This window comes from Calonectris borealis, chromosome 2 (assembly GCF_964195595.1).
Source record: "Calonectris borealis chromosome 2, bCalBor7.hap1.2, whole genome shotgun sequence".
In the NCBI taxonomy this organism is placed as follows: domain Eukaryota; kingdom Metazoa; phylum Chordata; class Aves; order Procellariiformes; family Procellariidae; genus Calonectris; species Calonectris borealis.
The window spans coordinates 79,304,057-79,448,235 of record NC_134313.1 but is presented as its reverse complement, the minus strand read 5'-3'; the positions used below and the strand labels follow the sequence as shown (position 1 = coordinate 79,448,235).

Sequence of the window (144,179 nt, the reverse complement as noted above, 5' to 3'; positions counted from 1 at the left end):
TCTGGGCTGAGGGACAGTCCCCAGCACCCCCGGGACCATGGCCAGGTTCCCTGTGGGGGGATTGCAGAGGCACACTGTGAGCACTAGTGACAGTATTGACATGACGCTGTCTACATCGTTTACAGGGTCAAGTCCAGGCCGGGGGTGGATACAGAGACAGAAGTTAGGAGAGGGCTAAAAGCATCAAATCCTTCATAAAACGGTGAGGTTGAAATTTGTACGTTTTGCCCCTCCCAAAGGCTCCTAGTTTTTCCTGTACAAATCGGAGCCCTACTACCTAACTCCATAAAGGTTGAAATTCTTTCTGTAAGTTGAGGAAATCACTTTGCAGATGTTTATTTCTCATTGTAACTGGATTTCTCAAATTCCACAGGGCAGTTTGCAGAGAACCCAATCTTAGATTGTTTATCTCGGGTTTCTATCTGCTTCATGGCTGTCACAGTTTAGGTCTCCATTTGTGGTGGGCTATCTGCTTTCAAAAGACCCTAAATATGTGCTTTTAAGTGTACATTTTATTCAAATAAAACAATTCCTCTCACAAGAGCCAATTTACATCTCATTTTTGACAATAAGCTAGACTGTTCTCAATTCAATAACTGGAGTTGTCCCAGGATTTTCCCTTATACTCATCTAAAGGTTTGGTGAATAATTCTAGCACATGAGACACATTTGCAAAAGCGTTAGTCCCTTCTACACATGCGAAATTTACCTCATGGTGATGGGTGTCACCCCCAGACCATAGAGCAGAGTGGACTCCTGTGACAGCCCTGGGAGGACCTGGGTCAGGGGCTCTGTTTCCTTGACTGGCTATTGGCCTGTATATTGGGTGTAGATGCCAAGATTTTGGCAGCGGTGGGGCTGCAGGGGCATATTCTGTGAGATGATCCTCATTCCCCCTTGTGCTGCTCAAGATGGGGATAGAGGAGTTAGGAGCGAAGGACTGAAACTGAGCTTGGGAAAGGGGAGAGGAAAGATGGTTTAATGATATTTCCCCATCCTGCTGAGTGGGGGAAGTGAGTGAGCGGCTGGGTGGGAATTTGGCTGTTGGCTGGGGTCACTCCCCACAAGTTGTCAATAACTTACCTGTCATGTAGCATCTGTGCTCCTTCATGTTGGAGATGGGCCTTTTACAGGCTGATTACTCTCCTGTGGTAAGCCTGGGAATAGTCTGGCAGTGTATTATTTGGGTTTCCCACCTTCACCGTTGTTCCTTTGTGTATGTGAAGACAAAATTTTTACAACATAACCTAGAACTTCCTATCTTGATATTCCCTAAAAGGCAAGTCTTCTATCTCCTGTGCTTCAATTCCTACAAGAACAAACCTCTTAAAGTCAGTTTCCATAAGATATCTCCAGTGTTTTTCTGTGTCTATTCTTAACATTCCCTTCTCTGCAGATAGATCTAGCAGCAAATTTCTCTTCTGTTGATTCACTATCCATTCCTGGACTCCAGTTAACCCAGCAATTGAGACTAAGCATCTCCCCATTCCCTTAGCAGACACGACAGAATGGTAAATCATTTCAAATCTTCCAAGTCGTATTTTTCTAAGGGATAACCAAGATGTTTTCCTTCCAGCCAAACATTCAGCACTGGATATTTAAGTTATGCAGTTAAGTCTGCATATCCGGCAAGATGCAGATAGCTGAAAGTATTGGCCAGTTGCAATCCTCCAATTCCTTTAGGACAGACTATTTTGTTCCACTATTTGTAAGTCTTATTATCTTCCCATCTTCTTTAGACATTTTCATTGCAGACCAAATCTTTCTGATCAGATAATAATATATCTATCTGTTTGGCTTCTTCATGTTTTCAAGATGCATAGCAGCAGCAATCTTATATAGTGATCTGCCTCCTGGACGTGAAGATGAGGGCACAGGCCTGCAACTTTTGGTATGTTAACTGTTTCCTATAGCTTCCAGTGTCTGGGAATTCATAAAGCCAAGGGAGGGCTGAAAAGCAAGAAACCATCATGGAAACATGTCTATGACATTGCAGCAGATAAACTATGCTACGCCAATCCCAGTGACTGGTTCTGCACAGACCAATAATCCTTACTGCTCTAAAGCCCCTCCAACAGCACCATGCAACCCTACAGCAGTGAGAAACTGTTCCCTGTACTTGATCCCAGGCTCTGAGACAGGCATGTATGCATATTTATGATGGTTTATATACATATAGATATTAATTTTTATATATGAATGTGTGCATTATGTAATCTCCCATGGCAATAGAAGTGCTCCAGCTCTACTTAAACATTTTTAATATTAGCAGTTGTTGGCACGAAATATTCTCTTGTCTGCTTATAGGATCCTATCCTATTTTTCTTATTTGTCTGTAATGGTTCTTATCACGTAAAAGTTGGTGGTATATTAGACTAGAAAAGTAAGAAAGTACTAGCTAACCTGTTCCTCTCTTGTTACCACAAAATTTGGATTTCCTCACCCTTCTCATCTACCCTGAGAGGGAGGTAAAACCTCCCTCTTTCCTGCACACCAGATTTTTTCTGTTCCCGTTAAAATATCATGAAACATTGTAGGTTAAGATGTATAAAATACACACATGTATACAGACACATGTTGCTTCACCTCACATTAATAATGTTAATGAACTTATAACTCAAATCTCATCTTAAAGATTAAGAAATACCACTACTAGATTTCAACTGCCAATTAGCAAGTCTCTCATTCTTCTTCTCATGCTTAAGTATAATTACGTCACTTTTAGCAAAATTGAGAGATCCAGCTCTTCAAAGTAGAGAATAGAGGCCAATGGTGTGGTCTGTCAGTATAATAATTTCCCATTAAATCAGTGACGAAAATTAGTGGTAGTCATAAAAAAAAATGAGGTTTGGAGCTCAGAAGTGATACTATAAAAACACCTGAAGGAGCAGTTATCCATGGTTCAGTGAAAGACATTTATATGCTTGTACGAGTGGAGAAAGCATTGTCCTTAGTATAAAACATTACGCGTAAGTATGCATTTTTCAATAAATCTACTATTGTTTGTTTCTAAAACATGTCTGAAAACTGAAAATGGGAAGGAATATTTTTTCCCTGTCTCACTTTTTGTTTCTTCAATAGCACTGTTGAAGATGTGACTTATTTCTAGAATGGTATCATGTAGTTATAACATTACCTTTGGATCCTCATCATCTCTAAGGAATAATTATTGTGATTTTGTCCTTGAGTATAACATCAAAGCTCCTTTCCAGTATGTGACTCAAATGTGAATAAGATATAACTGATGTTGAAAAGTGGAATTTTCTTAACCTCACATTATACTATGAGAAAACCTGGAAACAAGAAAACTTTACTATAATACCTTTCATAATAGACTTCAGTTTCAAGTTAACACTGACATTTCTAATATTACATGCTAGGAAAGGAAATACAAACATATATTAAGGCATACAGGAGAAGAGTACTTTTTGGAACATGGACTTTTCTGGTGCTTTCTTTTCCATTTCTGCCTAGTGAACTGTAAATTGTTTAATAAAATAACATTTTTTTTAGGATAGCAAGGGAGCCAGAAGTATATTAAATTCACACAGAGACTGCTGGGACTCCATCAACTTCTAGTCAGAATAAATGATGAAAAAAGACCTAGTGGTTTGGTAGGAAACTTTATTGTTCTACATTGGTATCCCTTAACAGTTAAATTTTAATCCCAGCATGCAACTGGTAGATGTGACAATACTATCAAGAAATGTACATTTGTAGTGTGAATAGGTACACCCAAAGTAGAATCATTCTTTCTAGCCTGAGTGAGAGTAATACGTAGTGACAGAAATTTCATTCTGGCAGACGAGACCTTACTGCAGTAGTTTAAGAGACCCCTGACTCTGTATCCTGACTTTAGCTTGATTTTTCTTCTCCCTACCAGTTAGCTGAACAGAATATGCTATATTGCAGATGTTTCAGTCTAGTATCAACTTAAACTACTCATGAAGGCGGGTTTGCACTAGGGCATCTGAGCTATAACCTATCATGTCTTCATTACTCTCATTTCCTGCATCAGGTAGGTGAGAATTAGTGTGGATATGCCTACTCGTATTTTCATTTGTTCCATAGGTCTCCCCTGCATATTGACCTCAGGAGAAAAACACTGATAATGGAAGACTGTGGAAACAGAAGGGATCCATAGATTTATCTCCTGTTTTTACGTGCAGCCAATTTCTGAAGCACTGGTGAAATATTTAGAAGTATTTTAAACTTTGTCATTTCAAAAAATCTTCTCCTCAAACTTCTCATTTGAGACAGTTAGCTGTTCACTGGAGGAAAAATGTCCATGGCAACACTCCACAAATTTTATGGTGCAACAAAACTCATGCAGATATGTAAAAGGATTTTGTAGACGTGTATTGTCTTTAATAACTAAAAGGTTCAGTTTTGATTCACTCTATCCCCTAAAATAAGATTTTGATTTTCTATTGCCCTCTGTCAACTACAACCACATGGAGGTGGCAGGTGAGGATGGCAATTCAGAAGGATTCACCTCTCAGGGAGGAAACAGCCTCCTTTGGTGGGAGAGTGCTAGAACAGATAGGGCACTTAGAGAGACCATTTCACTGTGATGGCTTCTGCTTTCACTGGTGATATCAGTGTGAGCAGGTTGTAGCTAGAAGATGGCATGCTCATAAGCACTGTAGGGGGAGGTTTGAAACCAGGTGTAGAGGTTTGTATCTGTTTCCAGACCAACAAATAGAATGCTAATTACTAGAACAATCATTTGGGTAATAATTAAAATAACCTTACTATTTTGTGAACTCACACTGGTTTGCTCACTTGAACTTATCTTGGTGTCTCTAATATCTATTTTAAAATTGTGTACAGGTTGCTATGTAGCTATACCAATATGTTCCTTAGGCTGATAACAACTTAGGGAAAAACATCAAAGGACAATAACGGGACTATGTTAAAGGCTTTCCTCTCAAAATGATTGCTCTATTAACAGATGACTTAAATTCACATTTCTAAACATAAAATAGAAGTAATTCAGTTCACAAATAACTTCACAAACAGCTGAATTCCAAATATAACCAGAGAACTGCTGAATATTTCAGAAATAATGATATATTTCTTTAAGAAAAAGCACTATTGTCACAAACAATTCTTATGACATACAGATCAGCCAAACACAGCTGTACACATGAGCTTGTGTAAACAAAACACTGCTGCTGGGTGTATAGCGGCTAGAAAAATATAACGGTGATGAACTGTCCTTTTCTGAGAGGAATGGAGAAGAAACTCCCAACACATTTCCATAAGAGAACAGATTTCTTACTAACATTGGGACAATTCCTGTCCTATATATTCTGTGACACAAAGCTCCGTCTTATCATTTTAGGGAGGGACCCGTCTCTTAAAAGGTTAATTTTCTCTAGAACTCTCTAAAATATTGCCTAGGCTTGGCACACAATCAGCTCTTCTTGTCATAAGATCTTTAAGTCTCTAGGTGGGGTTAAACAGCTATAACTACATTCTTGGGGCAACCACCACCAAGAGGCAGCAGGTATTCCATGCAGATCTATATGGATAGAAGATACCATAGGCAGCTGCCTTTCAGTTCTCCATATGCTAATTTCCTATTCTTATTCATTTAAATGAATGAAGATACTGCTGAGGAATGGGGAGATGGTAAAAAAATGTTGTAGTAAATAGATTGCTTTAGAGGAAAAAGATGAAATCAGTTTAGTCACTAAATTAACCATAATATCGCAGCAAATAGAGATTCATTTGTGGCAATACTAATGAGGAGGGCAGAAACATCTGAAGGAATTAGCTAGAAAATTTACATCAAAATCCAATGAAAGTCTTTACTGTCAAATACTGGAACTTGGTAACTTTAGGTCTTAAAAATATTGTTCATACAAGGATGTCTTTAGTATAGCCAGTAAAAGAAATATGTTCTGTCACTGACTGGCCCCGATGCTAAGCTTGGTTTTCTTACATGGAAATTAAGGTGTATTAATCCATGATTTCTGCACCTCAAACAAATATGTTGTTTACTGGCTTGTCTTAGACAACTCAGAGTAATCAAGGTAAGAGATCCAAGTGTGAATCTAGAAACAAAGCCTTCAAAGTTTTGAATGAAGGCCCAAATTAGCTCAAGAAGTGAGGCTGTTGCAGCTCCATCTCGCCAGGTCCACCAGCTGCAAGGCTGGGATTAAAATTTAACTGTTAAAGGGTACCCATCCCACTTATTCCTAGTAGAATTGTTGGGATCAAAAATTCTGGGAAGTGTTGCATATTTGCAATGAAATTGTGCAAAGACTTTGGGTTTTACAGTTTCAAGAGACAGTACTAATAGTGGAAAATCACCCATACAGCCACTGCTCTTGATGGATTTTATCAAAGAAAGAGGAAGCTATTAATGGAAAGAAGCACATAAAAACTGCAGACAGATAATTAATACCGGTTGTGGACTTTAAATGCTTGCTTACTTTATCTGTATACCTGAAGCCAAAATCCTGATTTAAAGAACATTTAGATTTCAGTCAAAACGTCTTTGACCTGTCTCTAGTAATTGTAACATTTGAAAACTTCTGCACACACTGAATATTCTGGGTATCTCTCAGAGAGAGAAATAAGCGACCCATGAGTGCCTTCTGTGTTGTAGCTACTACTGCAGTTTAAGGCATCCAAAAACATTTGAGATATTAATATGTTTTTGTACTGAATAGTCCCTGTTTGCTTTGATTTACTACTGATATTTTATAGTAAGAAACATTTCCACTTCATCCAAGATGGACCTTAATCAGCCTTGTTTCTGCCATACTAAAGTCTCAGCTAGGCAAGGAGAAAGTACTGAGTTGTAATTGTTGTGAATAGGAGGTGAAATGTGTCAGTAACATGTCAACATTATGTTAGTTCATTGCAACATAAACCGCTACAGAGAAGACTACCATACATCACATAAACAACCATGCCCTACAAACCTTAATCAAGCAAAAATTACTGCTGAAGATGAATGAGCTGGTTCATGATTAAATGTACTCTACTGACTCACATTCTTTAGTTTTAAAAAGCTTAATTCCCTGTTAAAAATTCATTAACTGACATTCAAGTACACCATAATTTTCTTTCATCCTGGATAAATAAGCTATAGAAGAGGAGCAGATTTAGTGGAAAGGGAAAAAATTTTGTATGCTATTTTAGTCATTCAGATTTCTGCCATTAAAACTTGGTTTCAATTTTTATTTTACTAGCATTTGTCCAGGTCACAAAAAATGAGCAACAATTGCATTCAGCTGTGAAAATAAATATGTGCATTTGTCAACACAGTTTTGCTTTTCATCAGTACAAGACTGCTCTTTTAGAAAGCACACAGACTTCTGCTGCAATAAAATTTCTATCTTCCCAGAGGAAAATATGTGCACGGTTGAAGAGAAATATAGCTTTAGAGCATGATATAATCAAGTAAAAGGGAGATAAGTCAGTGAAGTCTACTAAATGTTAATAACAGCTATTTCCCCCTCACCTCCCCAGTGATAAAGGTGATCCTGCTGATGAAAAAATGTGGAATACATTCCAGGGATTTGCTGAAACAAATGCAAGTTTGGGAGAGAGATGTGGGAGAAGAAAATGAACTGGAAAAACAGAGAGAAATCGGGGGTGGGGGAGGGAGGGAAGGGGAAATTACCTTTAATTTGGTTTTCCACACAAAGAACTTGTGTAAATTCTCAAGAGATGTAAGGTATCATCACTTTGAGTCTTCTGATGGCAGTGTATCAGGTTGAAAAGGCTGTAGAGAGAGAGGTCTCTTCTTCCCTATGTGGTAGTTATGCCCACCCAACAAAATACTGATTGAGAAAATGATTACAGCAGTTACAACTGTAAGACAGCAGAATGTCTTTATATCTGCTGCTTTCCCTCATGAAGAAGTTCACTTTGTATAGAATGAAAAAGTCTTGTTATTAGCTACATGTTTATGCACTGCTCTGATGTTGAAGGAGCTCTGTGACGGTGCATGCGCCTCCAATGATTCTTGCTTGTAGCTCAAACTCTGTGCATTAATGTCCAGACATTTGAGATACACTTTTGAATGCCCTTCCTTTTGAACAGGAAAGTGAAAAATCCTCCTTGTAACCTTCTCCCATGTGCTACTTCCTCACTTGGCTCTGTCTTGAGGTCCCTGTTCTTGAGTGTAGTTCAAGACACTCTTATTACGTTAGTAAGTCTATTCACAGGGTTGATCCCCTTGTTATCAGGTGGATACCGTCTTCTCCTAGTAGACCTTCATCTTCACTGAATGAAGTGCTGTGATCAAAGGAACTAAAGCTTTCTGAAGATATCAGACAGTTCACCCCTGCAATAGTACAGGCTGGGGGACAGCTATCAAGGAACCACATTTCCAGAAAGGTCGTCCTAGTGGACAAGTTGAACCTGAGTTAGCAGTGCACCCTTACAACAAAGGCCAATCACATCCTGGGTTGTATTAGTAAGAATGTAACCAGCAGGTCAGGTAAGTGATCCTTCCCCTTTACTCAGAATTTGTGAGATCACATCTGAAGTGCTGTGTCTAGTTTTGGGATCCCCATTAAAAGAGAGATATGGACATACTGGCTAAGTCCATGTGGTGGTTTAACCTGGCAGGCAGCCAAACACCACACAGCTGCTCGCTCACTCCCCTCCCACCCCGGTATGGGATGGAGGAGAGAATTGGGGGGAGAGGGGGGGCGAAGTAAAATTCGTGCATTGAGATAAAGACAGTTTAATAGAACAGAAAAAGAAGGGGAAATCATAATGATAATGGTAAAATATACAAAATGAGTGATGTACAATGCAATTGCTCACCACCCGCCAACTGCTGCTGCCCAGCCCATCCCCAAAACAGCGATCCCTACTTCCTGGACCATGCCTCCTATTTATATACTGAGCATGATGTCATATGGTATGGAATACCCCGTTGGCCAGTTGGGTTAGCTGTCCTGGCTGTGCCCCCTCCCAGTTTCTTGTGCACCTGGCAGAGCATGAGAAGCTGAGAAGTCCTTGATTAGTGTAAAAACTACTTAGCAACAACTAGAACATCAGTGTGTTATCAACATTCTTCTCATACTAAATCCCAAACACAGCACAAGGAAGAAATTTAACTCTATCCCAGCCAAAACCAGGAGAGCCACAGAGATGGTGAAGCATCTGGAGCATATGACATACCAAGAAAGTTGAGAGAAGTGGGCCTGTTCAGGCTTAAGAAGGAAAAACTAGAGAGAGACCTTATTCAAGTACTCAGCCACAGGACAGAGAGAAGATAGAGTTAGGCTCTACTCAGAAGTGTACAGTGGTAAGACGAGAGTCAACAGACACAAGCCAGATCATGAAAAATTCAGGTTAAATATAAGGATTTTTTTTTTTAAAACCATGAGAGTGGTCAATTACAGGAACAGGTTGCTCAGCGAGGTTGTGGAATCTCCATCTTTGGAGGTTGTCAAGACTTGACTAGACAAGTCTCTGAGCAACCTGATCAAATTAGGCCTGCTTTAAACTGAGCGTTGGATTAATTGACCTTTGGAGGTCCCTTCCAATCTGCATTATTACATGATTCTGGATTCTGCTGTACCAAATGTGTTTTCTCTTACCCAAGCCCTTCCTCTTGATCAGAACGATTGAGAAGGATACCACCTGAGGCCACACTTCCCTCTCCCTCATCCTTGACCTGCTCCCGTCTTCTCTGGCTGTGTGACCGGTGCCCAGATGGATGAGCAGCAAGAGGCCATAGGTTGAAATGACTGGAACTTTTCGAACAGAAGACTAGGAAACAGTAAAAATTGAAGGAAACATAGAGACAGCTTGCTCATACAATGAATATTTGTATTCATGCTTAGCTTTGGCAGACTCCACAGTATTTATGAAGGTATCTGTTCATATGCCAGTTGCTGCCTCTTTGTGAACCACAGCAGGACACACTTGCTGCTTTTACTTACAAAAATATCTTCAGCTCTGGGATAGAACTGTCTTGTGGTTTGAGTCAGGGGTACGACTGAGAAGCAAGATATCAAAGGAGGATATGGAATTCAGGAACACCAGATATCATATACTATTTTCACCAAATGTTTACTAAGGTATGGAGTCAAGGATCTGAATTTATCTGCTTCAACCTTGATAAAGATGGCTCATGGCTATGTAAATTAAACAGCACGCAGCCTAACAGAGCTACACAGATCATAGTGCATTACCTGGCACAGAGCCAAACAGAGCGGCACTGCTGTGTGTACTACCAGAACAGCAGCAATTATGTCTTTTTTACCTAATAACTAAGGCACTCTCACCAGGATTTAGGCCTGTCTCACCCAGCCCCACAGTGACTTTCTAACCACTTGTCTACAGTGCTTTCTGAGATCGCCTTCTTACCGCCTCTGATGACAAATCATTCCCTGTTCCTAAAATCTACATGTCCCAGCTCTTGTTCTTTTTGCAAAATGAATGTTCTTAACCATTACAACTTCCTGTACATTCTTCTACTACTTTTTTGTTAGTTTCCTTTTTCATTTACCAGCTGCTTTAGCAGTACTTTGTAATGTTATTGCTTTTAATCTTCTCCTTTACGGACATTTTAATTCATATTTTGAACGTATGAGAATTTATGTGAATATGAGTGAAAGTTTTCCAATCTCCTCCTTCGACTAATAGCAAAACTGTAACTATACATGATTTACAATTTGGATGCAATTTAGAGAATAGAATCATAGAATGGTTTGGGTTGGAAGAGATCTTTAAAGATTATCTAGTCCAACCCCCCTGCCATGAACAGGAACATCTTTCACTAGATCAGGTTGCTTAAAGCCCCATCCACCTGACCTTGAACACTCCTAATGATGAGGCATTCCCTGGGCAACCTGTTCCAGTGTCTCACCACCCTTATCGTAAATAATTTCTTCCTCACGTCCAATATAAATCTACCCTCTTTCAGTTTAAAACCGTTGCCCCTGTCACTACAGGGCCTGGTAAAAACTCTCTGTCTGTCTCTCTCCATCTCTAGCCACCTTTCTTACAAGCCCCCTTTATATACTGAAAGGCTGTGTACGTATTATTTACTGGTACTTTATTTCAGCAAGCAATGTTTTGTACAGAAGTGAAATAATTTGTAAGTATTTGTAATGAAATTAATTCATAATAAAATGAGTGTGAAATTAAAATGAATTTGAATAAAAATCACAACATTGTCACTGTAGTTCTTCTACTAGTGTGATTGCATTATGAAATCCATGTTAATTGAATGCTCATGAAAGATCATGAAATGATAAACTCTGACACTGAACCTTTGTATTTCTTCCCAGAATGGGTAAATTAGGTTGCCAGGAATCAATGCACATTTTCACTGTTCCACTGCAGACTTAGACAAGCCATTCGAGGCAAGAAAGTGAAGTTAAGTAACATCCCATTTATATATATATTGAGCCTTTTGCCCATGTACTAAACTGTGAAGAGTAGTCACTAAAAAGCAGATACAGAACTGTAGCAATGTTCTCTCATTCTTGATCTTAACTGAGTTTAATACGGCAGCTGGGAAAAAAATCAGAATCTCATTGTCCTGGTTTCGGCTGGGATAATTTTCTTCCTAGTACCTGGCATAGTGCTGTGTTTTGGATTTAGTATGAGAAGGATGTTGATAACACACTGATGTTCTAGTTGTTGCTAAGCAGTGCTTACGCTAGTCAAGGACTTTTCAGCTTCCCATGCTCTGCCAGGTGCACGAGAAGCTGGGAGGGGGCACAGCCAGGACAGCTGACCCAACTGGCCAAGTGGGGTATTCCGTACCTTATGACGTGCTCAGTGTATAAACTAGGAGGTGTGGTCCAGCAAGTAGGGATCGCTGTTTTGGGGATGGGCTGGGCAGTGGTCGGCGGGTGGTGAGCAATTGCATTGTACATCACTCATTTTGTATATTCTACCATTATTATTATTATTGTTGTTAGTGTTGTTGTTGTTGTTGTTATTTCCCCTTCCTTTTCTGTTCTATTAAACTGTCTTTATCTCAGTCCATGAATTTTACTTTTTTTCTTTTTGATTCTCTCCCCCATCCCACTATGGGGGGACGGGGGGCCAGTGAGCAAGTGGCTGTGTGGTGTTTGGCTGCCTGCTGGGTTAAACCACAACACTCCTTTTTCATTTGAACAATCAGATTTTTCAGTCAAAGGCTGTTTTCATCATTCTGCAATGACTGAGATTGTGTCAGTCAGAAAATGCAAGAAAAGGGAATGAAACACTTTGCTTGGCTAAAAAGCTCTTTCTGAATGTCACACTCCAAAATACACCTGGTGTTAGAAATGTTTTTGCCTTGATGATTGCAAAGGTTTTTAATCCTAATCGCAAATGGTCTGACAAAATAAACATGGTCTGGATATATTTTAATGATCTAAATTAAAGTCACAGTTATTCATTAATTTAATAGTCTGTTAAATGGTCACATTTAAAAGAAAGAACAATCCATATTAAAACCTATCATCAAATTGATATTAAAACTAAGAAATCAAAACACAGAATTCAAACTTTTGGTTGGCTCCATTTCTTTGTATTGTCATGCTTTAAAACATTTGTTTTAAAACCCAAAAATAGGATTTAAAAATTTCATTAACCAAGTCCTTAGGATACTAGCTTGGGAGAATCAATGGGATAACATAAGTATGATTATGAATTATCAGATAACACAGCATCAAAACAGCAAAACAGAACATTTCAGTGCAGTATAGTATGCATTCAACAGCAATATCAGTTATGAAGCCTTCAGATTAAGTTTGCCTGTGGTGGAATCAGAAAACAAACAAGTTATTGGACTTCCAGTTGTGTTTAACTTGCCTCCTGAGCACATCACTTAGGGACCACATTTTTTGCTGTGGTTTGAAATTTGGGAATACTTTACTTTTTCCTTCCCCCAAAACCAACAACTAATTTTCCTGTGAATCAGCGTAGCGATCACAATGCTGCATACAGACTCCACTGACCCCTATGAAGGTACCTTGTCAGACACAGAAGGAAGAATACTCATCCCAAATAACAAAGAGAGAGAAGAAAAGTTCATCTTACTACAGCTGCTTCTTTGTAAATCAGCTTCAAGAAATAAGAGGAACTCTGATGTCTTCTAGACATACCCATTATAAACTCTAATGCAAGATCCCTAATAGGAAAAGATGATGAGGGACATATAGGAGAGACCTCATCAGTGCTGGAGCTGGAGAAGCCTGACCAGCAACCGTTACTTGTCATACCCAGTTAATAAAATTTCTCTGTGTATGAGTTAAACAGATTACCCAGTGTTTCATTTCTTAATGTGTGTAGTAGTGGTGTGTTGGTAGACATGTCTATGACACAGCTCCTGTTAGAAGACACTATGGTCCTGGGAAAATGGGAAGCTTTGGGGGTATAAATCACCTGTTTGAAGTAGCTAAAGGGAAAATCCCCTCTCCAAACAAAAGCCAAGTGGCAGTGTGGCTTGCAAGCTGAGATGCTTAAAGCTTACATAAGGCAGCAAGAAAGTACTTTAAAAAAAAAACACAGTGACTGTGGCAGAGGCGGAGGCAGCCTTGGTGGATGTGCAACAGTTTTCCAAACACAAGGATGGTGTTAAGAGCATCTTCATGGTGACAGTTATACTATGCAGGCCACTGCATAACAGCCAGGGCTACTTTAGAACCATTTTTACCAAGGGCACACCACCTTAGAAGTTACAGTGACTGGGAAAAGATGTTTTAAGCCAGTCTTCAAAAAAGCTTTTAAATCTGTATAACATTCACCGCTTTGTTACTATTAATTAAGTAAGGCCTCCATCACAGAGCACTTTAACAGGGTACTCAAAACGAAGATGTGGAGATATTTTATAGCGCACAACACTTTTTGCTACATTGATATATTATCAGGGTTTATAAGGAGCTATAACCATAGCTGCCACAGAACTATCACAACCACAGAGCCTGTGGAAGTGAAATCTTTAAACTTTGTGGGAGTTTAAATTTAAAAATTTAAATGAAATTTAAATTAAAGAATCTGCAACTTTCATCAAAAAGGGAGACCGTGTGAGGGTGTCTGAAAGAAAAAAGAGATTTGAGAAGGGTTATAAGCATTGAATGAAGTTTTCAAAGTAGCTAAAATTGTGACAAGGGATACCCATGCACCACTCAATAGATCACAGTCACAAAGCAATCAAAGGGACATTTTATGCAGAAGAACTTCAAAAAGTGAATCCAAATAAGGGCAGACTCTACAAAATTGAGAAGGTCATCACTGCAAAAGGGAAAGGAAGGAAAAAGCAGCTGCTGGTGATGTGACGTGGCTCACCCCAGATATTTAACAGTTGCACAGAAGCCTCCCAAGACCAGGACATCTACTGATTGAGTTGGAGCAAGGAGAAAAGCAGGATGGCAGACAGTGGTTTATACCTCTCGATACCCAGCAATGCCAGCACCAGAATTTTCCCACAGACCACAGTCTCAGACTTCACCATATAGCTGGTGAGGTCCCTGGAGCTCATGCGAGTAGGAGATGAGGCTAGCAGAAGGACAACACCCGCACAGCTGGAGTAACATCAGTGAAAATGCCACCTTTGAAATATCACTGCTGGGCAGTAGACATGGCACTATACCTCGCAGAAAGGTGGTCTGTTTTGATGGAATGTGTGAACCATCTTATTAACCCTCACAACAAAGCTTCAGCCATCAAGTCCCCAGCCATAGGCCTGGTCTGCAATCCTGTCATAGGGAAAACAAAGTGTAAACCAGATGAAAATCCTTACATTTTTTCTGAAACCGGGATTTTAACACATATTTGAGGGGGTTTTGCCAGGGGGTCCTGCAAAAAAAGGTTCACTTTGTGGCAAGCATCACTAGAGGGTTTCGTTTTCTCTACCTCTACACACGTCTTGCAGAGTACCAGCTTGTTGGGGACTTTTTGGTTGCATTATTGAGCTGTGTTCCAACCAACAGTAATAACAATGAGATCGCTTCTGCCATGGGTGGTAAGCTGCACTGTCTGCCAGCATGCTGCCCGTGCATTGACCCAATCAGGGTTGAAATAAAGACTGACCAGAACAAGCACATCTTATTTTGCTTTAGAAAGTTGATTGTAAAGTAGCACCTGCATCCCTGGAAGTCTCTGATATTTTAATAAACCCTGCCAACAGGGTAGAAATAAATTGTTACAGGGACCCAGCCTTGTAAATTATACAGTCCAGGCTAGCAAGGGTCTCCCCGGTTTTCCAGGCATTCCTGCTATGTATGCCACAGGCTTAGGTGGTATACTCTGTGGCCTATTGTATATTCCATGTATGTAGGAGGTACATTCCATATACTTCAGCTGTAGAAAGGCCAGACAACTTTTGAAAAGGGGTTTGGAAATTGTTAAGTCACATGTTGAAAGCATCACTCAAGACATTGCAAAAGATGCGTTTGGACACATTTCCAAGGCCATGCTGGCATGCTGGAAACACCAGCAAATCAAGGAGGGCTTGTGGCTTATTTACGTTCAATGAAAAAGCTTTAAAAGAAAGAGAAACTTGCCATGCCTCCTGGCACAGGGACGGCTTGTGTCTGCCCTTTAAAAAGACAAGGACAGGAGGCATCAGACAGCAGTCTGGCTGAGAAGAAGAAAAAGAACAAACCAGGCCAAATGGTACAAAAGAAATTGAAAGACCAGAAAAAAAGAGAGTCTGTTCTACCACTGAAGAAGGAGATATATTTTAAAAGGGATGGCTTACATTTAAGGCTGCTCAGAATAACATAGCAAATCCAAGATGGATTTGTTTGAAGTGTCCCCAGTGCAGACCAGCATTGAGAAAAGCATTTTTGTGGGTACCTCCACTTTCCACTATGGCAGTCTGCACCTCCAGACCTTTTTATAGTCTGGAATGGGGAAGATTAGAGAGATCTGAACAACACTCTGCTGTACTTTTGCTGCAAACCTACAAAACCTGGTGGGTCCAACCTCAGTGCCAGTGAAGCTGTGAGCCTTGCCGGCCACTGTTTTCAGTCAGTTATGTTGGGAGACCGACTTACACACCAGAGCAACAATTGCTAACCTTCCTACACACTAATTGTGTCATTCCCAGTTACAGCAGTGAAGCTGGCCACACATTTCCCCATGGGGCTGTTCTGCAAAGACACGGCTGGGCAGCAGAAAGCAGAAAATGGAAAGCAGTCGAGGCAATGCTCAGCTCTGGTAGCCCAGAGTAGGAGGGCTGAGCGCTTGGGACCACTCCACCACAATCTATTCTCTCAAGACAAGCTTTTGTAGAACTGAGTGGATGTAAAATTTAGGCTGATGCGCAGCAAAGAGAGCATTTGTTTGATGAGGGGCCTACAAGCCAGTTATTACCTAGGGCTTGCTGTTTGTGAAAAGAGTGTAGGTGGCACACAGGGTGCATTTGGGGCACACAGGGTGCATTTGGGACACACTGAGTCTTTACACATGGCCAGCACTAAATACCTGATTGACTGGGTGGGCATGAAAGCATTCAACATAACAGGCAAGCAGCCATGTCAACAACTAGGAAAATTTGTTTCTGGGACAGCTGCCTGAGCTTGTTTTATTGTGTTGATAGATAGCGATGCTTTTAGCAGCAATTGTGTTTAGAACCCATTCAACTTTAAACACTGAGATATAAATTTTGTGGCTTTATATGTGGATGGTGAACAAACCCTAGTGAAATCACTGCACAGTGAAACTGTTTAGGAACGTCTGTTGTGTGAGAGAATACCTGCAGCTCATACGGAAGATTGGCAGCCATATGAAAGATCACATATGCTGTCAACCAACAGGGAAGAATTCACCCCTGTTTGCCTTCAACCTGTCTCCACATCAGCTACATGCTGATCACTATTCGTTGATTAAAACAGAAAACATGAGAGCAGAAATACACTTTGCAGGGGCTTTGACCACCACTGTTAATATGATTGTGGACAGCATATTTGGCAATGTGATAGAAATAAACCAGAGGAGATATGTGCCTTTTGACTAAATGTGAAGACAAGACACCAAACAGCTCTCCTTTTTTTTTTCCAGCAAACCCCTATGCCAGAGAAACATTTCTAGGCATGTCCCCGAGTGACTGATGGCATAGCCCTGTGTCCTGGTTTCGGCTGGGATAGGGTTAAATTTCTTCCTAGTGCTGTGTTTTGGATTTAGTATGAGGAGAATGTTGATAACACACTGATGTTTTCAGTTGTTGCTAAGTGCCCTCCTAGTCCAAGCAGAGCTCCCGTGCCTACTGACTGAGCTAGGTACACAAGGTGGGAGGGAACATAATCAGGACAGCCAGCCCAGCTGGCTAATGACGTCCATACCATGTGACGTCATGCTCAGTATATGAACAGTAGGCGTGATCCAGGAAGTACCGATCGCTACTTGGTTATCGGTCAGTGCGGGTGGTGAGCAATTGCATTGTGCATCACTCATTTTTTATATTCTATCATTATTATTATTATTTTCTCTTTTCTGTTCTATTAAACTGTCTTTATCTCAACCCATGAGTTTTTCTCACTCTTACCCTTCCGATTCTCTTCCCGTCCCACAGGGGGGGCAGGGGGAGTGAGTGAGCGGCTGCGTGGTATTTGGCTGCCTGCCAGGTTAAACCACGACACCCTGAGCACACTAACAGATCAACAGCTCCAGAAGGTATAGGTCACTCGCCAGACAGTGGGACATCATGCTCCTAAGCCTGCCCTGATAGCAAGGCAGGATGTTGGTGTGGGTCCTCCCTATTTAGTGCTGAATGCTGGTAGCATTTTCAATATGTAAATGAACAGCTGCACTGGCAGAAAAAAATCAGTTCTTAGTCTAAAAGCCTCCAGAAGCATTTAAACTGACAACCAAGTACCCATATAGTGTCTAAGTAGCAACTTCAAATGCTTCTAAAAAGAAGTGGGCCTCGCTGGCATACATCTGCCTGGCTAAGGACACAACCTGGAGCTTACCTCAGGGGTTCTTAAATAGCACCATGTATTTTGAGTTGAAGGCAAAGGTGCAGCTCTTTTAATGTATTTCAATGTGTGCCTGTTGTCTCTTGTTCATCGATGGGATAACACCAAGAAGAGGCTGGCCCCATCTTCTTTACACCTTCACATCAGGTATTTATACACACTGATAAGCTATGCCTAAGCCTACTCCTTTCCTGGCTGAACAAGCTCTCTCAGCCTCTTCTCATAAGGACAATCACTAAGATCTTCAGCTAAGTTCTCCACAAATTTGATTTAAAAAATATTTGCAGAGCATTCTTGCTTTTTTTTTGCAGATTTGCAGTTCTGATGCAACAGTTGCCAACAACTGTAACTGAACATGACGCTCTTGGGCATAGCAAAAAGCAAGCAGTTGGCATTCTCCAAGGCTTTTTACAAAGTAGTTTTTCCCACAGTTGCTGTGTCTTGTCAGAATAGCAGAAAAGGGATGTTCCTAACAGTGACCATGTGACCAGTGATCCAAAACTATAGGGAAGGCAGTTAAAATTTTTAGTGAATACCCTCTTCTCGTAGAGCATCTCTGCATCTTCTGAAGGGGCCTTGTTTCTATCACACAGTTCTTGTTCCTGACAACGGAGCACTGCGCTATCATGATCTTCTGGGGTGCATCACTGTCTGAATTTATGCCGTAGTCCAAGATGGGGTCCCTCTGCAAATCAAAATTGATGTTTTCTGTTTGTTTCATTGAGAGTGATGCCTTTAACTTTCATACACACTGCAGGCAGCCATAGGATTTGAGTCCCGATGATGCAGACTCACTAATGTGCTCATCTAGCAGCAGCTCACTTATCAGGTGACCTAAACAGTCACCAAGCTGGGGGTGTCTGGTCCCCTGAACAATTCACGAAAATCTCAGAGTCTGTGTTGTGATAAAGCCAGTGGCGTTGGAGGGCACCTAAGAGGTCATAAAGCTCTAGGCATATGTATGCAGGGGCAAAACAAACTATAAAAGTGTTAGCACTGTGTACCACGGTCACACCTCTTTTGACGTGCTTCCATGAAATGGGGGCCTCATCCTTATTGACAAAACCATGGGAGGACACAGCATAAGTCAGAGAAAAGAGGTAGCCATACAACTCATCTGGTTCTCTCCCACTGGCAGCACTAGTGTTTGCTTTCACCAGCCCAAGGTATGCCGTCAGGGTGTCAGAGCTCTCAGAAATAACTTTGGGATGTCCAAGATGGTTATTGTTTTGTTGATGAACTGATGATGATTAGTAAAATCATAGTAATGTGTCTTCTCATCCTGGGCTGCTCCATCACACAGACAAAAGACATATGTCCCGCTGCCCAGAAGCGCACCTCCGGGAATCAGCAGCATTTGCTCCTGGCTGAGAACAGCGCACACTCCCACCTGGCTTTGTCCCAGCAGCCCGCTCCTGCGCCCGCACAGAGTCAACGTTAACGTCTGCTCTCCTCAGGTGGTCCATCCTTTGTTGTCTTGTGTAACACGAGTGGCCAAAGGTGGTCTCTCCCTGCCACGGGGCTTCAGTCATTTCTGTGGTAGCATCTGACACAGCTGTGGGAAAAGCACCCATTAAATTCAAAAGCTGTCAGCACCCTGTTGTTGACTGTGGAGTCATCCAAGAAGTTAGGCTCCCGCTTTATATCTCCTGCTTTGTAATGCATGACAGATTTGAATATTTTCCTTTTTAGCCATGTACATAGGCCACTGCATAGAGTGGAGTATTTATTTTTTCTCTGATAGCCATCTGGATGGAAGAGTGTCACTCTGTTAGGTTTAAGAAACATAAATCAGTAAGTGGACATGAACTATAGACCAGTGCAGTTTACTGAAAGGTTTATCACTATACAGTGACACAGTGATAAGCTTTCCCCTTTTCATCACCCTCTTTCTCCTCAGAGAATATGTGACAGGCCAGCACCATGTTCTCCTTCTTCTGTGATCTGCAAGTGCCCCTCAAAATTTTTTCATCTTGTTAGCCACAGCAACTCAGCTCTTTTTGCAGGTCGAACATCTCCTCCTGATTAGCTCTATGCCATGCCAAGAATTTGTCAGGGACCTGAGAGGATGAATAGTCCCTAATCACCCTGACCAGCCTCACCTGGGGCCTCACTCATGGCCATGGCCCAGGGGCTCCATTTAAGCTCAGTCCTGGGCCTTTAGTCCTTGCCTGAGCCATGTATTAGGTGTGCCTGTCCCTAGCCCTGTTGCTGGGGTGTTGTTTGGCTTTCCTGGCTTGGACCTGTCTTGTTAACCTTGCCTATGCCTGTTGGTCACAACACAGGCTTGTGCCTGCTCAGGTCAACTGTTCTGTGGATCACTACCTTCTTGACGGAAAATAGTCTTCTGGTTAGGTCCACTACAGTTACCATAAACTGCGTACAAATTAAGAAAGAAAAATAAAAAATGTTAAGGTTAATTACCAACCAAAACCAAGCTCCATTTCTTATGGTATATATGTAGGATGGTTGTTGTATGGAGGTGGAGTTGTTTGGAGACAGCAAGCACAATGCACAGGAGAGAGCACCAATATTTTAGCCACTCTGACCTATGGAGCAAGCGCAGTTCATGATCATTGGAACATTGTATTCACAGGGGATTTCCATTAAAATCAAACCGAGATGTAATTTCATGCTGGCCTGCAGCAGTGTGATGGTCAATGCCCTATAAAAAATAAGCTCAGAGGCAAGTGCAGAAACTGTCATAATTTGCATTAAATGAGTTTGGGATAGTAATTTAGGAAATGACTGTGGGAATATAGAAGCCTATTAACTGATAAGATATAAGTCATACTGGGTGAAAAAAGAGCTAACATGGTGCTCAAGGTTTGCATGAGATTAAGTATATTTTTTCTAGAGACTCTTTGGTAACAATGTAGACACGAGTCACTTGAAGTGAGGAAGACCACAGTAACCTCAATGAACAAATTTCTTCTCAAACTTTATTTTGAAATCTCCCTAAGTACTTTAGCCCGTGACATAACATAGCATAACTATATTATTCTAACTATTCTATTCTACTTTCTATTCTAGCCTATTCCCTGCGCTCAGCATGAGTTGAATAAATATGAGACTGTGATTGCCCTTAAAAGCCAGGGCTTTTTCAGCTCCAAACAAACTTTAAGGACACAGAGCAAAAAGGTTACAAGATTCGATTTGATTTTATTTTTCTGAATCCCTTTCAGAGCCGATGCTCACAAGCATGAACACAATGCGCATGTGTAGCCAGGAGCAGGCTGATGCATTCTTCGGTTTTGAGAAAACTTCCCTTGCAGTCTGGCGAAGGAAAGCCACAGAGCTGCAGAAAGTAGCAGCAGGAACACAGGCCAAGCAGTCCCTGTTTCCTCAAGAGTGAGAACTTGAAGAATGAGGATCGGTACCAACCATACACAAAAGGAGGAGAAGAAGAAGAAGAAGAAGAAAAAGAAGAAGAAGAAGAAGAAGAAGAAGAAGAAGAAGAAGAAGAAGAAGAAGGAGGCGTGTGGTACGGTGGGCTATTTTCCAAAGTAGGACACGTATCGATGACAAGCACACTTTTTGCCTTCCCAAACTTGCTCCGCCGCTGTGCTTCTTGGCCAGTGATGCATGAAAAGCGCTCTCGTGCCTGCCCTGCGCTTGGACTGCATGCAGGGAGACCTGAAAAGTGGCAGCTCCGGATGGTGCAGCAAGCCTGGAGCCCTTCCAAGCACAGGCTGTTTTGCACAAGCAAGAACCCCTGGGGAAACGGAGCCAAGGGAAGAGCTCGCTCTCGCTCCAAACTTGCAACGGGCAAGAGAGCCTGGGAGAGCCAGGGCACGAGTGGCACCCTGGAGGTGCAAGAGCAGCGGGCAAGAAGCGAGCCAAAAGGGCCCCGAGGAAGAGCCCTGGCAAGGGACTGTGCTCAATGCTACAGAGGACAAGCAGCAGCCCCCGGGGGCCATCCTGGGGGCCTGGCCCGGGCAGTCTGGAAAGCTTCCTCCCCCCGGATGCGGGGCACGAGGGCCACCTTCGTGGAGCACGAGCAGCAGGTACCTAGGCAAAACAGCCCAAAGGAGCCCTGGCAAGGGGCTGTGCTCAGTGCTGCAGAGGCAGGCAAAAAACCCCCAGGGACACTTGCTAGCCCACCGTGGGGGAAAAAAAGCCTTCCTCCCCCCAGCTGCAGGGCACAAGAGGCCACCTTCGTGGTGCATGAGCAGCAGGCAGTAACCTAGCCAAAAGGGACCAGAGGAGCCCTGACAAGTGGTCATGCTTGATGCTGCAGAGGAAGGCAAAAAACCCCCGGAGACCAGTGCCAATCTGCCCCGGGGGAAAATTCCTTCCTGACCCCAGCACTGGTGATCGGCTATTCCCTGAGCATGGGAGCAAGACCTGCCTCCTCGTCCCACAGGCTGGTCACGCCTCCCAGGAGATGCCCAAGCCCTATTCTCCCTCAACCTGGAGCCACCTCAGGGGCTTCCGAGAGTGGCAGAAGGCTCCCGGCCTGATCCACCTTGGCGGCACGAATCCTTCCCGCGCCGGGCAGGGCTCCAGTGGCTGCTCCAAAGCACTGGGATCCCTGGCAACATCTCTGCATCCCGTTTCTTACGGCTGCTGCCCCTGGCTCCGCAGGGGATGAGGACGGCGAGCTCTGCAGTGCTCCTCAAGAAGGCATTCCCTTGCTCTTGCCACTGCTCTCCAGCTGAAAAGGCCTGATAGCCTCGGGCACCTCCAGGTGTTGGTGGTTCTTCTCATGTCCAGCAGCCTCATCCAGCGTCCTCTGGTCTTCCTCCCTCAGCCCCCTCCAAGCCATTCCACCGGCTCCTCGAGGATTTCCTCTCGCATGTCTTGGGGCTGTCCTGGGCCACCTCTGGCAGCGGGACACAGGAGGATGCTCCTTTTTATCCTGCCCCGGGGCACTGTGACTTGACGGGTGGGAGCACTGTGACATGGGGGTGACAGGGCCCCCCCATGTGCAGCCCCACCCACTGCAGCCCCGCCTGCCGCCCCTCCGCCCAGCATCCTTCAGAGGAAGGCCTCTGGAGTGCTGGCCCAGAGCAATCCCTGTGCCCAGCAGTCCCAGGGGCCTGTCCCAGCCCTTGGTGGCCATGCATTAGGCACAGCTGCTAGGCATGCCTTTAAGTAAGCTGTATGTTCAGACTATGGAAAGAACAGCATTTATACCATATACATTCCTTAGAACGTGGGGATGCCAGCGGTGAAAGAAAGGGGTTTGATTCCCTCTGCATGACATTTGCAGATACGCAGAGTTCATGCAGTATTTCCTCACCATTCCTTACCAATGCACTAAGGGACATTTGCTACTACCCTGCTTATTGTGAGGTCGACCTCTTGGAAAGGAGTCCCGAGTGGTTTTGTGTTCTTGACCATCTTTTTCCTTGCACTTCAGTAGCTCTTTTCCTCCTTTGGCCTTCATCCTTGATAACTTTCTTGAAAGTGATGGCAGCTCTCTCAGTCTTTTTCTTTCTTCTGCCAGTCGTCTTCTTCTATAGGCCCTCCATGCCCCTAATCAGCTGCTTAGTCTTTGTTTGCCTTCATCCCAGAGGGAATTGATCTTTCTTGCACCTGAGGAATGAGAAATGTCCCTAGTAGTACAGGTGAGTTCTCACCAGGGCTTTGCACAATGCTTGCCTTTCCTATGGAAACAGCTTGCCTGACACACAAGAATGCATTTGCCTGTACCCCATTCATGGCTCATAGTCACTCTGTGATCTACTCATGCCGCCAGGAACGTTGGCCTCCTCCAGTGTTTCCAAACCGGAGCAGAAACTCATGGTGTTCCACCTGACGTTGTGTTACCTGCAGTTCTTCGCACTCACTGTTTACCGATGTAGGGGCTATCATCTCTTCTGTCAAGCTTCAAGTAGTATGGAGTATGGGGGCCATAAAAACATACCATGAGATACAACTTCTTCTGGTTCATGGATGCCATGAAATCCAGACTATGATGTGGGCAATTAATATATCTCTTGGAGAAGGCAGGAAGCCGACTCATCTTGAAAGATGGTTTTCTGCAATCTAAATTCAGAAGACCTGACCATGAACTTCACTGTTTCAGACATTTGATGGCATCAAAGCATGAAGGGTGGAGCCTGAGGGATGTGTTAATGAGGCTTTCACCCATCGGTAGCCTGCTGGAGTCCAGATCCACGCGGTCACAACCAGCAGATCCAGCCCTCCACCGTCCGAGAGCTACGGTCGGACTGTGTGGCTGGGCTCTAAGCATGAAGCTGGTGGTGTCCATCTAGCCACTTTCAAAATGGGTGTCTGCCTCTTAAAGAAAATAACCACAGCTGGCATTAACTGAGCTTCCATTTTGGACTTTTCATTGGAGAAAGTGCCAAATCAGCCCAGACACTGAAAAAGCTACAGGAGATGAAACACTGGTGGGTCAGTGTGATGCAGTTTGTGGCACTGCTGTCTGTGGGGATATGCTTTACTCTCCAGGAGTGTGAATAAAGGTTGCTGAGTTTTTAAATGAATTCTGTAGGCATTTAGTGAAAAGGAAGGTTGTTGCTGATAATGCTGATGTGGGTAAGGAGTTTGCTGGCCAGGTGGCCGTCTGACACTAAAAGGCAACTGCCTCTTTTTAAGAGTCCCTACGCGCCTGGAAGATAACTGCAAAGAAGGACTGAAGATCTTGCTTTCAATATACCCACTTGAAACCACCTGAGAATGTCGGTGTGATGAAATTACTGACGACATCATTCAGATACAAAGGAACTTAATTGTTTGTTTTTTTAATCAATAAATGAAACTATGAAAAACAATCTTCTAGCACACACTTGGCAATTAGTTTGCAAAACTGGTGCAATGAGTGCCGAAAGCTGCCAGGCTATGTCTATTCGGTTAAAGCATCTCAACATTTTGATGCAAGCTCAGTGTGATGAGACAGGCCCTTGCATGTGTCCAGATGTGAATCTTATGCATCAATGGCAGAGGGAGGCTGGAGATTAATTCCCTTGCCAAGAGGGCCCCCTGTCCAGACAGCTTTTAGGAAAAAAGACAGTCTTTAAGCAGCAAGGATTTCAAATTACATGGAATTTAGCAGCTAAACCCTATGTTTTGAGTTACACTTGAAAACGAACCGGTAGCTAGTGCATTTTACAACCATGCTTTCCTCTTTGCAAAGGGTCCTACAAGGCAAATGCATGTGGAAATAGCACGTCCTGCAATAATTCACTATAGCTGTACTAATTGCATTCCCGTACTGTAGGGGATCACAGTACGGGAATGCAATCCTGTAACTTGGGCCCCACCATTTAAAAAGGATGTTAAGGTACTTGAATGTGTCCAGAGGAGTGTAACAAAGCTGGGGAAGGGGCTGGAAGGCATGTCCTCTGAGGAGCGGTTGAGGACTCTGTGTTTGTCTAGTTTAGAGAGAAGGAGGCTGAGGGGCGAGACCTCGCTGCTCTCTACAGCTTCCTGAGGAGGAGAAGTGGAGAGGGCGTGCTGATCTCTGTCTGCTTGACAGTCTTAAACATGTTTGTACAATGAATGACAAACCTCACAAGAATTTCTTGACCCAAACACCTTCCTGACACCCTAATGCTCATTGTGTAAAAGGAGGAAATGAGCCTTGGGATATTAGAGATTGTCATCTGACAATGACAAGAGCCCACCGCCATTTTTCCTCTCACACAAGATGATGACATATATTAAGACGTAGCAGATCCTCAAACAGTGGAATATCACTTAGTGTGCCTTTCCAATTGATGCACCACCCCCACTGGTCATGTAAAACTTTTGTACCACTCAGAGAGTTCTGGGTCTGTCAGGTCTGTCACTGCTCTGAGACTACCGTCGAAACTGATATTACTGTCCCTGTTAGTTAGATTACATAGCATTGCTTCTTGCCGATAGTCTTAGAACTGAGGATAGACTGTGTACAGCATCCTCAACTGCTTTTACAATAGTGGTACTCAAACAAAAAGTGGATCAAAAAAACCCTCTCCCTTTGAATATGCAGACTACTGACCCATTTTAAAAATGTCCCCACATTCTTATTGCTGATTTATTGGGGGGCAATACAAAAAAATCATGCATGCTGACGACTTCAGGACAGAGCTGATCATAGACTCCATGCTAAAGAATTAACGTAAGTGTCGTGGTTTAACCCTAGCCAGCAACTAAACACCACGCAGCCACTCGCTCACCGCCCCCCTCTGGTGGGATGGGGGAGAGAATTGGGAGGGCACAAGTAGGAAAACTCGCGGATTGAGATAAAAACAGTTTAATAATGGAAATAAAACAAAGTAGAACAGTAATAATAACAATGATAACAACAACAATAATACAATATACGCAGCAGGCGATGCACAATGCAACCGCTCACCACCCACCGACCGACGCTCCGCGTGTCCCAAACTGCAAAAGCCCCCCTTTACCGGACCACTAATTATATACTGAGCATGACTGCACCTGGCAGAGCATGGGAGGCCGAAAAGTCCCAGTGCAAGCACCACCCAGCAACAACCAAAACATCAATGGGCCGTCAATGTTCCTCTCATACCAAACCCAAAACACAGCACCCCCCAACTACTGGGAAGAAAGTTAACTCTGTCCCAGCCGGAACCAGGACAGTAAGCAGTCAAGGCTTTGATGTATTCCCCTTGCAATCACTTCATAAACAGTGAAACAATACCTGACCAAAGTTACCTAATCTGTATTCTTCTGAATGTTCCCTAGCCCTAAATTTCTGAACTGCTCATTCCCACTGTTGCACATGTTCCTTACTGACCACAAGCTGCACTTGCTCTTCCCTGCTGCATTTGGTGTGAGCAATAAAGCTGGAGTATATCTGATGGGTCCTCTTGGGGATCAGCCTCATTCTGACTCAGCTGAAGCATGGGCTACAGCTCTCCTGGGGGAAAAATGCCCTGCAAGTAACCACCATAGTGTGACAGGATCAGAGAGGAAAAATCAAATTCAAAAGAAAAATGTGATGGGATGAGAGGATCCGTTAACCACTACCCTCTGGGACCAAACTTCCAACCTGTTGTTTACCCCTCAAGTCATGTATCTATCCAGACAGTATCATACTGACTTGAATACTGTGGGAGACTGTTGAGAGCTTTTCTGAAGTCGAGATAGATGACATTCACCACTCTTTTGTTACTTGGGAGAAGAGACCAACACCCACCTCGCTACAACCTCCTTTCAGGTAGTTGCAGAGGGCAATAAGTACGCCCCTCAGCCTCCTTTTCTCCAGACTAAACAACCCCAGTTCCCTCAGCCGCTCCTCATAAGACTTGTGCTCCAGACCTTTCACCAGTTTCATTGCCCTTCTCTGGACACGCTCCAGCACCTCAATGTCCTTCTTATAGTGAGGGGCCCAAAACTGAACACAGTATTCGAGGTGTGGCCTCACCAGTGCCGAGTACAGGGCCACGATCACCTCCCTACTCCCGCTGGCCACACTATTTCTGATACAGGCCAGGATGCCATTGGCCTTCTTGGCCACACTGCCGGCTCATGTTCAGCCGGCTGTCAACCAGCACCCCCAGGTCCTTTTCCTCCGGGCAGCTTTACAGCCACTCTTGCCCAAGCCTGTAGCGTTGCATGGGGTTGTTGTGATGGAAATGCAGGACCCGGCACTGGGCCTTGTTGAACCTCATATGATTGGCCTTGGCCCATCAACCCAGCCTGTCCACATCCCTCTGTAGACCCTTCCTACCCTCAGGCAGATCCCTCTGTAGACCCTTCCTACCTTCAACACTCCCACCCAACTTGGTGTCGTCTGCAAACTTACTGAGGGAGCACTCAAACCCCTTGTCCAGATCATTGATAAAGATATTAAACAGAACTGGCCGCAATACTGAGCCCTGGGGAACACTGCTCGTGACCGGCCGCCAGCTGGATTTAACTCCATTCACCACAACTCTTTGGGCCTGGCCATCGAGCCAGTTTTTTACCCAGCAGAGACTATGCCCGTCCAAGCCATGAGCAGCCAGTTTCTTCAGGAGAATGCTGTCAGAAACGGTGTCAAAGACTTTATTAAAGTCTAGGTAGACCACATCCACAGCCTTTCCCTTATCCACTAAGCGGGTCACCTTGTCATAGAAGGAGATCAGGTTGGTCAAGCAGGACCTGCCTTTCATAAACCCATGCTGACTGGGCCTGATCGCCTGGTTGTCCTGTACGTGCCATGTGATGGCACTCAAGATGATCTGCTCCATAATCTTCCCCGGCACCAAGGTCAGGCTGACCGGCCTGTAGTTCCCCAAATCCTCCTTCCAGACCTTCTTGTAGATGGGCGTCACATTTGCTAACCGCCAGTCAACTGGGACCTCCCCAGTTAGCCAGGACTGCTGATAAATGATGGGAAGTGGCTTGGTGAGCACTTCCGCCAGCTCGCTCAGTACCCTTGGGTATATCCCATATGGCCCCATAGACTTGTGTCTATGCATAGTGGTGTAGCAGGTTGCTAACCATTTCCCCTTGGATTATGGGGGCTTTGTTCTGCTCCCCATCCCTGTCTTCCAGCTCAGGGGGTTGGATACCCAAAGAACAACTGGTCTTACTATTAAAGACTGAGGCAAAGAAGGCATTAAGTGCCTCAGCCTTGTCCTCATCCTTTGTCACTATGTTTCCCCCTGCATCCAACAAAGGATGGAGATTCTCCTTAGCGCTCCTTTTGTTGCTAATGTATTTATAGAGACATCTTTAATTGTCTTTTACAGCAGCACCAGATTAAGTTCTAGTTGGGCTTTGGTCCTTCTAATTTTCTCCCTGCATAACCTCACATCCTTGTAGTCCTCCTGAGTTGCCTGGCCCTTCTTCCAAAGGTCATAAACTCTCCTTTTTTTCCTGAGTTCCAGCCAAAGTTCTCTGTTCAGCCAGACCAGTCATCTTCCCCACCGGCTTGTCTTTCAGCACATGGGGAAGGCCTGCTCCTGCGCCTTTAAGACTTGAAGAATGTCCAGCCTTCCTGGACTCCTTTGTTCTCCAGGACTGCCTCCCAAGGAACTCTGTCAACCAGGCTCCTAAACAGGCCAAAGTCTGCCCTCCGGAAGTTCAAGGTAACAGTTCTGCTGACCCCTCTCCCTACTTCTCCAAGAATCGAAAACTATCATTTTGTGATTGCTATGCCCAAGACGGCCTCCAACCATCACATCACCCACAAGTCCTTCTCTGTTCACAAACAACAGGTCCAGCAGGGCGCCTTCCCTAGTTGGGGAGTGGCTCACTCACCATCTGTGTCAGGAAGTTGTCTTCTACACACTCCAGGAACCTCCAAGACTGTTTCCTCTCAGCTGTATTTTATTTCCAGCAGATGTCTGGTAAGTTGAAGTCCCCCATGAGAACAAGGGCTAGTGATCATGAGACTTCTCCCAGCTGCTTATAGAATATTTCATCTGCCTCTTCGTCTGGGTTGGGTGGTCTATAACAGACTCCCACCATGATATCTGCCTTGTTGGCCTTCCCTCTTACTCATAAACACTCAACCCTTTCGTCACCATCATCAAGCTCTAGACAGTCAAAACACTCCCTAACATACAGGGCTACCCCACCGCCTCTCCTTCCTTGCCTGTCCCTTCTGAAGAGTTTATAGCCATCCATTGCAGCACTCCAGTTTTGCAAGTCATCTCACCATGTTTCCATGATAGCAACTATACCATAGTTTTCCCACTGCACCGTGGCTTCCAGCTCCTCCTGTTTGTTGCCCATGCTGCGTGCATTGGTGTAGATACACTTCAATTGGGCTATTGATCCTGCCGTGTCAGTCTGGTTAGGAAGACAAGCGCCTGAGCATCTTTACAGCTGTTGCATTATCATTTCTCAGGAGGCAGCACTCTGGTCTGTAAAGTAGCTGGTTCCTATTCAGCCATAATCGCCGGCAGCTGCTGCTTTGTTTGCTATGGTTGCCATGGGAGACTGTCATTTGAGGAGATGGTAGCTCTCCACCACCCCCAAAGGCATGTGCCGTGTTTCTGCGTAGGTTGCCCAATATCACCAAGCATCTGATGTTAGAAAGGGTCCATGTTTCATCCCAAAAGCAGGTATAGAAACCCTGCTAGTGCTCACTGGAGTGCTATTCTGGCCTGTAATCCACTGATGGCTATGACAGCAACAGCAGCAGATCTCTCCAGCATCATCTTTGTCATCTCCAGCATGACTTTTGTCATCTGGGATACTGTATCTGGAAGGTGTTTCTAAGGAGGGTGACTGCTTAAACTGCAGACCTGGGATGCCTAAGCAGCATATACCAAAGACAGATCCACTTCATTCTGCTATCAAATCATCTGAAGCTCCATGTAGTGCCATATCATGGCATCAGCGGTGGCCCAGGCCTGCTAGCGTGCTAAGTTTTTAGTTTGTCCCAGCACCGGGTGGAAAGTCACTGATAGTCTGTCCTCCAATCTTCATACTGCCCCTGAGCACTGCGATCCAGTCCCCCATTAACTTGCTTACCTTAAACTGGTTCTCTACTATCTGGGAGGAGTCAGGGGCAGTGAGACTCTAGAGGAATGGTAGCTGTCTTTGGCAGCAAAGGCGCTACTGGGGGTGGTCTGCTGGAACGGGGTAACAGACTCCAGTTCCCTGCAGAAAGCCTTTAAGGGGGACACTTTACATCCAAAAGCTCTGCACTCACTGGTGTTCATCCCAAGCTTACACTACTGTCTTGTGCCGCTGTAGGGACTGGACTCCTGGGATAAGGATTCCTCCTCCACAAGGCCAGTCTCACCAGCGGCAACCACAGACTAACGCAGTTGATGGAACTCCATGTCTCCAGGAGGGGAGTAGGGTTGTCCATGTACCCCTTCCCTCTCTCCGTTCCCCAGACAAAATGGCATGAATATCCATTCACTCCAGCTTACGAGTGAATACCCAAATGTATCATTTGCAGACTTGGAAATTTCACTGTGCACTGCCATTTCCAAGTCAGTGATCAAGATGTTGGATAAACCTCGGTCTAGTACTGATCAGCCACTGCTGATAATTCTCTGTCTTGGAAAATGACCATCAACCCTACTCTTTGTTTCCTATTCCTTAACCAGCTTTCAAACTTTAAGAGGAGCTTTCCTCCAAACCTGCAGCAACTTCATTTCCATCTGTATGGGTATCTCATACTCCATTTATGTCCTCTACAGAGACATAAACAAATGATTCTGAAAGCAAACCAGCAGGATAGTGTTAGGTTTTAGGTAACATTCAGAGAGACAGTGAGGATGGAGTGCTGTATCCCTTCTTTATCCACTGGAGCCAGAGCAGTCGCTCCCACTGACAGAGCACCCTGTTTTAGGTGTTCGCCTTGCCAAAAGGCCAACTAACTGGCATGCTGCAGGGTATTCTGGGGTGGCTGGCCATGCACTGCTGCTTCTGGCTCTGTTCCTGCTCTGCAGGGCAAAGAAGGGGGTGAGAAGGTCTTTGTAACCTCATGAACACACTACACATAAGGGGAGGTATCCAGTTCTGTTCCAAACTGCATTTAAATGTAGTGGGTTGCCTCCACTGAGGGACAGAGAACACAGTTCCACTTAACATATGAACTGCTAATTAAATAATCACTTAATGAGGTACGGGGGGAATGACTGCTCTTTCCATCTGTAACCACATTAGGATTGGCACAGTGGAACACCTTTTAGAGAAAATGCTCAAAACACTGCATCCCAGAGCATCACGTGCGGTCATCCTCTTGACATCGTGCCATGAGCTTGCGAGACAGGAACTTGTCCTGGAAAACGGGATGACTTTATGAGGGTCCATCTCTGAAATAAAGAATGATTTGTATTTCGGTTAGGCCAAAGCAGTGCCAGTGAGCAGGGAGAGCGGGGCTGCTCAGTGAGAGGGGACAAGCCAGGAGCTAAAGGTGACTGCAGCCCTGGTGGTGTCCTCACCGACGGGACACAGTCCCACAGGGTCAGGGCACAGTCCCACAGGATCTGCACATGGCGGGCAGGGCAGGGTGCTGGTAACAGTCTCCATCAACAGCCCCGGACAAAGCAAAGCAATCAGTCGGGTTTGGGGGTCCACTTAGGACTGACAGGAGACAGGGCCAGAGGCAGGAGTGGAAATAATGTTACCTACTGGTAACAAGGTCTCTCCCAAGGAGGAACTGGAGACCATTATGCCCACAACATAGCTCACGCAAGGACTAAAGACCCAAGCTTAAGCTTAAATGAGGGCCACTGGCAGAAGGGGAGAGTGGAGTCCCCAGGTGAGGCTGGTGAGGACCATTACTGATGCTCTTGGGGCCTTGAACATCCAAGAAGTCAGATCTTCTTGTAGCAAGGAAAGCTCCATCTCCTCTTCAGTTTTAGGTAACATTTTCAGACAAAACTATTCTACACAAATTTTTGGTTATGTTTAGGTCTCTCAAACATGCATGTTTTGGTGAGTGAGCTATTTAAAATCATCTTCAAAACTACTCAGTTCTGCCCTAAATACAGACAGAACCTTTTGATGATGCTAGAGTTACCACAAAATTACCTTATTTTAATTCAATGAATTTTGACCACAACTCTTTAGAAGCTGAAATCTGTCAGTGAGTGGTTCTACTTCCTTTGTACTTCAAGCTTGTCTCTTTTTAGAAGAAGTTGTATGTACTTGTTTGTGAAATCTTTTCAATGAGGCTCCAAATTGGAGGTTGGAGGTCATTTTTTGCAGCTCAGTCCCAACTGCTTGAAAATTGTAGCATTAATTTTCCATTCTCTAGAGCTGCAAAGATGACAACTAGATCGTGAAAAAACAACTGTTGCGTCTGCCTTAATTTTCCAGGCATACATATCACCCACAAGGAAGCTTGGGGCTAAGTGCAGTAAGGCTAAGTTATTTGTCTTACTTCAGGGACATATAAACAAACCCACTGTGATTTATTACTACTGACAAACTAAAAGAAATAGATAGGGAATATCCATTCATGAAGTACTAACAAGTGCAGGAGCAATGTACCAATGTGTGAATAATAAAAATGATATATCAAGATAGACTGCATGATCTAAAGGTGATTTGTTATTCAGTACAGTTTTAAAAATTCAAATATTTTCCTTCATTTTTTTACAGATACTTTTTCAGAGCAAAATATACTAAAGTCAGCAAAAAAATTAGTCTTTGTCTTGATTATTATCATTTACATTTTGATTGGATTCTGTTCTGTTGAGCAATCCCATTCTCAAAAGCCAAAAAAGGTTTATTTTTTCAAAACAGTTTGCTAGCAAGATGGCATTGAACAAGTTCTCTCCTAGTTCTTCACTGTCAATATACTGTGAGTACTTCCTTCAGTTATTTCACATCTGTTCACATTTTTCATCTCTATTATCCTCTTCTCTTTCTGTAGATGTATGCTTTGAAAAATCCACAAGCCCTGGATGATGCATTCAATCTAGGCTTCTATGAGTTTTTATCATTAATTTAAATTGAAAAATATTTTTTATGGGCTATTTGTTTCTTCATCTCTACTACCTGCCTATATCCAAAATCATCACAATGTGCAATTGTTTTTGGAATACACTCTAACTCTTTGCCAAGTAAATTTGGTGGCTTTTATCCTTTTAAACATCTATTTTTCCTTTTCTAGCACACTCTAGCCGACATGTTCATTAAATAAAGTCTCCTCCTAATCTTTTCCATAAGAAGGTGGTGACAGAGAAGCAAAGGCACCCAAGAATCTGTAGCTATGAACTTAATTCTTGCCCCAAAACGCTGCTTCCAGTCAACCCAGCCACGCGCAGATCCTTTAGATGGCATCAGGGGCCACAAGACGTAAGGCTACATGTAATGTTATGTAGACTTTGACTACAGAAACTGGATGTGTTTTGCCATGCTGGTGCAAAGAGCCATCTGGGCTTGGACATATCACTGATTTGTTGTCTTTGACCCCTTTTATTTCTCCTTCCACCTATATTACCTATATTTCTTCTGCCCTCTAATACCAGACTCCACCCTCCCAAATTCTCTGAGCCTGTCCGTGATGCTTAAGTCTTAGACTGGCTGCACTCTTGTTACAAATTACAAGAGAGAAGATTTCCAGGCGATATAAGTCAGACATCCAGACTAGGAACAAGGAATTGAGAATAAAGCTTGAAAACCAAGACGCTCATGCAAAATCCAGACACCAAGTTACAAAATGCATAATGAATTTTTCATTTATTTTAAACCTTCCTGTACCTGAAGTGATGATTTTTTGCCATGTGAAGCTCTGAATGCTATTAAGGAGACCAGGGACTTGAGACTCAAAGTCCTAAATCTCTGTTGTGGTTTAGCCCAGCAGGCAGCTAAACACCACACAGCTGTTCACTCACTCCCCACCAGTGGGATGGGGGAGAGAACTGAAAAAAAAGGTGAAACTCATGGGTTGAGATGAAGACAATTTAATAGGTCAGAAAAGAAAGGAAAAACAATAATAATGATAAAAGAATATAGAAAACAAGTAATGCACAAGGCAGTTACTCACCACCCACTAACCGATGCCCAGCCAGTTCCTGAGCAGCAGACCCCTGGCCGCTAGTTTATATGCTGAGCATGACGTCCTATGGTATGGGATATCCCTTTGGTCAGTTGGGGTCAGCTGTCCCAGCTGTGTCCCCTCCCAACATCTTGTGCATCCCCAGCCTCCTTGCTGGTGGGGTGGGGTGAGAAGCAGAAAAGGCCTTGGCTCTCTGTAAGCACCGCTCAGCAGTAACGAAAACATCCCTGTGTTATCAACATTATTCTCATCCTAAATCCAAAACACAGCACTGTACCAGCTACTAGAAAGAAAATTAACTCTATCCCAGCCGAAACCAGGACAATCTCCAAATTCACAATTGGTTGGCTGAATTTTCTGGACCATAGTGATTCCTTTAGTCTGCCCAGTTAAAGGAGAAGACAGTTTTCCCTTCTTTCTGGGTGGGGTAAATATCACGCCCACTCGCCTCCTCCCCAGTCATGGGTTACAGTACTAGTGAATCCACTTCTAATGACTATTGCAAACCAGAGCAGATACAATCCTGATCCAAATACAGGTGCTGCACAGCACCTATGCAACTGTACCACATACCATGGGAGCCTACACCATCCAAAGACTAGCAAGAGTTTAAATCCTATCGCAACAGGGACTAAGTATAGTCTCAGTCTAGACCCTGTGTTCATCAAAACAGGAGCAGGGCTCAAGACAATTTCACAACTCTTTTTAGCTTGCAGGTGGGAGCAATGAGAGCATGTGTGCATTTGTGAACATCTTGTACTCAAATAATTGAATCTTTGTATTGCTATAAATTATCGTTCATTGCATTACAGAGCATTTTAGTTGCACCAGTGTGCAACTGTTGTCACTTTAAACTCATTGTATTTTAATGAGATGTTCAGAAAGGGGTACCAGCTGTACTGTGGTGACAGATATCCAGTCAAACTACTGCTTGTAGGTGTACCTGTCAGAGAGAAATTTCGGGCTGTTAGATTGGTTACCCTCAAATTAGTAAAAAATTATGTTCAGTCTGCTCTAACAGAACGACAACCTTGTCTTCGTACAGTCAGCATGGCTCAGTTTCCAGTCTAGCAAACCAAGCTGAAGACCACATGAGCACTCAGTGCTCACCCCAACCTACCCCTCCAGAAGGCAGTGTAGGACCCACGGCGGGGTGGACTGGGCAGCTGTCGGCACAGCACAAAACAGCAAACACCGTGCTGGTTGGGGATGTTACTAGAACAAAATATCCTGTTCCTTCATAACTCCCTGCTTGTAAAATGTTGTCTCCACTAACATCCAGCTGTAGCTGGAGTCTCAAACAGTGAGGAGCTCACTGCAGACACTGTTATTGGTGAGGGAGAGGAGCAGCTCAGGGCTTCCTGAGGACTCCGGATCAACAGGCATCTGATGAGTGAGAGGGGGCTTCTGGTCAGCAAGGGGAGTGGGTTGGGGGTGGGTCAAGCCTTACTTAAATTTAAGTTAAGCTACAGTTCAGGGCTTTTTTTGTTAAAATATGAATTTCGACTTTGAGTGCAAAACCTGCTACTAACCCTTTTGGGCAGCGAGCAGATAAGAGACCTGTCAAGAGCACAGGGCCTTCTGGACTCTCATTCTCCCATCTAGGTCTAGAGGACCTTGACAAAGTTACCCAGGGTTTTCTGTTTTGGGACAAGAGTTTATTCAGTGGCTCCTATGTATCCCAGATTTCCCTTTGGAGGCAAAAGCAGTGGAGTGACAGCCACAATGTAGAAAGCCAAGGTGGCTTAGCAGCAGTGCTACGGTAGCAGGCCAAGGTGGAACTGGTCAGAGTCAAGTTCAGGCAGTTACCTACTGATAGGACTATTCAGGATGCTGTTGTACAGACCTCTAGACTAGCTGAAGGACTTTGGTAGGGCTTCTTTATTTACTATCAAATGGGCAATGGAGAGATGCACGTGCACTATATTTTGGATCCACAGTGAGCAGAGAGGAAGTTCTGAGTGTGTAATGAGGCAAGGCAAGGAGGCCACAATGACTGCCTTAATATTGTCCATTTACTCACTATTGGCTTCCTCAGATGCATTATCTTCTTCCGGTGAAGATGCATTGCCCTCTCAGTGAAGTTCCCTTGGTTTTGCCAAGGGTGTTAGTCATGAGGGAACCTAGATGATGGCATTCAGTTCTCCTGGTTTGCAGCTTTTCTCATTATTTATTTTTAAGGAGGATACCTCCTCAATAATTGAACTCAACCTTTCTTGTTACTTGTGCCAGCTGGAAGGACCACTAGAATTTTACCACTTGTTAGCTCATTATAGTTCATTGCCAGATTTTCTTCTTTTTCCCCCCAGTAAGGAGGAAGATGTGATCACCGGAGTTGTTTCCTGAGGGCATAGTCTTTTATAGGAAATGACTGTAATGTTAAGAATTTGTCATGTTTGATTCTGGCAACATGTGACTTTCCTGTATGCAATAAATCTGGAATTCAGCAGTAGGAAACTTAATCAAACATGCAAAAATGCCTCATACTAATAAGTTCTGGGTGGTTAGAAGAGAATTCCTTCAGGATGCATAATTAGAAATCCCTGGATAAACTGCTAAATCCCAAAGTTTTATATGCTGCCAGCTCTGTAGATTTTCAGTTTGTACAAAGATTTATGTCAGAATGTATACAGGAACAAGAAATTACAGCATAAAATTAGACAAATCTCTTGTTAACTTGGTAATAAATTGTTACATAAATGTAAGCTTAACTCTGGTTAATATTAGTCTCCAACTTGTCATGACAAATGAAATTTTCGGGTCACCTATAGTCATGAAAATTAGTTGTGGGTACATGGATGCCTGGCACGTACGCTGGAGAGTGACTGAAGTAAATTAATGGTTCCTTTTCATGTTTTTCCTAGTCACTTTTCCTCACTGAAGAGTGAAAACAAAAGGTTGTTGTGGTCCTTAATAAGAAGTGGAACATTTTGTTTTAAAATTGAATAATACAGTTTCTCATTTCCCTGCTATTTTAAATGTTTATTACTGCACAGTTTTTCATCTCCATCTGAATTAAAAAGTACTGTCTCTCAGCTGACCATTAAAGTCTTACTTTGCTGCCAGCTTATTATATATAATCTCTTCCATCTATGTCATCTTCATAACTAATAGCATACATTTAGAATCCCTCAGGAAATTTAGGCAGAGCGTGTCAGAGTAGACACTGTTAAACATTGTCCTCAAAATGAACCATAGCTTTTTCATCAGATGTAAGGAATAATTTGTCTCTTGTGGATAAATAATAAAGAAAGATAGGCTAAGTCAATTTCTGAGCATTTTCTGTTTGTGAGCTGAACAGTTGGACCACTTCAACCTAATAAAGTGATAGTTTAATAAAGTCATACCAGCTGTAATAAATGATTCGAGAGAAACACTAAACAGCAAATGGAACAGTAATGGAAACATATTCTAAATTTGAACTCCTCCATTTTGATTTCTCCTGAACTGTGATAAACGAGCAACAAGTTCATTTCTATTTTACATTCACATAAAACTTCGAGTTTAGTCTGGGGGCTGGTTCCAATTCACTACAGGTATTTTTACCAGCTTTGCAGTCTTTTGACAGACAATCCATAGAGAAATAGTTGTAACGATGTTGTAATTTCCTTTCTCATCTTCCTAAATATAACTGCAGATTCTCCATATGTATTGAATTTTAGGAGGGAAAAAAAAAGGTGATTGCTATTTCGATTCCTGTTGGATAACCTTCATGACGGCAAATATGATTTGTGTCTATTTTAGTGTCTATTGCGTGTCTTCAGTCTTGATAGTTACTAAAGCTACCCGCTATCTGGGCTTCCTAAGGTCAGCAATTTAAGAGTCTTCATTTTATAACCATCATTTGTCAAGCTGATCATTCCTAAATAGGCAAACATTTGGTAATAGCTTATCCCAGAAATAAATTGCCAGAACTACTGACGCATGCACAAACCATCGTTAGAACCTCTCTGCTGTATGTGTCGCCTGCCTCCGGGATCCTCTTTGCCTTTTCGTCTGCTGCTACCTGGAGGTCCCGTTTGATACCAGGGCTGTGTCATGCAGGACACTGCACACGCACGGGAAGACAGTGCCTCTGCCTCAAGGTCCACCCCACAGTCTGCTCTGCCCGGGCAGTGCAGGGGATGGTAGGGACTGACTTTCCAACACCCCTTCAGCAGGCCTGTCTCCACCTGTACCTCCTCTCCCCTGCCACGTGGAGCTCGCACCCTTGGCACCATCCTGTGGAAGCAAGCTTGGAGATAGCAACACCGTTACTCAAAGGAAGTAGATATGGGTCCTTGTGGCCGTCTGTCTGAAGCTCTCCCAAGCCTCAGAGGAAAGAGAGATTTGTAATGTCAAATCACCATCAGCCTTGTACAAGGTGCTGGCTGTATGCACTAAAGTAACAGAGTGCACAGCATTATTTCAGATGGACGTCTGCATATATGGAGGTGACAGTGGTGAATCAGAAATCTGGTGCTTTTCTCCCTACCCCTTCTGCTCCCCACTTCCCACCCAATTCCAGAAAATTCCCAGTTGTTCTCCAGTAACCACCCAGTCTGTGAACAGCTCACTGGAGGGCCAACAGTAACCTTAGGCAGAGGACCGAGAAAGTTGCTGAACTTACCTTGGGGTGAGATGAACACTGCTCGCTTCCTCATATATATATTATATAGAAACAGGCTGGAAAACCACAGCAGAGTACTGCCACACCACCCACTCTCTCCTGCAGTCCGGTTGCTACAGGTAATCACTGCGGCACTGCTCTCCTCCCCCAAGCCGGAGAGCACTCGCACCAGCATTTTATAGGCCAGCCTGCCCAGAGTTCTCCTCCAAGAAGGCTGGACACGGTCTGTAAAAGAGCAATACAAAATAGGAAATAAGTAGTTATGCCTAAGTGTGCCAGGAGTAGCTGTCATCCTAGGGCAATGGTTTCTGACTCGAGGTTACAGAAGTTACAGCCTGACAAAAGGGCAGCAGACTGGTTTAGAAATCTGCTGCAAACTGTAAAGTAGTCACAGATTGTTGTGCAGGCTACGGTTGCAGTAGTTAAGACTGAGATAGATCTCTCATGATTTAGAGACAAAATAATGCGTGTTCAAGCACCTCCTTTTTGCAGTACTGCAGACCCTCCAATTAGGAGCTGAAATAACAAGAAACTGTTAGAAAAACTGCAGTATCAGCTAGAGGAGTGAGCAGAGCAAGAAGAAGGTGTGGCTAGAAGAGCAAGCAATGAAGGAAAACAGCAGCAAAAATGGAGAGCAGAAGCTGCTCACAGCACAAGCTCTACAGCAGATCTTCAAGACTTGACCATAAATCTGTAAATATAATTGTTGCAAAAACCACCACCTTCTTTTTGTTTCTTTTGAACTGGTTTCCTGCCACCTGTAGTAGTTTAGGCCTCTAGGTTTTGTGTTGTAGAACAGTGAACAGATTTGTAGACCCCTATTATATCCCCCTGTCCTTGTTAGGCTATAAAGTTACATGGTATTTATGCAATGGAACAATGGCAATTTCTTTTTCCTAAAAATCCACATTTGGTCTGCTATTTGGACCATTGCTGGGTGCTGAGCCAATATCTTCATGGAATCATTTAGCATAACCCCACCATCTTGCCCCAGTTGTACAGATCAGCTCTGAGACCACCATTTTACAGTTGAGGCTACCCATATCTTCCCCCGAAGAGCATCAACTTTACGCTTCCCTCTGTTGAATTTCATCTGGGTAAGTTTATTACAAGACTGAGTGACTTGGAAACGTCCTTCAACTCTTCATAGTCTGCTCTAAACCTTATTGCTATGAATATCTTTGTATTATCAGCAATTTTCTTAACCCATTGCTCATCTCCTTTTCTGGTCCTTGTAGATACATTGGTGATCTCTCTTTAGCCAGACTAACCATTTACTCTCTATTACTTACCTTTTAACCAATTATATATTGATGCATGGGCCTTCTGTCCTACGTCATAGCTAGTTAGTTTCCTTGAAAGGTTTGGTGAGGGACTTCATCAAAAGATACGGATCTGTTCTACTTATTTGTCTGTACTCTGGAAGCTCTGATGGACCAGGTACCCCAGGACATAAATCAGCCTGCTGACGAGGCTGGCCCACTAGCAGGCCTCGTAATGAAAAGACTACTCAAACACAAGCAACAAACACAGCATTTAAGAAGCACCACCAGCAGCAACAGCTGATGCAACAAACACAGCAATGAACTGCAGGCTGTTGCAAAGTGAGGTAGACAAATGCTGAGGATAACACGTATTGCATGCTAGTGTGGTATGTGAGTAAGTATGTGCAAAATCTGCAGGGCACATACTGAGGCAAGGGTCTCACTAAGCGCTACGCTATATGAACAAGGCCAGTCATTCATAATGGGGAGCACTGAGGATAGATCCAAATCATTTTGACATAGGCAAGCCTCTGGCAAAGGGTCACTATGGTGTGATACAATGACTATAATTATACATATACGTGTGTGTATGAATGTATGCATACGTATATATAAAATGATAACAATATGTAGATAAATCCAATATGCATTTTAAATGTTTCTTTTAATATTCAAGTATTAAATAATATTAAATCATTACTTATTAATTGACTCAGTTATTTATTAATAAGTAATGACTATTAAGTGATTAAACATTTACATATTTCTTTTTAAATTATTCATTTTTAAAAATAACTTTAAAATTTCTCTGTCAGGAACTTCCTTATCCTTTCATATCTAACTTTCACCCCTTACAGGAACTTTCAAGAATCTCAATATCATATGAATCTTACAGGTGCCAATGCAGGAAGAAAATCTACAACCAGACAGCTGCTTCTCAGATATGACTGAATCTAGAAAACCCAAGAGGTTAATTTCTGTTGCTACCCTTCTAAATCCAAGTGCCTCAAAGGTCCTGGATTTTGGAATTCAGGGCAGCCACAGGTACCACTGTGATGGATGTGATGAAAGAACCAGAAAAGAGAAATTTGGTTGTGGGGTATTACCCAGCTCCTCACATATTTTATAATAAAATCAGATCTGTTGAACGAAAAGCAATGCCTTGAAATAAACTGGTTTAACAGTGCAGTTCAAGTCACCTGATTTTTTCTAAATAAGAATTTGGAGGCAAATTTTCCTCCAGCTAGTATTTTGCAAACTACATTTCAGATCTACTTTCCTAGAGTATAGCAATACACTCTACATAATGGCATAAGACTAACAGACGCTGTACAGAAACTTAGCAAGCAAGATTTAAAATATGCGAAGAGGGAAATATCATAGTCATAAACATTGAACCAAGAATCTCTTCAGATGCAGAAATGTAAAATAATGAAAATTTCAGAAATTTGGTCTTTGTTCTCAACATATTATTGCAAGAGATCTTTTGCTAGCAAAATACTTTATGTAAGACTTTTCATTTCTCTTTCTCTCTCTTTTATGAAATGCGGAAGGAGGTTTTGGAAGAACTTTGGTGTCGTTACCAACACTGTGAAGAAGCAGTAGGTAAAGCTTTGCTTTCAACATGATCAGTGCACATCACAGGACATTAAGTCAGGCAGAGCTGTCCTGGTTTTATAAGCAGAGAGCCAGTGTCATGTTAGCTTTTCTTTCTATAGACAGTGCTAGGACACTTTGCTCAGGTACGCCTACATTGCTGGTGTGATATAGTACTAAAAAAACAAGAATAAAATCATAAAATCTGTCAGCAGAGGTATTCCCAGTAGATGGAAATTGCTCTTGTGAACCATCATCTCAGTAGTGGATCCAGGTTTGATGACCTATGCTCAAGAAACATGAATCTTAAAAGGCATGTGGAGAAGGCTTACCTGAGAGATGAAAGGAGTGGGGGGCCTATTTTAAGAGAAACTGTGAGAAAGTATTTGCTGTTTGGTTCCAAGCAATCTAAAAAGGCAAAATTATTCTAGCATGTATACCTATACACATAGTAGCAGATATTTGAGTTAACATCAGGGAAGAAAATGAACTATTATGCATGAGAACAAATGACCCTTAATGATGCATGAATAAATATCCATTTGAAATGAGAAGAGGATATCTAGACCATTGATGCAATCATGTTCTGAAATGGGATTTTGAGAGGAAGAGTAGGATCAAAAACCTCCAACAGTTTAAAAATGGGTCTTAGTAAGTTCATGCTTGCAATACATTTGGACACCCAGAAGCTATTTGCAAGTTCCATTGGACAGTGGCAATCACAGTTCAGGTAGGACCATAAGCATATTGCATGGCTGTTTCCCTATCTGTAAATTACTGTGAAGTTGAAAATGAAATCATTTAAACCCATGAGAATGGCCTTTGTGAAGCAGGAGATGAAAGAGCCGTACTAAAGAAAACTGTCAGAAAACAGTTCTATTTGTACTTAAAAAACTATTTAACTACCTTTATATTCAAAGTTTTATTCTATTTATAGGCATCTGCATCTAAATTCATATTAAAACTGCCTCTTAAACTACTGCTAGCCAGCCTTATCCTTGCTCTTAACTGACAGACTTTTATTCAGGTCCACAATTAGGTGCAGCAGGCAGTTTCAGACCTTCCCAGCAGAGTATCCTGAAGGTTAGGTCTTTAATGAAAATTAATTGACTGACGTGATATTGAAACATTCAAAGCCTATTGAAGAATACCCGTGGGAATAGTTCTTCCCGTAGACAAAATGAAGAGTAAATATGCAGTGGCTAAATCTGAAAGGCAATGAAAATGCAAACACTAGATAGCTCACCTGCACTCATCTTAACCTGGTGTATAACAAGGGCAAAAAGAAACAAAAAAGAGGTAACACAGGCAATTTGAACACTATGACACTAAGCACTATGAACCCATGGTCTCAAAGGCAGTAAGGCAAGAAGCTTTCCTCAATATATATAGGTGAGATATTCTTCAGTCTATAGTGAAGAATAGGCTGAACTAAAAGCACTTCAGGGTGTTTATACAGCCTAAGTACAGAAAGTACTGCTACAGCCCAAGAACTGTACCATTTGCTTCTTAAAAAGCTCATGCTGTATATGGCGTTTCCTGGAGCCTGACATCACGGCCGTTAAACGGAACAGGCTAGTTCATTGTGATAGAAATAGTGCAGCGTCCAATATGTGATAATGTTAGAAGCCAACAAGTTACTATACTTCGGAACTCCTGTTTCTTATTCATAATTCACATGGGAGGAAGACCAGATCTCAAGACAATTAACCAAATCCCAACCTACTAACTGATACAAATCTCGAAAATCTAGAATCAAGTTATTAATAGTTTGACCATGTAGCCCTGTAACACAGTTTTGCCATGGTTAGTGACAGGCCATAAGCTTTGTACTAAGTTTAAAAAGCACCAGACCTGAAGCTTCTCAGACCTGTTCTGTCTCAACTTTTCTTGACTTGCCTGCAAGTTTGCTTTACTTTGTTGTTCTAAATTAGTTTACTTGGTTACCACCTGTCTATGGCTAATTTGTTTTATTTGCATTTATCTTTGTATTGTACAACTATAGCTTTATATACATAGCAGTCGTAGTAAATTATTCTATGTAGAACAAGATATTTATGCCTCTAACATAATGATAAAGTATAGAGAAATATATGCCTGGTAAGATAGCAAAACAATAATATATTTATTAACAGTAATACATAAGAGACACCGGATATAGTAAATTTCAATGTAACACAGAGCTGGAGACAAATGAAGAAAGAGCAACAGTGTAAAAGTGTGTTAGGAAACAAACAGAAATGACCCCAAGTGGATCCTAGAAGGATGAAGACAAAATTATCAACATGATCATATTCCTCCTGGCAAAGGACACCAGGTGCTGACAACTCACCATAACACCCACCACCAGCAGCAGAATGAAACCACAGACAGTAGGATCCAGAGGAGCAGGGAAAGGGTGAGCATAACATCAGGAAATGGAATAATTAATGATCTGGATGATGGGGCAGCATGTTCCCTCAGCAAGTTTGCAGATGACCCAAAGCTGGGAGAAGTGGCTGATAGGCCAGAGGGTCGTGCTGCCATCCAGAGGGATATTGACAGGCTGGAGAAACGGGCTGACAGGAACCTCTCATGAAGTTCAACAAGAGGAAATGTGGGATCCATCTAATCCTCCCTCAAGCCGTTCTCTGTCATTGGCTGCATTGAAGAGAAAACCACCTGGGTCTCCACGAACTTGACCATGAACACCAGAGACATGCAGTCACTCTTGACGCACTCGAGGTCTCCCCAGCAGTATCACTGATGCCCACATGGAAAAGCAGCAGAGGGGAAAAGAGCATGAGGGCTGTCCTTGGCAGTCTTTCTACAACGTCCTGGATCCAAGCCCCCAGCAAGCAGCAAACCTCCCTGGAGAGCAAGTCAGGTCACAAATGGGGGCTTCTGGTTCCTGCAGGAGGGAGTCTCCCACTGTTACCACGGGGCTCTTCCTCTCAGTGCTGCCACATGGTTCTGGCTTGGCCCGCTCTGACACCTGGTGTCCAGCCCCTCGCCTGCTACCGGGGCACTGAACCTATTCTGCAGGTGCAGATCTGCAGCTGGAGAAAGAACTGTCCTCCTGCTGCCTGAAGTCACAAGCCTCCTGCCTTCACGATCGTGGGAGCCTCCATTCGCTACCCTGACGATCACGGGGTCTGGCTGTTCCTGCGTGCAGCCCAGAGTCCAGACTCTTGTTCCTGCAGTGACTGGGTCCTGTCTGGATCCAGCCCATCTGCTTCTCATCATCCCTAATGCTGTGCTATGTGCCACCCTCCTCCCACAGCTCCTTAACTTGGTGGCACACCTCCTCTACCAGCACACACCTCCTGTAGGTATGGAGACCATCTCCCTCCGCCCCAGCCTTAGCCAGCAGCACCAGGCACAGACCTGGCGAGTGGCAGCCTCCTCTGGAGCTGCGCCTGAGCAGAGACCTCGGATGTTCCCGGGGTAGTTGCTCCGGCCCGCGCTGAGAAGGGCAGTGCTCTGTGGCATCAAGTTGCTGTCGCATACACCGTCTCATTCCAGGATTAGTGAAAACCACACCCTTGCAAGGAAAATACATATCTACTATGATTTAAATTCTGGGGCAGAGGTATGAGTAATAAAAATTTATCACACATGGTAAACTAATAACTAATAGGCAAATTGGGAAAAAAACCCCAAAACCTCCTTGCTGATATTACCTGAAATAATTACCATAGCCTTTTTTTCTCTCCTTTCTTATTAGCCTTTAAAGCCAACTCTGAACGGTACTGATAATATTTAATTAGCTTCTTGTTTATCAGTTATTGTTCCTTTTAGAAAGAAAGTGTATTTTTCAACCATTCAATACCTTCTTAAATATTCTGGCTATTTAAATATATTATGAGCAGTTAAAGCTGATCTTTCAGTATATTCTCTCAGCTAAGTCAGACTTAAAACATGGATTTTCCACTTGTAATAAGAAAAACCTTTTGTCTAGCCTAAACCTCAAAAATACAATGGGCTGGTTCCCTCCCCAACCTCTTTTCCCTGAAACTCTTTTGATGCCCACATAGTGTCCAAACTAATAATCTTCCTTGTTTGGCTGTTCTTCTCTCAGTCTTATCTAACGTTGCAGCACAGGTTTTTATCAATAGTAGAGTGCCAGTTGTTTTCTGAACCTGTTTTAAGCTCTTGACTTCATATCATGGCTCAAGGGAGAAGAATTCCACCAGTTAATGATGCAAAAGAAATATTTCAATCATATCACAGATGTAACAAGCTGTCTTCAGAAAGAGTCCTGACTTTTAAAAATAAAGGGCCGTCAGCGGTTTTGCATCCAGAATAATCATATCAGGATATAAAAAAGTCACAGTGGTGCATAGAAAGGGGATACAGCAGTCACCAGACCTCAGAATGCTTAAGACAGGTGTAGCAGATTCATATACAAAAAATATAATCTCAAGGAGAAAGCCAAAGTCTGCCTCCTAGGCTTCTTCCACATTTAAATGAAGCAAATTGGCAAGAAATATAGGGAATATTCCTGATTACCTAAGCTGATTCCTTCCTTTCATGATTTGGGAAACATTTTCAAGAATAGCTGTAGAAGAAAAAAGGCTCTGTAAGATGTCAGTCTACAAGACAGTAAACACTCCTACTAAGAGAATGAATTATAAGAGAGTTAAACTTTAAACCAATAGCTATTTTATAAATAGTAGGATCAAGAAACTAAAGACAAATTATATCAATAAATATTATAACTGTTAAATAGGTGAGAACAGAGATGCTTAAGTCCCTTGAAAGCCCTTGCAAGAGAAACTGAAATACCAAAGCGTAAACAGCTTTCTTCAGTTCATCTTGCACAGTGGTTCTGTTTTAACAGGAGGGTTTTCCTCACTTCCCTTGATCTGCCATGGGTGTAGGATGTGGTGTAGGAAAGGCAATTCCCTGTGTATTTCATGCAGCTATCTCATGAGGTCAACAAAATTGGACAGAAAAATAGGATCATAGAATAGCTCAGATTGAAAGGACTTCAGCCTCAGAAGGTCATCTAATACAACCTCCTGCTCAAAGCAGGATCAGCAAAACATTACTCAAGGTTTTACCCATGCTGGTCTTGGAGACTACACAACCTCTCTGGGAACGCTGATCCACCGTTTGACTGTCGTCATGGTTAAAAAGTTTCTCCTTACAACCAGTCAGAACCTCTCATGTTTCAATTTAAACCTGTTGGCTCTTAGCGTCCCACCAGGCACCACTGTGAAGAGCCTGGCTCCACCTTCTTGATAACCTCCTTGTGAGTCCTGGCAGCCCATTAAGGTCCCCCTGAACCCTTCTCTCCTCCATGCTGAGCCAGCCCCATCCCTCAGCCGCTCCTTGCAGAGCACGTGCTGCACAATCCCTGAGGTAACTCGCTTTCTACAGCTTGCCCGAAAATCCGCAGCTAGGTGAAGGGGAAGCACAAGTACGTGAGCATCCTGACATCAAACTGCAGTCATAACTCAGAGGGTCTTCTGTCCATACGGCCATGGTCAGCAGAAAAACTACAGCTCCAGGTTAGTTACAGGCTTCTGCCCAGTGGCGATATAACAGGAGACACGTGAGGCATTGGGGTCGAGGGTAGGAGACAGAAACAATAAAACCAGAACAGACTGAAATTCATTACTTCTGCTGCTCATAAACCAGCCTGCTTCTACTGGGTTTTGTTTTCTTCAGATACAAAATTCAATCAAACTCATTATGTAAGATTTGTATTTGCCATAGCCCTTTGAGCATTTTGCTTCTGCATAGATATTATGATTATATCTATTCATTGTTCTCCTTTTTATAGTTAAAAATGGAACATGAAGCAGAGATCAGCTTGAACAATTTTATTCTGCATTGTTCAACTCAATCCAAATCATCAATATGTGACTTTTTCAGAGTGATAACTGTTTTCCAGTTTTTGAGAATAAAAGTAACTTTTGCAAACTGAAAAGAATTTATGAAGAATGAAAATAGCTTCAATTGTTTCCACTGAATGGATATACAGTAGTTATTCCTAGTAAATTACAATCCTGTGCGTGGACATTTTATTTCCTGGGACTCCCTGAGGTGAGCTATATTTTTTTAAGACTATCCTCTCAAATAGTGAACAACTTAATTAGCAGCAGGATTTACATTCTAAGAATACACAGAATGTACCTGCAGCAACAAAGAAGACAAATTTAATCAAAATGTTCTCTGCTGCCAAATCTTGATATCTGTCACACATGAAAAACTGTAGTTCAGTGGGATGCAAGCCTGATGAACAGGTCAAGACCATATTTTTAGGTAAGTTTCCTAAGAAAATGAAGCTCATGCAATTCCATTTTCTAGCTGTCCCATCTACATGTCTTCTATTAGAAGATTTGATTCTGTTGGTTAACTTCAATCAGGCTTGAAAGGGATGAGTATCAGGAAGATGACTGAGTTACTCTAAGTCACATGAATGTTAGCAGCTTGGTATAGGACACCGAATCACAGCAGAGCAATAGAGGAGGGAAAGCAGCAGAATTCAGCTTCTACACACTCCATTTATCAACCACTGAAGATGCCGACATTTGAATCTTAATAGCATCCTCTCAGATTTTTATAAGCACGTATTAATTATTTCAGTATTTTACACTTCTCAAGACATTTTACGAACATTAAATCCTGCATTATATTAAAACTCTTGAGATCACTTTCTTAGCTGCTGTAAATCAGTTAATTCCACAGCAGTATTCTGACATGCACCAACAGAGGAAGCATCCCCACAGGAAATAAAGTAATACTGGATTGCAGCTAAGGAGAAAAGAATTACCCTGATGCATTATACAGGGTATAATACAGGCCTGATCTATTTTTTCTTTCCGTATGGGGGTATACTAAATGTTTTGATAATGAAGTAATAAAAGTCATTTAGATTTCATCTCCCAAACTCCATGTATAAATGGAGTAATTATGGAGTAAAAATGGAGTAATTCCCTGCATGCGAAATCATTGGATTTTCAGGAAGGAAAATGTTTTAGTGTTAGACGTTGTTAAGTACAGGGATTAAGAGTATTCCTGCATACCTCTAGTAAACACTGTGTAGAAAATAAAATCTGTTTGTAAATCAAATGCATAGAGAGGACATATTTAGTTTTAAAAACCTCTTTGAAAGCATGACCAAGAGATTCCCACACACGTTACAGCAGCTCTCGGGCTGCCCTAACCTGTACCCAACGAGAACTGCCAACAGTCCAAACCAGAGAGCAGACCCAATAGGCAACACTCAGAAATTCAATTAAAATAATCAGTGGAACATTGAAATAATATGGTACAGATTACATACAAAAGAGGCTTCTACACATTAGAGAAAGCTTGATTTCATATGTATAAGTACATTAGCCTCACTAATATTTACCACAGACTCCACTGGCCTGGATCCCGCGTGTGGGTGGGAGCAAAGCCGTGCTAGAAGCAGCACCGGCCACACAACAGCGCGGCGGCAGCCACCGGCTGAAATAAATCAGAGAAGCGGCGGCTGGCAGAAAAGACAACAGTAACTGGAGGCTCTGGTACCACCCAGTATTACGTGGTGGGCGGGTAAGTGGTGCAGTGGGGCACAATGGACAAAGAAAGTATGAAGGCCCCGTAAATGGCTGCAAATTTTCTCTCTCGTTTTATTCTTCCTCTTTTCCCTCACCCGCCACAGGTCCCACTGATCTCTCCCTCCGCTCCCCCTCTCCGGTACCTCTGTGCAGTTAGCTTACTCTTCATTTTCTCCTCACTCTAAAGCCCTTTACCTCTCTCCACTCTCCCGTACAGTTGGAGAAGCCAGTATCACCAGCCCCTTTTAACGTAATTTTCTTTAATTTCATCTTATTATGCCTTTTCCCAGATCCTTTTCATTGCAGAAACTCCTTTTCTCTTCTGTCCCTTTCCTCTCCACACAAACCACTCTCAGCTTATCAGAGACAGCTTACCTCACCCTGAAGACAGCCAAAGCTCTGGAAACGGCTGCCTGCCTCTGAAGGGGGATGAAAAAAGATGTAGCAGGAGAGAGATGCCTCCATCTGGACGACACAGCTCCCCTTTCCAAACCAACCCCTTTGCAGCTCTGGTTGTTGCATCCAGAGGTGTTATCTTGCATTTAATAGCCCCGAACAGGTTTCTTTTCTTGGCATTTATCCAACTGCTTTTCAAACTCAAATAAGATTTCACAAAAAAAATCTTTCAGGAAGAAATTCTGCAGCTAAGCCAGGAGCTACAAAAATCGTTCCCTTTGCTCCCCTTCAACTTGCAGCTACGTGATTTGTTTGATGCTGTTCAACTGTTATTAGAAAAGACTGGCAACTATTCCCTTACCTGATATTTTAGACCTTTGTCATATCCATCTTCACTTATCTTTTGTCAAAGGTGAAAAGACCTAATCTGTATATTCTGTGTAGTCTTATATGGAAACTATACAGTTTACATAGAAACTAAACAAGACATTACTCTCGGCCTCTCCAAATCTGGCCATACTTTGAATAAATGGCTCAGACTCTGAAATTTATCTGAATTGAAGCATGCTATGTAGAAGCAACTTATGTGGAAGAAAAGACATATGGGCTAGGCTGCATTGTTGAAAGCTTTTTTTAAAAGCATGTTGAATTCAAAGTAAGAAATATAATACCAAACCAGAAATCTAAAATATTTGATGAACCTCCAGCAGACAAAGGTTTGGCAAAACACAGAAGGTTTGATACACAGTAGTGACAAACCATGTTTTTTTCTGAAGGACTACCCATTATACAGCCTAGGAAGTAGCTGGAGAGAGAAACAGGCTCTAGGAAATATCTCCTTTTGGAAGAAAATTCAAGATCCTTCCGCTGCAGTAGAGCAAATGCTTACTTCTGACAGTGAAAGCCAAGAAGCTCTGTAAGACCACACATTTCTCACAGTGTCAATATAAACACAAGACAATGAAAATCTTAGATGCTCTTACTGAATGTTAGTCTAAATGGAGGCAGTACCTCAGCAAAAAGGTACAAGATGAGAAACAGATGTTAGTACCCTTATCTCCAGTAACTTGCAGGAAGAAGTGGGGTGGAAGATAGGAAAGAAAAGCCTGGGGGGGCCGGAACCCAAACATAAAATCAACACCCAAATCCAGAGTGAAATAACTCTAATTCTGGAGCAAGAAACTATAACCTTGTGAACAAAGGTTCTGTTCAGAAGTTCTTTAATTAAATGTAAGAGCCTATTTAAATACAAGGTCTACTGATTCAGCCTGTTTCACTTGCAATTCCAATTCCTCTTTAAAAGCACAAAATTAACTCTTAAACTGATGGTAACACAGACTCCCTGCATACAGCCTGGGCTGCACAGAAGAATTGAATGAAGTTCTGGTTTGCACATGTCTTTGCTCTCTTAGAAGTCCTATTCCCATTTATTCTTCCCCATGCATATTTAGAGAACACAAACTCATTTGCCATGGTGATTGCTGATATGTTATTGACTAAAGATTTCACTCGCTCAACTTCTTAACCTTTAGAAAATAGTATTAATGGTAAATTGACCACTGAACTAAAGCTGGATAACACAAGGAACATTAGTACCTGCTTGCACAAAGCAAAGAATCCCCAATCTCGATCACAGTTGGAGTTATTTTCAAGAGTGTCTTTTACATCCATGCTGATTATACTCTATTTTCAGCTGATATCTTAAACTTGAAGGGAGGAAAAAAAAAAAGAAAACGGCCATTTCAGGCTAGCTAGAGAAGAGCACTTAGGAATAAAAAAAATCTCTTCTGTGTGCTAAAAAAATTAGGAGCTTGTGCACCTGATCTGGATGTGCGTAGTTAAGGGACTGAGAGATCCCTAAGAAGGAAACAACAATTTAACATCTGGAAGTTATGAAACGTTATGCCAGTGGTATAGCAGCACAGTGCAAATCAAATGTAGGTTTTCCCGGGTACAATTTTGACAGAAAAACAACTACCTTTGTCAGTGATGCATTACTTAGTACACATAAAGTGTTCTGAGTGTTATCCGTATGAAACAAAATGAAATTACGTTTAAAGCTACCCTGTGCCTCAGGAAAGGTTTTTCCATCAAGGTAGCACCACCTCCAAACCAGAAGCGGGTGAGCTGTTTATTTTGCGATGGGATTAAGAGCAGTGCAAGAGCGCACCCTCTCTGCAGTCAGGGCAAATTGAATTTAGCAAATTTCATTTACCTTATTAACAGCAGAAAATCTTGTAATACCCTGTAAGGAGATAAGTAAAAAAAAAAAAAAATCCTGTACTTGAGTCGATTTAAAGTCTTATTGCTAGATGAGCAACATTCAGTTCCAAGACTCCATGGGGACTTAAAATAAAATAAAATTAAAAAAACCCTCTGCAAAATGCACAGGAAAAAAGCTCTTTTTTTCCCCTCCAGATTCAATGCTTACCTAGAAAGAAATAAGGACAAGCTAATTGTGAAGTAACTACTGACAGCAATCTGCTTAAGCAATGCTGAAAAAATTAATTCATGTTCACCACAATCCTTTTCAGAAAACATCTTTAGAAAGATCCTGCTGAGCTCTTTCTACCTCATGTGCATCAAAAGGGTCTCTGAAATTTAAATGCATAATGAATAGTGCGTTTTGCCTTGGTAATTTAAATAGCATTCATGCCTAGAGGATTACAGTCTTCACAATCTCAGCTGCCTCCCCGCCCCTTCTCCCCCACAGTCCTCTCTCCGCTCAGGAGTTCATGAGAGTCGAAAAGCACAGGTTTTTAGTTCCTACAAAAAATAAAGGGCTATAGGGAAAAAGAGAAGATAGCTGTGAGATGAATGAACAGGTGGATCATTTCAAGAAGTGTTTATTAGCCTTTTCTTTCTTTAAGGTTTGGTTGACATGACTGTTTATACCCTTGGATACTCCAGGCAGCATCCTACATCTTAGGGTCTGTCCGGGCATTTCTGAGTCTTCCAAGCAAACAACGATCTTCGCACTGCTCTGCAAAATGCCACTGTACACTTGGATGACTCAACAGTTCCATAACGTTTGATGAAGGTGCACATGGACATCCCATCTAGTTGTTCTGAACACATCGGAGGTGGAGACATTTCTGAGAAAAGCTCCACGTGTGGTTTATGCCATGGTGGAACGTGCTCTGATCGCTAAGGTGATTAATTACTGCATGATCATGTAGCAGACTCTTAACATGATCTAATGTGCCTCATCAGCCTGAATGACAACTGCATAGTCAGGGTTGGTCCCAACATCCTGTCTGCTGTAGGTATGGTATTGGGACTAAGGCTTAGTGCCCTGAGCATCTCCTAGATGTCAAGAAACCTTCAAAAATTCCTCTGGCCTGGAAGCCTCTGATCTGAGAAAATAAACCAATAAATTCATTTCTTAATCCAAAATGTACTTTAGAGAAAGCTGCATTAGACACTTGAAAGGACTGAAAATAGGAAACTAGCAAGGATAAGTTGCTAGCAAGGATAATGGTCAGACATGTCATTAAGTCCTGAACCTGACTCTCTCCAGAAAATGGGTAACAACCACCAAAAATTCTGTTGTATAAAGCTATAAGACCATGCTATAATCTAAGGGCACGTTCATAACAGATTTTTTTTAAGCATCAAATTTAGAGCTGCAGGGAGTGTACAGAGGAAAAAAACCCAACTATGTCCTGCATAAATCTGAGAATATTGGTATTAAGAATATTGTAGAGCAAGTAACAGGTAAAATCAGCTTAATGGAGATATTTCTCCCCTTTGGGACGGTCTAGACTACCCATATCAAGTTAAAGCAAATACACTAAAGTAGTGGAGAAGAAAATTCTGTCAGGTCACTAAGACCTGATTGTACAAGTAGATGGGAGAGGGACTTCGGGAGGGGACAGAGAAATTTATTCCGTTTAGACACAACAATCCTGTGGTAGATCTCTCCTTCCCTGTGGGAGAACCCTTCTCATTGATGAAGAACTAGCCTTTTTTCAAGCCGTCGCAGACAGCCGGGAGCCATGAAATGAGAATTTAAATAGCTTTCATGCCTACAGGATTACATTCCTCACAATCTCAGATGCCTCCCCACCCCTCCTCTCCCGGACTTTTGAGTTTGGACCTATCTGTATCAGTAGGTCAATGAAGAGGAATGGGAAGCAAGAGCCATCAGGGACTGAGCTAGGTCTTGGATGCCAGGTTAGGCCAAAGGGTGACATTCCCATCCCATTTTATCCACTGAAGTGCTCAGGGTTATTGCAGGGGTCTGAGGTGTTGCATGCCTTTTTCTTCCAGATACCGAAAAAGCATCTGACAGGAAACCCAGAGTAAAACCACATGCATTTCTCCACCAAAATTGAGAAAGGAGGGCTGGCTACCTCAGTCATACCACATTCCTAGACCGATTACATCCAGTCAGATCTTCTACTTGTCATCCATAGATCTGAAGTGACAGTCAGCTAGTATGTTCAGCATCCCCAGGAGGCAAGTCACTCCTACATCAAAGCCAAAGATCAAAAGTTTGTCAATACAAGAACGGTGCAAATGGATGCAAAAAGCTGGGTGATGGTATCTGTCATCCCTAGTACTTCCCATCATTTTGACATGACATCATAAAAGCTGAAGTAGATCCTCAGGTGTCATTTTAAAGAATCCTCAAGATTCTTTAAACCTGTGTCTGTAGCTCCTCCCATGACTGAATAAAGAAAAGAAGAGGATTACACTTTTCTTTTTTTCCTTCCCCCCCCCCCCCCCTTCCCGGAAATGAGGAAAACCACAGGTAATTTAACCAGTAAAACTCTGGACTTATAATAAATACATAAATCGCTAAGTCTACTGGAAATATTTCATCTGATATGTCTTAGGTTCACGTATCATCTTTATGAGGCAGGTTGGTGAATTCAGTCATGCTGTCTACAAATATGCCCAGGTCTCTCTCCTCTTTATCATTTCTAACCCATAAGCTTTCACACCATTTGGAAGTAGCTATAAATTCTTAATTTCCAGCCTTGTGCTTTGTATTTCATCCCATCTCTAATACTCAGTACTACAAAACTCTAACACTGTATGGGCCACGCTTCCCACATTTGTCACATCAGCAAATTCAGCCGGTGCGTGGCAGTTCTTGTGTCACAATCATTGGCAAACACAGCCAAAATAATCTGTTTCCAAAGTTAATCTTCAACTGCACCACCTTGGCCCAAAAATTTGCACTCAGCGCCATCTATTGATTCCACTCGGGTCAAGTAGAAGGTAACACCCTGGTTCATTCACCGTATGGCACTGAACCATATCATATGCTTTACTGAGCAACAAATTTTTTTTTTTTTTTTAACAGGAGCAACTCTAGGTTAGGCATTACATTTGATAAATTAGTGTTAAAATTTGCCTCAGTTTCTAATTAGCCCTATTCTGCTTTCCCACAGAAATAAAGATGAAATACTGGTACGAGTTGTCCAGATAATGACTTTTGCCATTTGTTAGTGATACTAGTATCTTAAAGATCCTGGAGTTCTTCTCCGTACTAGCACTAAGAGGGGTTTTGATGGTGGTTTTAAGTCCTTATTACAAGCTCTGTAGCTTGGCATGTCACAATTCCCATTCTGCTGGGATGGTTACTTTCTATTTCCAGTTAAGATCATTAAGCTCTTAGATTTTGCTTCTTTTTTCTTTGTGGAGGTTTCCTTTTCTATATACCCACTCCTAACGAACATTCTTCTCTCTCTGATTTCTACGATGCAAAGTAACGGACAGCTCTGATCTAGACAGATATGATCTAGAGTTATTTAGGTAAAACCTGGGCTTCCGAATCTTATCTCTAAAAAAGCCTTTTCATGATGCTTTCAGCTCCATCAGTGCTGTTTTACTACCTTTCAGGCAGTATCAGTGTAAGTAATTTACCTACTCCTGTACTGCAGAATAAATGCAAACAAGCAGATTGTAATTATCAAAAGTTTCCATGATGAATCTATGCAACTCTCATCAGGAAGAAAAGGACTTAGCATTTTGGAGTATTTTGCTGATGTCCTACACAAACCACTACTCCCGCACATTTTCATTGTGTTACCATTGCAAATGCAAGTTGACTGAAATTAGAAGAGACAAAATATGTTTATCAATAATAATAATAATAATACAGAGAAGATACAAAGAAAAATGCATTTTAGTCAGGAAGATTTATCAATTTACTTCTTGATCAGTAATCTATGTTTGGGGACTATGCATTTCCAGGGATTATTAACTTCAGAAATCAGTATATTCTTACCTGTTTCAACCTGTTGTTCCTAGAATTTGCAGATACATTTTATCAAGCACAGGACAAAGCAAAAAAAAAAAAAAAAAAAAAATCAATTCCTGCCTGACTTCTCTTGCTGTTAAAACACTTCATAAACCCAACAGAGAAAGTAAAATCAAAAAATAGTTACTCTTTTTTTGTGATATCATAGAAAAATTTAGATTAGGAGGAGCCCTGCAGAGGTCATGTGGCCCAACCTCCTGGCCCAGCAAGACTGACTTTGAAGTTAGATCGGGTTACCTGGGGCCTTGCCCAGGCAGGTTTTTAAAATTTTAAAGGATGGAAATTTCACCACCACTCTAGAACATTTGTATTCAGTGCTTAACCACTCATGATTTCTAACACTCACACATGTAACTTGCATAACCTTACCTTACATTCCTTGACCACTCCTTTTCCACAGAGGAGTGGGAGGACACAGCAAGTTGTTTTGTTCAACTGTTATACCAGGAACTAGTCAGCAAACTGTTGCACAGACCTGCTCTTGAGCAGAAGTGGCAGCGTTTCCTCTTAATCTGCACGGCAAACAGACCGACCGGGCTGACTGCTCCCCCCGAGGTCCTTGTAAGGACAGCAGAACAAATCTTGCACTTGCAGCTGAGAACTGCAACTCTGCTCTGTTCATCTGCAGAAGACTGCACGCACGTCTATGAACGACTAATAGATTAATTTATTCTCTGTTCCTCAGTCTCCTAAGAAATTTCCCTGAAAGAACAGAGATGATTTGATGATCTCGCCCATGATTATACAGTAAGTCGTACTCAAGTTGTCTGTTATCACCTGGACAGGCAACTCTTGACAAGGGTGAGATTTCACCTACTTGTCTTGACCCCTCAAATTAGCCAGATGCATCCAACAGTAATCCTGAAGGGGTGAATGTAGCCCATCAGAAGATTCAGCTTTTCCTCTCTGGAAAGGAGGAGCAAGAAGCAAGAAATCTTCTTGCAAAGATTTTCTCCCCCAAGGGGATCAGTGCCAAAGTTTTCAGTGGTAGAAAGTGGTAATTTTAGCACAGAGGTTATGGACTTCCAGTTAAACACCGCTTTCACCCTCTCACACAGAAAATCCTGTAATAGGAGCTCCTAAATCATGCTTGTTTTAGGTTTAAAAATGAGTCAGTGAAGCATTTATCTGGAACCCATTTTTTAGTAAGACAGTAAATCAACCTACTGTTCAACTCTCGTAAGTTACTGAACCAGGAAACAGCTCGCTGCACAGCAAAGAATTCACAGCAGAAAAAAAGGTCACATCGGTGGGTAAGGGGAAAGTAGCTGGGGTCGGACGAGATGCCCTTTGCACCCACAATCTTAGCATGAGGGGCAGTGGCACAAAGGTCATTAGCAATAACACAGCAGAAAATTTTCCTGATCTCAAGCATAGATATTGTATATCAACAGTATGAGCATGCATATGGGCTATTCCCTGAAGGCAAAAAATCCCTCCATTCATAATTTCTTTTTATGTTCATGCAACAATCCCTCAATAAAAAAGGCCTATTAAAAAAGCAAATGGTTGGAGAATCCCTAATTGATTTGAAACTGAAAGGCTGCTGTGCCATAGGCAACATTCTGTGCCAAAACTTTTGCAGTAGCGTAACACTGAGAAGAAATGTGACCAGAGCTTTAGGCAGCAATTTTGCATGTTTCAGGTATAAAGATGTTCTACAAGAGGCATCCCTATCATCCTTTCACTGAAGCACAACTGTAGCCTGTGACCGTTACTTTAACCAATTGTAACAGAAATATATAGCTCATCTTCTAGCAAGAATCCTTGGTTAAAAAGTTAAGAACATTTTGCCCAATACATCTCTTGCAGATACAAGCTGTTTCCTTAAGTGATCTCCCACTGCCAAGAACAAATGTAGGACTTTTGTCATCCAAAATAGGCAGGCACCTCCAGGACTGAAACTTATGCAATGTGTTGGAAGGAAGTGGGGGAAAAAAAAAACCAACAAACCAAATTTAATACAAGTTAATATCGTGGTTGAAAAGAAAGCCTAAAGCCATCTGAAAAAGATTTTGGGAAAGGTCAGCTACAACAGTCTTCTGGCTGTGAACCTGAGTTTCAGTAAATGGTCAGTATTGTCATTCTGACACCATTTTCTGTTACAGGTGAATTAAAGTAAGCAACAACCTGTACTGGGTCTGAATACTGGGGTTTATTTACAAACCAACTAGATTAGAGCTTGTATCCTAGCTGATTATTTCACACACTCATCCGCTCACTCCCCCAAAGCATTACATTTGCGAGGGTCTCAACCCCCTTCCCAGCAGGGAGGCTTGCTGCTGGTGCCACGGCCCTTCGTGCTACGCAGCTACCCACAGTCACCAGCCCGAGGCAGTACCAGCCAAGGTCCCAGAGCATCCCCTGGTTGTTTTTCTCCACGCATCTTCCTAATCTCCAGGATCTTTCTTTTCAGGCTTCCCTTCTTTCTAAGGTCACTTCCAAAATCTTTCTTTTTGGCACCACATCTACTTTCCAGAACACTCCAAGCCCCAATCAAGATAGTCTATGTGCAGAAGTACCAGACATGATCGCCACCTAATCGACGGCTCTGTCATGTCTCTTAATTGGAGAATTCAGGACATAACTTAACTTTGGTTTAGTCCAGGTGTTATTAAATTTATAACCAGACTATATCAGCAGCAGCCAGCAAGTAGGCGGCTTGCTGTCCTTGAGAGCTGAGAAGTTGACACATTTACCGCCCCCCCCTCCCCCACATACACCGAGTTGCCTGTTAGCATTCACAGTTTAAGATTTTCTTTTTGCCCACAAATGACAAGGAGGTCACATTGCTTGAAGGTATAAAGGTATACTATATTTCAAACTGTTCTTTGACCGACTATTGCTATGCCCATTCTCAAGATGCTGTCCCACAGCTGTTCCCGTGGAAAGAAACACCGCGGAACCAGCAACACGGTACCAGCAGTCACATTTCTGTCTTCTCACCCTGCCTCAGTGCACGGGGGGATGCAGCTACAGGAAAAATCCGGTGCAACACCAGCATTGACATCTCTTGGAAATGGCAACAGATAGCAACTGAGCTCTTTCTATGATGTACTCTGTGGGCCCTGTTCATCCATTCAATTTGCAGTCTCTTCCTTCCACATCAAAGTCCATGGCTAATTTTGCCTGTAACAGTGTACAAAACTTTCAGTAGGGCTGGGAACAGATCAGGTGGATATCTGAGATCATTATCAGAGAACAAGGGTTCAAAGGAACAAAGTGAGACTCCTAATGCATTAAAAGGAGACTACTAACAAGGATAAATAGTTGGGCAGAATCTGTGGGAAGAATAAAGCAAAGTGGAGAAGAATAAAGAAAAAGTGGAGCCTAGGAAAACTGAAGTTCCAAGACCAATGCTGCCACACTACATCTTTGTGCCTGCAGAGATTATACATCCCTCTGTCCGCTGTGTCCCACTGGCTAACTGACCTTGACAGAAGAAAAATTGTTATTATCCCAGCTGTTACTGAGTGTTTATTATTTTCCCTTCCCTTTCCACCACTTCTCTATTTTTCTCCAGTGGATACTCATTAAGACTCTCTGATTCCAAATCCCTAGCCCTGCATTACTGCCTATTAAAAATACTTCAGTTCCCTTTCTTGGAGTTCACGGATTTACACAAGTTCCTTCCAAAGACTCAATTTCTGAAATTCTGAATCTGAGTCAGTTACTGACATTTCAGAGTCCTCTCAGACAGTTAATAGAAATCAACAAAAAAGACAAGTTATGTCTTTGAGGAGGCTGAAAAATGGACAAAGATTTTGAAAGGAATTTAGAAGCTACAGGGAGGGACTAAAAAATTATATGGAAAGTTAAGGTATCCCAAGGGATCAGTTAGTCAATCTCCTCTTTTAAGAATATTGTTGGGAACTACCTCCAGCTCCTTTGCTTTCTGATTATCAAGGGATCAAATCCACGACTATGAAATCAACAGACATGTTCATTACTCCCTTTATAAAGGCATCACAAATGTTTGCGGAGGGTGTCCATCCACCTTCCAAACTCATTCTGAAGGCATGAACAATTTAAAGCAGATGTTCAAAGCGTACGTCAAACAATGGGATAAGGTCAAGTATTACTTCATCCATTGAATTTCCCATAAAGATGTACAGAAGAGTGACTGGTCTCCAAAGTTTATTAAAAATCAAAGAATAGAAAACTTTACATAAAAATATGTCAATTTTAGCTTCCACATAGTTGTCCACACAAAAAATTTAAACATGATTTTTTTTAAACCTGTAGCACATAACCACAGTGATAGCCAGGCCAATTTATTTGGTTCACCATGACTGAAGTGTTACATGATACCACTTTTCAAATGAGTTTTGCTTTAAAATGGACGCTAGTATAAGACACCAACTAAAGCCTTTGAAGGCTCTTTAATGTAGTTATGCTCAATATTGCTAGTGTGTGAAGACTAAGCAGTACAGGCTCATGTAACAGCCCTTAGATATTATTTATGAATCAGCTCACACTTTTTAAAACTTTTTTTTTTTAAATTGTGATGAGTCTGGAGCATTAAGACAAACTTTTTGCAAACAGATATGCACTACTCTACTCTGGAATGTTGCCCTCTCTCCCCTCAAGGACCTGTTTGTGTTTGACAGATTCAGTAATAACATCAACTACTTCTGATTCAAAGGCATACAGCATATTAAAAAGCTTCATGCTTGACACCTCATTTTAATATTCAGATATCAGTTTTAAAACCTTCTGTATCTGTACACAGTATAGATGTCCTGTTAACAGAATTCTTCAGCTTTCTCTGCTAGTGGACTTGTATAACTGATCTGTAGTTTTCTGTATAGCTTAAGAACTCTCACTAAAAAAAATGGGAAGTCAGAGGGCATGAGATGTGACCTACTCCCAGGACAACTGTGGTGCTTTAAAAACTCAGGGTTAGGCAGGATGTACATTTTTCAAAAAGTTAAAGACAGTGTTTGTCATGGCAATACACACTTGCATAGTATACCTGTATGCATCTGTAAATTAAGTGCCAGCCACTCATTCTGTGTACAACACTGGGCTGTGCTCTCCTGCAATACATTAAAAGATACTTCTCGTAATGCTTAGAGCAGCTGAAGTACTTTTTATATATTTGCTCTTAACAGAACTAATGCATACTGCTATACAGATTCCTTAATGGAATCAACATATTTCCTTTCTCCACATTCCTTAAGCCGGGTACCTCTGTTTAATAATGTTGTTTGAACCCAAACATTAACAGGTTACGTTACTAAAATGCATCAAAGCGTGTAGTTCACAGCTTTTTAATTTCACATCAGGACTCGAACCAACCTTTTTCCCCTCCCTCTCAAAAGTTTTACTTCTGGTACTACAAATGCTGGATTTGTTGTCTAGTTAAAGGAATAAAATTAAAACTCATTGGTCAGAGCAAGACAACTGATAGAGGCCAGACAATGAGCTAAAAAACACAGGGTCAAAATGCTTTGGAGCTTAATACCTTCTTAAAACCATAAGCCAAATCGCACTTTCATTGTGAATCAAGAAGCCTCAAATATTACCAAATGTCATGTTTGTAACACTGCTCAGACAACCTGCCAAAACTATGAACCCAACTTAGATAATGCAACCTGGGAAAGGATCTGTAAATTAAAAAACCTCTTCCCCTTAAATATAACTTATGTGACAATATGAAATTAAATTAAAAATTCCAAGTTATTGCACAAATTATACTTCCAATATTTACAGAGCAAAAAATTCTGAACTTTGAAACAAAAACAGGAGAGCAGCAAATTTACTTTTATGAATTCCCAACTTGATTTGCTGCAAAGAAAAAAAAAAGAATTCCAAGGGGCTGAAGTTTCCTTCACTTCTAAAATAAAAGAAAACAGAACCCACAAAGGAACAGATGTAGCCACAGCAAAAAAAGCCACAGCATTTGTAAATGTCCTTGCAGTTCTATTGTCAGAGCTGCTTCGGCACTGTATGAACCATTGTGGGAAGGCAGAAAACAAACTTCCACATTTAATAAGGCTTCACAGATAAGCACAACTACTTCTTGAAGATGGACTGAACCACCACACAAAGAAACATGCAAAGAAGTCAGCTGCAGATATTTGGCAACACCAATAAAACGATGTGCTGGACGCTGGTCTCCATCCCTCAAGTCGAGTGGCACTCACTCAGTTTGTCTGAACAGGGAAGGTCATTTTGGCATCTGCCATTATCTGCTCAGACTAATAGGCAAACTGTCTCTGTGTTTTTTTCTTCTCCATATATTACGATTGTACTGGTGGTGTCCTCGGTTACCAACTGGTTGCCTCATGCCTCCACTGCTGACAGGGCTGTAGCTGTTGCCTTGGTTATGAGTTCCTTTCATGGAAAACTTCATTCCACTGTGCTGCTAAAAAACACAAGATAAGCACTCAGTTTAGGCATACAAACAACTGAAACAAAGCACATATTACCAGCAGTATTTCCTCAACATTCAAGTCATTCCCACAGAACACTGCTTGAAGCAACTGGTCTTTTCATGCTTGTCTAATTTTAGCTGTGCAAGTCCGATGGCACTGACAGCTTAAGAAGTGTTTTCTGAAGTAAATGCGCTGCAAATGAAATCGTGTAGATTTCAAAGCGTCCTTAAAACCCTTGGATCTCAGTATGACACACACTCACTATGCATCACCCTTATAAAAACAGAGACCTTCCACATTAAATACTAATTGTGACAGTCGTGTCCATTTCAGAGGATCTTGGCAAGAGCACGACCAAGTGAGATACTCAATAAGACTTTCAAAAACATCATGGATAAAGGTAAGGCCTTTATGATATGTATGTATCATAAGAGCTGATACATACAAAGCACAAATCTGCTCTGCCCATAATCTCACCCAGCTACAGGTAAACTAGCTGTGGCTTGTAAGGAGGTTGTAAATTCTACTGGCCTGATCATAGCGCTATACGGCTCCTAGACCATACTTCACAGCCAGACCAAGGCAAAACAATTAAATGATCAGGAACATAGCATGACACTTTCTTTGGGGGAATTCTCCAATAACATGGAACAGAAACTGCCAGAAAGGTTTAGTGGCAGCCTGAGTAACTCTGCCACACCATAAGGTACTAACAGGCATCCCTATCACCTAGTGGCATACAGTAAGTTTGGTTTAGCATGTGTGTACTTAAAATAGGTACAAGAGTTTCAAAAGATGAAATTGAAACAGACTTCCCAACCACTGCTAACTTCAATGCAAGCAGCTTTTTCTGATGTCTGACAGCAATAACTTTAAGACAGACAACTGAATGCCTTTAACAAAAGCTAATACATCATTTTGTACCGTAAGTGGTTAAAACAGGAACAGCACAAAGCTAACATTTGAGGCAACTGCTTAGAATATGAAATACCTGCAGCTACTTTAGTAACCTCTACTTCCAAACAAGTTTGGAGTAGAAAGAAATATGAGAACACCAAGCCATCATTACAATTGTGAGCACAAAACCAAAACAGTTATTGAAGGCATAATTCCATAAGCAACATTTTACTGTCAAATTATAATTAGAAGAGACACTGAGCATACAGAAAAACAAACTGGTGAAGACTAGTATTGAGGAATAATTAAAGTTAACTGCAGGGTGGTAAAAAACCCTTAAACCATTTTTTAATTTGTAAAGTGTATCCTACAGCAACTTGATCAACCTTCAACATGCGACTTCTAGACTCCCAAGACAGACGTGCTAAGTGCTATCCTCAGACTACCAATGGTAAAATATTCAACAGAAAAAGGGAATGCAAGCTGAGAATTCCTCATTCTTAAGAGACACACCTGCCCAAGCCTTATTTATGGACATATGTTGCTAAAACATCTACTAGAAGCTATTTATGAAAGTCAACATGAAACTAGAAAAAATTTAGAATATGTTTTATATTTTTGGTAAGTGGTCCTTTAAGCAAACACACCATCTTGTCACAGTCTTGTGCAACAAAGTTTTCTAGTTCAGTAAGTGTACATCTGACTCTCAATTATATCAGCAGACAATTAAGCACCTACATTAAATGAGGTCAAAATACTGAAAATGATCTTTCAACAGTCAAAACACTAAAACCAGCCAGTCATTACAGTTACCCTCAACTATATGCTGAAAAAAAGACAGAAGAAAACTTTAGTTTTGCTACTGTACAACCAGAACAAAACTTTGACCAAGGAGCATAGAAAGTGTCAGCAAGCCTATCCTCTTCAGCAGGAAATGTGAAAAATCTGGCAACTTCATCCTCAATATGAGGATTCAGCAAAAAAATTATTGGGGGTAGGAAGGCAGGTCACCACAAGATCAGACAAGCACCACAGCAAGTATGACAATTAAGCCTATCTACCTGTACCCTAAAAGAAGTCATATCCCTGGTTTGTTCACAAGGTAATCAAACTTCCAAAGAATGATTAATAAGCTAGCCAGAAAGTGATCTCTAGCTTGTCATGAAGTATCTTGCATTGCTTTTTAGGCCACCAAGATAAAGACTGTCAAACTATCAGAGCAGAATCTGAATCCATCTGTCTTATGACTCATCAGCTGAGAGCAGGTGCTTAAGGAAGTTGACTCAGGAACCTCTTAAGTCAGAGATGATGCCTTTATATTTACTAGTTCTCAACTAGGTATTGTTCACTAGTTTTTTCAGATTTTTGAAACCATAAGCTTTTAGCATCCTGTGCTATGGCATTTCACAGCTTAAATGAGCATTATGTTTAATTTGAACCTACTATCTGATGATTTTTCAGTTCTTGGAGTAATTACTTTCTTGTCGTTCTGCTCTCTGACTTTTCCACATACTGCTGATGACCACACAGACCTAGATCATATACCTCCTCATCTTCTTCCTCAGATTAAAGAATCATTCATTGTTCACACAGAAGCAATTCCACACATTTGACCGCTCTTACCATCCTTCCCTATTCTTCTTCCATTTGTATTATTACTTTTTTCTGATGCAAGAGGCAAAATTGTACTCACTCTTCATGATGGGGGATGTACATGGATTTTTACATGATGTTTTCATTTCTGCTTTTTATTCCTAATAATGTCTGAGATTTAGTTTGACACTGAATTCTCAGTAGGAAATCAAGAAAGCATTATCAAAGCAATTTTCTGCAAAAACGTTAAGATCTCATCTTTGCAAGAAACTGTCAGCCCAGGGCCTACCACTCTCTACAAACTTTAAAGTACTTCTCTCCCTCCTGATGCATTGCCTTGAAAGGTCCTTCTGCACTCGGCCCTTAAGGAGCTTAACAACATGAGCAAACTTCGCCACACTTCGTCCATTGCCTTTCAGATGTTGGGCAGCATGAGGCCCAGCACAAACTCCTGCAGGGCTTTCCTGGTGAACTCCATTTACCACAGAAATTGAATCATTGTTTCTCACCTTTTAACTAATTAATTGCTTACAGGAGGACACACATCTTTCACTTAGTTTCTTTCAGAATCTTTGGTAAAAGATATTTACTTCACGTCCTTTGCAAATCCCAAGAGGCTGTATCAAACAGCTTTCTCTTGTCCACACACTTCTAGATATTCACATGCTCAGAACTCCCATATCACTGAGAAATGGCATCTCTGTAAGCAATGATGGCTGGAGAGAGATCAGATAATCAAAAAAGAAAGCCCTTCACCTGTGATACCACAGGGCTCCCATCACAGGGCTATGGATTCAACAACTGAATGATAGAACTGGGTTTTCTTTGGGAGTTTTTTGCCTTTTTTTTTTTTTTTTTTGACAAGTCTGTTGAATTTGTTCCTCAGCAAATAAAAGCTGCTAGGTCTGGAGGGAAAACTAAAAAATTACGTTTAACAGAAGCCAGGGAGCAGGGGTGGAGAGGAATTCTGTATCACATACCAGCTTAAAAAAGTTTCCAGATATTTTAACAGAAATTTAAGAACAGGATGTTCCTGGCCTTTACCCCAAACAACAGAAATCTGGTAGAAATTGAAATACCAAGTAATTATTTGCTAAGGAAACCAAACTTTTATTCTTAAATACTGGCAAATTTACTATACAAAACTCCTGACATTCAAAGACACTCATTATTCAAAAAGAAAATTTCTGGCAAAAAATAAATCACCTACACTTTGAAATAACACAAGTAGCATAACAGAGCTGAAGTCTAAACATAAACAGGGTTTCTGAATTGTTTTGGTGTTTGGCATTTTTTGCCTGTTAGCATCTCTAATGTAAGCAGAAAAAAGCAGAGAAGTGTTAGCAATGAAAATGAAGTACCAGTACTCTTAACTTTAAAAGAAAAGAGATTATACATATAGGACTCAAAAATTGGTAAGTACCTACAAAGCTGAAGAAAAAGTTTACAAAAGGCATAAGACAGTTTAGAAAGAACATGTATTTACTATTTTGTTGTTAAGACTACAGGATTAATGGCCATGCTTGAATCTAGTCTGCAGTTGATCGAAATTGTAATCAAACTTGTACACTTCAAAATCATTCCATGTGAAATATTAGAGAGTACCATTCAGAAGAACTTTAAGGCACTATTAACATTTTAAGTATCCCCTTAAATAACTTAATATACATCCTCAAAATATTTCAAAGTTCTTTTCAATTTCTCATCATATTTCCAAATTCTCTATTTTCGGCTTGTAGCAAAAAAAAAAACCCCACACAAAGAACCCTTTTTTAAAGGATTTATGTTCACTTTCCCACTTTCTGAGCATAACAACATCTGGAAATATACTAAAAAATGCATCTTGCATGTAAGTAAAATTTACCTTCTTGTTCTTTATGAAATAAATTCACTGTTTTGCAGAGAAACAATGGGCAATGACCTAACCAACATTTTAGACATTACTGCATGAGCAATAAATCAAGTATTAGGCAATGGTTCAACCAAGCCTCATTAAATTAGCTAACAGGATTCTACAAGATATTTGCACCAGCTATCTGGGCGTACTCTTAACCTGGTAAGATCTATAAGCGGTTTAGATTTCTAAGCTGAAGTATAGCAAAACCAAAATAAGTTCTTACTCAAGTTGTTTAGAACTGGTGATCTGGGAAAATAAGGGCCATAGCACTGCAAACATCAAAGACACTTCCCCTCCTTTTGGGCCCTTTGTTTAGACCTCCTGGCTACTTTCAGCTACAACTGACAAGATCTTGAGTCCTGGAGAGATTTTATAAAATGAGCCCAAACCCATTTCAGCTCTCATTAAAAGGGGAAAACAGCATTTATGCAATCAGCTGTGAGAGCAGCAAAGAAAAAAAAAATCAACATGGAGACTAGAAAGAGCTCAAAAGCAAGAAAAGTTTTAGACGTTTCTTATCTTCTAACACTAGAGAACTGAAAGACTCAAAGCCACAAGGCAGCAGGTTATATTGGTCCTTCATATCTTATTTTACTTTGTGCGGTAGCTCTGCCAGTAGCCTGTAACAAAGAGAAGCTTTTGGTTCTCTTCACCTTTATCAACAGGTTCAGCAACTATTAGTATGACCAGTTCAAAGACGAACTAGTATTTGAGAGATCAGAGGGCCTAGTCCCCAGAATAAGTGACTGACAGTAAAGACTACCATCATAATCTGAGCATATTTTGAACTACCTTATGGTAAAGAAAGTAGAATCTGACAGACGAAATAAATACCCTTTTTGATCTTGTCACCCATCAGGTTTCAAAAATGAGGGGCGAGAGTCAAAACAACACTACCAGAAGACAGAATTCATACTGCAACTTTGCTACTGTTGTGACATGGGCCATGAAGTGTTATCTGCATACTTGTCATTAAAGAAAAAAGAGATAATAGCTTCTCTAGCATAAAGCTGACAATTTTAGACCTTAAAAATCTTATCTCACTGATATTTCTCACCTTTTTATTTGGAACAAAAAAGTAATATTACAGTGAGCAGACCCAAAACACTTCCCAAATGATGAGCTGATATCAATACAGTACATGTGAAAGTCAGTAGAGGAAATGCATATGTGAGTATTTAAATCAATCTCAGTTTGGGAGCAGCAATCTAATTACAGTGACATTGGAAGATAAAGGTGTACTACGCAAACAAAAATCAGTTATTACTTCTACATTTCCATAAGTCTATCTTTTATTTACAGGGGGTTTATTTATATTCCTAGAAACTACTCTTTAGACTTTGTGTCTTTCCTGCAACTCAAAAAGCACTCGGGAAGCAACCACCAAGGTGGTCAGAAACTTTCTCAAAGTCATATAAACATCTAGGCTGGATGTTTATATGGAGACCTCTGGAGACCTGAATGTCTATATGGAAGCTGGATGTTTATATGGAGACCTCTGGAGATCATTTAATCCAACCTTCTGTTATAAGCAGAGTCAGATTAGGTTATCCAAGGTCTAGTCAAGCTGAGTCAGTTTCCATACATAGAAGAATATCACCACATAAAGACTGTCCATATAAATATATGACAATCTAGATGAAAAATATCTTGAGTACTGTTTTCAGCTGAACAGCCTCTGAAACTCAGATGCAGTTTTTTCTTCTCTCCATTCTTTAGGAAAGGAAAAAAACCATCATCTTTTCCTAATTTTGCATGTATTAAATCAAAAACCAAACAAGGTTCTGTCATACACAGAAGATGGGAGTCTGACATTTAGAATCGAAACTGTTTCCAAAGTAGACAGTAGTATCCTCCTTCCTTTGCCCAAGAAAATGTATGGACACCAAGGAAGTATTCCACCCTAAATGAAAGAGCTCTAAATGAAAGATAAGAAAAATGCCATTTGGTTGACTGAAGAAACATTCAGTACCTAAACAGCTTAATAATGCCATTGAAGAAACAAATCAGGTCACTTCTAAATTGAAGTTAACGTACTAAAAACTCTGAAGCATCAGACTATACTAAGGGAATTTAGCATATAGTCATACATCTGACTACTTGATGACACCTGCATTCTCAGAAACATTTGGTAAAGTAGACTAGAGTTCAGCCTTGACATGAATTAAAATGTATCTTTCCAAATGTAACTTTCATTGAAGTGAACTACACTTAACTGCTTGTACTTATCTAAAAGAAATACATTTTTGACTCAAGCCCTGACCGGTTTCCAGCGCTGCTAACTTTTGAGGAATCATTCCAGAGATACTATTAGTATCAGCATTACTAGTGAGACAAAGCAACACCACTAACAATTGTTCTGGATAAGAGCAAACTCTGAAGCACAGTATTTTAGCCAGTGAAGTGCCTGTAAAGCAATATAAACAAGCAGTTTGAAAGTTTAAGTGTCTGGCCTTATATGGCCAAACAAAAGAATCTGAAAAACAAAGTACTTCTACAAGTTCTTCTAAGAGTTATTTAGACTGTGATATTTCAGCACTGACATTACAGTTTCATTTCCTAGTTGTCTCCTGTGCTTCACAACTGAGCCAGTGAATGCTGCTATGAAATTTTTAGAGAACATATTCATAATCAGACACCACTCATCTAAAGGGTCTTCAGTGGAGGTTTTCTTAGACACACTGGAAGCCAGCGCAGCAAAAGGACTGGTGCTTACTGGCTTTAAGACACTTTTGAATCAAAAGACCACTCTTTGGGAACAAAAACACAACTTAAAAAGTAACAGAAAAGAGTTCTTCTGACCTAAGCAACATGAAGTTTCTTCTGTCTTCATCGGTGACTAAGTGACCAGCAGTCCAAGAACAAACTGAACTTATTTCATCCCAAAATAACAACAAGGAAAGTAGTCCTTTCTTCTCCATGGGAAGTCACCAAGCAATTTCCACCCCCCTCCATTCATCTAGATGTGCATGCCAGTATCTGTTTTTCTGCTTATTCCAGTGGGCAGCACTACTTCATAAATTGTTCTGCTCTCCCAAGAGAAATTTCAAACTGCTTGTCAGCAAAGTAGAAGAATGATTACCTTGGAAAAATGATGATGATCCCGAAAAGCATACAGACCTCTATCAGGAGCTTAATTAGTCCCTGAACTACCTGCAAATTCTCCAATTAATTATGCAGTATGTAAATAGAATCGGTAATCACACCAAAGTTGTTTCAAAAAAGAAAGCATTAGGAAGCTGTAATGACAAAGAATTTGCCTAGAAGGCTGCAAGTTGTTCAAAATACAGTTAGTGCTCTTGACATTGGCACCTCCTGCTTTTGAGGGTAGTACTGGACACCTAGGTACAGCTTCCAAGCTGAACTGAGGCGGAGAAAATTGCCCGGGAAAAGGCTGAAGACACCATGCAGACAAATGAATCCCTTTCAAAGACTATGAATACGAAAGAACACTTGCTGTTAAGAAAAAGGCTTGCACATGTTCAAGTCTATCAGGATAGGAGTCCTCTGAGCTAGTAAAATGTGCCCATTAAAAGTTATAAACTAGCATGGTCTTAAGTTACATCAACTGCAAAAGGAAAGCCATCAACCTAATCCAGCTCAGTCATGCTCCAGAAAGTTGCAAATGAAAAGAAGACATTCATGATATTCTGGGTGGAATGATTTCATTTCCCACTTCTGACTTGGTCATAATCCTTATCAAAAAAGAACATTTCTACTTTGCAATAGATAAGCTTTTGGTAAATTCAATGCAGAAAAACAATCATCCCATTTCTAAAATGTAGATAGCAAGAAATTCCTGTGATTTAACATGAATCTCAAAGGCACATCTTTGTCCAGAAAAAGCCACAGAAAAATTTCCCGATTTTAAACATAAGTATTGTACAAACTACTAAAATAACAGTTACTTGGAAAGGACAGCCAAGTAACAGAAAGCCAGGAAAAGTGCTACAAAGCAGTTGTTTTCCAAGATCCAAAATTCCAACAGAGATCCAAAATTCATGCAACACACTGCCTCTTCACAACTGAGGCAAAAACTCTGAATGCCAACTTGTTTTATACCAACAACTGCATGCCTCAAAATGGGATATTTTTTTGTGTGTAATTTTGATGAAGTTAAGCTCCAGGGTACCTCTTCAGAAAAGCAGAGTTGTTAAGGGAAAGAATAAACTTGACTAAGTTTGTATTTTACATTAAGTTTAACTTAAAATAGCTCTCCAGTTTTATTTTAAACAAACTTCAAAAGTTTCAGACTGTAATTAGCATGTGAATACTCAATTGCAGACACTAAAATAGCAATATATTGTTCTATTAGCTTCTTGCTAATAGAAAATATTTCCTGTGCAGATAAGCCATTTTTGCCTAGGTAAGATTCAGCAGTAGGGGAGAACAGGTAAGGCGAGGAAGAGGGAGGGAGGAATCTGTGTAATCACTTAGAAGATTAAAACAAAAGGCATACCTCGGTAGATGACTGAGGATTGCAGAGGTAGCTGAGAAGAGCATGTGATAACAGCTTTCAAAGATGCTGTCCCTTCTATGTTAACCTGCCTGCAAGGAAATAGTGGAACACCTGCGGTATGCAATGGGAAAGTAGCCTGGTCTAAATGAAAAAGAGGGTGAAAAACATTCCCGTGAAGAGCCCAAAACAAGCACTTGTATAGGAACTATGAAGAATCTGGGCATCAAGCTATAACATGCCCTAACTCCATGCTGATATTATTGAACATTGAAAATGCTCCAGATGAAATTTCTTCATTATTCATCTAAAAGTTTCAACTTTTAAAGCACTATCTGATTTTTTTTTATTCTGTAGTAAGTGGCAGTTACCATCTCCAGATATATAAATCAAACTCACAAGCTGAATGAAAAGTATTCCCTTACATGCCAGGCTCAAAGTATTTTGATCAGCAGCACAAAGTCCAGCTGGAGGTCAGCAGCTAGTGGTATATCCCAAGAGCTGACACTGGGACCAATACTAGTTAACATCTTCGTTAATGACCTGGATGATGGGAGAGAGTGACCCTCAGCACAGTTGCAGATGATACAAAATTGGAAGGAGTGGCTAATACATAAGATGGTTGGGCTGCCACAAAGAGGGACCTCATCAGGGTGGAGAAATGGGCTAACAGGAATCTCACGAAGTTTGAAAAAGGAAAATGCTAAACTCTGCCCTTGGGAAGGAATAAGCCCACACACCAGCACACACTGGGCACTGACCAGCTGGAAAGCAGCTTGGCATGAAAACCAGGGATTTCCAGTGGACAAGTTGAACATGAGCCAGCAATGTGCCCTTGCATCAAGGAAGGCCAACAGCACCCTGGACTACATTAGGAAGAGTATCTCTAGCAGGTCGAGGGAGGTGATCATTTCCCCTCTACTCAGCACTGGTGAGGCCACACATGGAGTGTTGGGCCCAGGTCTGGGCTCCCCAGTAATAAAAAGTCATGGACATACGGGAGTGAGTCCAATGAAGGTCCGTGAAGATGAATAAAGGACTGAAACATTTGTCATACAAGGAAATGATGACAGAGCTAGGACTGTAATCTCAAGGAGAGAGAGCTCGGGAAGGATCTTATTGATGGGTCTAACTAATGAGAGGGTGTAAAGAAGATGGTGCCAGACTCTTCTCACTGGTGTCCTGTAAAAGGACAAGAAGCAATGGGCATAAGCTGAAATACAGAAAACACCATTTAAATTTAAGAAAAAAAAACTTCTTCACTGGAACAAGTTGGAGAGTCTCGATCCTTGGAGATACTCAAAACCCTGACTGGACAAGGCCTTGAGCAACCTGCTGTAGCTGACCCTGTTTTGGGCAGGAGGGTTGGACTAGGTGACTTCCAGAGGCCCCTTTCAAACTCAACTATTCTACAATTCTGCAAAATACTTGAACAATCTCAAAGCAGAAACTGAAGCAAATACATCTTGTGTCATGCCCAAAGTGTCACGGAAGCGCTGAATCAAATAAAAAAGACGAGGTCGTTAAGTTGAAAATATCCTGGCCCTAAATTCCCAGGAACTGTGATAGAAGGTCTGAGAGAAGAAGGAAAACTTTGTAAGAACCTGACCAAAACTAGGTTTCAAATAAACCAGCTCATTATTTTGTTATCATAGGCAACCTACAACCCACAACTTGCATTAAAGCTCATATAAGGCAGCTGTTTTGACTACTAGTTTTAATAATCAAGATTGAGGGAATATTTTCCTACAGATAGAGGCACTGAGGCTGTAAGAAAAACCGAGGATTTTTCTTCCCCTTGTACTATAATGGATACACTAGCTAAAATACTTCAGGCTAGTTGAGTAACATACAGTTTCCCTGCACGTTCACCTCCCAGCACATTTAAGCACACATTTAATACTTTGGTAAAAATTCTTGTACACATGCCCATAATTAATTTTCTGTTCTCTATCTTTAAAATTTATTACAAAAAGTTACAAGTGTAGTCAGATCTGTTCTAATAATTCAAAATCAAGACAACTAAACAAGCTTAGACAGGTCAGTACTATTTCTTCAGATTCAAAAACTAGCTTACAGATACACCACCTACATAAAGTTTCTATTTTAAGAACAGGAAGTTAAATAGCCTAAAGATCTGCAAATATCCCACTGGTTAGGCACCAGGAGTCTCAAATACAGCTTAAGGAGTCAGACATCTGACACTCTCCCTTCAACTTATTCCTAGGTGTTAGTGTGCTGTGGAAGGGCTCATATTCAGAGATGCATCTCAAACACCGAACCCTTTCCCACCCATTCTTCTCCCCACACTTCTGACATGGCAGATAACTACTTTCATGATCACGTGAAGTTTAGCACATGCTATATGAAGGTTATCTTCAGAGGTTTTTAGACTGACAGCACAGCGCAAATGATCTACACTTCCGATTAGATCGCTTTCTCATGAACAAGTCGCTCCATTTAGTTGGCTCATACCTGATTACTGGCGGCCATTATCAAGGTTCTCGTAGGCGCAGATTGGGGTTTACCACTTGGCATAGGCAATGCGGGTGGTAAACTGGCCATAAGCTGAGTCGGTGCTTGCAGACTGAACTGGTAAACATTAGGAGCTGTGCAAGGTGGTGTATCAGAATCCTTTTGGCAGAGAAAAAGGGGAAAAGAAAAGCAACTTTACAGAAAGTACAGTATATACAGGCTATGCATGTGAAAATGCACCCAAATATCAACTCATGTGAATACTGTAAAATGTAATGATTTTTTTCAATGGTAATAAATAAAATACAAGCCAGCACTAGGTTTATTTTACATATCTAGCAAAAGTTTAATTGAACCTGCATCAAGGAGAAAACATCAACAGGTCTATGGCAATCACAAGTCAGTTCCAGTCAGCGCAATCTAAAGCCAAAGTTATATCTCTACCAAATTCGAATTAAAAGATGGGAACTAAGGTTGGGAAAAAAACGGAACAAGAACAGCGACACTGTTAGTGATACAAGGGCTAGAATTTTAGGTGTCATGACAGAATCAGTCCTCTGAACAGTGTTCTGGATTGTACTTATCTGTACGGCAAAGTTACTCACTGTAATTGTTATAGTCTTCTCCCACTCTACCCAGCAACAGCAAAGTTAGGGCTCCACCTACCAAGAAACAAGGAGACGGTCTGCCAGTCAAGACTAGTATATGCGCACCAGTCACCCTCTTCACTGCTAGTTAGGAGTTCTGTTCCCCGCACTTTCCATCGGAAATCCAAGTGATAATTCTTCAGGGGAAGCAAGATGGATGTAGGATTACAGAAACAGATACTGCAATGGAACTGGTATTACTGATTACTATTCCTCCTCCTTCCAGCCTGACCAACAGCAATTACAGATGCATCATAAGCAGTCATACTGGTGATGTTAAAACACTGTGTACCTGGAGCACTTAACAGACAACAAGCAAGGAGGCAAGCACAGATGCAGCGGTTTATAGGAATTACTGAAGTCTGAAAACACCCAACTGACAACTTCAATTCCTAAGTGGCCAATTATTTTTTAAGTTGAGAAAGCTGAAAAGCAAGCTACAGTCTTTTGAAACAACTTTGAACACAGATCTTGTAAAACTTTTTTTTCAGCCATAACACAATGGCAACAGATAAGTAGCTTTCTCTACATTTTACTGCTGCTTTTTACCTCGCCCTTAACTCCAAAGTATTCTGAAGTTGAAAATAATGGAAAAAACTATTCTTTATCCCAAACCACTAGTGTTTTTTCCATTCCCAGCCATTTGGCTCAAAGTATAGCAAGAGATGGGGCTTGGCCAATTAGTAGTTTAGGAGTTACCATATTAAAAGATATTATTGGCTCAGCTCATCAAGGATCTTTAACAGTAATTGCTGAAATATTCTATTGCTCTTTCTCTAAGGATTAATTGCCTGGAAGCAAAAACTCTTCACTTAAACCAAACAAATTTTAAATAGACCTCCAGCACTACTTGCCCTCACATGGCCTTGCTTTCCAAATTAGATTCTTCGGTTAGAGAATAGGCTGTCTAGGAAAATATTTTCAAGAACAGAAAGAAGAAAATATTTTAAAGCTTTTTTGGGGAAAGGAGAAGGTCATTTAGGAGAGACTGACTGTGTGAATACTGAGCAGCCTAAGCAATGAACTACTGGAAAGCAAAACTTGCATCCCCGCTGAAGCGAATACCCACAGTAGAAACAGTCCTCAATAAAACTGTCAGCTATTAGAACAATCACTCCTTTATTGGTCCATATAAAGTTGTGCTTACTAAAAAATGAGTTCTAGAAAGAAAGGAGCTGCCCTCCTACTAGGTCAACTAGTAGTAAAAGTTATAGTATGCCTTTGTGAAGCAGTTTCAGATATTTGCATCATGAATTCACTAGACAGATCATACCGTTAACAAGAATCTGTGTAGAAACTTAAGTCTTATTTATGAGATCAGATGTTTACCATTTAATAAATATGTTCACAATGGGCAACTACATACCATAGCACTGATCAAAAAATTAAGTTTAGTTGTATGCACATGCAAAGCCACCTGCCTAGATGAGATGGCATTTTTCTTCTTTGCCCAATCCTACAATATCAGCCACGGGACCAGGCTACCATCTCTACAAAGATGAGGCTGGTAAGTTCTTAACTAAGTAGGTGGTAGAGTGAGGTACAGGGGCAAGAACGTGGATTTCTAACCTGAAGTTTCTTTAGACACTATTGGTCATGGAATTATTAAAAAGCTTATAAAAAGAGGGAAAAAAAGAGGGGGTAGTCATGTTTGAACAGAAGACTTCTGAGCATGCACACAAGTAACCATGAGCAGACAGATGGGAGGGAAAAGGGCTTCTTACTGTCTATCCAAACCAATGCGTCATCTTCTGCGATGCAACCTTCACAAACCCGACCAAAGAATAGTTTTAGTCTCTCCAGTCAAAGAATCTCCCCTTTCTCTTCTGCTCAGATACAATTAGACCACCTGAAGATTCACATACCTAACTCAGATGGGACGCTTCCCATTTATAAGATTTCTAAGGATTTCTGTGCAACAAAAAGTTAACTCCAGCATGGAAGCAGCAGCAGATGGAAGAGAAAAGGAAGTCATATGGTTTTAGATAAGTTTCATCACAAGGAAGCTTGTGTTGCTTTATTTTAATTTTGTAATAGGCATGTTTTTCTGCCTCAATGTTATTTACCAATACACATCTCATACAAGTAGATTGTATCTCTCTTCTGAGGTGATCCTGGATTGCTAACAGGATTACTGTGTGGAGTTGATATGTGACTCATCAGCATCAAAATGCTTTTGTGAGGAAGAGCATTAGCTTTCTTGCTCAAACTGAAAGATTAACCTCAGTGATCAGAAAACGGAGCCTAATATGAACAAAACTGATTTTCCACAAGCACTGCCTATACTGAGGGATTAAGTCTTACTTGGTCTTCTGGACAGGATTCTTAAGTGAAATGTGCAAACTTGAAGCATTACAGAAGCTCAGAAGACCTACAAGTACGTAAATGCATACAGGTAATACTCTGACACTTTAGATCCATGTCTGGAAGACAAAAGCTCTGACCCTTACTAGAGTAAGGGCTACAGAGGTCACATTGTAAGAAGATGAATGTAAAATAAAGGGGTAAGATCCCTCAACTGATCTTAGCAAATAATCTAGGGATAAAGCTACAATGGCTGCACTAAGAGCCAAGATAAGTTCCTGATCTCTTGAATACTACTACTGTGAATGCCAGTCATACAGAGTCCCTCATCCTGCAAGGAAAACACCTTCTAAAGAGATGCTTTTGAAAACAAAGAGAGACTGCCAGATACAGGTTTATCCTACTGGGAAGTTTCCATTTTAAAACATACTCTTTAAACCAGTTTCAACTTCCTGAGTAAGAACTTAGTACCTGGAAGGAAGATTTCTACTCTTCATAGCCTTGATTACTGAGGACTCTTTAATTTACCTTAATTTGGAAAGAAGATAAAGTATGGAAGAAATCTAGAAACTCAAGTATTACTGACGAACTCTCACTTAACTGCAAGTTTTGCTTGAGAAATGGGATCCCCTAGCCTTCTGTCTAGACAGAAACAGTGAAACACTGCAGTCATATGAAAGATGAAGAGCTGAAGCAATCTTACAATCCAAACTTCTCTTCCTGACATCAGAAGAGAACAAAAAATCCTTTACTGTTCTGCAAAACGCATCTCCCATTATAAAAAGTCCCAGGACCTCGTCAGCAAGAGACTATTTACTCGCCAGAAACCCATTACTAACTACATCTGGCTGTAAGAGCTTATTTCAATTCCATTAATAACTCAAGGCTTAAGATACAAGGTAAACTGTACTGGTACATTCATCCATTAAGACAATAGTTCAGTTTCCACAAATTTCATGTGCACTCAGTTATACTCATCAGCTTCCTTTCCATGATTCTAAATGCATGAAAAAGCATTGCCTTCTGCTTTGTTTCATAATGTAGTCAGTTGAGAAGTTTCAATTGACTGACAATAGCTACCATTTTAGAGCTTTCAACTTCCAAGACAATATTTTTTTAAAAAGCTGGAGTGACCTAAGAAGATTAATTCATGATTCCAGTCTGTTTAAGTTTTGGCTCAGTGGCAAAAGAGTTTAACTATCCTAGAAGTCAGTATTCAGAAATCAAAACTTAAACAATAGAATGCAAGTTTCTTGCTAACATGACAGATTTGGGTTCTTGCACCGCACTCCCCACCCCCTAAGAATGAACTACAGAGGTCTTGGCAAAAAGGTTCTTATTGTTTCCATTCTCCAAACTTCTCCCACTAATTAAGCAATTTTTCTCCTCTTTCCCACAACATTCAGGAGCTGGAAGCTGTGAGACAACAATGACCACTTCAGTAAAATTTGTGTTCCATCTTTGAAAGCAAAGAACTGAAAATAGTGAGAAAATTGGTGTTTATAGTTAACACTTTACACTACACAGATTTTTTCATATGCTCCTCTCCTTTCTTACAATTAAAGTGATCTAACAGATAACTGCTGCCAGTCTTAATCCTTTTGCTTCTTCTCCCATTCTGGCCTTCTCCATTATACCTGCATTAGCATTTGACATTATTATGAGCCAATTCACGGAGGTGAACCACAGAAACAGTAATCCCCTTTTTCGCCTTCTGAATCAACTCACCACAGGATTAGGTGAACACCAGTACAGAAAAGCAGGAGCAGCTAGTGATCAGAAACACCCCTAGCAAGAACATCCAACTACTGGACTGGCTTAGTAAAAGTGTAAAACCACACTCCTTGGAACATAAAGCAACTCCAGAAAACTTCAGACATTTCATAGTTTGGGGCCACGTGCACGAGTAGAACTTCAATGCATGCTTTCACTTGAATGGTTTTAGCCCCAGCGTACTTAACTCTGCTTGATACATCAACACGCTTCCAAGGGGATTTAATGGATTACACCCCCTCATCTCACTTCTTCCACATCAGCTTGTGCCACTTCCCTTTTTGGTAGGTGGAGCCACAACTTTAACTATGGTCTAAATAAAGTAGAATTGAGATGAGCAAAATTTCTACTTCTATGGGAGATCACACGGTAGAGAATTTGCATCAATACAGTTGCACTATTTCCATTTGCCAGCCTGTAACAGTAACAATACAAAACAGTCAAGTAAGATGCAATTAGTTGATTTTTCTGCCTTTAGGTCAATCGCATTACAAGAGGAAAGGATCTTGGTCATTGTGCTTACAGGAGGGGAAAAAGTGAAAGAAGAGATATAGGGTAAACAAATAAACTGAAAAATATGCATCCTCCAAAAGCATTAGCATTTGTTTTACAGAAGGACAACTAAAAATGTAATCTAATTAGTAACTACCTAGGTTAAATACAAGCACAGTACCCCTTTAACCTCACTTCATTACATCCTGCCAGGCCTGACTCTGGGCTTATTCCTTGTTTTATCAATACTCACAGTATTTCAGATAAGCCATCTTAAACAAGAAAAGGTCCCAGAAGTGTGTCATTTCAAATTTCCTTTGTTACCCTTAATACTTTCATTTCACAGACTTTCAACTGGTCTGTATTGTTAAGAGTACAGTAATATTTCAAGTTAGTGTTTTTCAAGTTAAGCACTAAATTATAGGACTCAATGCAAGCTGAACATATACCATCCTAAAATGGCTTAGGTACCTCTTTTTTCAGGGGAGGGAATGTTAAGATATGGCAAGAATACGACTAGCCTTTGGCATCAGAGAGTAGTCTGAGCTTGACTTTTACAAAATCGTGTGCTTCTCTCCTTTCTTCACTGACATCATAGCAGTAAAATCCAATTTTACTTGCTGATTTACACATTCCCTCTGTACCCTTTGCTGCTTAGAATAACTTGTTATTAAATAAAATTACTTTATAATTTTGTGTTCAAAATTGTGCCTCCTGCAGCTTTGCAGAAATTTACTCTTACTTCATGGGAATACAGATAAAAGACTGCTCAAGCAACTGAGACAGAAGAACTGAAGGACAGCATGAGACGATATAAAACAGCACATGGTCAGAGATATGGGTTAAAAAACCAAAAACAAATGTGGGACTATATGGTGAAAGAGGATAAATAGGCAAAAGCAGCACTGGAAAAATTTGTTCCCCTCTGGTACACAGAAACTGTCAGTAATCTGCACAGCAGGAACAGGAGAAAAGAGTTGAGTTTTAAAGGATTTGGGGCTTAAACTCTTAAATGCCCCAAATCAAATGTCAATCAAATGCTTTTCCCTAGTAACATCAGGTTGTCTGTGTCTGTGTCTGCTTTATTTGGAGATAAGCTGGCTGCAAGTCAGCACTTATATCTCTCTTTAAAGACTAAAGATTAAGAGGCCTACTTTTTAGAGCACTTGCCTTTATTTGTTCAGGAAGGGGAAAAGAGTAAGATAGAATCTGCATTCTCCTACGAAAAGATGATCAACTATCCATACACATATTTGAATTGTTACTTTGGTTAGGATGAGGATATTCAGGCATGTAAAAAGAAGGGAGAAAATCTGCATAGCTCTTGCTCTCAGACCAAGAATTTTGTTAGGCCACCCCCTTCTGCCCCCTTCTCCCTACACACACAATTTCAGCTGGAACTGTACAAATTAATCATAGTCATTAAGACAGATTTAACAAGACTACAAGAAGAAGTTACAGTAACTATTCTGAAGTATCTGTCCCTCTACTGCAGATAAGCACATGCCTTACACTTGCAAATTTAATCACTTAAAAAAACCAACATTTATCAGGACAAGATATGTCATACTCTATCACCTCTATCTGTGAACAGGGAAGTACAACAGTTCCTGCTAATAAGCTGAAATTCACAGTCTTTGACTAATAGGAAGGAAGGGGAGATGATGATAACTTCATTAAGCATGTTGAGTGTAAGTCCTAAGCCACAATTACTCCAGAGCAAGTAACAGTTCCAAAGTCAGCATCGATCTTGTACGCATTCAGTAGAATGATAGGAATAACGAGTATTAATCTCATCAGTCATATTTATATACTACTCTCACAATGTAAGCATCTGATCAAAGTACTGAATACATAATACTTGAACACAGTGAAAAGACCCATTCCACAAAACACTACTTAAGGTACTGCTGAGTGTATCCTCTAGCTGATGGGGGCACAACGGGGGGCAGATCAAGCACATTCTGACGACATTCAGGTTGTTATAAAGCCTGTAGCAATGGCTACAGCTAAAATTTCAAGAACAGTCTGAAAGAACATATTGTAAATGCTAAAAAGGCAAGGATTGTGTTATCCCTCAAACTAGACTACACAGGTACCTTGTTCACTGAAACTTCAACTACCTTGACATGACTCCATGGTCTTGAGAAGCCAGAACTCTTCACAAAATAATCTTGTCGTAGAAGCCCAAAGAGCGTTATCACCAGAAACACTGAGATAAGGCGTATAAAATTTCTTAGATCCAAACTTCTAACAGACAACTGAGATTCTGTGCTGGACTGGATATGAGATTATATATCCATTAGGTAACAGAAAAGAGCTTTAAAACTTTTTATGAGCCATTACATCTGTAACTGATATGCAGGTATCACTGTCACATAAAATGCTGTGCTTTATTTGGCATAACAGCATCAAAACTGCAGAGCATACTTAGCACCAGGAATTATACCAGACCAAAATGACAGTGCAAAAACATACCTAGGATTATTTTTTACTTGGCAGAGACTGTTGATCAGGAAGCAGATATTCTCCAGCACTACTCTAGGACTTCCTGAGCTAACAAAAAGCAGCTTTCCACAATGCTTAAGTAACAAGAAATCCTGGTCACCAGTTACAGCGCGCAGGTCCAGAACAAAAAGCACCCAGGAAAAAAAGGCATTTTCAAGAGGAATTTGGTCACTGCTTAGGTTCTCAGACTGACGTCTGCAACTAGTCAGAACAAGCAGAGAGCTGGGGGCAAACATAGCTCATTTCATCTGCTTTCAGATTCTCGTAACAATCACTTAACTCAGTATGAAGGTTAAAGTGAGATTTCCAAATGCCAGAGGCTTATTTTCTATTGTGGAACAGTTTGACTCTTGCTCCCATAGATAAAAACTCACACACCTTGCACTGTCCTTGATGGCAAAGATCTTTATGAAGCATCTTCCATTATTCACTTTGGCATCTGTTGGTTAACGTGGGAATGCATAGTATTTTGCAACTTACCTGTTTGCATGAGTAAGTGAAGAATACATACTGCCTTTTTGTCAGGGCAGCATATGGTATTTTAAATACCTGCAGAGCAGAATAATTCATTGAAAAAAGACTTACTACATAGATCAGTTTGATAATTAACAGAATCCAGAAAAATGTATGCGGAGCCAAGTATGTTCTGATGATCAGATTCCTTGTATCCATAGGTTTTTTTCCATGTGTTCCTCAGTTTGCTCCTGATCACTAATATTTATGTTCTTCACAGAGCTGAGGTAACACGGCGGGAACTTTAGTACTGAGTATTTTGCAAGGAAGTACGTTAGAAGTGCCAGTGAGAGAGTCAGAGCTCTGTATGGACACGTACAGTAAGACAAACCCATAAACTGAACAGCTATCTCACTAATAGTAATAGTGATACCAGAAGACAGATTTCTCTTCTACACAGTCTTTGATCCAAAATTTACTGGTCCTTACAAAAGCTTTCTTTTGTGACTAAGATTTCACAGTTTGCTAGGATACTTAGGAAAGACAGCACAAGTAGAATTTCATCAGCCAGATAGTGCAAGCATAAGGCATTTTGTAAATAGCTTTGCTGTCTTGGAAAATCCATAAAAGGATACTTCTTGTAAAAATTATGATTTAGTCTCACTAGATCCAGTTCTTAATTTTGGGCTGTGTAGACAGTAGCCCAGAAGTGTGTTCCCCTGCAAGCTAGTCCTGGATGTGCAGAGATGAAAGCAATCATCCTCCTGAATTTGAGGCGGTGTACTGAGGAAAAGCATATGCATCTAAAATACACAGGGAAAGAGAAGGCTGCCCATGAAGGCAGTTCTCTTGTTCCTCAGTGGTACACAAGTTCTCATCTTCAAAAGGTTACCATCAGTATGGTTCCCAAAGGAAGAAAAGCAGTAGCAGGAATGGAAAGAACTCAGGGTAGTAACCTGAAGCTCTGATATCCCTACACTTCCATTTGTCTGAGTATGTACAAAAGTTGAGAGATTGACTTCTAAATGTTTATGCCAATCCGGTCTCCAGGAAAACCTGCTCCTTTTTATTGTTCTATTCTGACACCTGTTCTCCTGCTGCTGGAACAAATCTATAACCATTGCTATCTCTGAAGTGCCCATGAGTCCAAGACACCAGAAGCCTTGTCTATTCAGTTGCTAGCCATATTTATGGAATATAAGGCAAAATCTGTAATGCTGCCAGAACTTCAAGGAAGCAAATCTTTAAAAACCATACAGCATACTGTATTACAACCAAACTAAGTACTGTTACAACCAACTATTAAACTATAGGGTTTAATAAAAATTCTAGGATCCCTATGAGAAATACTGCACTGCTTTGATAATGCTTGCATACTTAATATATACTGCCAATATTGCTTCCAGGATATATTGACGAATATATGCAAGGCCTCCAGACTTATGGTCGATGTACAGTGATGACTTCAGAATATAGCTACCTCTGGACTAGAGTGGATGGCTGGAATATTGAACCTCAGCAGAAGGTGAAGTTCAGAGAGGGGCAATATGATCAAGTAAAGTCACAAGTTGCCAAGCCTATTTCCTCTTCCTCAACATACTTAAGTTGACTTATATTATATTGCTAGGCAGATCTCAGAAAGGTCAAGATGCAGTTGATCACTATTACCAGTGAAACTTTAGTAGTAAATTGAAAAGCAAATACACTATCAAGTCCCTCTAATTTGACAGCTAGGATCTTGATATCTAGCTAGCTAGCTGATAGATAGATATCTATCTAGTTGATACACAGCAAAAGATACTCCGCAGTCATGCAAAACACATCTCCAGAAACAGTGTCTTAACGCAGACCTTGTGCTTAAGGTTAACAGTGACATCACAGGGATGAATATTTTGCTATTAAAATAAAACGTTAATTATGGGGAAGAGATCAGCAAACTGTCAATCTGGGATCTCCCTGCCTCCTGCATTTTCTTTATTATCTGTACCTTGCTTTCAGCCTTCAGTATCAAAGAAGTTCAGAAGATTTAACTTTAAATGAATACAGAATCATTCCTGAAGAACAATCCTTCCACAAGATCAGAGCTAACACTACATATAACTCTACAGTGATGAGATGCACCATATTCATATTCCCTTGCTCTGAAGCTGGTACCAAAGTTCACTGCATCATACCTATTTGCAGCGCACCAGAAGTTTTGGCACAAATACTAGTCAAGACATGCTAGATGTTCTTTTGCTGGAACCTGGGCATAGTATTACACCAGATGATGCCATGGATAGCCTTTTTGACTCCGGCAGAACAGGCTTCTCTTCCTGAATCAAGTGCAGCTCAGGACTGCTCAACCAGAACTTGCTCATCCTCACGTATCGAAGCATGAGTAGGATGAACGCATCAGTTATTTGTCAGAAACCTGCCATTCCATTCCAAGTTAAGAAAACGTGCTGGCAGTCCACTAAGGACATAATACCAGTAAATTACCAGGGCTTAAATTAGGGTCTGTCACAAGCACATGGGCATAAGGCTTTTTATTTTGTTAAAAAGGGTAGCATTTCCATTTACTTTGTGGATGCCCAAACTGATTGCAGGTCTTTCTTGTTGAGACCTTCCTTTTCACTCTTCATTAATTTCTCTGCCATCAGGCAATGAAGTTTCATCTTCAACATCAGGCAAAAAGGGACTAAGGGGAGGTCATAACCACTCACCACCCATTACCTTGGGAGTGCACAATATTAAGCAAATATTTGCATTTTCTCATAAAACTTATTACAGCAAAATCTTTTTCACCGACATACTCAGACCAGGAGCATGGCTAGTAGTATCACTGGCAAGCATCATGCTGTTCTTTTTCCAGTAGCCAGATAGTGCAACTAAAGCATTTACCATATTTACTGGAGGTGGAGTGAAAAGACAATTCAACACAAAATTCAGTAGTGTAAAGGAATTACAGAAATTAACCAGAACATATGAAGAAGGCGTTTGTCCCTCAAAAGTTACTAAATTTTTATTGAATACAATTCCCAACTTTTAATTCCATATTTGACTAGTTTTTGAAAGCAGTCAAGAAACAGGTACTTGGATCTCTTTTGGCATCATCCAGTTATACACTATTGTAGTTAACTGGATATTACACCTTGTTCCAGTCAATACCTCTACCTAGCGCAAAATGCTTCGGTAGGTTTATGAGTATCTCATGCCATGCAATGCGATTTTGTGCTTTATAATCTGCACTGCCCAATTCCACGTTGATTTAACTCCACACCAAAACAAGAACACCTTATGGAATCTTAAGAGTCTGGGAACATACCTGAAGAGAATACAGTCTCCTCTTCCAGGAAGTTACAATAAAGCCCAGCAACTACTATCAAATTGCACTTTCAAACAAAGAAGCTGACTGCAAGACTTTACATATGAAGGCCCCATTACCATTAAAACATGAACTGACTGCTTGGCTGAAAATAGTAAGGAATATTATTCACCTTCACAGCACGATATGATGTTCATGTTCAATTTGGGGTATGGGGAAAAAGGACCAGAATTTGACAATGGGAGATTCTGCTTGATGGGAAGATTTATGAAGATATATTTCTACTCTTCTACTTAATTAGCTACCGTTAACTTGGGTTTTTATATTTTATTACATCTAAGTACTACCACAAAGAGTACTGAAGATTTAGGATGGAATTAAGAGCCATTTAATTTAATGAAAAAATATTTGATTTCAGTAATTTTTCTGACCAGAGGAAGCTATTAATTTGCTGTAGCAGCTTAGGGATAGTATCACATTAACTGCTGTTGTACCAGTTGAGGCTTTGAAGAGTATGATAAACTCTGTTTCTTATTAGTTTAACCCATTAAAAGAAAAAGCTTACAATGTCACTGCCGGAGAGTGATGATACAGAAGAGGCAGATGAGCCAGAGGATAACTGTTGTGTACTAGCCAATGACAAAGCCAAGCGTTGGTTGTAAGATGGTTCAGAGTCTCTGTTCTGTTGCTGTTCTCCATTGCACGGAGCTATCTGGTCTCTTATTTTCAACCTATTATCTGTTAACAGAAAACATAAGGATCATTTAAGAGCACAGAATACAAACACATGGGCCTTAAAGTCTAAGAAGAGCTGCAGTTTAACAAGCTAACTGAAAAACAGGCTCGGAAAAAACTAGTCTTGGGTTAGAAAGTTACAAATTCCTTTTATTTTTTCCTACATATCTGAAAAGTGATTAATTTCAAGGCATGAGTATTTTGAATTACATCAAATTCCAGAAAAAGTTTTAAGTTGGTTTCAAAGATTCCTGCTATACCTACCAAGTTCAGGTGATAAATTAATTTTGCTCCCCCACTTCTTTTTAATCCAGGCCCTGTAGTCAATCACTTCTTGGGTCACTTTGATGATTCTACCTAATGTGCTAAAAAAATTTTTCAATTAAGTATTAAACAAAGACAGTTGGTTACATATTTGCAAGCATTTCAACAAGCAATCAAATTATGCTAAAAGTCAGTCTAAGATATCCCTAACCGAAGAATCCTTTTGAACTTTCATTTCCTTAGCGCACCATTTAATCCACTGAAGCATCACAATTTTTGAATTAGTATATTACTTATCTTCTACCATACTAACATGCAAGCACTGACACATAGGTAAGATTTTTACTCTGTATTTCTAAATGGAGTGCACCTTAATTATCAAGAATGTACATGCAGATACCAGTGTACTTGACAAAAGTAATTTACAGGTTCTTGCACTTCTCCACACAGAAAATATTTTTTCCACAGAATCTGGATTACAACAGTTATGGGATGCACTAAAGACATTAATACCCCAGCCCCCCAGCTGACCTTCACGCTGAAGACAGAAACCTTCGCTAGTCCTTGCTTACAGATTTACAAGACAACTTAAAAGGTGTAAGATCCCCACAATTATAAAGGAAGTACCATGGATCGTGAGGTAGTGGAAACAAGAAACAGACTGGCTCCAAAATCAGAATAAGTTAGAATTTAAGAAAATTCGTAACAGCAAGTGGTTCAGAGAAAAAGCCTACCTGGTCCTTCTGAACAGTGACCAGTTATCAACAAGTATAAAGTAGTATTTTTCCAACATACCTTCCCAACATTCAGCTATTTGAATTGCACTTCTTGAGCAGGAGCTGTGTCCTTGTTTGAGAGCTAAACTTTCAAGCTTTCCTTTCATCAGGGACTAGTGGCTGAAACACTAACTATAAACTCCATGCTCAAGATACATGAAGGACTGACTATTATACAAAAATGGGCTGTGAAAAGTTACCATCTTGGAGAAGGAAAAGTTATTTTAGTTTTGAAAATCTTCAATGGTTACAATAAAGCTTATTTTGTATTTCACATCATAAAGGTACATCGTACCTGTACTGGAATTTTCTTTTTGTTTAAGTGTATAATGGGAAGGGAAGACATACATAGCCTAAATGTATTCAGACTACCTTTATTAGGTCACTTCATGGTAACACTTTAAAAAGGAACAGTAATTCTCCTACTGGCTTAGGGATTACTATTTCATGCAAGACCAGATACCACATGTTCCATGTTTATCTTCCAACTTTAAAGACATGTCAATGTGTTACTACTGAAAAAGGCAGTCCAGCGTTTTAAGCAAACATTGAACCAAATAATATCATCTAAGTTACAAGTCCAAGAGTTGCAGAAGGGCCTCATGGACAGAATGAATGTCATCCACCATTCTATTTATTAATGTAGATACAATGATGCATGTTGGAAAATAAAATCTTGAATTTTACATGTAGAATTAAAGGCGTGATTGTCACCACCCAGCATCTAAAAATCTGGGTTATAATAGGTAATTCTTTGAAAACCACAGTTCAATTGCTAAGTAGAGCACACTAAGAAAGGAACAAATAAAACAGAGGATAGTATTTTGTCAATGTACACTCCCATGACGTAACAGCATTTTAAATACTTGATGCAGCTCTGGTTTCTCAATCTCAAAAAGGAAGTTAAGCCAGAGGAGACAGAATGTAGACAGGAATGACCAATACTGCAGAGAAGCAGCTGTGGCCCTAAAGCTGCAGTTCCCAAGACAGCAATGCCAATATGGGACTCAAACATACACATACTGGGTCTCCTCAGCACTGGGACAGAGAAGGAAATCTTGCAGCTAAAAAGTTTCATTTGAGAATGCCTTCAGAAAGATTTGAGCTTTTACTCCAGAATAACCTATAAATTTCACAACTGCTACCAGCTGTGGTCTTAGAACCAGAAAATGAACATGGACTGAATAACACAAGCTCTTATGGAGAAGGAGCTTGTCAAGAATGAAGCTTCTTGGAGTACTTTCCCAGAAGCAAATCAATAGTCATGCCTTCATGTACCAGAATGAAAATGAATCATTAAAGGATGGTATTTTTATCAGCCTGGGTGACTGATACTTGCTTATTTTTTAAAATAAACAGTTAAAAGTTGTGCTTATATCCGTTTTCAACACTGAAAATGCTTAGGAACAAAAAACCTGTATGAGGAAATTACATGCTTTTGGGTTTCTTTTTTTGGACAAGGCCAGAATTTCTACAGATATATGAGACGCTCCCACAATTCTTCAAAGATGCTTGTTTGGAAAACGTGGAAAACTCACAGTTAACTGGTTAATAAAATTAGACAGCTCTCCTATGAAAAATGCCCCTTTAAGGTTTTTCCCTTAATATTATCATATAGTAAAACCAGGAATAAGCTATTTACATACCTAGTTTATTTTATGATAAGAGCTTAGAAGCTCCTCTTTTTATACACTGCAAGCCCTCAGTTCACAGGGACACTTTCTAGCTGTCATTACAGCAGAACTACAGTGCAAATAAGTCTTAAGATCACTCTTAAAAGGCTCAAATTGCTGACATAAGATTCACTAAAATCAAATATCTCCAGCCAAGCTCCACATGAACAAGTGAGTACCAGAGCAGGAAAAAACATCAAGACTGTGAAGGACCATCAAAATAACTGTTCAATAGGCCTTAATTGAACTTATGAAATATCCCCCTGGTATTAAAAGGGCAATATAATCTAAAAGCAGGCTAAGGAGCACCTGAGAAGAATCTGCTTGAGCAGATTTTGGATTCTAAATCTAAAACTGTAACCCAGACAAATATTCTGTGTAGGAAAAGCTGATATTGCTGATACCTCTTAAGAGACAGCATGCATTCTAGTAACAGCCACCCACCATTCAAGATGTGAAGCAAAGGAAGGACTGTTTCAGACAGCACATTTCTGCTTTCTGTGTCAGCAGATCTAGCAGGCAAATTTAACATTCCCTTTGACAGCCCCCAGAGCTCCCAGGACTACCTTGGTCAACCAGGGGCAACCCAAACCTAACATACAGACCTGTCAGCAGTTAGATCAGTTGAACTGTACACTGGGAAGAGACCAAACAGCTTTCAAGCACAGAGATGGAAAGATCGCTTTATATATGGCCCAGACTTTTGTTGTTTTGAAGATTATCACTTGTAAATGACAACTCCAGACATGCAATAACAAAACCCTGCCAAGGCTTCCTCAAACTCTGAACTCTGGCCTGTAGACATGACAGTCCCTTTCCCTCATCACCTGCATGGTATGCACCTACTACCACATGTCTGGCACCAATAAGGAGGAACCTGTTACCAATCTGCAACTCTAGGAACTGAAGAAAGGTTTCAAAAGTCTTAGTTATACTGGAAGGGCACATCACAGCAGAACCAGACTTCCATTCCTCATTTCATATGACCTTGTCTGCCTCCCAAATGTGGCTACGCTGCTGATTAAAGACGCAGTCTGAGCACACATTCGTATCTGAACCATGCAACAGGCCAACATGTAAGCCAAAAAGCTGACCCACAGACATACATATTAACCTAAGGATGCATCTTTGTCACATCCAGATCATTATAACTTATGGCTGTCAAATGGTACAATACCACTCTCTCCATCTGCCCCCAAACGTGAACGCCTGCTGCTTCTCTTGCTTCTGATCTGCCCATCACGCAGCCACAAGCTGGATCAACTTCTTGACATGACAGAAGTGTTGATGCGTTTGTTTTCAGTCAAACCAGAGGGTTCATCTGACTCACCTTCTGACTGCAGGATCGCTAGATCTGATCTAAGGCAAGAGTCAGGAATATACAGACTGAAAAGGAAGAAAAAGGGCAGCTGACAGGAGACAGCCCACAGATAGTTAGGCTAGACAAGGTAGAGTGTGAAATTGCACCTTAATATAGAGACCATGGACAGGGTAGTAACGGATAGTCCACTATTTCAAAGAACACGAATCAATGAGCAAGAGCTTGTTGCCAAACATCTGCTAAGGTTTCCGGTGGTCCATCAAGAAACAGAATAAAACTGGGAAAATGGTCACTAACTTGAAACTTCATGTCGAAACAAAAGCAACGAAGCTGGTGAAGGGTCTAGAGAACAAGTCTTATGAGGAACAACTGAGGGAACTGGGGTTGTTTAGCCTGAAGAAAAGGAGGCTAAGCAATAGGACAAGCGATAGGACAAGAAGAAATGGCCTCAAGTTGCACCAGGGGAGGTTTAGACTGGATATTAGGAAAAATTTCTTCACTGAAAGGGTTGTCAAGCATTGGAACAGGCTGCCCCGGGAAGTGGTGGAGTCACCATCCCTGAAGGTATTTAAAAGACATGTAGATGTAGTGCTTAGGGACATGGTTTAGTGGTGGACTTGGCAGTGTTAAGTTAACGGTTGGATTCGGATGACCTTAAAGGTCTTTTCCAACCTAAATGGTTCTATGATTCTATGAAAATATCACTCCTTACAGACTTCTTTAGTTAGCTCGCTTAAGATGACACACTCTTCTCTAGAGACAGGCTATGGCCAAAGGCCATACTAAAGCTATTCAAAGCACATACTGACAACTGACCCTTAAGAGGGAGCTATCCTGTCCATAACCATATTTTACAGCTAGACTCATGTCCCCATGGCCCCAAATATTAAGAAATCAATCGTGATTTTCAGTCAGCTTGGCTGAAGTCACAACACCAAACCTGACCTTGCATACAAGTTGTACAGATCCAAAATGGATCATTTTCCTACTAGGAAAACCCCTCCTTCCAAGCTGATGGGAATCTGCTTGCTCTAACAAAATCTACTGAACTGTCTATCAACCTCTCCTGAGCCATTCTTGAAAGAGGATGGGTGAGAGAGACTGGGGACAAAACAGTGTTAAGGTAACTTCTGTAGCTGTAAGAATTACCTTCAGGACTCAGCTGATGACAGAAGATAGCTTTCAACTCCCACTACACTCCAGATGTTGTATTTGGAAGCTTGAATGAAGATGCTGATAAGAGTGATTTGAATCCACCCCGTATTATTCTGTGGGACTTGCTACTACAGAACATGGACAAGAAAAAGGCCTATGCTGGACGACTATATTCTGATTCTTTTTTGGTTTTTCCCCACACACACTGGGAATATCGGAAGCAGCAGCTGGCTAGAAAGCCTTAAATTAACTTAGGCTTGTGCTCCTTTAAGTTGGACTGAAAAAGAGCAGTAATGATGATCACCCAGAAAGATCTGAAATCTACTGAGATTGTCATCTGCAAGAGAGGAGTCTGTACGCAGATATTTTCCCTGGGAAGAGCCGATATGAATTCAAACCCACCAGGTAGTTCAAGAACAAACCATTCCACTTAGGGGAAAGCTAGCTCCAATTATGATAAAACTGAATAAATTCAAGTCAGCCTGGGGAGTTCAGCCTCCTGCAAGTTCCTACCCTTTCAAGTGCTCTTCATTTAGTATCTGTTGATCCTTCTAGTAGAATGTCATACAGCTAGTCACTGCTCTTAAAGGGAGCCCATTGTTTACAGTTTGATCTACCACTGACAAGCCTAGAAAGGGGAAAAAATTGATCAGGACAAAGGGCTCCTGGATGGCTAAGGCTTTAGGTTGGGCCACCGGAAAAGTCTTTATAGAGAGCCTGGACCACTCTGCCTAACAGGTATCAGAAGGATCTGAAATACACCTGGATTGCCCAAGCACATCAGTTTTAACTAAGAACTGAGACTGGACATGGACTGCTGTTGAGGTTCTGCAACAAACTTGTCACCAAACAGCTCATCATACAGGTTCTTTGGCATTGACAAGACTGGTGCTGGGGGAACTACTTGCATACAGGACTTTGTTGAATGCTGTTCCTGTTGCGACATCACTCCCTTTGACAGAATGGCAAGCCACTGGCATGACGAGTTCTGAGACTCAGACATCACTGGCACAGACAGTCCAGAACTAGCAGAAAGACAGGGCAGATGTATGACACCTGAACAATGCTGCTGGGACTTCTCCCGAGGTTTGAAGTTGTGACAAAATTCAAACATTTTCACAAATACAGTAAGAAGTGTACATGTGAAGTGCACACGTGAATATTGATTACATCTGAGGCTTCCATTAAATGCATTTACAAACATACTTTTTGATGTCTGTAATAAATACAGGTACCTCATAAGAGAATGACTATATCCTTTGGAGAACCACAGAGAAGTTAATTAAGGCCAGGACCCAAGACACAAGCAAAACCTCAGGAATCCAAAGTTGTTCTATCTATACTTACATAAGAATGAAGTTTCATTCAGCAACAAGAATTGTCAGCCCATACACATTTAACAGATACACCTTTAATCTATCTTAAAACAGCAGTCTCAAATGTCAGTGTCTAACACTATGTATCACTCTTCCTAGATCTCCATCACAGGCACAAGTGCAGTCTCAACCTTTGTGAATTTAATACCATAGAAAACCTAGAGATTCACAGGCACTATTAAAATACTATTAGTTTTAAATCCACAAGAAAGACTGCATCCACTTTGTGGTAAACTTACTATAGAAAAACTATTTCCAATGACATTAATGCTGGAAGCTAACAGCTTGGCTAGAGTTTGGAATTGTATCTAGATGGTTTATGTGACCTGTTACAGCCATCTCTCCCTCCAATTAGCTGGGGAGCTCAAAGCCATTGGGATTCTAGGGAAGTCTCAGGGAAGAGATGTCCTCTGGTCTAGCCCTAATTTGTACGGAGGGTTAGAATAACAGATGCTAGAGCAGATACATGAATGAAAATACAACGTGGCTGACATGCCTTCATTTTCTTTCTCCTCCCCCTTTCAAAAAACAGAAAACTTGCAAAGGTGAAAGCTGAGAAAGAAACACTGTACGGCTAGTACTATGAAAGATGTTAAGAATTGCATTAAAAATGGCACGTCTAGAAGTATGCTACTTTTAATGGCAGTTCTGACATTACGGCCAAACTGAACTGATTCTTTTAACAGCTTAATTACATATCAAGCCTTTTAAAACAGCTTATGGGAGCATGTATTAAAGAAATAGGGAAATTTCTAGCCTTGTTGTCTAGTTTTGTGTCTAAACAAGCAATTTGATCACACACATTTTTTTCTGCCGTAGTACAGACATACATCATACCAAACATGAAACCAGCAGACCTTCCTTTGAAATACTTTAAACAGAATGTTTGAGGAAAGACCAATTTCTTCTGGCTCCCTTCCACACTAAGAGAACCTCACATTGGACTCATCCTGGGTTTTGTCATGCTGTTTTCATTTCAGTGCTGCACATTGAGGCATTACACTCTCATACCACTGGTAGCCTAAATTTCTGGGCAGATTTCAACATAGCTGCAGTTAAACAATAAATAACAATATTCTTTTTATTGATTTAGACCCAAACATTCCTAATTAATTACACAGACAAATGGATATTCAAAAAGTGGACTAATTACCTCTCAGAATCTCTATTTGGATATGATCTTGCAAGTGGTGATACTGCATGGCTAAGAACAATGTAGGCATAATCAAAAACTTGTTTCACTTGCATGGCACCGTAAGAACTTCTGCCAACGTCGTTTCCTGAAATAATGTGACAGTCATCAGATCATCTTTTTTTAATATCAGTAACCAGAAAATTATTCATACTTAAAGCTCAGAAGCCTTAACAATACAGCTTAACTCTGTTTAAACTGGTTAGCCCACCCTACTCATATCAGGAACAACTAAGTGTGCCTATCTCAATAAAAGAAGCTAAGCTTAGGAATGACACTTAACATTATGCATTCAATTTACCACTTTTAAAATACCAATGTACCAGCGTCTGAAAGAAACCGAGAATAGAGTTCAGCTTAAAGCTCTTATAGCTGTCTTAAGAGGGAACCTACCAAGCTTAAATCATGTCTCACTTACCAGTAGAGTTTCTGCAGGCCAAATTCAGGTTAAAATTCCACTTGTGCAACCACATTATCTTCACAGGGCCAGGTATACTTACATAAACCCCTACTTAACCTTATCAAAACTACAGATTAATAAACCAGCTCATACAGATTACTTATCTCCACAGGATAAACCAGTTTGTCAAAATCTATCACAGAGGATTCCAGAAGTTTGTACAGCATTGTTTTCTGACCAGGTTAGTGGCACTTCTTGACTGCCCCTCTTTAAGCATGAGACATTTATAGCAGAACTCCTTCCAAATCCAGTGCCATGTGTGAGGAACTGCAGAAGTTAAGAACGTGCTAAAGCTTCTGTATCAGCGACAATGTACAAGCATTGGTCTCCCATTTGACACCTAGAAAAATCTGGCTATTACTAGCAAGAAGAAACATCTGGGGGGTTTTTTTGTAGATATATTTGGCACCAGACACCAAAGGTTCACTGTCACCACTCAATTTAAGAAACACAAAGAAAACTTCCTTCAAATTGCATGTCTAAAATACAGATCTTGAGTGGGTAGAAAGCTGCTTACAGTAGAAGATTCCCTCCTTCAGAATGATGCTTGAAATGCTGTGAGAACTCTGGAAAGGTATGAACTACTGAACATGTTTATTTTAAGCTTGAAAATCAGATCAGGGCCCACGAACAAGCTTTAATGAAAAATCCGCTTTGAAAATTAATGGGTAAAGGACAGAATCTATCCTTTGGAGGACTGAATCCAATGAGGCTGAATTTGACTTTAGAGGAACCCTTCACTCTAAGTATTTTGGCCAGCAAGCCATCATAGACAAATATGCTGAGGTCTGCCATCCAGGGGAAAAAAAACAGCCTTGGCTTTACTACTTGACAACACATTTTAGTCCTTCAAGATTCTCCAACCATAATGCCACTTTAACAGAAAAGCATAATCAATGAAAACAGACTGGGAACATAAGAGCATTTTGGGAACACAAAATTTCTTCAGTAATTTATATGGTCAAATAAAAACTGATCAAGAAATACTTCCTGTTTACTGAAGTAACGAAGTATCTTGTTCTGAATACACCGCTGCAGTACCCAGCAGCTACTAGGCTCAAAATCACAGAAGCCTCTCTAAATGGCATATTTGCAATGGGACTCTATCCTGAAGTAGAAGCAGAGACCAATATGGGCCTAGGACAGTGAATCTGGGAAGAAACACATTGTAGTTAAGTTCAGAGCTGCACTACAAATTAGCAGAGGACTTCACAAAGGACTTAGTCCAAAGGCAGCTGAATAGAGACCAAACTATCTCAGTGGTCAGGAAATCAGAACTCAAAAATGTTAATTCTACTAGAAAAACAATGATTAATTCAGTACAGGTTTTCCAGGGGCAGGACACATTGTTGTGTCCTGCAACAATGCCACCTTCCACATAACGACATGCTAAACATATATAAAAAAGAGAATTAAATTGAGAAGCAATACAGAAATGGAATATATACAAGTGGCTAAACAGACATAACTGCACCTACCACTAAATTCAAGTCCATCTACGGTTGGACTCGATCTTAAGGGTCTTTTCCAACCTAAATGATTCTATAAATTCACATAATAGGAATTAAGAATACACACTTAAACAAATTGCATTAGTTTAGTCTAATCTGGTGCTAAGGCAACTACATTTGACATGCATCCCGCATGGAATTACACCAAAATGAAGACACTGCTGCTACAAACTGTTGGTTATTCCTTTCGTCAATTGTTGCCACCTCCACTATAGTGCCAGCAAAAGAAATCATAAGCCTTCCCTAATCCACTTATGGCAAACTCAGGCAGTTTAGTTTAAACCACCAACGAAGTGTATGAGTTGTGTATGAGTCTTGATTGAAGCAGATTTGAGAACAGAGGCAGGATAGCTCATGCCATAGCATGCCTAGGTTCCTGGATTGCCTCATTCTGCACCTGTAATTAGTTCATAAAAATGTCTGAATAAATATGTTTTATTTGATTATATAGTCTGCAGAGCTTCTGACCTGCACTGTAGCTGAAAAGCAGGTATAGAAGCCAAAGCTAGTATGCGAGCTACTGTCAACTGTACCAGTCAAGTGTGTATGGCCCTACTCAATCCAGAAAGCAATATACTAAAGCAGCCAGAAGATCACATATTTGCATTTGTTGTCCTGAATAGATTTTCTTCCGAGAGATCATTCTCATTAGCAGATCACGTCTTACATAGCTGAGCATCCTTCGTCACAATCTACAGATTGATCAGTTAAAACACGTAACCCAAATGCTCTCACTCTTTAAAAAAAACAAAATCATACAGACTTCAATCCTCAGATGTACATTAGTAGATAACAATGCTGTGTGATTTCATGTATAATTCAATTCTCATTCTTTCTTACAAAGCCTTCATCCCTAAAGGAGCATGTCTAAGATTTCCACCACTCGCTATCAGTATTACCGCTCTGTCAGGTACCTTTCCATTACCTGAAGCAGTTTTAAGAACGTGGCCTGGAAAGGTGAAGGTAAGACCATGAGTTAGGACTGAAGCAGATCCATTTATGTTAAGCTATTATCTAGTAAGCACCTTTTTGCAACATTTAGCCTTAAAGGGGTTCTTTCAGATGCTAACTTCAATGTATTTGCGTATTTTTATAAATGCATGTATTTTATATACACACACATATTTGCAGGTTCTAATGACAAGTAGCAGATATTGAAAAGCTGCCATGAATAACTTTGGGCAGCCACTAAAGCTAGAACAGGTAATCCCGATAGTTGTTGCCAATCTCAAATCTAATTACTTCCTGTATTTGTGACCCATCAAGATGCAGAAGCAAGCAACATGAAGCATAATTAGTCCTGCAAGTTAAAGAGTCTCTTTTCAAAGAACATGCATTGAATTTAAGGTTTAGAACTTTTGTCAGTGCCCATAGCAATTCAGAATGAAGAACAACCTTTCTCATGAAGGGAGCAGCACAGGTGGAACTCCAAGTCTTAAACTGCGATTTAGCTTCTCTTGCCACTACCAATCTGAACCAAGATCAAAATCATTCCTGTTCTGAGCATCAGAAATGTCTGAACGACCTTGATAATCACCTGATTCACAAAGGCATAAAATAATAAGCTTCCCTAACAACCTGCTGAATAAATGCAAGTTTGTTTTACAACCACAGATTAAAGATTTGTCACCTGCAACCAGAGTCACGTCTTCCAAGACAGGATACTGCTAGAGCAACTCCGCACAAACCTCTTCTAGGATGATATCATCTACCCTGCTCCAACATGTTCCTGTGAACCGACTTCCGAGTGCCTGGTTTTGCAGTTATCCTAAATGAATGCTTTCACTCTTTACACAAAGAGAGGACAACTGCTTTGAGAAACTGAAATGGTGGCAGCTACCAGATCTTTATAGAAACTCCCTTCTTTGGATGATGCTAAGGGAAAGATTTTTATCTCATTACCCTGTCCTAGGACACTAACTCAAGATGAAGAATCTTAGGCTATGTACGAAGGCCAAGCATAAACCAACACTTCAAAATGCATCACCGGCTACATTAGTCTGACATCTCAAATCCAGATTTCAACACACTTCCCACTGCAAGTATAGACTCCTGACATCTTTGTTGGAATCTTTGTTCTCAAATCACAGAAATTATAATCCTCTAGCACCCAATAATCAGTCTTTGAGAATCTCAGAGGAAACCCTACAGCACCCAGGAGAATCTGAGCAAAACCCACTACAACCAAAACAGCAACACAACAGGCTGATGCCTGTTCCTTCCAAATCTAGTAACTAACAGAAGGTACTGACCAGGTAGAACTGAAGTATCATATCCTTCTGATGACATAATTTATCTGTTAGCCAGACATCACCATTTCACACTGAAGAAAAAACAGTTCCTCCAACTTAAAAGAACTAACCCCACTGAACTTAATCCTGTCCCCTACAAGACTGTCTAAAGCTATTCTTATGAGTTATGCCTTTCAGCATTCTATTGCTGAACTAGTGCGTACACTCATAGGAGCGACTTTTACACTACTTGGATAATCTTGCGAAATTGAAAGGCTTTTTTTCCATCCCCATATTTTTTGTCTTATTTCTGGATTAAGAAGTCATCTTTCGAAGTCTTCTTCCAAGGCTTAACTAGAACTATACAGAAAGCTGTGATCAGGCTAAAAAAGGATTGCAAAAAAAGATTAAAAACTTGTGCATACAGTGCAAAAACAGGTTCAAGGGAAAAACTCTACAGCAGCTTATGCTTACTGAAGTCAAGAAACATCTGTGTCCACTCTTTACCAAAATACTTGTTCCCATCTCCTCCACAGTACTGGCACTGACCCTCATGGAGTTAGACATTGAGTGGATCTGAGCACAAACTAATCAAGCAGAGATGATGACTTTTCAACTGGTCAAGGACCTGAATCGTTGGAAAAGTTTTTTTTGTACTGGGACACACGCAGTAACAGAACTAAACTAATTAACAGAATTCTAGACATTTTCTACATACACCTGACAGGTACTTTTAGATACTGTAAGAATATGTGATTAAGTCTAGATCTAAGGAGGCTGTATTCATGATTCAAAGAGCCATCCTATAGGTTCTATATAATTTTCCTCCTAGTTCCATCAGGCAACTTCTGAAGCTCTGTGGTAGCTGCCAGAAAATATCCCTATGGGACATAGTGGTCAGATAACTTGAAGTTATTGTCAGCTTTCATTTCCCTCGCCAAAACACTTTCTCTCCTGTAAGAATTACATTAACCATATAACCTCAGCTAAAATTTAATTCTTATCAACTCTTTGATAGCATCTAACTAGATATTTCTTCTATAGTTCTTTGCTTATGCAAGATTTATCCTAGGAGGAACAGTTTAGAGCCCCTACTGGACTTGCAATTTTTTTTTTTTCCTTCTCTGACGAGTCATCGAAGAGAAGAAAAAATTCCACAGCACTATTAGCAGCGATTAAAACGTTGTGCAGCATACATAATTTCTTCTCTTTCAGTCCTTGGCAGATAGGAAGGACAGAACTGGAGGACAGTAAAGGTTTTTGACTCTAAAGAAATGTGGCTCATGCTGCTACCCAAATGGGTCTTCAGGCAAGTAAGTACACAGCTACTGAAGGAAATCTCAGTAACGCAATGAAAGTTCTGCAAAACCACACCTATGCCTGGCCAAGTGCAAGAGTCATGATGGATACAAACTCAGAGCTACAAACATATCAGAGATGTAGTTAGACAAATGAGTATCTTAAATTGCAACCTGTTCTAGAGAACTATGAACATTCAGCATAATGAGTGTTTACAAAGGTGCCAGACTTCAGCTCCTGATCCATGGTATTTGCTTTAAAAGTGCTGCACATAAGCAGTCTACCCACAAGACGTGACAGTGTGGAGTTTGAGTGACAATTACATTCTAGAAATACTAATGCTGAAGTCCAAATTAACTGAAAATTGACTTTGTTGAAAAACTGTTTTGAAATTTCAGCTACTTGTGACAGTCTAAATAGAATCCAAACTGAGTACTATAAAGCTGGAAATTTTTTTCAGGAGCTCAGCCAAAATTAATCTTGATTACTTTGAAGGTTACGGAATCAAAACCAAATCTTGAAGAAAAAAAAATATTTTAATTTAGTTACTTTCAAAAGTACACGCAACTATAACTGGCATTCTCTAAAGGCTGCTGTGCAGCACAGAAGCCAGTTATGCAAACCACTCTTCACACTAACACCATAATACAGCTGCTCCCTTGCTACGCATACATGGATATACACCCATGTTTCTGTGCAGTCTCTACTGCACCGCCCTGCAGAACGGTACCTCATCTGGAGAGTTTCTTTCCCGTATGGTATAATTTATCTGAAGTACGGCACCACAGACTGTGGCCAGAAAAGCTACATCTTCCATTCTTATTCTCTGATAATGAACAACAGAGATCTCTTCCTACTAACAAACCCCCTTCCAGGATTTCCTGGACCTCTTCCTTTTGCTACCCCTTAGCACTGTTAGAGAATCTTATTATACACTCAACACAGTTCTGAATCTCCAATGCATTATGTATCTGCACTGTTTGCATGCAATCCAATTTATTCAGGCTATGAATCTTGGGAGACTTCAGGTCCTTATCCCTTAGCCCACTCCGTAACTGTGCCTCGACACCAGCGCAGCTTCTTAACTCATTTGACAGACTTTAGGGACTCTGACGTAAGCTGTGAGAGCACAAGTTGAGCCATAGCTCCGGAATATTGGAAGAAGTGCACAATCTTACCAGGCAGGAGAGGATCTTCAATACATAGCATGGATGGTCTGTATCCATTAGTCATGACTTTCATGATTTCTTCTTTGGCAATATAGGCACCTCCATTTTTTATTCTAATACCAGTTTTCAAGTAGTTAAAATTCCTTCCATAGAGTTCAAAAAATTCTATCAGAAGCATTCCAAGGTTTTCATCAGCTCTTCTGGCATCAATTCTTGGATGCAGCTGTGACACAGAACAGTAATTGTTAAAAATTAATGCTTTTCATACCATAACACAGTACAACAAAAAGCTCTCATGTAAACAGCTGAGTATAATCTCTTTACACAAGTCTGAATTGAGTTATTAATTCTTCATGTACTTAAACTACTTTCACATAACCAAGAGGGGGCAGCACTTCAGCAGTATCCAGAAGCCAAAGAATTCTTTCTTCCCTCCTCTTCCAGCTTTTTGAGGATTAGTAAATTCTTTTCCTAATCCAAAAGTAATAAAGAAGTACTGCATACTACATTACGGCTTAGTTAGTAACAGAGCAATACCTGATTTTTCACAGAAAATCCATCCGTCGTAATGTTTTCAGAAGCAGGGGGGGAATCTATTTACCCCAATTGAAATACAGGTCTTTTCTCAATCTCCTCATATTATATATGGTATGTAAATTCTATAGTAACATTTCAATTAATCATTAACAGCAGCAGAATATATAGGTTTTTCCATTATCACAGCTGCTGAGAGATGCTAACATTGTACCTCATCACACTCGTACAAAGCTTACTGTCACAAAAATGTACTGGAAGAAGTTATAACTCATTAGTTATTTCACCAGTTACCTACAATATCTGCCAGTTTTAAGTATGTCAAAACCTAACCAACATATAATTAAAAAACAACTTGACTGTTTGATTTCATAATTTTAATAAACACTGAAATCAACTACTCTGCACATTCAGTATCAGTAGTCTAGGAAGCAACAGACTTAAACTGCATCCTGGCAGATTTACAAAACACCAGTAAGATGATTCAGGTACTGGAATAGGCTGCCCATGAAGGTAGCATAATCCACATCACAGGCCCTGGTATAGAAAGCAACGCACAGCCTCTCTGCCGTTCACAAGGTCCCCGCGGCTGTTCCAGTTCACACAGTGAACAGAAGTTCTTAGAAGTTTGAGAGGTAGTCCATAGGAGCTGCCAACGATCAAACACCTAGAGCTGTAACAGTAAAGCTGTGCATTGCTAGGGGAGTCTAAAGAAACAGCACCATAACAGGGCATAAGTACAGAAATCAAAATATTTTAAACAACACAGAAAAAAATAAGGAACAGACTTACCTGCAGGAAACTAATTGCCATTAAAATTAGGCTGTAAGAGCTAATTCCACCAGTAAAAACTTCATTCAAGTCCCTCTGAAGGAGGAACTGTTTTAATACTAAAATCAAGTAAGGCAGCAAAGAATATTTCTGCAAAGCAAAATAAGTCTTATCAATGACAATGTCGACATTCCAAAACAAAGAAAGAACTACACAATCTCAACACAAGAAGATTCATCTTCTAATACAAAAATGTTATTCAGTAGCGTGCTATAAAGTGTTTCCTCAGGAAGAACTTGAAACATGCTTTTTTTTTGTTCTAGAAACAGATGAATAGACTTCAACTCTTATTTGATCAAACAGCTTACATATCAAATTTATCCCTTCCCCCACCCAACAGGAAAATTTTTATATTCTTCTTTGAATGCCAGTGTCGCTCATTATAGTCAAAGCTTTCCATCTAAACAGTACTTTTACTGCAGAGCATAAAAGTAAACTTGATTTTAAGTATGTAGCTACAAAGAATTGTTTTTAGGCATTGTTTAGCAAGATAGTATTCATAATCAAGCATCACTTAAATTCAAGGTAAGCAAAACTTGAACAGACTTGCTTTAGAAGCAAAGTTTAGTACCTATCTGCAGATCTAGATGTGATTGTAGAAGTCCTTTCAGTGTACAGGTTTATCCACACAAACACCTAGCACTCGAAGGCAACACTGAATAGATACCAGTAGAAAATAAATTAAAATATCCATGTTTAATTAGTATTAATGAAAACAGTCTTCAGCAATAAATTTTCAAAAGTCTTAAGCCATACCAAAAAAAGGCTTGCTAAGCATCTAGTACATCCTTGGTGAGTAATATAACATTCATTATATGGCTGATACCTTCATGTATTCCTTGATAAATCGAGCTGCCTTCACACCAGTTTCTACATTAAAACTGATGTCAACTTTCACTTCTGTCTCCTGGTCAGTAAGTTTTATTATTGGTACCTGAAAAGATTAAAACAAGGTTTTATGAATCCCCAGAAATGCAACACCAGTGCTGTTGTGCAGCTTACTCACTTAAGACAGACACATGGATACTATCAGTCCAAATGAATGCAACTATCAAGACAAGAAAACATGTTTTTGAGAAAAGATAACAATCCTAACTTGACTAACAAGCAAACGCTTTTTAATGAGGTGATTAAAAACACCTGTATGTGTGATATATAATCACATTAACTTATGATCACTCATGTACTCTCTATAGCTATTAGATATCTGCCTTCATAGCTGCAATATCAGTGTCTTGTAAGGCAACCAAATTTACTTAATTTAATGACTCACTGCTGTTAATAGCAGACATTCTACTCTCATAATCTGTGGGAACTGCATTCATCTGACCCAGCACTGCACCATTCACTTACTAAACTGACAGACAACTAGCCTATCAGAAAAAAAAAAAAGCACCGTCTGTTGTTTATCAAGCTGAACTGGTTCACTGCAGAGTCAAACGAAAGCCAGAATGGATAAAAGCAAAGCAGGAGTAGCAATACTTCCTCTTCTGGCAGCAATAAAGTATTACAGAACTACTGAATAGGTAGTTCAGTGTCACACCACCACCTTGAAGGCAGTATCCTACAAAATCACCTTATAATCATAACCTAAACTTCATCTGATAACATTTATTTTAAATTGAACTTCTTGTATTTTTAATCTGAAATGGAAAACAAAAAAGAGCACAATTATAGCATCACTTTATACCAACAGCAGAGGGAATAAAATAAGAAAGGCTAGTAAAATTGATAAGCCTAGCCTAGTGCCATTTTTCATCACTAACTGGTATCACTGATTCTGAAAATCCCACTCATTCTCCGGTAAACCAAAGACGACCAGAGCTAATGTTATATACTGCTACTCCAACAGAAGCCATAGGAATCTTGTGGACCTAAAAGAGTCACCCTATTTCAGAGACCACAAAATGTAACAGCTTGCTAGAAGAAGTTTAGAATACTCTGCTTAGTCTCCTGGAAAAAACACCACTTACTCAGCAACATAAAATTCTCATACTTTAAGATTTTAGCATATTCAAGTGATCCGTTAGGCTTACAAGACAGATGCAAGAGATACTATACATCAGTTTCACAAATGAAATAGAGCTCTTAAGTAGCATATTTTGGAAGGGAAAAACAAATGTTAGGTTTGGAACACTTCACTGCCATCAGAAACAAGACAACCTGAAAAATCACGTGTTTCAAGATAGACAGCTCTAGTTACTGGCCCCTGGCTAAACAAAGTCCTCTCAAAGGTCAGTGGAAAAACATTATACAAATAGTTAACTTATTTTACCAGATATTTTGCAAATACTGACTTCCAGATCTTTATTGACAACATAAGCATAAATTATGGCCTTCCGGCAAATACAGTACACAGAATTACTGTTGTCCATGTAAAAAACTGTGTGCTACTGCTAAGCAGAGACAGATTCTACTAAAATCTTGCACAGAGCAAAACACTGTGCTTAAGACAATATCATTTGCTTCATGAATTAAGAACGCTATTTATCACCATCATCTTAAGGGGTCTGAAAGCTTTCAGTTCAGTATTCCAAAGACTATTACTTACCGTAGCTTTATCAAGTACTTTAATGGAATATGGCTCAGCCACATTATGTTTTCTTAGTGCTTGCTCCAACAACTGTAAAGGGGGCCGTTCCCATTTCCCAAAAACAACTAGATCAATATCACTAGACAAAAAGAACACAGCATGAGATCCATTAAATCTAAAGCACAATACTCCACCAAAAAAAGGGTAAAATTGGCATTCTACATATTACAAGTCCTCCAGGGTGACCATTTTGCAACTTTTAATCTAGGTTCCCAATAAGCTTCCTTTGGCAATGTTAAGTAAGAGATGGTCTAGTGTGCTTTAGGACCCAAAGTAGTATTCTAGCTTCTTGCTTCCAGTTCTCTGATGAGTTCTTTGAGCTCCTCTCCCTTTTACCTTTCTTGCTCTCTCCCCTCTGACTTCCACAGCCCAATCTCATCCCTCATCTACCCATGTTGACAGGCATGTTAATAGCCCAAACAATTTTTATCACTGATTGTTATTCATAGAAATTAATTTTCCAGTGCTTTCATACTGAAAATTTAATTGATGTAAAGACAACACAGTCTTTAAGACACCGCTACACAGGTTTTCCACATCTATCTATTGAATGATTAAGTGATATAAAACACTGAATTAAATAAGATATTTTGCTCTCCAAAAAAATGGGAAGACACCGCTGTGATGACTCCTCTGACTTTGCACAGTAACTCTGTGGTAAGTGACACACTCTCAGTAATCCACCTATTTAATAAAACACAATCTTTACACAGGAAATACTAAGCATTCAATTTCACTGTATCTTGAAAACAAAGAGCCAAAGACTAACCCCAGACACAAAGAAGAAAAGGTAATTCATCAAAGGGTCAGTAAGTACCTAGAGCAGTATAATGATATATCAAATACTTATCTCAAATCTATAAGTTCAAAAGCTCTTCCCTTTGTCACGTGGGACATGAGGCAAAAATTTTACTGGAAGTTTGATAGGTTTACACATTCCAGTCTAAATTCCCCTTTAAAATTTACCATTACTCTAAAAGACGACAAGCTTTTATATAAAAAGTAAATTATTACTTACCTAGTAGGAAGATAAAGCCCTGTACTAAAGCTGCCAAATATCTGGACCTGAAAAAAACCCACACCAGTGAAATACCTTGTAATTATGAATACTCATTTCATTTTACTTTCACACGACCTAAGATTCTTCCGGAGCTGCTAAGGATATAGCCCACTAAAAAAGTTATTGAACTTACTTTATTACATACTCTGTCAAGCCTGTACAAATACACTTTCTCTTATAGATGCTACTTTAGAGGAAATTGTTTTGTTGGGGTTTTTTTTAACATGAAATGACTACCTGCTAACAGCAGAGCACAAACTTTTGAAACAAGTCCTTTTCACTATTTATTTCCAGTTCGACAGAAGTATAAGCTGTTATAAATTTCCTTCCTTCTTGCTCCCTTCTTTCCTCATAGCACAGCTTTACTGAAATTGGAAGAGTTTAAGGGAAATATTTTTTCCAAATTTTTAGGTTTAAAAAACCAGCAACTCCATCTAAACATATAGTTCAGATAAACATGAATGCTCCAGATTTTATTGTAAGGATGACTATGAAATTCTGGTATGTGTTTGTGTGTGGAAAAGCAGGCATGCTGAAGAGACATTCACAGTCCACATCAAATACTTTTAGTATGCTTCCAATCTAGAGAATTGAGTTGTTCTTCCCCGTCTGCTACAGCAGAGCACAATTTGCAAGTTCACTTCTTTGAAGTGACCTATGAAAAGACTGGGCAACACTGGGCCATTTCAGTGTTTATATCTGTTCCCACAAGCTAGAAAAACGTTATTACTAAGGAAAATCACAGGTGAGGATGAAGTAGGTGAGCTTTACAGTATCTTTAGCTCAGTACTGTGGCCACAGCCCTCACTCTTCATCATGGGAGGCTATGAAATAACAGTGGTCTGAAATGTTTTCCTGCTTGTTAATGACACTACTATCTGGTAATCAGAAAGGTGATGCTAGAGATACAGTTTACATTACATTCCTTTTGGATGTTTTTTGTTTGGATGAAACTTACTCTTTGGGTAATAAAGGGTTTGAAAATACAACAACTTTGGTTGCAAGATATCTCAGGAAGTCAAGTGTCCAATTTTTCCACTAAAGCACGGCTAAAGTAATTCCCTGAAGGTCAAATCTGTGATGAGTACAAAAAAAAATCTGGGGTTTTTAACTGTTCTTTTGTGAAATAGTTATATTTACTCCTTGCAGAAATGGATACACAGGTAGTCAGTCTCACTTGAATATTCAAAATTAAGTCGTGCAGAGAAAATCAATTTAATAAGCTTTTACTTTAAGAAATGCACTTCTTAAAGTGGACAGTTCTTCACATCCCCAGTTCTCAAAATGAAAAAATTATCAGTAGACTTCATTAACCTGAAATCTAGGTTTTAAATTTCCTCCAGTTTTTAAAATAAACTGCCAAGTAGTGCAAGAGCTGTGATATTAAGGCAATTGCCTTAAGTTTGAAGTCTTATCTGTTAATTTCTAAAACACAGAAAGATAATAGCAAGGTTAAGTGAACCAAGCTCTACAATTTACTAGAGAAGCAAATCAGCACTTAAATTACACTCACATCAGCTGTAGGCCAAAGATCTTTGATGACTGTTTCTATTCTTTTCACCACTTCTCTTCTCATAGCTGCTTCTTCAGGACGAGGGGACATGAAGTCATAGAAGTCAATTATTTCTTCATGGAGTCTAAAGGAGAAAGTAGCATCAGTTATAATGATGATTTAACTATTACAATACATTTCAACAAAAACAGGCCATAGGCTTTATTTAATTTAATAATTTAAAACCAAAAACAGCAGTACTTTCAAGAAAGGTGAATGTCACAACAATTAGGCTTTCATACGGGAAATTGGAGGGTTCGGGATCTGGGATTTGGGACAGATATATTCATACTTGATTTTCATGGCAGCACCTCATGGTAATCTCAATACCTACACATCAGCCCTCATCACATTACCTAAATGCTACAGATGTCAAAAGACACAGGATGCAACCACTAATAGACATTTACTAACCTTCTTACTGGCTCAACAGTGAAGGTCAAATTCGATTCCTGATTCCCAAAGATTATTTTCTTTAAAAAACAAAGCAAGTCGTAAAAACTACACAATGATCCAAATATGAAGCAGCACAAGAACAATTAAAATCTTCAAGTAGGTTTATTCTTCCAGGGGTTCTTACTTCTGTGTATGTGGAAGTTTACACAGACTTGGAAACATCCCATTGGCATTAATGAGTTTTTGTACAGGGCAATAAAAGGGACACTTGAGTATTCCTTTATGTGAAAATGTCCACTTTGACAAACAGGGATTCCTTTGACCACTCGAGCCCTTTATTAGCAATTCATTCATATAAGAAGTGACCTTCCAACTGAACTACTCAAAGTGAGAAGCGTTAAATATATTCTCAAGTGTAAAGTACATTAATACCACTGTTACATGAGGAGTTCTAACACTGGATCTTTATACACCTGTTAAGTCCTTTTGTTTCCCATCTCCTGATATTATAGAACACTCGCTGCCAAATTTGAAAGAAGATCAATTTGAGTTTTCAGGTGAATGTCATGTTTGCTTTCAATGGAAAAGCATCAAGCTATACCAAACAAAAACAAAAAATGCAAGTAACTATTGCTGTGATATTTTACAAAAACATCTTTTTAATGTTGACATATTTCTAAGATTTCTCTCTAATTCAAGAAACATACTAATTCAACACCGTAGTGAAATCCAAATACTGTCCTGAAAAAAAAAAAAACAACCAGGTTCAATCCTTAGTTAACATACTTAGCCTTCCAAAAGGACAATTTTATACATCTCTAGTAGAACTCTTAACTCTTCCACTGAGACTTTTGCAACTCATTTTACTAGAGAATTCCCACTCTAACAGATAGACTCCAATAGACCATATGCCCAATTTTTAAGTGTCAGGATTCTTTTCCATACACAAAGAGATTTTAGCAGCAAAGCACAAAGATACTTCTGAAAAGCATACATGTTTAGAATTAGTTTGCCCTTTCTCTTATCTTAAGCTGGGTCTGGATCCACAATTGAACATTTAACTACACAGCAGACTTATCAACTTAACGTTTCAATTTGTTGATGAACCTACTTGATTTCAAAACTTCAGAACAAGACAGAAAATACAAACTAAGATGCTCTTATTTCGTTTCTACAAAGTATGCTTTTTTTCCCCCTTTCCAAGATGACCAACGAAGAACATACTTGAATACACCTAAGAGCAGTGGGGCCAAACTAAAGACTTCCCATTGTCCTGCTTATAAAAATCAGCAGTAAGCAGATACAGGGTGAAAGAAAGAAAAGTCAAAGCAGTTATCCAACTCCCTTGCAGCAATCCTTCCAAGCCTCCAGTAATTTCATTTGGTATACTTTTGGGGCGGATTCCAACCATAAAGTGTGTTAGCTCAAACGACTTTTCTTCCACTGATTTTTCCAGGTCTTTTTAGTCCATTCATGCTTTTGTCATTCATGGCATTTTATGAGAATTTAAGTATGCATCAGAATAAAGAAGTGCTTTATTTTAAACTGCTGCCTATTAATGATTTTATCTGATGCTCTTTTTCTTGAGGGAAAAAAGTTATTACTGTCAGTTCATCTCCAAACATAACACTTCTCAGGCTCTCAATTCATATCCACTTGTCTCTATCCACCAGCTCTTTTTCAAGCTAGCAATCCTCATCTGTTTTTCTCTCCTTACACAGGAGCAGGTCCAAAGTTTGATTACTGCTAACCTTCTTCAGCTTGTTTTCAGTTGCACCATGTTTTCTGACAGGTGGCCAGAAATGCACACAGAGTCAATACATAATTACGCCACTCAGATCAGGACACACACCCGTTTTAATTTTATTGTCCATGTCTTTGCAAAGATTGCTGCTAACTGCTATTTGAGGATATCTGAGCATACAGCTGCTCTTTAAAAGAAACCATTATGAAGGAGCTTCAAGGTGTTTTCTGAACAATAACCACCAACATAAAGCCCACCCATAGGGTATATTCTGTCTGAATTATTTTTCTTTAGATTCATGAGTCCATATTTACTAGAATTTAATTTTATCAGCAATTTTAGAACCTAATGAACTCCCACTGCAACTGTCTGCAGTCAGCTCTAGCTTTCCATTATCCTTTCTATCCTTTTCTCATTCATTTCTTCCCTCCAGGTATTTATGAATATATCGAGCAACAATCTTGAGTAACTCCACTGGTAACCTTCCCTTACTGTAAAGTAAATAATTTATTCTTTCCTTTGGTTACTTCTAAGCAGTTAACCCATAAGCCCAGCAAACCTGTGACTGCTCAGTTTTTACAAAGTCTTCAAAAAAAGAATCTCAGAAACATTCTTCTGAAAAAATCCAACAGTTCTGTGTTATCAGACTGACTACATGAATAAGGATTAACAATGAATCCTTCAAGGAAATGAGACCTGGAAGACACAACTACCTTTACCAAAGCATGCACTAGCCCCTTTCTTTATGTTTGCTCATGCAAATAAGTTCTGTTTTGTTATGGTATCAACCCTATCCAACCACTCCAGGAGATCCAGACATTCCCAAAAAAAATGCGTTTACACTAGCCATCCAATATTAGGGAAGGAGAATAAAGGGGGTTTCAGTTCCCCGGCGCACTGCAGCCTCTACCATTCACAGCACAGTCTTTCAAAAGCAGCCCCTAGTGTGTCAGCAAGGTCAGAAAAAACAGCAAGCACACAAGCACTCTCTCACTTCAATGCCCCACTGAGCTTCTGTTCAGATGATTAACACTGTCGCAATTCTTAATCACATCATGAAAGACTCAAAAGAATACCACTCATCGCTAGTCTACATTTCCTTCCCTGATCTAGTTTTTAAGAAGTCAGCTTCATATTTTCTACCTTGCACTGGCAAGGTAGCACTTCATTTAATGCTTCAGTTTGCATGGGTCAACAGCACAAGAGCTAGATCATCAAAACTCATTTAAAGTTCAAACCATACGCCGTGGTTTCATGGTTACGTTCCTCTGGAATTCTTCAGCATATACCACCAGACATGGTTGTACAACAGTTATCATTCTGCTGATGGATTTAAACACTCCTTAACGAAATTTAAAATGACAGTTGCCTGGAGTCAAAGAAAGTTCTGGTGAGAAGCCTCTGAAGCCCTTCTCTGACAAAACGCAATGCAATTAGTTCACCTAGTTACTTAGTTTTTACTACATGATCTGACTTCTCCTGAGTGCCCTTATATGTCTCTCTATGAGCCCTAGTGACTCTGGCAAGTTTCTTGCTTTCGATGTGCAAAGTTTTCAGGTTTTAATGCGCTTAGCAAACCAGTTCTCAAACCCTCTGTCTTAACAGACTTCTATTTTGTTTGCTCCTTCCAGTTTTCCTTAATTCAACAGCTTCTACTTCTCACAGAACATCACCTTCCTGGTCTACGTCCTTCTGGATAAGAATCAATACTATCTCCACAGTCAGCATATGACAACACAACCATCTTAATACAGCATTTTCAAGCATTTTACCCTTTTGGCTTCCTCCTGAAGAAGCTTCTCAAAACTGAGATGCTTTTTTAAAATTTAATGTTACTGTAGTTTACATTTTTCTAAACATCTTCGCTCAGACAAGGTTATTTGAACACAGTCACAAAAGCAGCTCTGATATACATAAAACAAGATGCTGTATGCTGCTTGGGACTAATCTCAGAGTAACTTCTCTACTAGCTGAAGGAATAATTTGGTGTCTGAAAAACCAGATCACAATGGGATATTCACCCAGCCAATACAGGGATAGTTTTCACTTAACTATTTTGCCCATGTAGCCCCTATAATCTTCATAAGCACTTATTACTTCTTAAGTCAGGAGTGTGACAGTATCTTAATCATTAGGAACAGAATTTCGATTTGCAGCACATCATGTATATGCAGATATAAGTAACATCTTAACTCTTTTTTTAAAAAAATAGAACTTCCTTCAACACATAGCACGAGTCAATTTTCTCAATCTCCTTCTGGCATCGTAAAGAATTTGGGGTCCAACAGCATCCCAGCACCTAGCTATCTTCTATCACATTTTAAGATGCCTATTATACTACTTTCCTAGCAAAGACAGGCATTTTAATTGACTTTTTCACAAGGCAGTTTCACTATATTTATAAAAACACTGGGAACGAAATTTCTTCATGAGATATAACTGTACTTTTAATGCACGGTGGAAAAGATTAGAACACAGGGATGCAGAAGAGAGGCTACTTGTACTTGCGACACTATTCAGCCTGCTAATTTTAACAGCCAGAAGGAATCTACCATTCACTAATGCTATTACTGCTAAGCACAGTAAACTTCTGCTGCTTACAGGCTGAACTATGCAACAGAAATGACAGCTTTTGTTTATCAAAAATTTATCCCTTTTACTGTTTTAGGAAAGGCAGACACACTTCTAGTCTTCAGGTTAAAATAATACTCTGGAGACGTACTCAGACTTTTGTAATCCTTTTCTTTAAAGGCAGGTTTCTAAGAAAGGAGATCATTTACTTTACTCATCATTTACTGTATCTACAACTATTATTATATATAACATTGACTTGTTACTTCAAGGGCTAACTTCAATGCAGTGAAATGAAATTCTCAAACAGCATCAACAAACTGGAAGGTGAATGAAAAGCTACAGAGACTTTGTTCCCCCAAGCAAGCATCCTGTTTCTTTTCAACATCATGTCTACGCTACTAAGCACATTAATTTATTCTAAGGAAACAGATAGAAACATGACTGCATCATTTATGTGCAACAATTGATTCTTTCTAAAAACCATACTCATTCTAGTAAGTAAAGAATATTCTTCTACCTGAAAAGTCTAACACATAAGCCGAGAATCCTTATAAAAGGAAAGAATAGGTGCTACAGTTAAAGCACATGGGTGTAACACTAGGACTGAGTAGGAAAGCGAGGTAAAGAAATGGCGAGGCATAGGCAGCATTGCAACAGAAGCTTTGTTGAAATAAAGGTTACAAATAACAGGATATGTTCTTTCAATGAAGTGTGAACTCTGAAACATGCCTGAGGACTTTGCTGCCTCAAGATTAAATGGTGAAAGGCCCAGCAGCCACTGTGCATATTTGAGAAATCTGTTGAACTATACCTTCACCTACAACTACTGCAAAGCACAATCGCATTATCATGGAAATGCAGGTGAAATCTTACACTATAACAATCAAATGCATTCAATAGTTGAAATCAGTGAACAGCCTAAAACTCGGGAACACAGTTTAGTGAAATAAAGGAGAACATATAATGATTGAAAGCAATAGTATATTCTGAGATACAGACTTTTTCCAATATGATCTAAGATTAAGACATCTGCAAAAGTAGTAAAAATAGAACGATCACCAAGAAGAAGAGATGAACTTACAATTCTTCTCTTCCCACCTCACTCACAAGACCCATCAGGTGCCTTTTATACCAGTCCTCCTCACTACCAGTAACACCCAGGTAATAGTACTCTATGCCCTATGCAATGTTCTAGGCTTACAGATGACAGAAACTATGAAAACATAGTGCTACGTTCACAGACTGTACTGCCACACCAAATCAGTCTCATATTACTATGTAATTCAGACAGCAATTATCTTTGTCACTGTAATTGTATGGAAGGCAGTAAACTCAAAGACTGGCAGAATAAAAAAAAAAAATCTTAGCTATACAGAGCTTATGAATCAGAGCTGGGAAATGTTTTACAGGTAGGTACCCTAAATACTAAACTCCAATAAGAATCAAGCTTACTTTGCAGGTTTGCTACTAAGAAGAGAATGGAAGAAAAAAGTACTTTTGTTCTCATCCACAGAACAAAGATTAGTTCATAAAATATATTGTACCTTTTCCACAAGAGATTGTCTTGTTCTTATTTCCTCTCTAAGCTTTCCCTTTGCCCCACACACTGGCAAGTCAGAGCCAGTCCTAATTTTAGATTGAGTTGCTTGCCAATTAAATTTTACCTTTTAGGTGCACTTTGACAGTTCACACACTCAAGAAACTAAGCTTGTTGGAATGATTTAAACTGCAAATTTCCAGACTTAAGTAACAGAATTTGTTTGCATTTTGGAAGAGAAAAAGAATCAAACACTAATCTATTTTTGCAAAGTATGTCAATCCAATAAAACTCAACCAATTAATGCTGGACATGCTTTGAAAAAGCTGCATTATAAAAATCTAGAAAAGAAACTGACATATATCTCCAAGTTAATACATGGTAAAATAGATCTGCTACATAAGCTTCTGAACAGCTGTACATTACTCCTGACTTAGGCTGCTGCACTTCACCACAACACCAAGAAAACATCACAATTATTTTGTTGCATCAGTGAAGGAGCATAACATATGTTAAACCTTGGAACTGAATCAGCAAGCTCGCTATGCCAATAAATAGAACCGCTAAACACTGAAATTCCTGTCTTAATACTATTCTTTTCCAAATGCCCAAAAATAGCAAGCGATTAACATCCCAGACAAGTCAGAAAGATTGCAACAGCAAAAACACATTAGTGATGAGAGACTAATTATGCCCATGTAGATCAGGTATGCGTTACACCAGGTTAGCCACTGAAACATTTAAGAAGAGAAGCAATTCTTGACATAATCTCAAGCAGCAGAGTCTAATTCAAAATGCATCCATCAAAGCACTACTAGCAGCAAACCCTGCACGTTCAAAGCCAGTATCTCTGCAAGGCAACAAAAGCTAGAAAAGCCTTTTCTGGATTTAAGTACTGCTGCAATTCACCATATGAAAGAGGAAGCTTCTTAATTTAAGAATCTCAACCAAAAGAATAAGGTGTTTCAGAGACTATTAAAGATACCACACTGGTTGTTTAGCAAAAGCGTGCATTGCTAATCAGATTTTAGGGAAAAAAAGAGCTTCTACTCCCTTGTCACAGGATTCCGTCAGAAGATGTCTTCAGAAACCCTGAAGTCATGCACAAAGCAGGAAAAGAGGATTGGAAGATTAAGGATATAAAAAAGGATTATTAGGAACAACTTAACGAGATGCAAACCTATGCTTGAAGAAGGATAAACTAACTCAGGAGCCTAAAAACCTGCTTCTGTTAAGTGAATTAAGTGATCAGAACAGAGAAAGTTAAGTGATCACAATGCATGACAAGTAGAGAAGCTAGTTTTTTTTTTTTTTTTTATCCCTCAGAGGTTTCCCTGATTCCTAACTATACAGGGAGAACTTGTCCCAAACCAACCTTTTAGTAGAAAATATTTCACAGCAAAATCTACTCCTGATAATTTGGTATTCACCAAAAGCAGCACTGACTTGACACTGCATTTGTATCAGAAGAACATTAAGCAGCAATCTTTCTTTTTTTAATTTAAAAGCATTAGTTTTGACATTCATAATAGTCAAACTAGTCAAAAGTAGAACCAGTGCAACTCATGAATAGTAATGACTATATCAAGATGTCAACATAGCTTTTGTAAATGCAAGTAGTGTCTCAGAGAAAACTATTAGGAATTATTTGCAAGAATCAGTGAACCACAAAGGAAATCCTGTTATCTACGTGGATTTCCAAATGGCATTTGATAATGGTCCCACGTGTCCTTATGAAGACTTACAAAGAAACTAAGCTGACATGGGATGAGAGGGAAGACCTTCATGTAGATAAAGAACTGTTTTAAACAGAAAACAAGCAGTTGGAACTCTTAGTTTCCATATTAAAAGAAGGTCACTAGTGAAGCCCCAAAGTGCCCTATGCTAGTCAACATCCTCATAAGTGATCTGGCAAGGGGACAAATAGTAAAGCAGAAAAGTCTGAGGCTGCAAGGTTATCTAGAATAAGCCAGCTCAAGAACTGCAGATGGACATTAAAATACAGCCTGCACAATAAAGTAGCAGGCAGAATTTGAGCTAGAATAAACATAAGCACAATAGAGGCATATGAGAAAATTCTATCTTTACGAAGATGCAATGTGGGGCTCTACACTGGCTCTAAACACTGAGAATCAAGATCTTAAAATAAGAATTCTGTTAAAAGGACTGTTCAATCTCAGCAGCCAAAAAGAACAGGCAAGTCCCATGTTAGTAATCAGGAAACAAAGTACAAGATAGAACAAGATAGCCCAAGATATAGGAATACTGTGACATATCACACACAGGTCTGGTTTGTCCGAGTCCCAAAGATACAACAGAACTGTAAAGGTGATAGACATCTAGAGGCAGGAAACAGCTTCAGGAGTGATTAAATAGACTAGAAAACAGATAACTGTCAGGTGATTCAACTCTTCCCTTCCCTCTTTCAAGTCAGCTGCAAAAAACACTCATGGACTGCCTCATTAACACATATAGACCTGTAGCTGGCAGCCACTACAACCCTACTTACAGCCTCAGGACAAAAAAACTGGATCTTTACATAATGTATAGTTTAACTGAGGAACACCTTGCCACAGGACACTGCTGATCCCAGCAGCTCATACCAACTCAAGATGAGATGAGACAAATTCATACATAAAATCCACAATAAGCTTAGCAATGCACTGCCCATAGCCCAGGTAGTCCAAGAACCATAGATCATTTAAATCTGAGAGATTATTCCAGGAAATACCACCACAAGCTCATGTTGATATATTCTTCTCCCAGCATTTGGCATTGGCCTCCAATGGTCTCACCCGGTACAGCTGTTTATGTTCTTAGTGCCAATTATCTCTACTGCCAAAGCCTAACAACTGTGAAAAACATCATGAAGCTGATGCCATGATTAAACTGCTCCCAACATGTCCCATTCTCCTTTACACACAGATGTGAGCACCTGTCATGCAAAGCCTTCTCATATTTTACTACTGTAGCTCAGCCTTTCTGACCTCTAGTACTATGCTCTCTCTCAAGTCTACTGCTGCCAAAATATTCCTTTCATTCCATTACCGAAAGCATCAGTCCCTAACTCTACGATAGGCATCCACTTTGCAGGGAAACTTTGAGCTTCACCTACTCTAGTTAACTTAGTCAACCACAAAAAAGAGATGTTCTGTTCTTTTGACAATTCATCCAGCAGCTACCCTTGAACTCTGCTGCGTACCAACCTTTAGGCATGAAAACAATCTGTTCAACCACGTCTCGATGCTCTCTCAAGTCTCTCTCCAGAAACTTAGTATGACTAACAGGCAACTACTCTCACCCTCCTCCTTGCATACTACAGTATATACTGCCTCGTTCTGCCCTGATCCTAAAGCCAGATGAAAAAAGAATTGAGTGTACATTGCCAGCACTGCCTCTTAGATTAAGACCTTCACTACAGGTATCCAGCTAACATTGCAGATAACAGACACTAATGATTTAACAGTAGCATGGATGAAGCATAGCCCACTGTGTTGATTCTTAATTAGAAGGTATAGAGCAAGACAGCACTGTTAAGTACAGGGAGGAGTTAGAATACCACCCTTGGGAATCCCTTAAAGCCCTTACAAGTGCTGCACCCCAGTGCAAACAATAAAGGCTTCACAGCGTTTCCAAAGTCTGCATTTTTTCAGCTCAGCCAAAGTACAAGAAAAAAAAATCTGCAAAAGGGGCTGACAATGTGGCATCCCTACACATTAATTCGCATTGTCCAGCTCTGACAGCAGCATAATAAGAAGCTAGGGTTGACATGAAACTAGAGCCATGGACGGTCCTGAATGCAATGCATTTTTAATAGTACATTGCACAAAACCCAGTAATTAAATTTATCTTAGTCACCAAAGTTCAGCAATATATCATAAAAGCAAAAAACCCAGTAAGACTGGAATTGGAAACACCAGCATACAGGTGAAGAAATAAACAAAACCTAATATAGACTTAGTATATAGTTACACCACCACATCTGAGTAGCTACAGAAATGAATTTCTGGGTACCACTTTTGGTACACAGTATCCTTCAGCTGCAAGCTGGTGAACACTGAAGCAAGCCTTCTGGGGAAGCACTGTCATAAGCTTACCTTACTTATGAAAACTCTCCCCAGGTATCTGCTATGGTCACCAGACAATGCTGGCCTGAATCCTCCTTCAGCCTAATCAAATGTGGAGGTGTTTGTGCTCTTGTGCTCTGCAACAGAACTTTTGTGTCATTATCAAGAGATGGTTACAGACAACAGGTATGAAGGGGGAAAAATGAATGCAATAAGTCATCAGATGCTATGCAACGCTAATTAGTCCAGGCAGAGCACCATTCCAATGTATCGTAACACTTCTGGTGGCCACACTGATCCTCAACAAGCCAGTTCTGTTGTTTCTGCATAGCACTGTAATGTACCAAGCAGATATGCCAGGTATTTCAGCACTAATTTCATTCAACATCTACAATTAATCTGAACACTTCGCTGAAAGTATTAAGCAGAACAGGCTCATATTGTTAAAAATGCCTTAATTCTTTACTTACTTTGTTAAATTCATATTAAGAAGCAGAATAATTAAATCAGATATTATTTCATATTATTCATAAGCTATTAGCTACACCTTAAGAGAAAGTGCTCTATTAGCTGTGTACCCAAGCAATGCAAACCTAGCAATAGAGTCCTTAGTAAAAAGTTTAGAATAACTTGATTCCATATTCTGAAATAAAATTCCAGTACTTTTAAAGTCTCTGAATGCTTAAATTAGTCAGATATATTTAAAATACTGACTTTACAGAAACAGAAGGTATTACTTTGATGTACAAAGAAGGCAGACCCTAAGATGCAGCTGTATTTTAAAACCACTAGAGAGGATGCTTTACAGTAGCAAGAAACCACATGTAGTTCCGAACATCAGTCACAACAGTTTGAGCTAACCTCATAATATTAAAGAACACTTATCTGCATCGCATCTGAAACCAATCATCTGTACTCCTAACATAAACCCAGGCATTTAAGAATTTACACTGTTGCTGTATTAATCACTCTGTTGAAGCATTGGAATAAATACAGCTTCATTCTCCTCACTCCTTACCTTCCAAAAATCTGGAAAAGGATGACACAGGTCAATCTAGGGCTATCTAGTCTAATCAAGCATGGCTATTCACACTTGGGTTTTATGAGAGGGAGAACTTCCTTTACAACACAAAGATTGGCATGCTGCTGCCAGAAGGTGGTAAAAGCAATAGGTATGAGTCCACTGGAAAAAAGGAATGCTGTACAGCAAAACACAGCCTTTATAACATAAAGCATTCCTAAACATCACCACAGCTACCATTGCAAAGCCACTGAATATGATCCATTTGAAAAAAACGGTGACGACTTGCACTGCTACAGACCATCTTCAGCTCTGAAGGAGAAAGCGGAGAGAACACAGTACTGTTTCAAAGTATGCAGGCATTTCAACAAAAGTACTCCTGCAGCCTGGGAGAGGGCAAACAGAGGTTATCCTCCTTAGCCTGTTACCAAAAGACAACACTGTGAGCTACTGCATATCACTTGGAAATTTCAGTGTGTTGTAGAAAGATGTTCTGCAGAGAACAATATTCACAGCAGGGTAAGCTCTAACATTCATTCATAATGTGAGCATAAGAGCATCTACGATCAAGTCCTTCTTCCTATAATCTATGTCCAAAGCAGACTGCAACTGAAGATTGTAAGGATCACATTTTTTGACAGTTGCATACACCAGTTTGACACCACTGAAGATGCTCTGTCAATAGACCATCACAGTTATGGAAGTGATGCTTCAGGACTGGGCTGACAGTTCCAAGTAACACTGGGCAACAAGTCAGGAACATAAAGGATCCAGGAGAAACTTCTGTAGGGATCTGTTCCCACGCCAGTCTTTTCAGTGCATTTTTATTTGAACAGCCAAATAATACAGCAGCCTGGCTTCAGGAAAATTAAGTTAAACGCACCAGTAGTCAGGAATTACTGCAGAAGATAGACACCTAAAGCCACTCCATCAGTGACAACATTTTTGTTATTTCAATCACGTAAGTACTTCATAGAAAAATTTCTAACACCAAACAGAAAATTTTTTTAGAATATATGCTTGTCCAAGATTCACCTTGGGTAACAGAACTCAAACTTTAAGGCAGAAACTGCTTCTCATATTTAAGTCTATGGTTTCAACTTCCATGCTCTCGTTCAGCACTAGTTCCCCGCTACTCTAAGGAAAGCTGGAACTATGGGATAACACATGCTATAGTTACTGGTGTCCCACTCCTAGCATCAGGTCTCACTGTAGTAATATAGATCCTTGACAGAAGGATCAGGAAACACAGCTTCCACTTTCAAAGATAGTTAGCCAAGAACTCGTCATTAACACATCAGCAAAAGAACAACATGTATTATGGAACTGAATAGTGCAACTGGAGCTTGGCTAAACAATTTTCTTGTGTATGGATTCTCTATGAACTTATACTTGAAAAGTGGCATAACCTTTATTAAAGGAAAGCCAATAGAAAGCAAAAGGGCAGAAGATGAAAGATAAGGATATGTGATTGGCATAGGTGGTGCTGCCTAACAGCAGGAGGACAGAACCTGCAGTGCCTGGATTTGATTCCCAGGTTTGCCATGGGTGACCTCGGGCAACTCCCTCATCCATCTACTTGGAGATCTACCTCAGTGACACTGACTTATCTTACACAGATAAATTAAAATGTTAACTCAGTGTTCTACTGCATCTCTACGGAAATAAAGCAAAGAAATTCAGACTATTTTTAAGATACTATTGGAATTCTAGACATACATCTTAGAAGTACAGGATCCAAAGCTCCTAGCATATGACACCTCTTAAACATCAAGATCTTAACTTCCTGTAAGCAATTTTCATTTTCACTGTCAGTTTGGAATTAAAAAGCAGTAGTCATAAGTCTTGTCCTCCTCAGGAGAGGCTATGGTTTGCAAAAACAGAACTTTAAAAACATCTTTTAACACTTCTGGATAACTTTAATGTACTCAACGCTTGACAGTACCACCCAAAAAAGAAAAGGAAGACACTGTCCTTAAGTTAAATCTCTCACTTAAATTTCTCCAGCTCTGAAAAAGTGTACCCTGTTGTCTTTATCTATTTCCCTCTACAAATATGCAGTGTCGTTACTCCATGGGCATCCAAGGGTCTTGGATTTTAGGAGTTCCAAGAAACTATTTTTGAAATGACATCAGAAATCTGCTATGGTCAATCAATGCAGCTAGCACTTTTTCCATGAATAAAATAACCTTAACATTAGAAAGCAACATTTCCCCTTGACTGAGTGAAATTTGACAGCTGAAATACAGGAATCTCATGGAGCACCCCAGAGGTGCTTTGTTCATGTTTAGTCCCTTCTACATGCCGATCGGACCAAACTGAATACTCAGCCTTACTAACTACCCATTTATATGAGAAAGTTATGGCCACAGAAGAGGATAACCTTCATAAAAGAGTTCAAGATTTCAGTTCAGGTATTGGCTGGCTCAATCTATTCTAGAGCTAGAACATTTCCCTCAAAAATGTTCTAAGACCACATTGACTTTCATGCTTAATTCAACTAGAATTGGGCACTTCCATTTCAACTGATGTTCCTAACACGCCCCGAAGTAACCAGTCTGCTACAGCCTAAGCAGAGGCATTTAAAAATTAGTGCAAGGGTTTTCTTTGAACTCCTCTGAACTGAAGCCTTCCACTTCCCCCTTACAATCTGAATTGACCCTAGGAGCTTTGACAGGCATCCCCCATCCATCTTTGCTTTTATTATTGCAAGTGCCATTTGATAGTGGCCTGACGACTTCGCCTCTCAACCTACTACAAGGCAAGGCCTAACCCCCTGTATCTATGGGTTCCCAGGCCCTGCCTGCATCCTGCTTCGGCCAGGAGCCACCCAACCGGCACAGGCCAAGGTGATCTACGACAGAACACGCTTTTGTGCCCTGCCATCCCCTATCATCAACCTGGCTGCCGCAGCCGGCTCCAGAGGACTTTGTGTGACCCCAACCCACCCGCCCCCGTGCCGCAGGACAGGCTGCCGAGGTCCCCCTTTCCTCTCGGGCTGCAGCAGCCCCAGGGGCCCCGGCTGCTCACCCCTGCACGCCCGGGCTGTATTTCCTGGTCTTCCAGGGTGTGCCGGGGCTCTGCAGTGCTGGCTGAGGCGGCTGCCGCTGCTGGTGGGGGGAGTTGCTGATGGCGACGCCTCGGCTGCCGGAGAGCAGGTAATTCATCCCATAGGTGCTGGCTTTATTCTCTCGTTTCCGACGGCCCGGGTGGTACTGGTGCTGCTGGGGAGACGCCGGCGGCGGCGGGTGGGGGCTGCGCGCCAGGTGCGGGGGCTGGTGGTGCCCGTTCACACCGTTCACTTTGTTCTCGTGGAAGTTAAAAAACTCCCCGGGTCCGGCCCCGCTGCCCAGCAGCCCGGGAGGAGCCACCGCCGCCGCCCGGGGGCCGCAGGAGGAAGAGGAGGAGCCGCCGCCTCCGCCGCCGCTGCACGATCCCGAGGAGGAGAAGCCGGGGCTCTCGGTGCCGGACTCCACCGACGAGCAGGAGGACGAGGAAGACACGGAAGGCGACTTCTGCAGCCGCCGCCCTCCCTCGCTGCCGCCGTTCACCGCCGCGGGGCCGGCGGTGGCAGCGGGAACCAGTCCGGTCAGCAGGGCCGGAGGGGAAGGCGAAGGCGAAGGCGGCGAGGAAGAGGAGCAGCAGGCGCCGCCGCCGGGCGCCCCGAGCCGCACGCAGCTGTGGCCGCGGGGCGGGGAAGCGGCGGAGTCCAGCGCCGGGGAGTTGAGGCAGAGGTAGTGCGGGAAGCTGGCGCCGCCCCGGCCCCCCACGCCCTGCGAGGTCTCCCAGATCTGCATCCACAGCGCATTCGCGGGGCCTTTCTGCTCGGGCTGGATCCAGGCCACGCGGGGATCCATCCACGCCCGCCCGCCTCCGACCCTCACGGCCCGGCCAGAGCGCCGCGCCGCCGCCCGCTCACCGCCCGCCGCGCACTCCCTCGCCTCAGCGCGCCGGGCCCGGCAGCGGCGCTAGACACGGGCCGGGAGCAGCGGCATGTGTCGCGGGGAGGAGGGAGGGAGGGACGGAGGGACGGAGGGAGGGCGGGCGGCCGGAGGCGGGGGCCAGAGCCGGGCGAGGCGAGCGCGGCTCGGGAGGAGCGGAGGCGGCGCAAACTGTACCCGGCCCGGCGCTGCCCGGAGCGCTCCCCTCGCCGTTCCAATGTGGCGTCCCCCTCGCCAGGGCCAGAACCGGCACTGCGCATGCCCCGCAGATTTTAAACCTTCACTGGAGACGGCCGCCCTGGCAACCGCACATGCGCGCTGGCCGCCCCGGGGGGCGGGGCCAGGCCCGCCGAGACTGGTGGGAAGGGGGAGGGAGAAGGGCGTCGGGAAGGCTCTCCCTCTTCGGCGCGCGCCCCCTCGTACGCATGCGCGCCCGGGGGACGTCGGCAGGGTTCGGAAGGCGGGAGGAGGGGGTTCGGCGTCTCCCGCGCCTGCGCGGAGCAGCCCGCCTTCACCCCCCGCCCCCGCCGGGCGGGGAGAAGGGGGGGTGGGCTGCGCTGCCGCCGGGGCCTGCGAGCTTGGTCCCTGCTGGCGGGAGCCTGTGCGCGGCCGTGAGGGGCTGGAGCAGCCGCGGTGGGGTGAGGGGCAGCAGCCAGCCGCGGCCCAGCGGCGGTTTTCCACAAGCACCGCGTTGTCTCCCCTGTGCCGGGGCTTGTCCCTTTGGAGAGGTGTAGCCCTCTTCCCGCAGCAGTGAAAGGGTGGGTTTTGAGGGGTAACTGAGATGAGGTGCAGGCGGACCCGCTTCCAGAGGGGCTGAACGGCCGGGAGCGTGGGGGCTGAGCAGGGGCCGCGCTGACCCCCAAGGAGGAAAGGGGAGGCCCGGGAGCGGGCTGACAGAAGCACACAGTTCCTAAGGCAGGGGAGGCTCTCCTGCTTGTCTTCCTAGCACCGAGAAAGCACCGTGAAGTACTACATTTCCACTGGATACTTAGGATTTTATTAGGCTTGAATCTCAGGGGGTCAGTGTCTGTTCCAGGGGGTGTCTCTCTAGCGGGTGGGTTTCATGTGCAGCGATCACTGGGTAAAATGCATATGGCTCTTGGAGTGGGATCAAATGCAGATACACTGTGTTTCTTCTGTGGTCTAAAGATGGGCGTTACGGCCAGCCTTCCAGAATGATGTTCATAACTGTTCTCTTTCTAATCCACTGATTTGGCTTTTTCCTTGAGCAGCTTCAGCATGCGTATGGATCAAGTGTCCTCTCCCCAGTGTAGCCCCAGTGTCTCCAGTGGTCCAGGAATCACCAGTCAGTTGGATACAGCCCTTACCTGACTGCAGAACAGCAGAGAGAAGGGTTGTACATGCATAATGACAAATACCATCAGGGAAACCCAGTTACAACAGCCCTCCAATGCAGTTATGTGGTACATCTTAGGTGACCTAACAACTTACTGCCACAGAAGAGGAGGAAAGGAGAGGTCCCACTCTCTGTAATCCTGCTACTCCCTTTCCCTGCTCCCTTGCACAAGCCCTGATATTGATCAGCGAGCCAATTTAACTTGTTAATTCAGCAGAAAACTGCACCAGGAAGAAAAGTAATAGTTTTCGGCAGCTCATTTTGAATTAGCTTACTTTGTGATCAGAGCTGGGATTAAGGAGGGTGTGGAGAGAGGATGAGAGAACAGGACTGTCATTTGTTAGCAGAGGATGGCTGTATTTAATGCAGCTGTATTCTCTAACCATACCCTTAGACTTCAGAGCAAGAGAAACTGATTTGAGGGTGACAGCCTAATGTTTATTGTTGGAAGTCATTTAGAAAGAGCAAGTCATTAATTTGTTTTTGTTAAGAAACAGATCTGTTTTCAGGAATAACAGCCAAACAACACATAAAAGTACACAATAAACTAACCAAAACCAAACCACATGAAAGAGCTGTTAAGCTTGTCTCATATAAAAGCATGTTCAACAGAATTTCCATCTGATGAAACCAAAGCACTCTTCTAACGTGCGTGGTCAACTAGGCATACAGATCTTCAGCACAGATTTCAGCCGCCTGAGTTACTGATAGCAGTCCTTGGTTTTACAGTTCATCTTCCCAAAGGATTTTGGATGTTTTTGTTTTGTTTTGTTTTTAATTGAACTTGAATGGAGATAAATAAACAGGTCCCTCAACTCTGTTCTTTTTACATAAATGCCATAAGAAATAAACCACAGAATTATACTGTCTCTTTCTTCTTTTAGCCCTGAATACTTTGCATTCTTGCCTCTATGATGGCCCAGATTCAGCAAGGAGAGGCGAGGATCGGCAGTATTTCCGCAAGCCTGGCCAATGTGGTATGCTGGTGGTTAGGATGGTTACTTTGTAGATCCACTCTGAAGTACTGAGAAGGCTGAGGAGGCGGTAGAGCCCAGATCTCAACCTTTTTAGTTTGGTGTTCTGACGTACTTTTCACACAACAGGTGAAGATCACATCTTCAAGCTGCTGAGTTTAAAATCTTAATAAAGGAGTACTGATCAGTGTTTTGGGAGGAAAAAAAAAATCGAAAAAAAAAAAGACACAAGGACCGATCTCATGGAGGCAATTCCAAGCTCTGCAGTTTCATGACTTGTTTTCTTTATTCCCTTCCCTGCCCTGCTGCCATCTTTTAAAAGTCAGAGCATTCAAGAGGGCCTGATTTCCCACTTTGCTAAAATTATCTCCAACTTCATTTTGAGGTCTAGCTGGTAGAGACTGCTGCCTTGGAAGAGGCAATAACTCAAAAGCAGCTTTTGATTGAGGAGAGACACAGTGTTCCCAAGATTCTCACCAATCCCAACACTGTCGTGGAAGGGGCAAGGCTGTTTCCTGAAGTAGCTACAGTCTTCTCAGAAGGGGTTGCCTCTCACTGACTTAAAATCTGTTCCTGTAGACAGAATTTCTGAAGCTACAATGGTGCTTAGTCGCTTCTTTCTATGGGGTCAAGGCAGCAAATACCATGTGAGTGTAATAGGGGGCATGGGATGGAAGTTTTGGGCACAACCTATGCGGGGGTCCATATTTTAAGAACACGGAGAAGAAGAAAGTCTCCTCTGAGAAATCTATAAGCAATGGTTTGTTAATACGCCAGTTCACTCCTGTATCCCATGATGGTTCATCGAAGCTTGCGGCAAGTCCCTGAAATATCTATGCAGAAAACGAGCCGTTACATGTTTCCTTCATAAGTGTGTATAATATGAAGAAATAACACCCAATGGCCTGTTGTGGCACAAGGACAAGAAAAATTATCGTCTTATCTCGTCGGCTTTTACTCTCCTCTCTTTCTAGCATTTCCATTAAGAAATCTAAATAAAGCATGTTTCTAATCTTGTCTCCTTAAAGTGAGAATTTCCCTCTAAAGGTAGTAAGTGAGAATTTCCTTTGTGAGGATTGATTTTTTTAAAAGACTGGTTGATTTTGGTTCAGTTGTCCTTTACTGAATGAAACTACTCACGGAAGGTAAGACTCTCAGAAAGTTTGAAAGTCAAATACAGTTTTGACCATCAGAAAAATTTGCTTTCTTTTCAAAAGAGCTTCCTTCCTACTGGTGAACTTGTGAGGACGCAGATAATGAAAAGATCCTAACCTCAGGAGACACAATGCCTTGTTTGCTGTGCGGAAGTTCAAATGCTTGATTCAGATTATTAATGTCATATTAAAATACCTCATACTAGCATTGCCTGTCTTATGCCAGTAACTCAATGTCCTTGAATCCACTCTTTTTTTGTGACTTCAGTTTCTTTAAGGTGGTATTTAACTTTGAAGTTATAGAACTAATGACTAAAAATGTAGTCTCGTTACTTCTGAGGTCATTTAATTGATCTGTTATAAAGTGTTTTAATATGGCTGCTTGTCACAGAGAACACAACCACAGCTCTCTCTTGGATGAAGCTTGTATTTCAGTTTCAGCTTCAGCCAAATACATCTTTGATTTGGCAACAGTGACAGTGCTGGAGTCTTTGGTAACCTTGTAGCTGTTGACTTTGACATCCTGATGACTGCAATTCCAATTCTGTGAATAGTTTGTATGTTTTGGTAAATAATGGCAATTAAGTTGAATACCTAAGTGGGATATATACAGGGCAGTGTTGCCCAATGCTTGCTATTAATCTATTTTTTTAATGAACCCTCTGAACTCATTAACACAGATAAAGGCAGATAGCATCTCATACGTTTAATATGGCTCAGTTTACACCCTTGGAAATGATGAGATGCAAATACAGCATACCCGTGTGATGCAACCCTAGTTCTGTTCTCTGAAGCTGGGAATTGCCACAGGTGGGATTCCACCAGGGTGACACAGCAGCCGAGAGGCAACCAGCAGGTTCTCCGACAGTTCACACTCTCCAGGACATCTCCAGGATTTTGTCCCATATGACCTTCATTCTGGTCACCGACAATCTCGCTCTAAGCCTCTGATGTATCACCTCCTTCATGCTTACTGGCTCTGATCTCCTTCTTCATACCCTTTGCAGCCCATAGGATGGATGGAGAAGGCGCAGAGAGTAGGGTTCAGCAGTATATCTGACCAGACTTGTATATGCTGAAGGTGGGAAGAGGAAAGAACTGAAAAAACCACGGTCTCGAGCTGGATGGGGATGTGAGAGAAAGGCTGTCCAGCCAAGGAGGCGCATCTGTAACAACTGACCTTCAGAGTGTGCTAGTCCCCAGGAGACAGTGTGGGGGAGGAGGTAAAGGGGAGACAGGTTCCTTAGCTGCACTCTTGTCACTTTTTTTCAGTAAATACATTCCTGGACAGGAGAGTGGAGATACAGTTTTCATCTCTCAAATGGAGCTGATCACAATAGGGAGGTGAGTAGAAATCCAGAACAGGAGTTTGTGGTTCTTACGAGGCATGATTTGGGGCATTCTTGTAATCTGTCCTCTGGAAACACAGGCTTTTACCTTCTTCAGAATAGCTTCTGTCTCCCACTAAAGAAGGCCTGGCACGAGTAACCCTGAACAGGCTAAAATCATGTTATCTTTTCCTCCTTAAATCTGCCACTTTGCTCAGTCCTTCCTCTCTTTGTGGCTCTACGACCTCTTCTGATGAACACTGAGCGTCAGCCAGATTTAGGGTGTTGAGGCATATTCAGAGCCAATTACAGTGCAGAGGCTGAAACAGCTGTCAACCACCAGCCGTCTCCTCTTCCCGCTCCGTCTTCCCCCACTCTTACAAGGGTTGCCAGCCTGGTGTCAGAGAAGCTGAGGAGATGATAAATCAACAGCTGAACAGCTGCAGCTTCCAGCCAGGCATGTTCATACACATGAAAATCCTTTTCTAGCTGCCTACATAAAATAGCTGGCTGGTAAATGGAGAAAGCGTGGGAGGCGGTTCACAAGCCATCCGATTACGCTTGCAGTTAGGGTGGCAGCTCGCGGCGGGGAGAGGTTGCATGGACAGCCAGGTGTGATTCTTGCCTCACACTGCTGGATGTGTGTCAGCGCTTCTGGCGGGAACTCTGTCTTGGAGGCCTTTCATTACTGTGTACGTTGTATAGATGTGCAGTACTACAACAGGAGGAAGGTAAACGTGTCACCTTGATATACCCACGTTCTATTTCCATTGATATATTTGGGGCTCTGATAGGGATTACTTTCAAATGCTGCTTTATTATGAATATTTATCTTGGCTTATTATACAGCAATACATAGCACTTTTTACAGTTTTCCGTGACATAAAACAAATAATTATTTAATTGTTCTGTATCAAGGATAGTCTATGCAAATTTTTAAATTGTTCTTGTGTTCTTGTTTCTTTTCCTCATCTAGAGAAAACTTGGAAGGATACAGATTTTGGAAGGTTTGTTTCTAACTCAGAGATTAGGAATTTCTACCTTTAAGACTTGTCAGTTTTCTTAAGAGAGAATATGCTGCCAGCACTAACACCTAATTAAAGAGAATTAAATCTTACAGGCTTCCTTTTTTCAAAGGCTTATTTAGACATGGAAATTAAATTGTGATAACAAGCACAGAGAGGGTTTTAAGAATAATTTTAAGTGTAGAAAATAATCTGTAAGAGACACCATAAACAAGTGAAGTTTATGTTAAATATCTATAAAGCTCTTGAAAGTATTTTTCTATGTGGGATCTGAAGAGTTGTATGAAATCAGGTGCTCTGTCTTCCTGTCCTGGTTAATGCAGAACCATTCAGAGACTTGTTTTGTAAGAAGGATCGCTTGTCTTTGAATGACAGGTTGAGAGAACACATTAAGGAGACTCTCATGAAAGTTCATGGTGAGGATTCCTCCCTTACTCATGTTTGCAATCTAGGAGGTCCCAGGATCGTCTTTAAGCTGCCATTCTCCAGGCTGTTGTGTAGAGGACTGCTGAGGGCATACAGAACCTGCTGTGTGAATCCTTGGAAGGGGAAGGTATCTCAGCTCACAGTGTGGTTGCACGTGCTCTAAAATTGAAGGAAAAAGTAGATCTGGCTAGACTTTCTGCTAGGAAAAGAATCTATAAGTAATGCATTGTTCCTGCTAGGAACAATATTACAATAAAAATGCTTTCCTTCATATCTGTTAAATGCAAGCTTTCTGCTGAGGAGAGCAAGATACTATTAAAAAAACAGCATAAAAAAGTGCTAAGACGTACGGGACAAGCTGTGAGACAGCTGCTTAAAATTTGCTTAGTGAGGATGTGCCCTGGAGCCCTCATCTGCGATGTTAACACGGCATCAGATAGGGCACCAGCTGCTTCTATACTGAACCTGGAAGAATCATTTATGCATAGCAGAATGACTGTGGATAGAATTAAAGAAAGGTTACGTCGGGTGTCAACAAAGACTATCATGGTGAAAGATGTAGCTCACTTTTATTAGCTTCCAAGCCAGATCAAAGCCATATTTGATCTTGTACAGATTTCTAGAAGCTAATTTATCTTGCGTGGTCAGCTGCTTAAGTATTTTTCATTGGTTCATCCTGCCCGCTGGTCCTCATCTATAGGCAGCACATGCACATACCTATACGCATTTGCTCTTTAAATAGAAACTGCGCTCTGTTGCAGTGCACCTCCCTCTCCTTAAGTATGTCTATGTCCTGCATCTCCACCTTCAAAGCCATTATTTTTAACTGTTCTTGGGCCACAATTAAATCACTTGGACATCTCAGGAAGGAGATTTCCAGAAGAGAAACAGCTTGATGCCAGTATAAAAGTGCTGACCCAAGCCATATTCACATTGGCCTGTGGATTAGTGAGCAGAGGAGTACAGAAGATCAAAGCAGAGCAAGATTTTTTGGCAGGGTTTTTAGGTAACATTAATGTGCAGCAGCTGTAGGATAGATTAGATAGGGACTGATAGGAAAGAATAATATGGTTTAGCAGTCCTTTAGAATGAGGATAGGAACAAGGATGGGAAAAGTGTGAGTCAGTAAGAGAGCGTGGCTGAAAGTTTTATCTGATGTAGAGAAAGACCTGGACTAGGAATAAGAACACGGGAAGTGGAGTGGACAGATGCGGGTGTTGGCCAGGGGGGCAGGAAAACTGTCAGAGCACGACTCATCCGTCAGCACACACCTTTGCCATTTGCTCTTTGAAGGTGCTAAAGTCAAGGCCAGGGACCAGCAGAACAGGATTCAGACACCTCTCCCCCAGACTTTCTACCAGCACTCCAACTTCCTTGCAACAAATCCTCCTAGCTCAATACTGGAACCATATAGCACTTTACAACGTCCTCTGCCTCCCTTGAGACATGATAAACAGCCTCACCATCAGTTCTTTCCTGTGCATGGACAGACTGTGGACAGAGATTAGCTGGGACTTCTCCAGGACTTCTTCAGTTTGTCAGTACCATTTCATCTTGGGACTTTACGCAGATGCAGTGGAACAGACATGCCTTTGGGATCCTGAAGACTGTAGATGAACAGAACATACCTGAATATCCCGAAGCCCCCTTGTGATGGCAGTGCCTCTATCTCCTGTCTGTGGGTATCGGCAGTGAACATGATAGTTATCTGCAATGGCAGTCTCCACCCCACAGCCACGTGAACTGATTTAAGGAGTTTGTTCAAGATATCAGTGCCCAATGTCAGCAAGCATCAGCTCCACAGTAAGTCTATGCCTGTGAGCTCCGGGGCTGATGAGCACCCTATGGACATGTAGGTAATGTTGAAGAAACAGCATTCATTTACTGTGGTGAGAGAAGAAAAGGCATGAGGAAGGAGGAGTGAAATGACAGCATTGAAATAAATCAGGATTTCTGCTTGCCTGCCGGTTACTGTGCTTAGGTTGAGCTAGGAGAATAGCTGTTGTCCCTCCAGGCAGGTCATGGGCCGGAGCAAGGAGAGGCTGCCATTCCTGCTGCCACGTGCCAAGATGAAGCACCCATGTAACTTCATGAAGGGGCAGCTTCATTTTTTTCCCATGCCTCAGAAACACCATTGGCTCAAAGCATCCAGAAGGCTGGAAGCAGCTCCAGATTCCTCCAGTAAGGCCACAGGGAGGCCTCATGGGCCGGTGATCCTCTTTGCTGAGCCCTGATGTCCAGGCAGTTCACTGATGATTCTTGTGCTTCCCAGCTGAGTGAGAAGTCTGACTGCCCTGCAAGCAGGAGCCTGCCTTTGAAGAGTCTGGCCTCCAGTACTACACTCTAACTAGAAGCTGTTTGTTTGTTTGTCATAGTTGCTGCCGGATGAAGCTTGCAATGGGATACTCTTGCAGAGTCTCTGGTGTGGTATTGACTGATGCCATGGAGCAGGTAGATGGAGTGCTCGTTCTGCTCACAGAAACACAAAACTTGCTCAGCTGTCTTTTTCTTTTGGTGTGGTGGCAAGGATGCATGGACCTCCTTCCCATTGGAAAGACATTAATTTGGACACAAGACAGATGTGCTTGTGGCTCTAGGGCTGCCTAGTGGGACCTGGAGAGTCTCTTTTCAACATGAGGCTGTAGCTGTTTTCTCATTCAGAGTTGCCTGGTGATATCTATGAAGTTTATCCCAGGTGTTTCCTCATGAGGTGGTGACAGACATGGTTCGTGAGACCTATTTTTGTTGGATGGAAATAATCTCTCGAGCATGTACTCAGAAGGTGACAGATGTTAACACAATGTAAACCTCAAGCTTCTCACGATTGTGCAAAATTCTCAGAACCCGGCTAAGCCATGTGGCTAGCAGTGCGGGGAGTTAAGATCCATGCTGCCAATGAGTCTTGCATGGTGGGAGAAAACTGTAGAACAAAATGCATTGAATGAATAACTCTTGTGCAGTCTCTGCCTCTTATTTGCTCAGTTCATCTACCATGAGTTAGGAGGAATTCAGTCAGACTGGCCATGCAGACAAGTCCATGGAAGCGATTCTGAGCATAAAGCCATGCTACTGCACTTTCCAACTGCACATATATATCACTTACTGGTTGAAAAGTGCTTCTCTGACAACTTTGTTGCCATGGTTTTTTAAACGCTTCTGTTGATTCCTTCCCTTGTTGATGGTCTAGGTCATGCTGTCCAGAGGCGATCCTTTCGGACAGTAGTGTTCTCATGGGATGCTGTGTCAGGGGCTCCGCCAATTCCTACATGATACAGTCATCCTCCTCTAGCTCTTTGTTTGTATAGATTGACCAGTTCCTCTGCACCTCTAGTGGGGACTCTCTCTTGATCGTTCTCTTCCTTACCTTACCTATGAGAACCACACATAGTACTAGTCTATACCCCATACTACCCAGTGGGATGCTTCAAGAGTGCCATTGCATAAATCTATGGCTGACTCTTGGCTGTGAAGTGCAGACCACTTCAAAGTCTTACCTTGGACTGTATCTGTTAGGAGTGGAGAGCAAAAACTATGAGGATCTGTCTACAACTGCTGTCCTGAGGATGTGGAAGCTGCGTCTTTCACCTTTTGCTCTGTATTTCTTCCTGCTGTTTTCTACTTTCTACATCCTTATGACAAGGGAAATCTTTCCCCTGCCCTGAGTGTAATATGTTTCTTGTTGACGACAGGTTACAGTGCATAATGCGCTACTTAGCCTGGCCGTAAGGATCCTATTACCTGGTGCTGCCCTAGAAATGATCTGTTGTTACTAGCAATGGATAGGGCTAGGAGACCCTAGGAAATGGTGGAAATGGTTTGGCCTTGATTGTGCCATTTATGGGATAGACAGCTCTGCTTCAGCTTTCTGCACAGCTGCTAAGGACAATTTCTTGACATTTGTACTGCATGGCGTAATTCTTTGCTGGGCCTGAATCAAACTCTCTCGTTCATTTTGAACTCTCTCATTTGGGCCACATGGAACCCAGCAAGAATTATGGACAAAATGTTTTGGTCTCACAGAAATTACATCCGCAGTTACCCACAAGGAAAAAGAAACGGTCTGTGATGTCTCAGGGCAGATCTCATCAATCACCCAGGAAAGTTTCAAATCAGATCTGCTAGAACAAAATATTTACAGTATACATTAGGAAAGATAAAACCTTTTCTAGATCAAGTAGAGCTCTGGCTGAGTGCCCAGCCTTGCTGACAAACAGCTGGCCTTGCTGTTGGAGCAAAAAGTAGAAAAAGGAAGTACGTTTCTCTGGAGGAATCTATACAGAAGTTAACAGAGGTAAGAGACCTTGTTCCCGCAGACCAAAATTACCTGGAGACTTCACTAATACCCATTCCAAATGCTTGCTGGAGAGCCTTTAAGAAAACTGATTTACTTAAAATGAAAGCCCATTCAAAGGCTGTCATTCAAAATGCCCATGGAGGCATACTTCCCTAGGCTGAAAAATATGGTTTAATGGAAAACAATCTCTATAAACAATAAAGCTGTGCTTTGTATTTTGTGTTTTTCCCCTACATTTTATGCTACACTCATGTACTTTAGAACATACCTTGTTGCAAATCACTAATAAATGCAGGACCAAACTCTGCTTCTGATCAGTACCAGCATTTCCCTTTCTGCTCCTCCTGTAAACAGTGTTTTGCCTAAAATTCACCAGCACAAACACAAACAATTCTATGTTAAAGAGTCTTGATATCATTTTTTAAAAAAACACAACAAAGTAAAAAACAATAAAGTAAAACTTTGCTTCAGTAAGCAATCTTTTCTCCGTAGTTATTTTCCAGATAGGGACTAATACTGTCATACTAATGAGAATAGTAATGACATACTAATACAAAGTCATGTGAGTGACTTACAGAAGCTTGCTTTTCCTAGCTGGCCACAGTCTCACTTGCTTTGCTTTCTATCGATGCTTGGAAGGCCCCTCTGCTCAGCCTGCACATATATGGACCAGTCTGCATCATAGTTACTTTTACATATGAGTACTTCACTTCTGGGAAGTGGATGGAGAACTTAAATTCCTTGTGTGAACATCAGACAGCAATTCTGTTTGTGCAAATGGTTGTAGAGTAGATTTTGTATTTTTGTCACCATTTCAGATCACTAAGGGAAATATATTTTGCTAAAAGGAAATTAATTCAGGGCAAAAAAATATGTTATAAAAGTTAGATCTTGTTAGTCAAGAAACAGAAGGAGCATTAGAGATGACCATGCATAACGAATGATTTTCAAGTATCTGGCATCCAGTAACCCCTCTTGTGATCAGTTAATGAGATGGTCCATAAATTCACTATGTGCAAAACAATGTTACATGAATGAAACATTGAAATTTTTTTTTTGAAAAATTGAAGGTGTTTAGAGAAAATCTGAGCAGAGAATAGACTAAATATATCAGCAGCTGGGGGGGAGCTGCGGCCTTCAGAGTTTTGCACGCCCAGGTGCTGTCAGCTGTGGAGAGTGAGGATCCAGGGCCACTTGCTGGATGCCCTCCGTGTCTAAGCACAGTTAATGGTGGACCTATAGTGTCCCTCCATGCGTGGGTGTGCGTGTGCATGGCTGTGAGCAAGGGGGTCTGTACCAGCAACTGCAGTGGGGCTGCAGACTCAGGGGCTCGTACATCCAAGTGCCAGTGACTGGGGAGGCTGGGATCCAGGGGCAGCTACTGGGCAGACGGGGTGCCTGAGCCCAGCTACTGGAGGGATCCACCTTGTACATTTGTATTGACGTATTTCCCACTAACAGACCTTCATCCTGATCAGCCAAGAGGGGAACAGGATGAGGCTGTTGGTGCCGTTTGTGTTTGCCTGTGTGCTGAGTGTGTCTGTCTGTGCTGGTCTGTGCGGCCAGCCATCTGTATATGTATATATGTGTTGCAGATGGGTGTTTGTATATGTGCTTACTGGGAATACATGCTCAGCCTCACTCCTGGTTGGACCTGGGGCACGCAGCTGTGGGAGCCTCACCTCTCTCAGGCTGTTGGATTTGGCAAGCCCTAACATCTAGAAGTTACAAGTCTGTTATGCTTATACTTCATCATACATCTGTGGACATTTAGGAAGAAACTGAATCCCTTATATTTGTAACATTTATGTTACAACAGCTACAGCAGCATGTCTGAAGCTTAACCCTCAGCATAGTTGCTAGAATTACCAACTATTGGGTGAAATAAGGTTGCACGTGCTTTATTCTTGTTAGTTTCTTGTTTTTTGCTCCATCTGATATGCTGTTGTTATTTTCATCTGCTGCAGAAGACAAAAGTCTCTCTCCCTCCAAATCCTGGCCAGGAAAACTCAGTCTTCCTCTGCTCTGCTAAGTCTTCAACACTGAAAAGCAATCCCTGATCAGCAAGCCATGTCAAACGCTGTTGCCTCAAAACTAAGCACTTTTAGAGAGCTCCAACTGTGTGCTCCAACTGGAGCAATATTTGGAAAGATCCCCAGTTTCCTACCTATCTCGTGGGCCTTCATGCCTGTTTGCCTGGATGTCTTTCCAGCGCCAAACACATGTTCTGCTCCCACCACGTCTGTCCCAAGCACAGTACAGGAAAAAATGAAGTCCGCTCTGGGTAGAACAGGTCTCATTCCCCCTGTCCCCCCCCCAAAAAAAAACCCCAAACAAAACCAAAGCCAAAATAACCACCAAAAAACTTCCAAACCCAAACAAAAATTGTAAGCCCCTGAAAGGCTGAATTTAAAAATTCTCTATGTGGGTTTCCATCTTTCCTGGCCTGCTTGTCTGAGCACCATGATACCAGGTGAGGGTCTATGCCCTAGGTGCTAGGAAGGAACTGGTCTTGTTACCAGTAAGTTTGTAGAGGCTGGTGCACCTTACTGAGGGCTACCGTATTGGGTGCTGGAGGAGAAAGAGGATCATGAGCAGGAAGGTTAGCATCCCTTGCTGTTCTACACGTGCAACCTAGACACAGATGGCTGGTGAAGACCTCTGCTGATGACGTTTGGGTGCTTGTCTGGGGGTGTATTTTTGTCTGCTTCTGTGGTCCACATCTGGGAGAAGCATAACCCTGAACTAGAGGAGGGGACTGTCCTTGAAATTGCTACTGTGACTAGCAATTTCTGCTCTAGGCAGTGCTTACTGGGGACTGGAAGTTATGATGCAACAGGTACCCAGTAAGCCCACATCTGTGCAGTGCCACAATAAGACAACTGAGAACAGTGTTTGACTGGATTTTACATGTAACAAAATAAGTGAGATGATCAGTTCATGTTTCTAGTTAGCCTAGTGTTAATACAGACACCACGTGCTAGAAAATGACATTATTACTTGATGAAAAATAAGGCATGGTTTGTTATCTGCAGTGTAACTTGTAATTTATCTTTTTTGATCTGTATCAGAAATGGGAATATTCAAGAAAATCTCTGAGGTTTAGCCACAGTAGCAGACAGGGTTACATTTGCAAAGGAGTTGCTTGTTTTGTCTACTTTGAATTGAAATTAAAAGCTGTTGCAATGGCAATTAATCTAGTATGAAGAATTAGGAAACAGGTACAGTTACTTCACTTTTATGGACTTTTGCTAGTAATCCTTTTAGAAGAGGTAATTATAGTGTATTATCCATTGAGTTTTGAAATGTCTACCTTCCAAAACATTGCATGACAGTTTCAGTTTAGGAAAACCGCTTAAAGCAATTGACAAAAGATTTTTGCCTACAAGTGCCATGTAATTGTTTCATTTTGCAATTTTCATAAAACAAAACTTTGTATTGGGTTTGCATGGCAAGGTTTTGGTAGCAGGGGGGCTGCAGGGGTGGGTTCTGTGAGAAGATGCCAGAAGCTTCTCCCATGTCCGACAGAGCCAATGCCAGCCGGCTCCAAGAGGGACCCGCCGCTGGCCAAGGCGGAGCCCATCAGCGACAGTGGTAGCGCCTCTGGGATAACATAGTTAAGAAGGGGGAAAAACTGCGCAACTGCAGCCAGAGAGAGGAGTGAGAATATGTGAGAGAAGCAACTCTGCAGACACCCAGGTCAGTGAAGAAGGAGGGGCAGGAGGTGTTCTAGTTGCTGGAGCAGAGATTCCCCTGCAGCCCCTGGTGAAGACCGTGGTGAGGCAGGCTGTCCCCCTGCAGCCCATGGAGGTCCACAGTGGAGCAGATATCCACCTGCAGCCTGTGGAGGACCCCACGCTGGAGCAGGTGGATGCACCCGAAGGAGGCTGTGATCCCACGGGAAGCCCGTGCGGGAGCAGCCTCCTGGCAGCACCTGTGGACCCGTGGAGAGAGGAGCCCAAGCTGGAGCAGATCCTCTGGCAGGACTTGTGACCCCATGGGGGACCCACGCTGGAGCAGTCTATTCCTGAAGGACTGCACCCTGTGGAAGGGACCCGCGCTGGAGCAGTTCGTGAAGAACTGCAGCCTGTGGGAAGGACTCATGTTGGAAAGTTCACGGAGAACTGTCTCCTGTGGGAGGGACCACACGCTGGAGCAGGGGAAGAGTGTGAGGAGTCCTCCCGCTGAGGAGGAAGGAGCAGCAGAGACAATGTGTGATGAACTGACCGCAACCCCCATTGCCCGTCCCCCTGCGCCGCTCGGGGGGAGGAGGTAGAGAAATCGGGAGTGAAGTTGAGCCCGGGAAGAAGGCAGGGGTGGGGGATTTAAGATTTAGTTCTTATTTCTCATTACCCTACTCTGATTTGCTTGGTAATAAATTAAATTAATTTTTTCCCAAGTCGAGTCTGTTTTGCCCATGACAGCAATTGGTGAGTGATCGCCCTGTCCTTATCTCGACCCACGAGCCCTTCATCATATTTTCTCTCCCATGTCCAGTTATGGAGGGGAGTGATAGAACAGCTTTGGTGGGCACCTGGCGTCCAGCCAGGGTCAACCCACAACAAACTTGCATAAATATTTGCCTAATCAGGAATAAATAACCATTCACGAGAAAATTTGATAGCAACAGGAATGATGTGTTTTATAAAAAGCTTATATATTAGAGGAAGTTACAGCATAATAGCAAAGAGATCAAACAAGCTAAAGGAAAAAACAGATACTTTTAACCAAGATTTTAAAGGACAGCAAATCAACAAAGCAGGGAGTTTCAGGGACTAATTTACAAAGAAGAGAAATCGGAGAAAGAAACTCTTCCACCAGCAATGGCCACATGGTATACAATGAGGACACCAGACCTCGGTGAGCAAAGGAAGTAACAAGTTGAGAACTGAGAGTATCACATATCATAAGTACGGCAATTTTAAATGGAACCTGACTTTTTTATATCTAGTTTTATCAGAAAGTGGACTGATCATTTAAAAAAAAAAACAACAAAAAACCCCAAACAAACCAAAACGGAAAAATGTGAACTTATAAAATGAGTGAGTTAAAACCAAAATAATATACGCACAAATCTACCTCAGTGAACTTGCCTAGCTAAAGAGATAAACTTCAGTTTCACAAGCATGTTATTATTTTTGTCCGGTGAGATCTGGAGGGTGAGAAGGTGTGCTGTGTCCCAGGCGCTTCCGTCCTGATGACTCCAGCAGTACCTCTTCAGAGCTGTGTTAGAGGTCTTCCACCTCGGCAGGCCAAATGGCATCCCCTCTCAGAAACAGCTCTGAGAGATTTAAGCGTATCTTCTTGGAGGCATTGCTGAGAACACGCTAGAAAGCAATGCAAAAGCCGTGCTCAATTCAACAAGCACGCCTCGGCGAAGAAGGGCTGCTGCCACATGCTCCATGACACCCTCCTTCTTACTACTCTAAGCCATGGATCTAAAAATGATATCCAGGAGTAATGCTACAGGAATAATTCTTAGGGAACACTTAGTGCTAATTAAACTATTAAGGCAGAAAAGCTTTACCTAATTTATCTGCACCTAGAGATCGTGTTTCAGCACGGGTTTTGAGTGTCTTCAGATGCGAACCTCTGGGTGAACGCAAGTTCAATGCACAGCGCTGGATTTTTCCTTTACTATTTTAATGACTAATATGAAATTATCACAGTCTAAGTAATCAAATATATTACATTATCTCAATTTAAAATTAATAAAAATTATATCCTGTTTATCAACAAATTAGATCTCTTTTTGCTCATGAAAATATCCCAGCTTATTTTTTCTTGGTCATTTAGCTCTGTACATACGCTGCTGTATGCTGTCTGCATAGCTATTCATATTTTCTAAACTACTTTTCCTAGTATTACTTTATTCTATCAGTAATGATCATATACTGTATTGTTTTATGCTAAATATTACGCTTAATCTATTAGTCTTCGGTTCTGAGGCCTAGTCAAATTTGCAAGGCTTATTTGAAGCATCCTAAAGACTATTTTTATCTTTGGTTACTGATGTTAGTATATCTTAATGACCCTGCTTCAATGCTTGAACACTTTCAAAATACTACTGGGGACTTTCAAGTCAGTTCTCCTGTTCCGATACAGCCACCATTTTTCAAAGAGGCAGGCAGAGAATGAAAGAGGAAACATATTTGCCCTTGCAAAACATTAAAATCTGCATTAGTGCACTGGGCTTCTTTCTCACAGGGTTTCCTCCCAGGGCCACTTCCATATTAGCAAAATCCTGGCTCTGCGCAGCAGCTGGTTCTTGGTCTCCTGCAGCAAAGGAAACACTTGGGGGGGGGGGGCAGAGCTGGAAGCCTCTCGGACTGTTCACCGACGCACTGGTAAGGATTAAAAAGGTTGGATCCCAACCCAATACAGCAGCCAGCAGGACGCAATGATAGCAGGTACCTGGGGTAGTTTCTGCTAGCTCACAGCGGATAGGCCTTTATTTAGTATTGACAATGCTGCTCAACATTTGAACCCCAGTTCATGGATATGATCATACAGCTCTTTCTTTTCTGGTAGAAGTTTATATCTAAGTTTGTTCTGTTTTTCCCTTTCAATAGCCCAAGAGAAATGGAGCGCTCCCTCCTAGAGCAGCTGGAACATGTGGCTTCGCTAGTGCTCCCTCTTCAGATCCAGCCACCCGTGTCCTCTCAGAAACTGGACAGGCAGACAGGCTTTTCCAAAAACAAGAGGCTGCAAGTATTAGGGAGCAGGGACAAACAACATCACTGCAAGGCTCTTGCTAGCGCGCTGGTAATGCATTACACCAAATGTTGTACCAATCATTATATAGGTATTCTTTCATCTCTGTAAACAAATAACCTATAGCTTCCACCATCCACTTGTACACAACAAAACATAACGTTATTGGCTTTACTTTCAAAGCAAACATGGTAAACCAAGCAAGGGACTTACAAAACGTTTTTTTTTAAGAAGCTCAACAGCAAGTTGCAGTTGTGCAACACTCTCAAATGCAAACTCTTGTTTTAGGCTTATCCCCTCAGTTGTCTTGCAACAAGAATTTCCACAATGGCTTGCTCACATGTATTTTTGTGTGGGCACGTGGGCACATACACAGTGATGGATACATTGCATCACTGCAAAAAGTAGTGCAATTTTACCCAGAGGTCTGTTTTTCTCACAAAACTGACTGATGTGTGTCCGAAAGGCTGCCCAACAGACAAGTGCAACTGTTATTGGTAAAACTTAGTAGCATAGAACAGGTTGGGACATTCTCATACTAAAATTATTAATTTATTTAAATTAACAAACAGGTGTTTGTTAGAGGTGTTTTTCCCAAACAGGCTGTAAAAACTCTGTGGTAGGCACTCAGGATTTCTTGCCTGCTGAAAGAATGCAAGTTTATATGACAAGTCATTTGTACACTATCTTCATTCCTCAAAAAGACACTATGCTGCTGAACCACAATTAAAATAGTTGAAACAGCAGGTGCTACAGTTGTTCCAAATAAAAAGTTCACCATGATCTATCAGCAGAAGAGGAACCCATATTGAATAGCCTCTGCTACTGTTAATCTTTGCTCTAACCGCAAGTGTAGAACATCTCAGCTACGTACTTTGTTTTACATAATTAAGAATGTATCACTAGACAAATTTATCTTGTGACTTTTAATAATTTCTTTTTTGAGTGCATCTCATCAAGTTCCCATATGCACCTAGGTTATTCTAATACAACCTTACTATTACAGTTCTCAAGACCTCATTTGGGATAATGAAATCGCTGGTACCAAAGCCTTGGTCAATCTCCACAAGTTATAGCAAGGATTACTTAACAGAAAAAGAAGTATTCAAGCAAGACCATTTGCAGAGAGGAAATTAGAAAGGCAAAAGCCCGGCTAGAACTCAACCTGGCCACTGTCGTGAGAGACAACAAAAAATGCTTTTATAAGTATGTTAATGACAAAAGGAGAGCCAAGGAGAATCTCCATCCTCTACTGGATGCGGGGGGGAACGTTGCCACCAAGGACGAGGAAAAGGCTGAGGTACTCAACGCCTTCTTTGCCTCAGTCTTTAGTGTCAGAGTGGTTATCCTCAGGGTACTCAGCCCCCTGAGCTGGAAGACAGGGACAACGAGCAGGATAAACCCCCCATAATTCAAGAGGATGAAGTTAATGACCTGCTACGCCACCTGGACGTTCACAAGTCTATGGGGCCGGATGGGATCCACCCGAGGGTACTGAGGGAGCTGGCGGAGGAGCTTGCCGAGCCGCTCTCCATCATTTACCAGCAGTCCTGGTTAACTGGGGAGGTCCCGGACGACTGGAGGCTCGCCAATGCGACGCCCATCTACAAGAAGGGCCGGAGGGAGGATCCGGGGAACTACAAACCGGTCAGCCTGACCTCGGTGCCGGGGAAGATCATGGAGCGGTTGGTTTTGAGGGTGCTCACGAGCCATGTCCGGGACAACCAGGGGATCAGGCCCAGCCAGCACAGGTTCATGGAAGGCAGGTCCTGCTTGACCAACCTGATCTCCTTCTATGACCAGGTGACCCGCCTAGTGGATGAGGGAAAGGCAGTGGATGTGGTCTACTTGGACTTCAGTAAGGCCTTTGACACTGTCTCCCACAGCATTCTCCTAGAGAAGCTGGCGGCTCACGGCTTAGACAGGTGCACTCTTTGCTGGGTAAAAAACTGGCTGGACGGCCGAGCCCAGAGAGTTGTGGTGAACGGAGTTAAATCCAGTTGGCGGCCGGCCGCGAGCGGTGTTCCTCAGGGCTCAGTACTGGGGCCGGTCCTGTTCAATATCTTTATCAACGATCTGGACGAGGGGATCGAGTGCTCCCTCAGTAAGTTTGCAGACGACACCAAGTTGGGCGGGAGTGTTGATCTGCTCGAGGGTAGGAAGGCTCTGCAGAGGGACCTGGACAGGCTGGATCGAGGGGCCGAGGCCAACTGTATGAGGTTCAACAAGGCCAAGTGCCGGGTCCTGCACTTCGGCCACAACAACCCCAGGCAACGCTACAGGCTTGGGGAAGAGTGGCTGGAAAGCTGCCCAGAGGAAAAGGACCTGGGGGTGCTGATTGACAGCCGGCTGAACATGAGCCGGCAGTGTGCTCAGGTGGCCAAGAAGGCCAACAGCATCCTGGCCTGTATTAGGAATAGTGTGGCCAGCAGGAGCAGGGAGGTGATCGTGCCCCTGTACTCGGCACTGGTGAGGCCGCACCTCGAATACTGTGTTCAGTTTTGGGCCCCTCACTGCAAGAAGGACATGGAGGTGCTGGAGCGTGTCCAGAGGAGGGCAACGAAGCTGGTGAAGGGCCTGGAGCACAAGTCTTATGAGGAGCGGCTGAGGGAACTGGGGTTGTTTAGCCTGGAGAAGAGGAGGCTGAGGGGAGACCTCATCGCGCTCTACAACTACCTGAAAGGAGGTTGTAGCGAGGTGGGTGTTGGTCTCTTCTCCCAAGTAACTAGTGATAGGACAAGAGGAAATGGCCTCAAGTTGCGCCAAGGGAGGTTTAGATTGAACATTAGAAAAAATTTCTTTACTGAAAGAGTGGTCAGGCCTTGGAACAGGCTGCCCAGGGAAGTGGTGGAGTCACCATCCCTGGAGGTATTTAAAAGACGTGTAGATGAGGCCCTTAGGGACATGGTGTAGTGGGCATGGTGGTGTTGGGTTGACGGTTGGACACGATGATCTTAGAGGTCTTTTCCAACCTGTATGATTCTATTCTATGATTCTATGACACCGCAAACCGTATTTTATTAGTAGGGGATTTTTGGGAAAGATGTAGGCAGTCTGAATAGAAGTGTCTCTTAAAAATTGCTACAGATATTATACCCAATAGCAAGCACACGTTTTCTCCTTCTGGAATGGGCAGGTCAGAGTTCATTTTCTACTACGTATTTCCAAGAAAAATTTTTCAGTATCAGGTATTTTCTAACAGAAAAATTCTGTCAAAGCTGCTGAAAGGGGAAGGGAGCAGAGTGAAGTATGACAAATAAATGGGATATTGTTTAAACAAAAGGCAGTTCTAGCATTTGACCAAGTTGATCACCAGCATACCTTGGTCTTGAAATGCAAGAATCATAGAATAGTTTAGGTTGGAAAAGATCTTTAAGATCATCAAGTCCAACTGTTAACCTAGCACTGCCAAGTCCACCACTAAACCACGTCCCTAAGCGCCACATCTACACGTCTTTTAAATACTTCCAGGGATGGTGACTCCACCACTTCCCTGGGCAGCCTGTTCCAAGGCCTGACCACTCTTTCAGTAAAGACATTTTTCTTAATGTCCGATCTAAACCTCTCTTGGCGCAACTTGAGGCCATTTCCTCTTGTCCTATCGCTAGTTACTTGGGAGAAGAGACCAACACCCACCTCACTACAACCTCCTTTCAGGTAGTGATGAGGTCTCCCCTCAGCCTTCTCTTCTCCAGGCTAAACAACCCCAGTTCCCTCAACTGCTTCTCATAAGACTAGTGCTCTAATGAACTGCCTCAAATAAATTCTGTACTTTACTTAAGGAAGGTTCCAGCAGTATAATGCGAATATAAAATATAAACACACAAAGAACAAAACCACCTTCTCTGATTTTTTTTTTTAATAATCCAATTAACTAGAATTTCTAAATGCACTGACATTCACAGCCCATACACCTTAGCTTTTCCTTTTCTGTTACAAGAGAAAGAACACAGATAAGCTGTCACAGTATCGCATTTCAGATCCCCATCCTGCTATAGGTAAACCATAAATTAATATTATGTGAGTAAACCAGCTGAACTTTTAGTCAAGATAAATATTTAGCAGCACAGCACCAGAGCAAAACTGAGGCATCAGTACAAATTTTCTGTAAACTATGATAAAGACTATTGACTACAGAGAGCTACAGCTCTTGAATATAAGGAGATATACTGAACACTAAGGAGTTTCTCTCACTGTTTACTATTAAAAGAATCTTTGCCTTTTCGTAAAAGGCCAAAAAAAAGAAAAAACAAAAAGGTGGTGGATTAGAGACTAAAGTGCTGCAGCCAGATCTTTTTTTACTGGTTGGTTGTCCCATTAGTGATTTTTTTTAACAAATATCCCTAAAGATATAAGATATTAATTCACCATAAACTATGCAAGTATTTAAACACCTAGAGTAGATAATGCTCTTCAAATTCTGTATTTTTTCCCCTAAAACAGATTTTGATAGCTGGATGATTTAGACACCAAGATTTAAAAAACTGCCACAGGGATGTGATAGGGTTTAGAAATATCTCGGTATGTAAGAGTATGTTTCTAAAATTCTTTTCAGAATATGCTTTAAGTGATCCTATTGAACTTTTATTGTCCACTAACTCCACTTTAGCATTGAGGAGTAAATCATCCTTCCCACCATCCTCTCCCCAGGGAGCTGCATGACTGAGTGTTCATCCAAACAGCTAGGATCAAATGTCAAATTGTAGTGTGACAGCAAAAACAACAGGGGAAGCCTCAAACTTCCTGTA

At 41.3% G+C, this 144,179-nt stretch overlaps 1 protein-coding gene across 7 annotated transcripts; it reads right to left on the bottom strand.

Annotated features, from left to right (window-relative positions):
- Nucleotides 1–60,089: 60,089 nt before the first annotated feature.
- TENT4A (terminal nucleotidyltransferase 4A) lies at nucleotides 60,090–122,447 on the bottom strand. Of its 7 annotated transcripts, none has more exons than XM_075142423.1 (12): nucleotides 121,249–122,443; nucleotides 106,841–106,964; nucleotides 105,286–105,332; nucleotides 104,226–104,346; nucleotides 102,501–102,608; nucleotides 101,636–101,764; nucleotides 100,319–100,532; nucleotides 93,601–93,727; nucleotides 86,147–86,247; nucleotides 85,713–85,885; nucleotides 73,664–73,822; nucleotides 60,090–62,332 (listed from the first exon to the last, which is right to left on the bottom strand). In XM_075142423.1, the coding sequence occupies exons 1-12, from the start codon at nucleotides 122,073–122,075 to the stop codon at nucleotides 62,156–62,158; spliced, it is 2,307 nt and encodes a 768-aa protein (XP_074998524.1). In that variant the 5' UTR covers nucleotides 122,076–122,443; the 3' UTR covers nucleotides 60,090–62,155. The 7 variants fall into 7 exon arrangements, 6 of the variants coding, with proteins under 6 accessions (XP_074998524.1, XP_074998523.1, XP_074998526.1 ...); XM_075142422.1 differs by having other exon boundaries at nucleotides 60,090–62,335; nucleotides 121,249–122,441; XM_075142427.1 differs by lacking the exon at nucleotides 60,090–62,332 and adding an exon at nucleotides 74,269–74,325 and having other exon boundaries at nucleotides 73,732–73,822; nucleotides 121,249–122,445.
- Between the last annotated feature and the right edge of the window lie 21,732 nt (nucleotides 122,448–144,179).

Coding starts and splice junctions, on each gene's coding strand:
- TENT4A (XM_075142422.1), bottom strand. CDS start 122,075: ATGGATCCCCGCGTGGCCTGGATCCAGCCCGAGCAGAAAGGCCCCGCG. Junction 102,609..104,225: donor AAGTACTTGATAAAGCTACG/GTAAGTAATAGT, acceptor TAATCTTTTCAG/GTACCAATAATAAAACTTAC. Junction 73,823..85,712: donor CACTCTCCGGCAGTGACATT/GTAAGCTTTTTC, acceptor CTCTGCCAAAAG/GATTCTGATACACCACCTTG.